The following is a 133,541-nucleotide window of genomic DNA, read 5'->3' as shown; positions in this document are numbered from 1 at the left end:
ACTGACATTAGCCAAAGCCAGGGAACCCCTCATAGTTTGATGTATACTTTGACTAAGGTTCTGGTTCTGATGTGATTCAGTCTTTGGCACATGCCATGGATTAGCTCTTTTGATTGGACCATGGGCAGAGCTCTCAGCTCCCCCTATTTCTTCAGGAGTTCCCCAATTTTGGCACATTGCGCCTGATCTCCTGCCATCCTGCATAATCCTTGCAATGTTTTCAGAAACAATACCCTTTGAATCTGCGCATGAGCAGAAAACAGAGTAACATCATACAGAGCGCACATGCGCAGGTAAAATTGGCGGCTTCAGGAGAGCATTTGGACATGTGCCCATCTGCTTCGACGCCCAGCTGCATATGACATCACTTTCAGTCACGGGCAGCTCCCGCTGGCTGGTATTTTTCCAGTCTGCCCAGTAAAAATGAAGCTTGATGCCATGTTAATACAGGGAACAAAAAACAAATAAAAAGATTTTTTTTCCAGAAAAGGTGGCAACTCTAGTAAGGGCCCTAGGGTTGTCGCTTGGCCAGTGTTTCACCGACCTAGCAGGTAAAATACCAGCCAGGGCTGGGGCCCTTATTACAAATTTACTGGAAAATTTGTAATGTCTTCCAGCTCCCTTTCTAGCCTGCCTTCAAACTATTTCCCCTCAAATGCAGCCCACTGACTTCATTCCCTGCCCCCATTAACATAACTGCTCCACCCCTTACATTATGGCCCCACCCCCCTGCCCTGGCCAGTAAGAAGCCTGAAAGATGGCAACCATAAAAGACCCAGAATCATTTTAATGGTAAAGTCTGGTAATCCTAAAAGCAGAAAGTAATAAACATGCTGCCCTTAGAACCAAATTTACATTACAACCAATATACATACAATTCTAAGTATACCAGCACATAACTTGGGATGCACTAAACCCGGGAAACTATTTGTGATTAAGCAGAATCCCAGAATTTACTGCAGGTTAGCTGCACATAAAGTCATGTGACTTTAAAACTCAGCCATATCTTTGTGTAAGATTAAGTATTCAGCAGTCCAAAAATTCTGGATTTGAACCATTTCTACACTTGACACATTCAGACTGTACAAGATAAGTGCATCAGGTATGGTACCCATTCACCTTGTGAAGGTGACTTGTCAATCTTGGTGTTTTATCTGTGTAACTTTTTTCAGCTAAATATTTCCACAAATGGCTTCCTAATTTAAGCACACTGGCACATACTTTGCCACTAAATGCCTACACTGGAAAGATATCAGAAATCCTGACTCCTCTGCTACCTGAAGACTAATATCCTCCTCCTCTCCCTGAGTAGGTACTTATGCATCTCTCGGACACCACTGTGGCACCTTAAAGCTTTATATCCTGTGAATGATGAACAATCTCTGTAAAGCGCGTGAATGTATCAGCGCTAGATAGAAGATTATAAAAACTTCCCTTCTTGCAGATGAATATTTAATATGCCTCTCTGATTCCATTTCTAACGTATTTTCTGCAAACTCACTATTTTCATACAGCGTGAAAGGGGGCAATTTTGGGCACTCTAGCATCATGTGCGTGAGCTACCAAAACATAATGCAACCAATTGCCATAAAGGGGATGGGGAGAATTTCATAAAGACTGCACTCTTAACCTGGCCATACATGCACTGATATCATATGAAACCTCGTTTCGTACGATATACGGTGCATGTATGGCGGATCGACGAGACGACCGATATCGCAAAGGTTTCCGGTCCTCTCATCGATCGGCCAAGTTCAAAATCCGTGTTCAGGGCTGAATCGGCAGGTGGAGGTAGAATTCCTATTGTTTCTACCGCCACATCTGAGGATTCAGCCCTGAACGTCAGTGGGGGAAATGAATGATCTTTCCTGCGAATTGCTACGTGTATGGCCACCTTTACCATAATACAATAGAGTGCAATTTAGTGAAGCATGGACTCCATCTACTGTTCCACACAGAGCACTGCAGCAAATAGTAAAAACCAGATAGCAGATAAACTTGCCTTGCCATTCTCTTTTTTGTCAGGTGGGTATCTGCTAAGAATTCCTGGGAAATGCTGGAATGCAGATTAAGGCTAGCTCAAATTAGCTCTGCAATGTCATTGCCTGCTATATAGCTGACACTGCACATACCATCAAAAGAACATTGCACCGCAGCCAAGTGCTTCAAGTCTCTTGCTGACATCAGCTACCTTGTCTTAGGGCTCTGGCACACGGGGGAGATTAGTCGCTACATTATGGCTCATTGCTAACATTGGAGATAATAAAGTTATTTGAGAGGAGAGGAGGAGAAGGAGCAGTGGTTTTGTTACTTATACTGAAGTTATTGCACATAGCAGACTTACCCACTGCTTCAAAGGAATAATTTAAAAAAATAGTAGTATAACAATGCATATAAATTACTGCATAAAAAAAAAAAAAATAATAGTCCCAGCGAATCAACCACAGATGGAGTATTCTTGCTGCTCCTCCCTCCAGGTAAAGGAAATGCTTCAGGACCATAATCTAAACCACAAAAAAAATTGATGTACTAATATTGATGCACAAACTCTTCATTGGTATAGCAAGATAAGGAAAATGTAAACCTTTAAAACAAATTAATGAATGCGAAAACAATCAGCAATTCTGTAATCTGCATTTTTTTGAAGATTTCAAAAGAAAACTGGATTCCACTAATGTTTTGTTTTTTTTTAAAGGAGAAGGAAAATCATTTTGGCTTTTTACCGCCAATAGATTTGCCACATTAGTGCCACCTAGAACAATATATTTATTCCGCAGAAACCATGACCACACCTGAGTAAACAGCTTTAGAAGCTTTCTGTTTGCTTAAGATAGCTACCATTCTAAGTAGCTTCCTGCCTGCAGTCTAGCCCTTATAGCTCAGATCACACATTCCTAAGGGAGGGGGGAGGGGAGAGAGAACTGCACAGACTCTGGCCATGGGAATAAAAGGATGTTTCTAAGAGAGAAAGTCAGACACTGAATCATCATGTTTACAAAAATAAAAAAAAAAAGACAAGAAATCCTGTGTTTCTTTTGATAGAGGGCTCAGTGCAGCACTACTGTAAGTGCTTATGGCTGTATTTACATAGACCTTTCTGATAAAGCCTACATCGTTTTTACCTTTCCTTCTCCTTTAGGGCTCTGGCACACGAGGAGATTTGTCGCCTGCGTTTTTTCCTCCTGTCGCTTTGGCGACAAGTCGCCACGACAATACCCACAAAGAGATTTCATGCGAGTTGAGCTCCAGGCGATCTGCTACCCATGGTACACTCAACAGTTAACCCCCCCTCATGTTTACTCAAGTCGCTCAGAAAAGGGTCTGTGTGCAATTTGAAACAGCAGGCGATTTGAAGTAGCCTTGTATGTTTTGACGCTGGCGATTTCCATTGATTTAGCATTGGCGTCTTGTCGCCAAATCGCTCTTTTAAAAATCGCCGGCGACAAATCTCCTCGTGTGACAGAGCCCTTAGAGGGGTTGTTCACCTTTAAATGATCTTTTAGCATGTTGTAGAGCAGCGTTTTTCAACCGCTGTTCCGCGGCACACTAGATGTTGCCTGGTGTGCCGTAGGTGCGGTCCCCTCTGGGACACCTTCCACTTCCTGGCTCCCTGATGCCCGGAAATCGTCACTGCCTGTGACGTCATCCGGCATCGGATCCAGGAGGGCGGAGCAACCAGAGAGGAGAGGCAGCACTATCCTGCCCTGGCACAACCCGACCGGGGGGAGCAACTGCCCAGGCCCTGCCCCGACAGACCAGATCCACCAGGGGCCAGGCCCATGCACAGCCGCCCTACTCCCCACCGGAGGACAATCCCGGGACACCCCTGGATGCCGCACCCCAAGACAGCCTGACATGTAAGAAAACAATTAATAATAATATATATATAATATAAAAATTTTGTGTGTATAAAAAAAAAAAAAAAAAAAAATCAGTGGGGGGGGTGGGTTTGTGGAGAAAATGTCCCGGAAATCAGTGCTGTGGCAGCGTTTATTTGATTCCTATTCAAGAGAATTACTTTATATATAGTCAATATAGGCACAGAGTTAAATTTTTTAACATTTTCTAATGGTGGTGTGCCTCGTGATTTTTTTCATGAAACAAGTGTGCCTTTGCCCAAAAAAGGTTGAAAAACACTGTTGTAGAGTGCTATTCTGAAACAATTTGCAAATGGTCTTCATTTATTTGTGGTTTTTGAATTATTTAGCTTTTTATTCAGCAACTCTATCCCCTAGGCAGTGGTGCAAAAGAAACTGTAATATGAAGGAGTGGGTCTGAACAGAAAGATAAGCTCTAAAAAGTAGCAACAGCAATAAAGTTGTAGCCTTAAAGAGCAATTTTTGGTTTTTGAAAGCAAGAGGAAAGCAAATGTAAAAGCAATAAAAAGAGAAAAAAAAAAAAAAAAAAAAGAATTGAAAAGTTGCTAACAACTGGCCATTCTACAAAGTTAACGTGAAGGTGAACCACCCCACCAGCGCTATCTGCTGGTGGCTACTAAATTAAGTACCCTGTTTCCTATCGTATATTTATTCTGTAGGTAGAACGTTATAAAGAGAAGATGCCTGAATCTGCTATTTTATTCTATTAAGGCAATTTTATGCAAACAATTAGATGGAAATCAGTTACATTTTGAAATTCAATTGAATAAAGAAAATCAATGTTCCTTATATATTAGGCCTGTATTTTATTACAGCAGAAACAGGTTCTTTTGCAAGATTTGGTACAGAATGTTTTATACACAGGATAAACACATAAAAAGAACTGGGGTATTTCCAAGCAGCTGCATCAGAATTACTGGTCCTTCCATTCTTTAGGAGTGATTTTGCCAACGGGGGACAAATTCCAGGCTATGCCAGTCTGTGTAATAACCTGCAAAGAGACAGATCATGTCAGATTAAGACATTTTTTGCTCTGTAGCTAGAAGTATATATTTATACTGTATACATTTCCACCAGGCACCAATGCAGCCCATGTATCATTGTCCTTGATGGTGGCAAGAGCAAAAGAAACAGATTTAGTAAGAAACTGCATGTTGAGATTTTCTTCCATAAGGCTATATAAAGCAGTTTGGGTTGGGGAATTCAGCCATTATCTTGATCATTTAAGACATTTAGAAAAAAAACTTCATACAAGCCTTGAGAAGCCAACCATTTTTCAGTTCCATTGTTTTCTAATAGTTCATCAGAATTATGCTTTTTATTACTAATATAATTTACTTTTCTAATACTGAAAGTTTAAAGTTCCATTTTTCAACTTTTCATGTTTCTCTGGAGAAAAAACTGTAAACTATTCTAATTGGATACACTTCTTAATATTAGCCCTACTTAGCACAATCCCTGAGTTTTAATGGAGAGTGCATTGACCTGAAACCTGCAGGTTGAGCAAATACAGGCCCAAAAAGTGAGCCCCAGGAGCTCAAACTTTAAGCAGGGCTACTCCCCTTTGGCCATGTAATAGTATCGACCCCTACCATATGATGGGTGACACCACCCATGCATGAGCCATCAGAGCAGAGTTGAGTTGGGTGTGGAAGAGGCCTTTCAGCTAGGTTCTTGTTGGGTAGGCAGTTTAGGTTCAAGTGAACCAAAAATAAAATGCTTGGAAGTAGGGATGCACCGAATCCAGCATTCGTTCAGTATTCAGCCAGGATTCAGCCTTTTTCGTCAGGGTTCGGATTCGGCCGAATCCACAGTCCCGGGCCAATACATATGCAATAGAGTAAAAAAAAAAAAAAAAAACAGGCCTTTTGCTTAAAGGGATACCGTCATGATTTTTATGGTGTACTTTTTATTCCTAAATTATACTGTTTCCATAGCAAATAATTCACTCTACCGTTTAAAATGTATTTATTTTTTAGCTGTAATATTGGTGTATAAGAGCCATCTTAGTTCATTGTGCCTGAGTTTGAGCTTTCAGAAGAAGCCAGCGCTACACACTAGAAGTGCTTTCAGATAACCTATTGTTTCCCCTACTTCCATTTAACTGGAGGAGTCCCAAGCCAGACTTGGATTTCTTACTATTGAGTGCTATTCTGATATCTACTGGGTGCTGCTATCTTGCTCTTTTCCCATTGTTCTGCTGATTGGTTGCTGGGAGGGGGGGTGATAGCACTCCATATTGCAGCTCAGCAGTAAAGCATGACTAAAGTTTATCAGAGCACAGGTCACATGGCTGTGGCACCCTGGGAAATGAAGATTATGGCTAGAAATGTGAAATTTCAAAATAAAATTAAAAAAAAAAAAAAAATTGTTTGCGATTTGAATAACGGATTTCAATGCTGCTGGAGAAGCACCATTAACTAATGCATTTTGGGAAAAAAACATGTTTTCCATGATAGTATTTCACTATACTGTGTATACACTGTCCTTGAAGGGAAGCAGCACAAGACAGTGCACTGCTACTACAAAAGTACCCTGGCTCATGCAGTTTTCAGAAATCAGGAGCACTAGCCTGGGATATCAGCGAGTGATTATAATCACTGGTTGGGGGTACCTAACATTTGATAAGCAAGTATGATCACCGGAGGGTGCTTAGAATTTGGAACAACCAAGTGACTTAACTTTCCCTTTTGACCATTGATAATGAATGTCTTGCGGCTTTTTTTTAAAGGCTGTGGGACACGGGGAGATTAGCCGCCTGCGACTTCGGGGAAATCGTGGTGCCGCGTATGCCATCCCACTGGCAATTTACATTTCGCCGGTGGGATGCCATTTCAGGGAGATTAGTCGCCTGCGACAAAACTCCCCATGTGCCACAGCCCCAACTGCTGCAAGATCACTTTAACACTATCTCATGATAAACTTCACATGTAAATCCAATAGGACAATACTCACGTAGCTCCAAATTGCAGAACAGAAAACAGCTCCGGAAAGCAAAATTATGTTGCCATATCGGTCATGGAAGTCTGGTCCTGCTTTATGGTGTGCTTGTCTGGAGACAGTTCTTTGGATGCCACGACCTAGAGAAAACAAATGCACTAGCTATTGAACTTTGTTTGTAAAATACAAGAAACATTCATGAGACATAAGAACATTAAAATAATTAAGTCAACCAGCTTGTATAAAAATGCGGCACGTTAGAAAATCATGTTTGCAGGTGTAACAGAAATCTTACAGCAGGGGTTCATAAAGCTTTAAAAAAGCAATTATAATAAGTGCTGCAGTGTAAAAGCCACTGTACAATCCTAAATCTTTCACAGCTATTTTGACAGAGATGATCTGTGGAAAGATGGTGTGATGGGTGTGTACAGAAAATGTCAAGGTGACATACTTGATTTAAACAAAGCTGCAATGTTAAAGACTGTATGGTAAACTAGAAAAGTAGGGTTTCTGCTTGTTAAAACACCTGGATAATAACATGTATAGGCTAAATGACCAGGTAATTGCAGAAGCAACACTACTGCTCTGGTTTATTAAAACAATAAACTGCTTGCTACAACTGATGTCAAGAAAGGAAACAGCTACAGACTTCTCTTTCTAGTGCTGGTGTCGACAGGGACTACAGAATGGGGTTGGCCAGCTATGCCAGGCCTTACCTGCCACATGTCAATGTCCAAGCATTTTAATACCCTTTTACTGGGACTATAAAAACCCATCCAGCCAAATGCGATTCATTTCAGTTTCTAGAGTCTACTGTGGTTAATACAGGGAACCACCTTTATTTAGATGGGCTTGATGGTCTATGTATGGGTTGGCATGACTTTTTAATTCTTTTTTGGCTATTTTAATTTTTCCTAACATGAAGTTTGGTCCAGAGGAAAAAAAAAAAAAAAAAACCAGACTGAATGAGTGCAGCACTTATCAGGGGGGCATTTATACTCCTTCTCAAACCACTAGATCTGCATACCACCCTCTGAAGGGTTACCAACTGTCAGCTTTACTGTAGTGTAGCCACAGCTCTGACAGCAGTATTCATGCTAAAGCTTTGCCTGGGTGCCGAGGCAGAATACAATTTACAGTTGACTTCAACAATGTCCTTAACTGTACATTATACTGTCACAAAACGATGTTACATTTGACTCCGTCACAATGGTGTCATACAAATCTCTAGAATGCCAATCATAAAGCAGAAAGGGACTGCAGTAAAGCCACCTACCGTCTCCACCACAAACAGAAGAATCAATGCGCACTGTGCACTATAGCTGCGCTACACATCAATGTCAATGTCATTCTAGAGGTGAGGGCGCAGCAATAACAGCGACCCCGCCATAAGGGGCAACAACACCGCTCTCTTAGACACAGAGAAGGGTCACCTCATAAAGCAATTGGCACAGCCTAGGAAGGAACAGTCCTAGCTGGACACCGACACCCACACACTTCCTCCAATAAAAGGTGACCCCAGCATATAGATAGACTTGCGCAAGCTAAAACCTTAAAAACAACTCCGTGTACAGCAAGAAAGACACAGCCTTACCAGTAAGAGCCAAAGCAGATTTCATTAGAGGAAACATGGTTATACAGCACGCAGACCACAGTCTTCTCCTGGTACCCTTGAAAGGAATGGGAACAAACAAGATGGCAACGCCGGATATCCTGCCTGCTTGCGGGGCCACACCCCATTCGTCAGAGGAACTTCTGTAGCGCAGTGTATGCAGGGAGTTGTAGTTTTGGCTAAAAGTCACGGAGACAAGAAGATTAGAGCTAAATATATGTTATACGTGTTACTATTGTATTTCATAATACGTTGACAAACTATATGTCTGGATATTTCTCCAGCGCCTCGTTAAATTCTTTTTTTTTTATGGAAGGAAGATATAGTTTCCCTCCTGCAGAGCTCGGCTTGGAGACAGGAAAACAGTGGCACGCAATCGACAGACTTTTAATTAAAAAATAATGGGGAAATTAAGGGAATGCTAAATGTTTGTTACTGATTTTTACTCAAAAAGGAGCTCATGTATAATGTGTCAGGATGGCCGAGTGGTCTAAGGCGCCAGACTCAAGGAATAAACTCCTTACCCAAAATGGGTGTTCTGGTCTCCGAATGGAGGCGTGGGTTCGAATCCCACTTCTGACACAGATATTTTTCTTTCTTCTTCCTCCCAATAGTTATAGTTGTTCCATATTTCTGGAAAACATATACCCGTGTTTTCTATATTATATAAAATAACAGAGAAAATATGGTCACACAAATATATATATATATATATATATATATATATATATATGCCCTTATTGCAGGACTGCAACTGTGCAGGAGGGGGCCCAGACTAGGCAAACAGAGAGGTATGTGCTCAGTGCCTTTCCACTGTTGTAACCTATTCACAGGGTCAGACTGCTACCCCCCCAGATATGCAGCAGATTACTAGGAGAAGCAAAAGGCTCCCCTGTTAAGTATCATGCTATAGATATAACTGTGCCAGGGCACAATAGACTACAAAGTCCAGCAATATCATTTTAACCCCTTAGGTCATACACCTAGAGGTGAAAAATATCAGAACACATCATAAGCATTAACAAAGCAGATATGCAAAGAGAGCACACACCACAAATGCCCTTTGATTCCCTGTAAGGAATTAAACAGAGACAGAGAGGTAGACAGAGAGGCCAAATCCCAGTACCTCAGTTTGTGTATGACGCACATGCATTTCTGTATGTACATATGCATAAGTTTTAATATTTAGTCCATATTACATCCTTATTCTATTAATTCTATTTACCCACAACAATTATCTCTCCCAACTGCCACCTCTTTCCATCTTCTTCTGCCCCCTGAGCTGTAGACGTTAAAGAGAAGTAGAAGTTATTGAGCCCCACAGCAAAATCATTTTTAGGCCCCCCTTCAATTTTGGGTAGGAGACATTTTCATAAACTCATACAGAAACTGATTATAAGCCAATGCTCCCCATACTTCCTGACAGCCCCACCCCAGTTGCAGGATCTGCTTTTTCTACAGCTATGCCCCTATACAACCCTCTAGTCACTGGCGTAATTATAGCAGACTTGCAGAGTCATCAGTCACAGGGGCCTGCATGTGGTTGCCTCCTTTGTTTCCCTGCAAGTTCAGACATGGAGGCACAGTGCATGACAATGGGGGCGGATCAGATGATGTTGTGGGGCAAGAAGATGATGTTTTGAGACAGGTAGTCACATCATGGGAGAGGGCTTACATGTGGCAGCCAATGATTGGCTGGATGGCACATCAATCAGGGTCCAGTTTTCTAAGCTTTTTCAAAGTCATGTAGAAACTGGCCTGTCCAAAACTGGACAGATGGCAACCCTAAGCCCACTGCAAGAGAGTGCTTGTTAAAAAAATCTCTCTGTCCTGCACTATGACCTCTTTGTGGAATAGGAGGTTGTGGTAGTTCGCCTAAGAGGTGAGAGACAGCTAGGTAGTCAGCAGTCAAGTTGCACCACTTAAGGACTGAACCATACAGGTATAGGTAAGTGAGGACCTAGGGGTACTGTACTGCACTACACAACAGAAGCAGGTGGAAGAGTTAAGTGGCAAGGAGGCCTCATCCAATAGCTAACAGCAATCTGCTACTACAGCTGGCCCTGAAGATATGAGAGGGAACTCAAGTGAGATGTATGTGTTAAAGGACAAGGGTTTATTAGTCTTGCATATTGAAACATTGGGCTTTCAGTGCTCAAGTCTGTAGCATTGGCCATGCAAAACCACTGAGAGAGAACAAAAATGCAGTACTTGCTGAAAAAAAATGTGTTTTATTGACACAACATGTTTCGAGCACTAAGGCTCGAGCAGCAAGTACTGCATTCTTGTGCTCTCACTCAGTGGTTTTGCATGGTTAGTATTTAACACCTACAGTGGGGGTGTACAGTGTGATTGAGAGCTGGAGCTTTTTAACCCTGCACAGCACGGTTAACTTCACTAATTCTGTAGCATTGTCAGAGCCTTGGTTCATCATACCACATACTCACAGTAAATGTTTGTCCATACATCTAGTGAAGGGAGCTCAACAGCCACAAGTTGCCCTTTTACACACTGGACCCAAGCCTTGTCTTGATTTCAAAACAGGCCTTGGCATTTCACATACACATAGAGGCCAATAAATATTGACTGTCTATGGCATCTTGCAGCAGCCCCTCAGGCATTTGCCAAAATCCACAGATTGCCAGTCCAGGACTGACTGAGGTTTGGTGCACAAAAAGCTGGTCGGTCCTGCCTTTGTGCTAATCACAACAGGACTTGCAGGTAACCCCCTCAGCTCTGCCAATGGGTTTAGCAGCAAGTATCTGTCAGTGGGAATTTTTTTAAGTGATTTCTAGATCCACCATATAGGTACCTGTTGGCCACCCCCATAAGCTAACGTCTTAGGCACGGAGCATTTACCTATATAGTAGATACATCCCTATTTCAGATCTACAAGAAAGTAACTTAATAAGCTTGACTGTATATCATGTAGGTATTAGATAGACCATAACACAGATACAAAGGCTGGTATTTGTTTTTACGAAAATATGGAAACTCTATGTAACCCCTATTTGGCTATAAAATAGACAAAACCCAGGCTAGTGTAGGTATTAGAGCACGGGGTACATGCGACTCTCTTAGACAATTAGCAATACAGGGTTATACTCACAATGCAGATACAGATGTTAAATGATAGTACACTCTGAGGACAACAAGAGAGGATGCACACCGGTTTATCCCACCTCCTTTTAGAGTCTGGGAAGGGTAAATGCAGCTGGTCTGCTTCCTACCCTCTCTATCTCACTCTCCTAGAGAGTGCTCTTACAAGAGTAACTAACTGGTCCTCATTTACGGGTCCCTGTCCCCGACTTCTCTAGAGTATAGGATGGGTACTCTAGGGCTATAAGGCTTCACTGGGTCCTTGTCCTGCTCCCAGGCTCAGTGACCTGTTACTGAGACACAGAGGCAGCCAAAGAGAAAGCCACACCTCCTTGCTAAACACTGTGGGGCCGATTCACTAAAGGTCGATAACGCTTATTGCATGCTTTTTTGCGTTAAAAAGCATGCAATAATTCAGTCCTGATTCATCAAAGTCATTTTGCATGCGTAAAGACGCATATCGCATGCACAAAAAAACGCACTATTGCAATGCGTTATTTACCTCGTATTGCGTTAATTAGTGGATAGAAATAATACTAACACATGATTCACAGACACATATGAAGCATTAAACGCGCTAAATATCGCATTAGTCTATTAGGCCTCCCTAATACATTGGTGCCCAGCAGCAGTGCCCCCCAAAAACATTAGTGCCCAGCAGCAGTGCCCCCCTAATACATTGGTGCCCAGCAACAGTGCCCCCCCTAATACATTGGTGCCCAGCAGCAGTGCCCCCCTAATACATTGGTGCCCAGCAGCAGTGCCCCCCTAATACATTGGTGCCCAGCAGCAGTGCCCCCCTAATACATTGGTGCCCAGCAGCAGTGCCCCCCTAATACATTAGTGCCCAGCAGCAGTGGCCCCCCTAATACATTGGTGCCCAGTAGCAGTGCCCTCCTAATACATTGGTGCCCAGTAGCAGTGCCCTCCTAATACATTAGTGCCCAGCAGCAGTGCCCCCATAATACATTGATGGTCAGTGTGCCCTGCAGCCCCCCCAATACATTGGTGCCAAGAGCAGTGCCCCCTAATATATTGGTGCCCAGCAGCAGTGCCCCCATAAGTCAGTGTGCCCCGCAGCCCCCCCAATACATTGGCGACCTGCAGCAGTTTTACTTCTGCTCTTCGTCTTCTCCGGTGGCTCCTCCGGCATCTTCGGATCCTTCACGGGCGATGCCTCTGCACGTCTGTCTCCACGCGAATGGAGACAGGCCCTTTTATAAGGTTGCGCCCCGTGCATACTGACGTCACCCGTACGCACGGGGCGCAACCATCCAGATGACCAATGACAGGGCCTGGATTTTATTAAAGGGGGCCCGAGCTACTAAGAAAACTGTAGCACCGCCGGGCCCCCTTTAAAAGTAAAAATTGCATGGGCCCGGGACAGCTGTCCCCGCTGTGCCCCCCTGATGGCGGCCCTGGTTACACATTTAAAATCGTGCACTAATATAGCACACAGCGAAATTACGCATGCAGCAGAAAATAATGCAAGAAAAACGTTCATCGCGAGTTAAATAATGCAAGGAACATCACGTCTTAATTATGACGCCTGTCCTTTTAGTGAATCGAGCATTAAGTTGCAAAAAATAAGAAGCTCGTTTTATCGACCTTTAGTGAATAGGCCCCTATATTGGAGTACAAGGGGTGTGATCAACTAAATAAACCAATAGGCACATAATGCAAAATTGTAAACTAGATACATGGGTCTTTGCCCAGTAACAGTGGAAATAAGGAAGTGGTAGGGGTTAAAGCCATAGGGGCAGATTAACCCTCTGGGTCCTTACATCTAATAGGAAACTAACCCAGCAGGTCAAATCTAGCTAATTTCAAATTCCAGTAGCAAGTCATTAGTCCAGACTGGAGAAGCTGCAGTTCACCTGATGTTGTGCGTTTATGTTCATCAGCACACATTTACTAAAATGCGATAATTGAATCGCTTCATAATAATTTGCTCAGATGGCCATTCTTGCACAAACAGGTGGGGTGACATGAAACGTCTTTAGGATAACAGACAATAGTCATTGAAGTACAATTCTAAAACTTCCCCCACCCCATGTCAGACGGCTGGTTCTACAGCTCCACCCACACTGACACCGGCGAATAGCGATGGAACATCTTGCTTTGCTTCAATTGGCTATGATCCCTTGCTTTCCTCCAATCACATGAATTCATTGGAACGCACCCTCCTTTAACGTGTTGACGTAATGGCGCTGTTGACTTTGCTTCCGTGTAGGAGCAAAGTTTCGCCGGGAATATGGCGGGGCTCAAGGGGTTACTCTTTGGGGGGATACTTCTTGCACTATGCGGCGGGCTTTCGGAAGGACAAAAGAAAAAAGAGGTAAATGTAGTGGGAATTTCGATTACGAACATCTTCTCTTCCTAGGAAAGTAATGGTAGCGTAGGGTTTTATTTCAAAAGTTTAAAGGTGTTGCCTGGCTTATTTGCAGATGTATTCCCCATTGTGGAACCTCCCTGCAGAGGCACTGTTGCCAGCGGTTCGGTAGCTCTGACGCCGGCTTGTTTGGTGCCTTTGCAGGGAAGCAGCTGTCAGTACATCTGTGGTCTGTGCAGTTTTGTAAGTACTTCCGGGAGCCGCTCATGACAGCCCATTTGGAGTACTTGCAGAGGCATTTATTATATCCCTTCAGGGGGCCTTTGCAGAGGTACCCATGCCAGCCCTTCCTTCTGGGCGCCCATGCCAGCCCTTCCTTCTGGGCGCCCATGCCAGCCCTTCCTTCTGGGCGCCCATGCCAGCCCTTCTTTCTGGGCGCCCATGCCCCAGCCCTTCTTTCTGGGCGCCCATGCCCCAGCCCTTCTTTCTGGGCGCCCATGCCCCAGCCCTTCTTTCTGGGCGCCCATGCCCCAGCCCTTCTTTCTGGGCGCCCATGCCCCAGCCCTTCTTTCTGGGCGCCCATGCCCCAGCCCTTCTTTCTGGGCGCCCATGCCCCAGCCCTTCTTTCTGGGCGCCCATGCCCCAGCCCTTCTTTCTGGGCGCCCATGCCCCAGCCCTTCTTTCTGGGCGCCCATGCCCCAGCCCTTCTTTCTGGGCGCCCATGCCCCAGCCCTTCTTTCTGGGCGCCCATGCCCCAGCCCTTCTTTCTGGGCGCCCATGCCCCAGCCCTTCTTTCTGGGCGCCCATGCCCCAGCCCTTCTTTCTGGGCGCCCATGCCCCAGCCCTTCTTTCTGGGCGCCCATGCCCCAGCCCTTCTTTCTGGGCGCCCATGCCCCAGCCCTTCTTTCTGGGCGCCCATGCCCCAGCCCTTCTAGGGGTCCTTGTCAAGGTGCAGATGAAAAGCAGTCCTTACAAGGGGCTTCTCACTGACCTCGATACAACAGGTGGGTGATGCCTCAATTTACATAAAATTTAGTGACATTTCTATATTGCTGTTCCCAGGCCAGTAGGCCACTTGCCTGAATCTGAATAGGTGTATTGTAGCTATTAGTTACTGGAAATTCTCTATTCGAAAAATATATATAGGGGGGAGCACGAGACAAAATGCAAAATTTCTGCAAAAAAAGTGTTTTATTTTTGTGCTTTTTTATTTTTATATATGGCATAAAAATAAAAGCACTTTTTTTGCAGAAATTTTGCATTTTGTCTCGTGCTCCCCCCTATATATATTTTTCGATTGGACATTGGCTGAGAGTGCGGCTCTATTGCTGGGGGTTTGATGCATGAAGTTTGGAAGGCTGGGCGCAGAGGATTTATCTATTGGAAATTCCTATATAGCTTACTGCACAGTAGCTAAATATTGAAGTTTAGAAAAGGTTAATTTTTTTTTTTTTTTTTTGCAGATGGTGCTGTCAGAGAAAGTTGGACAATTAATGGACTGGGCTAGCAAGAGACCTGTTATCCGCATGAATGGTGATAAATTTAGACGTCTTATCAAGTCTCCTCCAAGGAATTATTCTGTTGTAGTGATGTTTACTGCTCTTCAGGCACACAGGCAATGTGTGGTATGCAAGTAAGAACATGACCACATTTTTATAGATACATTTGTTTTGCCTTAAAGAATGAGTAAACCTTTTTTTTTTTTTTCTAAAATGACTTTAAATAGTACCCAGAATAAAATTCCTTTCTTTCTGCATCCAATCTCATGTAAATTCTGTATCACAATTAACTCAACTACAGATCTCTCAGTTACTTCCTAGTCTAGCCTGAAGCTCAACCCCCTTTTCTTTGCTAAGGTTTCCTTCTCTTTCTGACCGTAAAGATGGTTCAAGAGGTGTTTACTGCTTAAGTTTTTTGCCACTGCGCCGATGGAAATCATCAAGTATATGCAGTAAGCACCTCTTTGACTGACTGTCTTCACAGTCAGAGAGGGAGAGAAGAGCTTAGAAAAGAAAAGGGGGCAGAGCTTTGTGCTAGACTAGGAAGTCGCAGAGACGACTACAGTTGAGCTGCCTTTGATACAGAATCTACATGAGACTCTGCAGGGAGAAAGGTATGTTATTCTGGGGGTTGTATAGGATCTCTTTGGGGGTTTGTATGGTAAAAGGCTTACTTATTCTTTAACAACTAGCATAAAACTGTTTAAATGCTTTTAATATGAATATTTTTTAATATGAATATTTTTAACTGTTAATTTCTCATTTTCTATAGGCAGGCTGATGAAGAGTACCAAATACTTGCAAATTCCTGGCGTTACTCAAGTGCTTTTACAAACAGGATTTTCTTTGCCATGGTAGATTTTGATGAAGGGTCAGATGTCTTCCAAATGGTGAGCAAATTTGTCTTTTTCCTTTAGTATTATTCACCAAAGTTGTATATTTATTATGTACATTCCAGAAAGAGTATTGATCTATTTGATTTTTGTTTCATGAATTACAAAAAAAGAAAAATCATATTTGCATACACAAACCCCTGCCTTCAACCATCTGAAGTTGGCGTCTCGGGCTTACAGAGAAGGAGGAATTTATTTAAAGTTGGGGTTAATTTATGGACTTGTCATTTTAACTTAATTAGTCCTTCTCCTACCCGAGTTGCTCTAAAGAATCGGGAAGATGTAAAATTAAAGCACTTTCAGTTTCACCCCACAACACTCGACAAAAAGTACAGTATATTGAGCAAAAGACCTATTTATTGATCTCCTGTTGAGCAACATGGCAGCCCCATGGCTATTAATTAGCTGCTGTATATTATAGTTTGAAACACAAACACATTTTTTTTTTATTGGTGTAGGGTTAAGTAAATGATTTAAATGCAATGTAAGGCCTATGCATTTGTTACTGGCCCTTTCAGATGCTTGTAAAATAAAATGCTATTATGATGAAGTTACAGAAAGGGAGATAGTTTACTGATGTGTTCTGTAACTGTTTGACATTTGATATGCAATTTTGTAGACCATAATTTATTGCAATATTGATCAACCATTGTTGATTAATGTTAGGAAGGTAAATGAATAGGAGAAAGCCTCTTGAAAAATAAAGATGGACAACAATACATATTTGGTTTCACAATCCTCCTTTCTGGTTCCTGGAGTGGCTGACCATATCACTAGTTAGCATTTTAAATGCAAATAAAAATCTAAGGTAAATTTTCAAAAATGAAGCGCAGAATTAAGACTTTTATCTTTTGCATAAGTACATTTAATGCATGAAAATGCTGTGTTTTATTCCAACTACTTTATAACTGTCCTTGTCTGTTTCTTATAGCTAAATATGAATTCTGCTCCAACGTTCATTCATTTCCCTCCAAAAGGGAAGCCCAAAAAAGGGGACACCTACGAGCTGCAGGTTCGGGGATTTGCAGCAGAGCAACTCGCGCGTTGGGTTGCTGATCGGACAGATGTCAATGTAAGTGTAGTTTGCTACATTTAAAATTCACTGATGGATAATTAAAAAATTGTATGATTTGCAGTAAACTTGCCAGAGAGAAAGGGAAAGGTTGTTCGATCTCTGTGCTATATTCACTTCAGCTATAAATATTCTAAATTGGTCAGGATACTGAAATACTAATGTGCCAAAAATAGGGAGACAACTACTTATTTTTCTCTCCACAGATACGGGTCATAAGGCCCCCAAATTATGCTGGTCCTTTGATGCTGGGTTTGCTGTTAGCTGTGATTGGTGGCCTTGTCTATTTAAGAAGAAGCAATCTTGACTTTCTGTGTAACAAAACTGGATGGGGTTTGGCTGCCTTGGTAAGTTCCTGTATCAATTATTAGAAGATCACTGCACAAAAATACCTATGTAAATGAGCTTCTATGAGCTATGTTTTATGTAATTATTTTTGTTGTCTATACCCACTCCTATTTTTTTTCCTCGTTTTGTTATTCTGCATTTGCACAGTGTATATGCAGATAAAATAGCTGTGCCTGTACTGTCCGTCCCTATTATAAAGATATAGGCACTCTTAAATATGTTCAGAGTTTAGGAACTCTAAACTGTAGAGCCTGTGTATTTGTGTTAGATACAGACATTTTATTTGGATCATTTTTTTCTCATTTTTTCTCATTGTTTTAAGATATCACTGTTATCACTAAATATGCTGTACAAGTCTCATGATGATGCCCACATAAACCCCCTTTTCCCTAAATAAAACCTGTTGGAAAAAAAAAATGCCCAACAAAAGTAACTTACTTTGGATTTTCAGTAAAAAAAAAAAAATCTATTGTTGGTAATTTTTGTTTTCAATACAAATGCATTCTTGTTGTGCCTAGGTATTTGGTTTAAACCAAGGGGCATTACACATTTGGATTTTATTTGTAAAACTTAACATTTATTGTGCAATATTATCAAATCATCTAGATTAAAAGGTTAAATTGCAAGTTCTTGATCTTAGTAAAAAAAACTTATCTGAATAGATCTTCATACTGCAATATTTTGGTAGCTTTGTGCACCCTTTTTTTAAGCATAGCTCTATATTACTATATTAATTAAGTTGTAGTTAGGGGAAAGGATACTGGTTTCTGAAAAGAATTTCCCTCCTTCAAGTGATAAGCCACCCCATGGAAATCTGGATCACTATGCTTGTGTCCTAGAATAGCTGCCTGCACCAATTTAGACCAGATAGGTGCCCTTTAAAGGAAAACTATACCCTTAAAAATTGTTGGTCTCTAAATATTTATTGCATAAACATGCTCGTATGTAAAACCCTCCTTCATTCTAAATAAACCATTTCATAATGTAAAAATATACTTGTTTAGTAGTATGTACTATTGGGTGCCCCTAAATGGAAAACTGCCATTTTAAGGATTAAGGGCTGCCTCTTGGGATCATAGGATTCACAGTGCACACAAACAAGCCAAGGCACACATACATGCTAGGGCACATCAGCCAATGAATGGGCAGAGTTCTGTGTTTAGCTTCCACACTACTTCCTGTTACAGTTAGAGCTGCGTTATTTCTGGTCATGGAGGGAGAACACAGCCCATCATTATATGGTTTGCTACTATTAAAAATTAGCAGGGTTTATCCCGCTTAAATAAGTCCTGTTCCAGTATTTTTGTGCTATTTTTAATAATGCGGCAAGGCATCGGTGTACTTTGTCATTTTGCTCCTTCTTCTTGCAGTGTTTTGTCTTGGCAATGACATCGGGACAGATGTGGAATCATATCAGAGGACCCCCTTATGCTCACAAGAATCCACATACTAACCAAGTGGTAAAAGAAATAGTTACTGTTATCTGCTACTATGTTTATATGGAAAAAAGATGATATTTTTGTACACACAAAATGTACAAAAATTATCAATGTTATATTTATAGTATCTTCTAATGTGAGCAAACTACAAAACTAAATTACTTGTTTAATCTGTTGTTTGTAGAACTACATCCATGGAAGCAGTCAAGCACAGTTTGTAGCAGAAACACACATTGTCCTGTTATTCAGTATCCTTTCATTGTGTACTATGCATGCATTTCAGCATTATATTGGGGCATATTGGAGCTTTGACTTTTACAATGAAATGTTTCCACATTATTTTGCTTTTAGATTTTGAAGCTAGCAGGGGCTTTAAAAAACTCAGTTAAAATTACAGAATGAATAGATATTTTTTTAAAATAGCCTTCACAAACTTTTTATTCTCTTTTGGGTAATGTCCCATAGAGAGATTTAGTCACTCACGATAGACCTCTGCTCCCGCAGGTGACTAATGTTTGGATTCAGCTTTCTGAAGTAGTGTAAAGTAGGAAAAGGTGTAGGCCTTTGCACCAGCGATTGCCTTGTTGCCTGTGGAGAGGCATTGAAGAGAGATTAGTCGACCATGGTAACAGAGATCTATCATGGGTGACTAAATCTCTCCATGGGACATTAGCCCATGGAATTTATAGAAAAATCAATATAAGAATCTTGTATAGGGTTTCCAGCTGCTTGTTTATAAGGTGTTTATCAGGTCAGTAAATATTATATGCCGTTTCATAACCACAAAGGTGGCAGACATTAAAGACTGACTGTGAATAGCAATCCGTCCTTTCAGTACAGGCCTTTGCAATATACTGTACATTCATTACAAATTTGTAATGGTTTTTACATTATTTGTGTACATAACTGCTATTAAAAGCAGGTTTGTCTTCCTTTTCTATTCCCTGCCCTGGTGACTCTGGCTTTTGAAACAATGTAATGTCTTGCTGGAGGAGACTGGCTTTGGCAACATTGTTTAAAAACTCATAACGAGTAGTAAAGCAAATGCTGCTTTTTAAAGCAATTATATTTACATATAACTTTTAAAGCACTAAAAACTTTTAATAAATTCATATTGTAAAGTTGCTTAGAAATATATTTTCCTTTATTAGGCAAAAAATTATTATTCAGAAATTTCCTAAAAGTACCCAACTGCATTGATTTGCAGTTTAATAGTCTGGAATGGATTGGTTTTGCAGAATGTATACTTTCTACAAATATAATTTTTCTACTCGGTATTGTATTATGTGTTTTGATCCAAACAAATCAGGAATCTTTATAAAACTATGCATATTTGGTTTCTATATGTCTTTATTTATTGTCCTATATCTTGTTACTGAAGTTGAGTGATGCAAATATTTAGGCATGTTTAGAAAACTTAGCTTGTCCTGAAGATTTCTCTCATGAGATGAGCTAAAAGTAAGAGTGCAAACGATTTCAAAAAGAAGTAGAAACTAGTCTAACGCTGAAAGCGTCAACTGTAGTCTAGTTTGTAGTTAAAAATATTTTGGGAACCAGCATAGCTTGTATTTGCACCTTAACTCTTTCTGTAGATGGTGCTGTGACCTTGGGGATGGTTCTTCTGCATGAAGCTGCCACTTCAGACTTGGATGTTGGAAAACGAAAAAGTGAGTAATTTTCTTTATTTTAAAATTTGCTGTCTTTAAGCTTTTACTCACTTAATTGTAAGTAGGATAACATGTCCTTGAGGTTGACCTCCGATCCTCTCCACTGCCTGTGCCTGCACTTAGGCAGATACTGTAGTTTTTAATACAGGCACACGGAGCAGTATAGGAAAGTGGATCTGCTTCTCTCAGCTTGCCAGAAAAATATAGGGTTGAGAGATTTGCGCTCCGTGTGACCTTGCCCTAAGATGTTTTTAGTCTCCCATAGCTTTTTCTCAGATGGACATGGAATGGCTGAGGAAAAATCTTATTGTCTTTAGCGATATGTAGCCTTTTGTTGCCTTTACAAGCTGATAATGCCGGTCAGAGTCAAAGTTAACAGTGCTAATCCAACTACGACTTAAAAGACAAATTGAGTTTTATAAATGAGCCATCCTTAAAGCTGTTTTACAGTATTAAGCCCTTTGCACTGTGTATATTTGATTTAAAAAAAAAAAAAAAAACCCTGTCCATCGCCCACCCTCATTTGCTCTGGGGCCTACAGCTCTCTGGACTTTGCCTGTTCTGGCTCTCTCCACCTCACATTTCGGTGTTCAAAGAATTCAGGCTAGTGCATATTGCTACATAACTGGAACATGGTAAAATCTCTGGATAACATTTGTTATAAGTATGGATGCACCAAATCCACTTTCTTTGGTTACAGAAGGGTTAAAGGTTGGGGTGCAGCGAAAAGTTTTCAACTTCTATGTGATTGTAAGGATTTGGTTTGGGTATACAAGATACCGCAAGAAATGTTATATTTTCTCATTAAAGTTTGCAGAATCTAAAATGTTTTACCCAATAACACAAAACAATCTCTTGCTTGTTTGGTTTTTAATATTGCTAAACTAATTATACTGTGCTCTTCTTCTAACAGTAATGTGTATCGCAGGCATAAGCCTTGTGGTTATCTTCTTCAGCTGGCTGCTATCGGTCTTCAGATCTAAATACCATGGCTATCCATACAGGTACTATTATTATTGCTTTTAATCCCTCAAAATAAATAATGTTTTAAAGGATAAGGAAAGGTAAAATCTAAGTAAACTTTATCAGAAAGGTCTATGTAAATACAGCCATAAACACTTGCAGAGTTCTTTGTGAAAAGAAACACCACATTTCTTTCTTTCTATTGTGAACATATGATCTTATGTGTCTGACTTCCTTCTCTCAGCAAACTCCTTTAGGGCACTGCATAACCCTGCTCCGTTTACTCCTTTCTCCACCTCCCTTCGCCTCCCCCCCCCCACCCCCCACCCCTCTCTGTTGTAATTAGAGCTGAAAGCTGTTTCAGGGAGCAGTTTGCAGGCAGGGAAGTGACATTAGACCAAGCTAAAATGGCAGCTACTATCTCTTTAACTAACAAGGGCTCTTTACTCAGGTATGTCAGATATGGTAAAACATTCTACAGAATTCTAGCTTGCACTATCGTGGCTTATCTATTGGCAATAAAATGCCTCTAACTTTCCTTCTTTTAATTTATATGACTGATCAGATTTTAATAACAATTTTTCTTATGCAACACTACTTAAACTGTATTTCACTGCATCAAGTAAAATGTCAGCGCAAACCTTGAATCCAAATATTAATACAGGTATAGGACCCATTATCCAGAATGCTCGGGACCAAGGGTATTCCGGATAAGGGGTCTTTCCGTAATTTGGATCTCAACACCTTAAGTCTACTAAAAAATCAATAAAACATTAATTAAACCCAATAGGATTGTTTTGCATCCAATAAGGATTATTTATATCTTAGTTGGGATCAATTCCAAGGTACCGTTTTATTTCTACATAGAAAAAGGAAATCGGTTTTACAATTCTGAATTATTTGATTATAATGGAGTCTATGGGAGACGGGCTTTCCGTAATTCGGAGCTTTCTGGATAATGGGTTTCCGGATAAGGGGTCCGATACCTGTACACTAAAAGGTATTCATTGGGAATAACATGTACATTGTTTCCAAATAAATATTTCAGTGTGGGTGAAACGTGTAACCAAACTTTGCACAAAGAGACCAAATTATACCATAACCACAAGAATTCCAGAACCTATGTATGGCTTTAAAATGCTGAAATCTTTAAATCTATTAAAATTACATTGGTGTACTCTGCTGGTGGATGTGTTCTTGCTAGTCTTTAAAAAAAAATCAAAAAAAAAATCCATCAACTTAAAATTATATATGGAGGTGCTGAAGCAGAGCTAACATAAGGACCAAGCCACTAAAAACAATAACTGTGGGTATGTAACTTGGTTTTGCATATTTTTGTTTGGACAGGGCACACATAGACGATCACCCCCAAATAATAATATACATTTGTGGCCAACTTTAGTCAAGTGTTGACTTACTGGTTAACATTCCTGGGCTTGAGCAAGCATAAATTAAAAAAAAAAAATAGAATGGCATAATTTACTATCATTTAACAGATACATAGTATATGTATGTATTTATTTAGAATCACAAGTGCTTTACCATGCGGAAACATAAGCAGGTGTACAGCAGATGTACACATCATACATTAGACCGCGAGGTTGAATGAAAAGTTGCTTAGATCGTATCTGTTTCACCCAGGGCACTGCTTTTTCCTGTTGGGGTGGTAATACATTTAGAACTAACTTGGAGGAACATAAATCATAAGTAAGTGTAATAGTACTCCAGTTAGATTCATAGGGAACCTTCACTTGTATGTTTTCACATAAAATAGGGCAAACACCTCTAAAACACAAATGCAAAAAACTGAAGGTTTATGGCACATGGGGCAAATACTTAGCTGTCTAACCGAGCAGCCAATCATTTTGTTAAATGGAATCTGCTAATAGGCTGCACAAGCACATAGGCAAATGCCAACAAGCAATGTGCCTTGTGTGCAGTAGGCTTTCTGCCTGCCCAGAAAGTCCCCATTTTTCTTCCCAAACTGCATATAATGCTCCCATGCAGTTGCCCCCATGCCCTGTATCTAAGCTGAGAACAAAGAGTAGCACAGTGGGGTTGGCAGCCTCCATGTCATGCCAAATCCAATGCGCATTCTCCCAGTATTGATTGCCAAAAAGGAACATGCACACTTGAAACCAAATCCCAATTGGCTTCCAGTGTGCACGTTCCTTCTGGCGATGCACTACTAACAGTTCCCTCAGTGCTCTCATCCATCACTGCAGATCATTTGTGCTGAAAGAATAGAAAGCAGGCAGACTTTGAAAATAATCAACACAACTGCACCTGGTTTGAGGCAAAAAACATGGTGATTTTGCTTGAAAATGCACTTTGTGCTCTATCCAGTCATGGAAATGCTAGTGTAATATCCATTTAGCTAATTATATATAATATATATATTTACTTTGGGTGATGTCTGTGTTTCTGGTTCAGCCATATTGCTAATACCATTTTATTTGTTTGTTTGTTTTTTTTTAGCTTTCTTATGACATAGAAAGATCATCCTCTAGTCAAGCACATCAACTGAAGATTCTAAATTTCATGCTTCACCTAAACCTTCGGCTGATAGACTGCATCACATTAAGTTACACTAAGGCACGTGCCACCCCCTTTAGAAAATGATTTCACACTGTGTTGGTAACAACAGACCAAAGAAGATATGCAGTGCCTTAGTAAAGTCCAGCAAGGGTTTTTTTTTTTTTTGGTCATATTTTTTATATATATTTTTTTTCTCTTGTTTACAGTTTTCCTAAGTTTCTGCACCATAAAGGCTACATCAAGCCTTTTTAACAACTTCTTTTAACACTTTTTTTTCTACAGGATGTAATACACATCTTTAGCATAGATGTGAATTCACTTTTGACTGTGACAGTCATAATAGTGCATATTGAGATTTTTTTTTTTTTTTTTTTTCATTCTGTATTACACATCTCTGTGCCTGGCTACAACTGTGTTGTTCATAATAATTTGGTAAAGGTACGGTGTATTATCTAGAAACTGATTCAGACTTCTGCTTGACCTACACACTGATTTACCTTCCCCTGTTACTTCCCTGGAAGTAACAAGCTAGGTAATAATATTTTGCCTTCCCTGTATACAGATATGCATCTGTTAGGTTTTTCATCATAAGTGCAAATGCAAAATAAAAAGCACAAGATAGCCATAAATGTACTCAGAACTGTGCAATGAACATTATATTTATATTTCAGTAGAAGATGATCTACTTTCCATTTTTTTTATTTTAAATAAACAGTATTTTACTTTGAAAGGTTACAACTTGAACTTTATAACTGAGTAGTATGAGTATTTGCAGTACTTGCATCATTGCTGCTTTTACACTTTCATTTTCTTTTGAGAAATGCAGCACAAAAGGATGCATTGAAATCACTTACAGCCGCCAAATGCATTTTTTGTTACTGAATCATGCTTACACTGGTCCTATGCAGTAAAAGTAGAGTTTTTCTGCTTTCCTTGTATGAGTTCTCTCATAAGGGCTCTGGTACACGGGGAGATTAGTCGCCCGCGGCAAAACTCCCTGCTCGCGGGCGACTAATCTCCCCGAGTTGCCTTCCCTCTGCCATCCCACCGGCGAACATGTAAGTCGCCGGTGGGATGGCAGGGCTAGGCAACTCGGGGAGATTAGTCGCCCGCGAACAGGGAGTTAATCGCGGGCGACTAATCTTCCCCGTGTGCCAGAGCCCTAAGGCTAAACACAGAAGCATCTGACTTCTTAAAAACCAACAATGTGCCTGAATATATTCAAATCCCTTGAAGTTAATTATGTGTAGTGTAATTATTTGTTACTGGTTAAAGCCATTAACTAGACATTTAAAGTGCCTCATAAATTTATGCAGTTCTGCCTTCAAGGGTTTTGAGTTTCCTTAATTTGAAGAAGCTGTTTTATTGACTTGTTAATTATATCTAGACAGTTTTCAATAAAACATTTTACATTGGATCTCTGTGTTAGTCATTTTTGAATACCATACACGTTTTTATTTTATTTTTCTTCTGGCATGTAAACAATGAAATGTCACTGTCATGACCTGTACCAAATTTATTGATATTGCTAGGATTTGCTGTCCTGAGCAACTATTAGTTACTATTATAAATGTTATTTTAGCTGGGTGACACTGATCACATTTTCATTTATCCGTAGCCTTGATTTGTACTTGGGAGGATTGCCAAATTATCTACCAGAAATGTAAGCTTTAATATTGTCTTATATACATATTATAGTGTGTATTAAGGTTAACATTCTGGAGGGAAGATATAGCTCTGGGGGCCTACATGGATCATACAGTTCAGTCACAAATAACTAAATTGACACAAAAATGGTGTGGCCATAGTATTGGATTTCTGGTACCAGGAGGCATCTGAGACTTCAACGATATTTAGTTTCATAGATGTATTTTATAGCAGCCCTTTTGCCCGGGTCTACCACCTTTGATGTTACTCCCAGCTGCCTCTATGCAAGTGGTCATTTTTTAAATTCTTGTTTTGGAGGCATAAAGACACCAGTGTACTGCCAAAGAGAGCCTCTTGTGAGCTGTGAGCCACGTGGAGCTTATCCAATATTCAATATCCATTCACAGCCCAGAATCTGTTTTTTGCTTTTGGTGTCACTCCCAGCTGCCTTAATGCAGGTAATTTTTTTTTTTATTCTTGTTTTGGAGGCATAAAGACACAAGTGTAGTGCGGAAGAAAGCCTCCTGTAGGTTGTGAGTACACATGGAGGTGCTTAATATCCAATCACAGGCCAGGAGCTTTTTTTGTGCTTTTGTGGGTCTTCAACACATATTTACATTTGAATGTGATCTATGGGTAAAAAAACCCACTTATTAAATATATATGCACATTCAAACTGAGGTATATTAAATATATATTTAGATATGAAGCATCTTTATGGTACAGAGGCTTGGTCAAAGGCTCCCTCTGCTCCTTGCAGTGGCAGGCAGCACCCCAAGACCCTCTGGGAGTTCCTTACACAGACAAGTAGTCTTCCTGCTCTCTTCCTGGAGCTCTGAGACCTTCCTCACATTTTTATTACAATTAAATACCTTTCCACGGGACAGCATTCCTATGGAAAGTGAGCTCCAATATGTGAACTTGACTAATGCAATGGAGTAACTGGCTAACATGTTCCTTCCAGAATATCTGTCAAATCCTGGAAGATGCTGTAAAGTCTTTGAAAAGAGAAAGCCTTATCAGTTGAGCAACACCTTTACTGAAGCTTACATCTCCCACTTAGGTCACTCTACCACACCCCTCCCCCTCCAATGACCACAAGTAGTGGGAGTTTTTTTGCCATCTACTAATCACCATGTCTGTTGGCCCAACAGGAGCCAGTAACTATTAATCCGTATCATGATTAGTTGGTGGTGGGTGATAAGAGGAACGTAGCCATTTATATGAAGGGGGAAGGGCACTGTGCCCAAAACATGGCCTCTTACTGTGGAAACATAGAAAGATGTAACTATGAGTCAGACCCAGTGAAGCAATGAGAAGAACAGTGGATGTTGCCTTGCAGGATGCAGTGAAAACAGCAGAAGCATCACTAGATGGGAGTGCAAATGGAGTTTGTAATATAATAAAATCCTTTCTGTACAAAAAATTTATTTTTGTTCTCATTCTTTACTAGAAATATATCTTTTGTATATTTTTTACCAGTGTATATGTCAGGGGTGGGCAAACTTCTTGGCTCAGGGGCCACATTGACTTACAGACGGGGGATTGTTTTTTGTATATAGAATATATTTTTGTTGATAAAATGTGCTTTGGACAAACTGAGCCCCATACAAATGACAGGAACAAGATAAGCTGTTGGCCAAATGGATATAATTATCCTATGTGCACCCACATCCTAAAAATTTGGTTGATGAGGGGGTAAAATTTGTCTTATTTTCCCCTACTGTCACCATAGAATCATAGTTGATTTAAAATAGAAGAATCTGTAGCTCTATAGGAAACTTTTGCGCTAGAACACTAAATCAAGTACATTAGAGGGTATTATAGGCAGATAGGGGATGTTCTTTTTTCCCATAAAAATGATCAGCGCACCAGAGGCCACTCCTTTAGATTGGAGGAACGGAGCTTCCATTTGAAGCAGAATAAGGGCATTTAGGTTGTGGAATGCCCTTCTTAGTGATGTTGGGATGGCAGATTCTGTTAATGCCTTTAAGAGGGGCCTGGATGAGTTCTTGAACAAGCATAGTATCCAAGCCTATTGTGATACTAATATCTATTGATGTTGGTATATATGGTTTCTGTATGTGAGTGTATAGATAAGTCAGTATGGGTCTGTATGTGAGTGTATAGATACGTCAGTATGTGTTTATGTATGTGAGTTATAGATAGGTCAGTATAGGTTTGTGGGTGCTGGGTTCACTTGGAAGGGTTGAACTTGATGGACTCTGGTCTTTTTTGAACCCTATGTAACTATGTAACACTTATTATAGGGTTGCTGCACTCTCCAGATTTGGTGTGAAATATGTTCAAATTTAAGGAAACACTGAGTCAGGCAGAGTATGGCACACACAGGCAGCCTAGGGAAGGGCAGGCAGAATATGGCACACACAGGCAACAAAGGGCAAGCAGAGGATGGCACACAGGCATATTAGGGCAGGCAGAGTATGGCACACACAGGCAGCATAGGGCAGGACAGGCTGAGTATGGCACACACAGGCAGCATAGGGCAGGCAGAGTATGGCACACACAGGCAGCATAGGGCAGGACAGGCTGAGTATGGCACACACAGGCAGCATAGGGCAGGCAGAGTATGGCACACACAGGCAGCATAGGGCAGGCACAGTACGGCACACACAGACAGGGTAGAGCAGGGCCAGCAAAGTAGGGAAGGAGACAGGGATAACTATCATGACTATACAAGTAACTGATCCTGATCACTCCAAAATCAACAGTTTTTACTGCAGTACAAACAGTGACACAAAGCTTGTGCTGCTCCTACAGTCTGTTGTAGGTGTGACCAGTTGAACAATGTGGGCGCTTACAGTGGGAGCCTGAGCTGTGCACAATTCAGGGTCTTATAGTTGTGAGCAATGCATGGACTTGTAGGTGTGAACAATATAGGGGTTTGCAGTCTAAATCTGAACAATGCAGGGAGCCAGTTAATCTCAGTACTGATACCATTTAAAGCTTGCAGTTGGACAGCACTGCTCTACATTATTTGGCAATATGGACATTTTGAAGGCTTCTATCTTCTCTATTCAAGATTTACAGACAGTTAAGCTCCATGTATATATAATGAAGGTGATCACCTTCCCAAAGTCTAGGGCTTGATATTATTTGGACTGGGAAAGAAATCCCATCAGCCCTTTTGAGCCCCTAACGTGATCAGTCATTGGCTCAAAGACCTAGATCAATGCAATTTGGGACATCACTAGGGTAAGAAAAGCTAATTTCACTGCATTTAGTAGTAGAATATCTTGTGTCTTATCATTTTCTTAAATCTCGTGGGTCTTGACAGCTTAAGGGCATGTTCTCAAATTTCTGTTGCAAAGAATAAGTAATCTGAGAACACAGCTTCCAGTTGCCCATATTGCTAAAACTGGAGTCAGCGAGAAGTCGGAGTGAATACTCAATGAATATTGCCTTATATATTGGCTAAGGATATGGGCGTTGTAATTGACAGACACAACACAAGAACTTTTTAATGTGGGGAAACTATAGCTTGGGGTTGTGTTAAAATGTTTGGTAAAAAATGTTTAGTCATTCAGACAGAATTTCTATATATATATTATATGTGTTTTCAACACAGTGATGGGGCACAAATGCACACATAATTCTGACTGTAAAGGAATGCATTCACAAAAAATAATGTGGGCAAACATTCAAAGTGACAATTTTCAGTGAAATTAAGGTGAAAAAGGAATCTGTATCTAATAAATGTACAAATGTATATATTGTAAAAGACCTGTAAGTTGTGAAATATACTGTTAAGGGAAATCAGGTACAGGAGAGGTGTTCTGGCGATCAGGGCTGCAATTAGAACTGTTGGGGCCTTATATCCTGTGATCATGCAGCAAAAACTTTGTCAGCACCCCATAGCACTGGTTCTGCCACGCATGTTTGGTAGTGGGAGGACTACTTCTGTCAATGCAGCGGGCCCCATCCAGATACATACCTGGAATGTGTGCCAAGATATTGATGCATTTAAAAAAAAAAAAAAAAAATCCTACCAGGACTTAAAATTCGCCATCTACAGCAGTGGCTGTGTTGCCTGCATTGTGGCCCTATTGCCAATTCATTGTGAACAGAACTAACAAATTATTTTATAGTGGGTAGGTGGCAGTGGGAGAAAAGCTGACACTCAGGGGCACATTCATCAAAGTACGATTGAATCCAAATACAAAAAAATAAAGTATTTTCTCTAAGTTTTAGAACTGTGCGTATATTTTGCGACTTTTTTGTTAATTTGCGCAACTTTTTCGTACTTTGCGACAATTTGCACAACAATTGGTGCAACAAAATCATATTTGTCACAACGAGTACGAAAGTTTTGGATTCATTCAAGCTTCGGTATCGTGACTTTCCTTGGGCCAGGTTGGAGCTGCAGAGTGCTATGGGAGGCACATAGAGTCCTATGGGAGGCTTCCAAAATCATGCACTGAAGGTTCAAAGTCAGAAGGTTTTCGCACCGTTTACGATCCTTTGGACTGCGATTTGAATCGCAAACGATTGTTTCAATGCGAAAATTTTGGATCGTAAGTATGAAATTTTCGTATTCAAACGGAAAGAATTTTCATGACTTTTGCAATAATCAGAAATGATTGGATTTCATGATTTGGGTTCGTACCTTATTGAATCTGGCCCTCAGTGTCTGAAAGATGAATGATGCTCTCAACTGGAGCTTAAAGGGTTAGGCAGATATTTTACTGGATGTAACTAAAGAGAAATTTTACTTTATTTTACAGGTGAAGCAAAGAGAAGAGTTGACACTCTTTTACTAATAGGATGAGTTTGTAGGAGAAAAGCTGACACTGTTTACAGAGGGAATGAGGTAATGGATGAAAAGCTGAAAGTATTTCAAATGTGGGTGACTGCCGAAGAACTGAAAATCTAATGAGCCAGAAGAGCTGAGCTAAGCTGAGGTCATTAAAATCAATTAGGATGTGCTACACAGTGGAAGACAGCTTCTTGTAGCCCCAGGTGCACGCTGTACCCTCTGCCTGGGTTGCTAAGCTGAGGTCATGTTTTCTACTGATGTGTTGGTAGAAGAGCTGTACTTACTTACTTATGCATATTCCCTTCTGTTTGAGATTTCAAAAACTTTTTATGACATCACCAGGACCCAATTCTAAGCAGTACAAGCTTCTGAAAATGTAGGCCTCACTCAGTAATGCACACTGCCCTCAATCCATTCCATCCTCATTGAGACATGCCAGGAATTTCAGGAGGCTGTGTCCAGGGTTGCTGGCAGTAAAAAGGTTAAAGGATAAGTAAGCCTTTTATCATAAAAGCCACTAAACTGACTCCTTCAGCCCCCAGAATAACATACCTTTCTCCCTGCATTCAGTTTAATGTAAATTCTATTTCTTCAATTCTATCACAAGCAGCTCAACTTCAGCTTTCTTTGCTATTTCCTAGTCTAGCGTGAAGCCTGTCCCCTTTTTGTTGAGATCTGCTTCTCTCTCTGTGAAGAAGGTGGAAAAGTTTCTACTGCGGATGCCTAATTGATTTCCTTTGGACCAGAGACAGCAAGCATGTGCAGTAGGCACTATTTGACCATCTCTAACTTAATACATGCAGTAAGCTTATTTTCATATATTGTGTTTGAGGGCCAGATTGTGTTAAAATGTTGATGTCATACAATGAAGTTTATCAAGTCCTTGAGCAAACTGGGGGCTAGAAAAACTCTTTGGAGGGCCATATCTGGTCTAACTCTTCTCTCCTTAAAAATGGGGGTAACTGAGCAAGGAGGTAAAAACTATTGCCCTGTGAGGCTTAAATTGATACCTAATTTATAAAAGCTTTGAAAAGGCACTACTCTTATCCAATAAGATATAGTTAAAGAATTGGCCCATGTTTTGGCAATCCTAATATTGGGAAGCCTATCTATCTTGAAAAATAAAATAAAGTCCTGGGATAAAAGGGAGGGGGACTTGACATACCTCATGAACACTCAATGGAAACAAGCACTGCTGGTCTCCTTGCAAGTATCTATTAATTACAAATACAGAATGATAAAGCTGTATATTATCCACAGGGCTTACCACACCAAAGTCAGACTACATAAAATTGACCTTAACATCTCTCCCCTATATAACCGTTGTAACCAAGAGCAAGGTAAAATGTCCTGCTGTTGCTTGATACTTGCAGGTACTGGGGGGATACCAGAAAGTTTACACTGGCACAAGCACAGTAGGACAACTCCTTCTGTGTATGCCCCGGTCAGGCTGTGGGGGAGAACACTGAGAGCCATAGTTTAGGGTGGCACAGGCGAAAATAAAGTACTGACTGCTACCCCAATTGTCTGCAAAATTCCAGTCCTAACAGTTGGACACCCCCCTTATGTTTTCCTGTCTATTCTCAGATAGCAACAATGACAAAACAACTACCTATGTAGACGGAGGTCATTATATAGGTAATAAGATCTTCTACGACCATATAATGGCACAAGGCCGAAAGCTTTTATAGTGGTCAGGGAACTCTAAGGTGACTTCTAATGTCTTCATATTTACCAAAAAGGGGTAAAATTTCAATACCTAGGTTTTGAGCAAAAACTATAATTGATGACATCACTAAGCAATATTGATAATGATATATTTACAGGATATTCATGGAAGAATACATATATGAGTTACAATTCAGGAGGCATAAGCACCACACTCCAATCAGTGGTTAAGCTGCAACAGCTAATGCTAATAAAACTGTATTGTTACTAAGCAGTTTATGCTAGTCAGCATCCAAAGCTAGCACTTCCTTACCACATAAGCCATTGTAATGAAGAAGAGCAAGTACTGCATAGCTGTCCAATCAGCGGCCAGTTTGTTATACGTGTAATACGACCCAGCAACAACTTTCCCCTCCTTTGCGATTCCCAATCAAAAAATCCCTCCAGGTTCTCCACTGACCAATGGGTAAGCGGAAAGCAGGGTGGGGGAAGGAAGCGCCAATTCAATGCGTCTATGCGCTCCTTCTCTCTTCCCCCCCCCGACAAGATGGCGACTACTGCTTTGTTTCTAGTTCTTCGCCGAGTAATGGATGTTTGAGCCGGGGGGAAGAGAGGGCGAGCTGGGACAGCGGCGACTGCTTTGTGTGATTGAGGGGACGGTAGACATCAAAACGTGGGGCAACACGGCTATCTCAACCCGTCCGTAAAGCGTCGGGTTAGCTGCCTCGTTTTCGTGTGAGGAGCTTCTTCTCACCTCTGTGTCTCTCCTGTCCCTCCTCCCTCCTGCAGGCTGCCCGGGGAATGGCAAAGCGCCGGTGAGAGTGGCCGAGCGGCGGGTCGGGGCCTGTGAGAGAGATGACAGCGGAGCCCATGAGGTAGGCCGAGAAGCCTGGCATTTCCAGGCGGGAACCCAAAAAACGTATAAAGAAAAAAATCTTATCTTGTAGCCAAGTTTTGTTTTCACTTTAATTTTTCCCGCATTCCTCTTTATGCACAACTAGGAAAATGAAGTTACTCTGTAAAGAGAACTAAGTGTTCTGTGCGCGTCTACTAACATCAGGCTCACTGGTAGCCCTGCCGGCGTAAAGCATTCAATAGACTGCTGTGAAACAGCGCCCCCAGCTGTCGTGTCATATAACACTGCTTGGCTGCTATTTTCTCTTTAGTAAGCAGTAACTTTTGAGGGAAAAGCCTGTCGGACATGTCGGTAGCCTCGAATTATATCTCTGGTCACTGTGGTGCACCCTTGTTAGCATTTCTGTTACGTTTTACGACTCTGCTGCACAACTAAAGTGAGCATGGTAAAATAGGGGTATGATCAGTGAGTGCATGATACTGCCTCTGTTCATAAGCCCTGATCCAGTTAAGTCCCATCTGAGGCGCTGTAAATCCAGAAGGGATGCACCGAATTCACTATTGTCGGATTTGGGTAAACCTTGAATTCTTCATAAAAGATTCGACTGAATACCGATCCGAATACTAATTTGTATATGTAAATAAAAATTTCAATGTTTGCGTTTGTGATAAAAAGTCACGTGATTTTAAGGATTCGGTTTGGCCAGGAGCGTGGATTTGGCCGAATACTGCGGAAAACCACCAAATCCTGGATTCGGTGCATCCCTAATATGCGGTCTTACAGCAGCACAACATTGGTAAAGTTGGTCATCTTTGAAAATGTTACCTGTTTGAGTGGGTTTTTGCCCTTGGGATGAGGACAGGTCATCTTACAATATCACGTCATATCTGTGTTATGTGAATTTAATGTGAGTAATGAAGCAAAAGTGTTTGTTAGGCCTGTTTAGTTACTACTGTACAGTAAAATAAAGTACAGGTTCCCAAATATGGTAGGGAAATAACATATAAAGTCCTTTCTTTGCTTTGGGTTTTTTTTTTTTTTTTTACACTTTAATAGCTGGACAGTATCTTGTGCTTAATGGTAATTAAAGGGGATGTTGACCTTTTGCAAAGAATGTAAAGGGGAAGTTGACTGGCATAACGAGTTCCATGCAAACTGGCTTAAGGCTGCCATACACGGGCAGATTCTAGTTCCCGATATCGGTCCCTTAGACTGTTTTGGCAGCTTATCGCCCCGTGTATGGGCACTAACGACGGGCCTGAAGTCGTCCAGATCTCGATTGGCAGGTTTAAAAATTAATTTGATCGTTGATGCGGTCCCCAAACCGACGGAGGCAGGGCCAAACAACTGAATTAGCCCGATATTGCCAACCCATAGATGGGGATATCGGGAGAAAATCCGCTTGCTTGGTGAACTTGTCAAGCGGGCGAATCTTAGCGTGTATGGCCACCTTTAGCCCCTGCTTGTGTATTGATAGTGTAGCAACGTTTTGGGGGCCTGATGAAGGGGTACACCCCTGAAACGTTGCTAAACTTTCAATACACACGCAGGGGCTAAGCCAACTTGCGTGATACTCGTTGTGCCAGTCAACTTCCCTTTTATGTTGTTGTGAGGGTGCTAGCCCTCTAGGCTGGGTACCGGGTTAACGTGCCGAGGAGGCACCGGGTGTGCTGGTGGCACTTTCTTGTGACACACCTTTTGCTTTGCATGAGAAGCACTTCTGCAAATTCATAATTGTATAAAAAATGGACAGTTTAACTATTAATAATTCCACACTTCAAAGTGCCTCTGGCCTTCCTTATTTGAAGAAAGTGGCCCCTGACCCCCTCGTATAAATGCAAAGATCGGCAGCAGGTAAGAATATTCTGTAAGAACATCTTAATGTTCCTTACATCTAAAGTTAAAGAAGGAAACGTCAAATCACTGGGGGTGCCAAAAGTTAGGCACCCCTCAGTAATTGTAATGTCTTACCGGAAATCCGGGACAGGTACTCCTGAGAAAACTGCCTAACATTTGGCACCCACCAGTGGTTATAACTCCTTTAAGTCCCTATGTCACTGCCCAGTAGCCAGTATGATCACTGCTGTGGTAGTGAATGACTGGAGCCCAGGCATCTGTGCTTAGGGTAAGCACTGGCTTTAAATTTTACTATACTATATTCATATTACTATATGGCTATAAATATTAAAACAATTCCTTTTTTTTTTTTTTAAATTCAATAATTTGTGTGAAAGTGCTTCTTTTAGAAAGTCCTACGAAAGTGGATGGACATTGCAAAAGAAGCACTTTCACAAATAAATCATTGGTGAAGGTAAACATCCCCTTTAAAGGAGAAGGAAAGTCTTGATCACTGGGGGGGTGCCAAAATGTTAGGCACCCCTTAAGCTGGCCATACACGTGGCGATCCGACGATGTTTCGTACGACCATCGGTCGCACGAAACATCGTAAGATCCGCCACACACCATTCAGGGCTGAATCGGCAGGTAAGGAGGTAGAAACAATGGGATTTCTACCTCCTTCTGCCGATTCAGCTCTGAAGGGAGAATTTTGGTCAGGCGCCTTCTATGGCGCCCGATCAAAATTTTCAAACTTGTCCGATCGGCGAGTCGTCCGATATCGGCAGCTTCCTGCGATATCGGTCGACTCGCCGACATGCCATACACGCACCGATTATCGTACGAAACGAGGTTTCGTACGATAATATCGGTGCGTGTATGGCCACCTTTAGTGATTGCAGTCACGTACCTGATACCCCAGAGCAAGTGCTTCTGTTACCTGAAAACATGCATGGGCCCAGTGTACCTGCCACCAAGTGACCCTCTTGCTTCTGTCTTCCCCAGCTTGCACAGTAGAGTAAAGGTAAACTGAATCTGCTTTTTCACTCTACTGTGCGTGCGCCAGCCCCGTGATATAGACGAGGAAAGCATTGCTCTGTTGCATGAATCCCTGGCTGGTGCTGTTTTCGGCTAACGGGAGCAACGGCCTGGGGTATTGGGTAAGTAATTACAGTCACTGGGGGGGTGGGTGCCTAACATTTGGCACCCTCCAGTGGTTGTAATTTTCTTTCTCCTTTTAAGGTACCATAAATAGTAATGACGGTAAAACAGTCCTGTTTTCATTTTTTTATGTTCATTATTGGATAACAGAACCCATACAGGTGTTTACTGGGGATTTATGAGGGTTACGGCCAAACTCTTACAGTCAGACGCCAAGGGGCAACAATAAAAATTGATATTAAAGAGTATGTCATCCCCAAAGATAATTGTTTGCATAATAAAAGAAAACATAATTCTAAGCAATTTTCCAATATGAAATAATTAAAAAATTGTAGCGCTTTAAAAGTTTTGTAAACGTAATTGCTATTGAAAGCAGCATTTGCTGAACTCCTGGTTGTTACTTTTTAAACAATGCTGCAAAGGTCTCCTCCAGCAAGACAGGTCTGTTAGTCTGCTGCCTTGTGTTAAATTGTTGCAACAGTCACAGCCACCTGGGCAGAGAATAGAAAAAAATAGGCAAACACTGCTTTTAATAGCAGTTGTATATAGAAATAACTCAAAAATCATTACAAATTTGTAATAAATGTATATTGCAAAGCTGCTTAGAATTTTGTTTTCTTTTATTAGGCAAAAATTTTGCGTTGCCATGTCCTTTAATGTTGTTTTCCTAAGTTTTTCCATGAAGGGGTTATATTAAACTTGTGTCTCTGCAGTTTCCTTTTACAAGTATGGGACCCATTATCTGGAAACCTAATCCAAAAAGTTCCGAATTACAGAAAGTCCATCTCCCATAGACTCAATCTTAATTAAATAATTTACATTTTTTAAAACTATTTCCCCTTTTTCTGTTATAATAGTAACTTGTACTTCATCCCAACTAAGATATAATTAATCCTTACTGGAACCAAAACAATCCTAGTTGGATTAATTATTTACGTTAAAATTATTTTTTAAAAGGATTAAGGCATCGCAATCTGAGTTACAAAAAGATCCCTTATCCAGAAAACCCCAGGTCCTGAGCACTGTGGATAACTGGTCGCATACCTGTATTCCCATGTGCAGGAATAGCGTTAAATAAATTTTAATCAAGTTATATTTTCATTTAAGTGCATGCATGCTAAATTGTATAGTTCATTGGCGATCTGTGTTGTGTGTGCAGTTTGGAAATGACACTGCAGTTATGGACATTCGTCTTTGCTTTTTGTAAAAGTAGAACATTCTTCTGATGGAATGACCCTTAATCTTTTTATTTAATATTTCCATTTTTTTAATTAAATAACTATTAATTGGAGCTTTTAGATAAAGCAGATTTCCACATACAGAATTTAATTCATGGGTCAAAAAGACTTGGCATGTTATTGCATTACTTTCTTCCTTTGAATTGATTTTTACCTTTTATAAAGGGGACTTAAATCAAGTAGTAGAGCAGTAATTACATATAAAACCACTGTGAATCAGTGAAGATGCTTTTAGTGTTGCCCTATTTTGTTTAATTGATTGATCTTCTGGTACAGGGCTTTGGTGTGGACAGTTTTTGTGTGTAGCTAAAAGTTGTTTATTTTTCACTGGAAACTTGATAGCCAGAATGCTATGACAGCTGCAAAGCTTTATCCATAATACTTTGAAAATAAACATTTTCTCTCTTGCCGAGTTTGCTTTTTCTGTAGAAAGTGATGTTAATTAGCCAAGCATAAATCCACAATGATGGGGAATTAGGTTACTGCAAAGTTTAATATAATGGTAGGTTGTTCACACAGCATTTGTTGCCTTGTTCATATAATTTCCTTCCACTGTGGAGCTTACTGTCTTAGGGCAAAGACACATGGAGCGATTAATAAGTCGGTTGCTGCAACTAAACGTGCTATGCGAATTAGTCTCCCCAACTCCCCAACTTTTGTCTTGGATACTAATCGCTGTGTGTGTCTTTGTCCTTAAAGGAACAGTAACACCCAAAAATAAAAGTATTTGAAAGTAATGAAAATATAATGTACTGCTGCCCTGCACTGGTAAGACTGGTGTGTTTGATCCAGTAACACTACTACAGTTTAGGTAAACAAGCTGCTGTGTAGCCATGGGGGCAGCCATTCAGTCTGAAGAAAGGAGAAATGGCACAGGCCAATAACAGATAAACAGATAGAACCCCATTGTATTCTACAAAACTTTTCTCTTATCTACTAAGTAACCTGTGCCTTTTCTCCTTTTTTTAGACTAAAGCTGGCCATACACGTGGCGATCTCACGATGTTTCGTACGACCGTCGGTCGCACGAAACATCGTCAGATCCGCCACACACCATTCAGGGCTGAATCGGCAGGTAAGGAGGTAGAAACAATAGGATTTCTACCTCCTTCTGCCGATTCAGCTCTGAAGGGAGAATTTTGGTCAGGCGCCTTCTATGGCGCCCGATCAAAATTTTCTAACTTGGCCGATCGGCGAGCCGACCGATTTCAGCAGCTTCCTGCGATATCGGTCGGCTCGCTGACATGCCATACACGCACCGATTATCGTACGAAACGAGGTTTCGTACGATAATATCGGTGCGTGTATGGCCACCTTTATGGCTGTGGCACATGGGGAGATTAGTCGCCCACGACTAATCTCCCCGATATGACATCCCACCGGCAAGAATGTAAATTGCCGTTGGGATGGCATACACAGCGCCGGCGATTTTCTGAAATCACCTCGAGAGGCAACTTTTGCGGTGCCGCGTATGCCATCCCACCGACGATTTACAATGTCGCCGGTGGGATGTCATATTGGGAGATTAGTCACCCACGACAAGGTAGATTTGTCTCCCCACAGCAGCATTTTTACCTAAACTATAGTAGTATTACTAAAGCAAACACACCAGTTTTAGAAGTGTAGGGTGAAAGTACATAATATTTTCATTACTTTAAAACACTTTCATTTTTGGTGTTAGTCTCTGTAATGTTCAGATATTGTCAGTTTATCAGTAGACTGTGAATGTACCTTTATGTCTTTGGAGTGTTGGAGGAAACCAAGACATAGGAAACACATACAGACTTTTTCCAGGTCAAAGTTATAACCTCACACACTAAGCCACTGTGTCTTAAATGTGTTTTTTTTTTTTAGATGTTAAGCTTGGAGCTCTATATTACCTAAACATATCCAGAATACCCCAGTTCCAAAGTATTTTGGTGAATATTTTCCATACGTGTATAACTGACTTGATACAAGTGGGATTTTACTAATTATGCATGGAAATGTTGTCCTGATACGAAAGCATATATTATACCCCTGTCTTTTATTGTGTTTATTCAGGCTTGTATGAATGCATAATGTTTTTTTTTATTGTCTCAAGGTTATGTATTGTTTGTGGGAAGGAACCCTAATATTTCCTTCTAATGTAAACCTGGCAGTTTTCTACTTCTTGCTCTTTATTTTTCTTACTTGCCAACATTGCATCCAGCACACAAGGTGGCCATAAACTGTGAGAAGAACTGTAGCTCAAAAAAGAATTGGACTAGACTAAGGGGCACATTTACTAACCCACGAACGGGCCGAATGCGTCCGATTGCGTTTTTTTTTCGTAATGATCGGTATTTTGCGATTTTTTCGGAAAATTGTCGCAACTTTTTCGTTACCAATACGATTTGCGCGAAAAAACGCAAGTTTTTCGTAGCCATTCCGAAAGTTGCGCAAAATCGCAATTTTTTCGTAGCGTTAAAACTTGCGCGAAACGTTGCGCCTTTTAAGCTAGTTTTAAGCAAGTTTTAACGCTACGAAAAAATCGCCAGATTTTGCGCAACTTTCGGAATGGCTACGAAAAACTCGCGTTTTTTCGTGCAAATCGTATTGGTAACGAAAAAGTTGCGATAATTTCCGTAAAGTCGCTGAAAAAATTGCAAAAAATACGAAAAAGTCGCAAAATGTTCGTTTTCCAATCGGAATTTTTCCAATTCGGATTCGAATTCGTGTCTTAGTAAATCAGCCCTTAAGTCTGCACCATATTTTTAAGGCATTATTATTATTATTATTATTAACATTTATTTATAAAGCGCCAACATATTCTGCAGCGCTGTACAATAAGTGTGTTTCATACATTGGACATACAGAGTAACATATAAAGCAATCAATAACCGATACAAGAGGTCAAGAGGGCCCTGCCCAAAAGAGCTTACAATCTACAAGGAGAAAGGGTTGAGACACAAGGTGTGGAAATGGGCATGACCAGAGTTGTGAGAGGTGTGGCACAGGGTATTACTAAACTAGATTAGGGTAAGCTTTGGTACCAGCTCAAGGCCAGCACAGCCTGTGAGACCTGGAATTTCCTAGAATTAATGTAATTTACATACGTTATCTACTATAAAAATAATTGAAACTTTAACCAAACTCAATAAGATTGTTTTTCCTCCAATAAGGACTTAAGATATCTTAGTTGGGATCAAGTAGAGGGTACTGTCTCATAACAGAAAAGGAAATAATTTTTACAAAAATGTGAATTATTTGCTTAAGATAGTCTATGGGAGATGGTCCTCCCGTAATTTGGAGGTTGCTGGATAATGGGTTTCGGGTTAACAGATCCTATACCTGTGCAAAGTTTATAAGTAATTTATAAAGACACTCATTGCACAGCACCATAGAAATCCATACATTTTTCTATATGTTTTCCATCAGAATTGATTAGAACCTGTGGCATTATTGGATACGACAGCTGTAAGCTTACTTTCTGCTAATGTTTGGATGATTTCCCACATGCTCCAAACTGAGCCCACTGGGTGTGTTCAGTGCCACAGGTGTGCAAAAGACAGTTTAACAAGATCCAAGATGGGCCGCTTTTGTAGACAACTTTGAAGGCATAAATTATTCTATTGTAGGGCTGTGAAGCCCCTGGCTGGTACAATAAGTTCACAATATGAAGTACAGCATTTCTAGCAATATTCTGTAATTCTTTAAGATGTGTGCTGCCAGTGTTCAAATACATCTGCTGGACCCTGAAGTGCACTGAGATGGTAAGGGAGCATCTAATTAAACAGCACTTCAGGTTGCTTGAAACCTTGGTATGATTTTGGTGACATGTTTCATTGAGGGCTGTGCATGTCAATTAGTTATTTTAGCAAAAATTGGTAACTACGCAATGGTGGTCAAGCACTTCACAGATCTCGGGAATTCTCAACAGTTATATGTGGTAAAATATTCTGGTTATGTTATTGTAATAGCACTAATGGAAACTTACGCCATCTTGGCTTTACAACTTTGCTCAGGAAGAATCCAGCCTTTTTTTGATGGATTCAGTTTCAGCCTAACCGAATCCAGATCCAAATTAGCCTATGCTAATTAGCATTCGGAAAGGGTTACATTTTAGGGGGGGATTTTCGCTGCACATGCGCCGCGCGGCAACTTTTAACCCTTCCCTATCCTAATTAGTATTCGGATTCAATTTGGTATTCGGCAGAATCCATCAGGGGGTTTCGACTGAACCCAAAAATGTGGGTTTGGTGCATCCCTAATGGAAACTACTACCCATGTGCAATTTTGCCCAGTGTTTATAAATGAGCCCTCTAGTGTTTTTATTCATTCGGGTGCAGGCACATATAGGAGGCGTAGGGCGGAATTTTCAGCAATCGCTTTTATGCTTGCCGAAAATATCCACCCTACGCCTCGCGTGGCATTAGCCTTAAGTGACAGGTTTGAATGTGATCCACCTGTCCCAGCCTGGATTCTGCAAGAATACTCTCGTGTGTGCATTTTTTGGCAGAAATCAGTGTTGCAGTGTTAGCTCTAATAGATCCAGTCTTTGGTGTGTAAAGTGTTAAAGAGCCAGTGATATCAAGCATGTTTACATCAGAAACTCTAAAGGCTTATGGCACATAAGTGTGATCTTTACTGCTTGTACTTCATTTATAGGGACAGCATACATCTATATACACCTTTAACATAAGCATAAAAATAAAAAAATAGCTTATAATGCTTTCTGAGTATGAAGAAAAATATATTTTTTATTATAAGGCAGTAATGGAGAATTGTGCTGCTTTCACAATGGCTAACCCCCCACTGTAATTAGTAGTTATTTTAAAATAAATATAATTACAGTGCCTGATCCTACTGTTACTGTATCTGACTTGCAAGAACCAAACTTTCACTTTCCCTGTATGCCCTGTTTAGCTCAAGAAATAACAAAAACTGTAGATTCTTTATGATTAAGGGGACAGTATACACCTAAAAACAACTTTAAAAAAATCAGCACATTAAAAGGGACTTGTGTTGAAATTACTTTATGCCTATTGTTTTGATTTCAACATATATATTTTCCAATTTCTTTGCCATTAGAAAGCACTAATTTGAGAGTTGGGCTATTTTCAAAGAACTTACCTCCCCCTTCCTTTATAAACAAGGGTAATTTGTTCAGAGCTCCCTAGCTACCTATGAACAAATAAACTAACCCCATCCTAATCTAAACAGCAGCCTTTGAACATCTTATTATCAGGGTCTTCTCAGTGGGCTGTAAATTAGTTTTCAAAGGTACCACACGGGGTTATTCACAGTTTTTTAGCAAGAGTTGTATAATCTTACCCCTGGTAAGGGCTCTGGCACACAAGGAGATTTGTCGCCGGCGATTTTTAAAAGAGCGATTTGGCGACAAGACGAACAACAAGACGCCAATGCTGAACCAATGGAAATCGCCAGCGTCAAAACATACGAGGCTACTTCAAGTCGCCTGCTGTTTCAAATCGCACACAGACCCTTTTCTGAGTGACTTGAGTAAACATGTGGGAGGGGTAACTGTTGAGTGGTATCATGGGTAGCAGATCGCCTGGAGCTCAACTCGCATGAAATATCTTCGTGTGTATTGTCGTGGCGACTTGTCGCCAAAGCGCCAGGGGGAAAAAACGCAGGCGGCAAATCTCCTCGTGTGCCAGAGCCCTAATGGTGGGTCCAGGTGCTCAAGCCCCAGACCTTCACCTTAGGGAGCCATATAGGAAATCACAAGTAGAAAAAGTAGGCTGGCACTCTGGTGATCCATAGAAAGTCAAAAAGCAGCTTGTAGTAAATAAAACTTTAGAATTTATTTAATCCATACATAAAACATAGGAAGCCTTACGCGTTTCGTACCTTAGGGGTACTTAATCATAGGCTTGCTTACTACAAGCTGTTTCTATGACAGGAAGTACTAAAGTAAAACTGGCTTCATATTTTATTTTTTGCCAGAAATAACAGAAATCATACATATTTCCACAAGTACTATCTACTGAACTGATGTAAACAGTGGAGTATACTGCCACCTAAGGGCCGTGGCAGACGGGGATATTAGTCGCCCCGCAACAAATCTCCCGAAATGCCATCCCACCGGCTAGAATGTAAATCGCTGGTGGGATGGCATACGCGGTGCCGAAATCACAAAAGTTTCTATTTCAGCGGGCGACTAATCTCCCCGTCTGTCACGGCCCTAAAAGAAGCCAGTACAGGTATGGGACTTGTTATCCAGAATGCTCGGCATCTGGAGTTTTCCAGATAAGGGATCTTTCTGTAATTATGATCTCCATAACTTACGTCTGCTAAAAATCATTCAAATATTGAATAAACCCAATAGGCTTGTTTTGCCCCCAATAAGGATTAATTATATCTTAGTTGGGATCAAGTCCAAGGTACTGTTTTATTACAGAGAAAAAGGGAATCATTTTTAAAAATTAGAATTATTTTCTTATAATGAAATCTATGGGAGATGGCCTTTCCGTATAACGGGTTTCCGGTCAAGGGAATCCCATACCTGTAGTAATGTTTTGCCGTAAAACATATGTGCAGTCTTAGTACCAGGAAAAATAATTCAATAACATGTTAAATGGACGCTATCATCAGACATTATAGTGTATTTATAACTGCTTTGGGCACTTTATTGACCCAAAAACATGGCTCCAGAGTCTTACTTGTTCTGTGTGTTTGCCTCTGGTCAAATACTAAACAAAACCACATTGGAGTTCCTCTGTTACAATGATCACATTATGGTGTAAGCTGATGGCCCAGTGGTAATGGGTCCTGCTCAGAAACTTGTGGCTTGTCACACTGCATGATGGTTCTTTTAGAAGCCGCTTTCCTTTCAGGGAAAGAACGTATATAATATTCTTGCAAAACATTTTTTCTGTATGTAATTTACTCACATCTGTAAAAGTGTTTTCTTCTGGTTATGCATCTTTGCTGTAGGAGTTTAACTCTTCCCTGTTAGTCTTGGTTTTGGTTAAGTTCTTTCATAAAAGAATAGGCCTGTGGTATGGTGGTATGGCTAAAAGCAGAGGGTACAGGCAGGGGAGAAACCCACTAGTTTAAATAAAGTCTTTTTCTTTTGTGGTTTAAGGGGAGAAGAACCTTGGTAATGTCTGTAGCTTTTTATTTGTTGGCATAGTATGTGACTGCGAGTACACTTTTGGTTTTACAAATGCACAGATTTTCTCTCTTGTCTATATCACACACACTTCAAGGAAGTAAATTTCAGAAAACCTTAAAATTCAGAGTGTCATTGTAATATATTGCATGTTTCAATGCAGCTTCAGTAGTGGGGACAGGTTGGAGAAGGGGCTAGACTAGTAGCGAATATATAGCCAGAGACCTACCACTGGGGCAGTGGGTTGGTTCTTACCCGATTGGGGTTCGGGTCAGCCTGAGCATATGTGACACAGGCACTATTTGTCCTATTGTTGCTTCTGATGTTGCCATCATAAATGTATAGAATATTGTATTTTGGTTGTCTGCCTAAAAAATCTGGGCAGGGAAACTACACCATTTTTATTTCGAGGCAAATATAACTTAAGCCGGCCATATGTGTATCGATATGCAACCTCGTAGGATATTCAGCGCGTATATGGCGGCTCGAAGGCTGTGGATATCGGTCAATCTGCCAGGTTAAACGATTGAAGGCGACTCAAAGTTCAGGGCTGTATCGCCAGGTGGAGGTGGAATTTCTATTGTTTCTACCTCCATATCTGACGATTCAGCACTGAACATCAGTGGAGGGTGGGAGCGATCTTTGTGCGACCAATGGTCGCACCAAAGGTCGGAATTGCTACGTGTATGGCCACCTTTCCGATATGCCCACCTAAGGTGAGAGATTCTGTTCTGGTTAGATTGTTCAGCCTTAGGGCCAAATGATTGAATTACAAGGATGGGTGTAAGCTGATGTGGTCCTTGATCCAATGGGAAAATCAAGCCTGACCAATTTTTGGCCAGCTATTGGTCAGGTAGGCCCGTCAGCCCCATAAAACAGGCAGATAAGATGCTGAATCAGTCTGAAGGGCCTAATTCGGCAACTTAAATCTTCCCATGTATGGCCAAATGTTTTAACATTAGAAATAAATTTCTACATTTTTTTCTTTTTTTTTTTTTTTTTTTTTTCATTAAAGAAAAACTGTACCCCTGTTCAATATAGGTCTCTATAGAAATATATTGCATAAAACATCTCATATATAAAACCCTGTTTCATCTAAACAAACCATTTTCATAAAAATATATCTTTAGTTTATGTGTCATTGGATAATCCTAAATAGAAAATTGCAATCATACAAATCACGGTACACACAAACACACCAAGGGCACACAGATAATGTTGGGTCACATCTGCCAATTAAAGGAACAGTAACACTAAAAAATGAAAGCGCTTTAATAATAATAATAATAAAAATACAATGCACTGTTGCCCTGCACTGGTAAAACTGTTGTTTGCTACAGTAACACTACTATAATTTATATAATAAGCTGCTGTGTAGCCACGGGGGCAGCCATTCAAGCTGGAAAAAAGGAGAAAAGGCACAGGTTACACAGCAGATAACAGACAAGTTCTGTAGAATAGTGTTTTATCTGTTATCTGCTATGTGCCTGTGCCTTTTCTCCTTTGAATGGCTGCATCCATGGCTACATAGCAGCTTATTTATATAAATTATAGTAGACTTTCTGAAGTAAACACACAACTTCTACCAGTGCAGGGCAGCAGCACATTATATTTTAGTTAATTTATACACTTTCATTTTTTGGTGTTACTGTTCCTTTAATAGACCGACCTTCTTCCTGTTAGTTAGAGATGCTGTATGTCTGGTCAGCGATCTCTGAGGGAGCACAAAAACCATCACAAAATAGTGGCTCAAGGTAAAAGAGCAATATTTACTGATATTTATTCCAGTTTGGTAAGAATCTTAAATAGGCCACTTAGTTTATATCATAATATTCGTTGGTTAAATATTCATTCTGGGGCTATAGTATTCCTTAATGTCTATGAAAGTTCTACTGACTGCTAGCAGTTTTGGTTGGTTGTCTCATAAAAGGTGCAAAGCTTGCTACAAATCTAGACACCTATAATAATTAGTAAACATGTTGAATTTACTGGGCACCTATTTGAAAGTGAACATCTGATATATGGCTGCTGTAGGTTACTAGACTTGAGCAAACTTGCTTCATTTATTACATTACTGTATTAAGGTGGCCATACACGCACCGATATTATCGTACGAAACCTCGTTTCGTACGATAATCGGTGCGTGTATGGCATGTCAGCGAGCCGACCGATATCGCAGGAAGCTGCTGAAATCGGTCGGCTCACCGATCGGCCAAGTTAGAAAATTTTGATCGGGCGCCATAGAAGGCGCCTGACCAAAATTCTCCCTTCAGAGCTGAATCGGCAGAAGGAGGTAGAAATCCTATTGTTTCTACCTCCTTACCTGCCGATTCAGCCCTGAATGGTGTGTGGCGGATCTGACGATGTTTCGTGCGACCGACGGTCGTACGAAACATCGTGAGATCGCCACGTGTATGGCCAGCTTTAGCTTTGTATTGATCTATTCCTTTCCCAAATGTAATTTGGTTGTCAAATGGAAGAATCAACTTTCTTGGTACACTTCATTTAGCAATGTATTAAGGAGCAGCAAGTGTATTTTTCCCATTTTGTTTTAGTAAATTTCCCCCCATACAGGGTTTTTAAAAAAAAAACAAAAAAAAAAAACCTTTTAGCCTAGAGTTAAACTTGTGCCTTCCTTCCTCTCGGCCACCATCTTGTATTTTAGAGTCAGCCAGGATATGCCTAATGTGCCACCTTGGGCGCTCACCTCTGACCAGTGTGTGATTACTGATGCCACTATTGTCTTAAGGTCCCCATGCATGGGCCGATTCTAACTGCGGATATTGGTCCCTTAGACCGATTCGGCAGCTAATCGGCCCTTGTATGGCCACTACTGACAGGCCTGCCCGACTGATACCTGGCCTGAAATCGGCCAGATATCGATTGTGCAGGCTAAAAAATCTAGTTGCATCGGGGGCCGAACCGTCTTTTCCTATACCCTTCGTCGTTAGCCTGGATTCTCTCGAAATCGCACACCGGTAGGTGGGGCGGGGGCCTTTAGTGTGTTTAAACCTTGCAATCCTACATTGTGGAACACTGTACATGCTTCACCCCCACCCAGGGCATTAACCATGTGCCTAGATATAAATTAACTGGCCTCCCTCTCCCAGGGTCAAGGCATGGCTTCTGGTTCCACTGGAGGAATTGCAAAAGGGGACAGATCTCATGTAGCCTATATTTAACTGTGGCAGTATTGTCTTTGGGTGCCGTCTTTCTAGCTTTGCCTATTTTTTTGGACACGTTTTTAGGTGCCTTATCAGCAATACTTGTTTATACTAACAACATATTTAGGCTTAAATATGTATCCTCAAGCGGGCAAGATGCAAACAGTTATAACTGAAATACTTATTTTGTAAGGCTTTTCAAACTAAAGTGATACTTGAATTAGAGCTAAGATTAATAGCTAGGGTTTTGCTTAGTAAGGTCAAGCGAGAATAAAAGCGATTTTATGATGATTTGTTCTTGGGATTTATTTACCAGCCCATTCAGCAACCCTGTGGGAAACAAGATCTAAAATTGTACTCTACCTCTGCCTGATGGCCTTGTACTTGCTCAGTGGCTGAGTTGCTGAATGTGAGGTTATATCTGTAAATGTAACATTTAACCCAAACAGATAACTCGGCATGCGTTCAATATTATTGTTGAAACGTGCTATTCAGATTATTATGTGACTATGCATTATGCTATTATGCCGCAGCCATCAATTCTCTCGAGGATTTCTGGCCAGTTTATGTTATGGACGTTTGCCTGTTTTTTTGGAATGGTTGGAATAGGGCTTTTTTTTTTTTTTTTTTAACCTTAACTATGAACTGTTTAACTATTTTGTGAATAGCTTCACAGGGAGGGCCGAAACGTCACGTTGGCTGTATATGCACATTAAAATATGCTTTTTTGATTTTCACAGAAATCCCAGTGTTGCTAGTCTTTTTTATATCATGTGTTTTATTTTTACTGTGCACCTGGGTATATAATTAAAGCAGTGTGCCACCCTTCTATAGTCAACTTAAATAATTTTCTCTCATTTTCTTAGTGAAAGCAAGTTAAATACATTGGTGAAGAAACTTCATGATTTTCTAGCTCACTCCTCAGAAGAATCTGAGGACACAACTTCTCCAACAAGACAGTCTGTGAGCAGAAGTGCAGGTAAAATTATAATTATTAAAATATTGAGTATCTGATGTAGAGTTTCACAGGTTTTGTCAGGCTAATGGGGAATTTTAGCTGAATACACCAGCGGTCATCTCTGTAATAATAAAACATTTAATTAGACTTGAAACTTAGATTTAATTAATCCATATTGGAAGTGAAGCAATGTTATTGGGTTTATTAAATGTTTAAGTGATCTTTTAGTAGACATGAAATATAGTGAGCCATATTACAAAAAAACACCTTTTCTAGGTCCTGAGTATTCTGGAGAACAGGTCCCACACCTGTACTTACTGCAACTATAGAAACAGTATTGTGCTTTTTTGAACTCATTGTGTTATGTGTTTCATACCATACACATGAGAGTTGCTATACTGGTTGGTCTGATAAGGAAACTCTGTGTGGAATAAGAAATCTTTTCAGTCGTCTGGGAAGGTAGAATGCTTATATTGGTGATTTTATTTTCACTCACAAGTATAGTCATGCTGAATGTTTTGCTATTGTATAATTCAGTAACCAAAGAATAATCCTACCTTTCTATTTTACAGCTAAAGTCAAGTCTGTACACCGACTGCATCCAATGGAAAACAACATGGATGAGGTAGACTTTAGGAAAACAATTTTTTTAACTTGTAAATTCAATCTACAGATATGACAAGGTGATCTGTGCCCAAATTCTATTCCCTGCACTAATGTAAAACATATATACTGTTAAGAAATACACATGTAGCACATGTAGCACAACAACACTAATGTAAATAGCCGATATCAAGAGGTATTATATTGCATAGGGTTATATAAAATTAGATTTCTATACTTTCTATACTGTCTGAATCTGACTTACTGTACTAGCCAGAAATTTCCTTCTTGCTTTGCTTTACTCTGCTTTTGTAGGGAAGTGCTAATGAATATTCTGATGGCAGCAATTGTCCTCACCAGTGGGAGTTGGGAAAGGTCAATCTCAGGCTTTAAATTATATTAGTCTACTAAGTGAGGAAAGGCACTTTAAAGGAATACTGTCATGGGAAACATGTTTTGTTTAAATAGAGCTTCTCCAGTAGATTACTGCTTTGACATCTGTTTTTTACAAGCACAAACAGATTTTTTTAAATATTTTATTTTGAAATTTTACATGGGACTAGCTATATTTTTCATTTCCCAGGGTGCCACAGCCACGTGACCTGTGCTTTGATAAACTTCAGTCACACTTTACTGCTGCGCTGCAAGTTGTGCAAGTTGAGTGATATCAGCCCAGATAGCAGCTCCCAGTATATAGCACTCAATAGTAAGAAATTCATGTCTGACTTGGGACTCCTCCAGTTACATGGGAGTAGGTGAAACAGTAGGTTACCTGAAAGCAGTTCTAATATGTAGCGCTTGCTCCTTCTGAAAGCTCAGACTTAGGCACAATGCACTGAGGTGGCTGCTTACACACCAATATTACAGCTAGTGGGGGCGTGGCCAGCATGAGATCCGGGTAGGACGCACAGTCCCGAGCCTGGGGATACTAAAAATCCTGCTATAACCCTGCAACGACCGCATCCCAAGGAGTCCGCCGACACAGGGGTAACTACCCAAAAGCCCCAAACAGCACAAACCCTGCGGATGGGCCGAAACAAGGCAACCGCGAAAAAGGCACGGACCCGCTCAACTACAGCTACCATGTCTCAAGATGGCGCCGACCTGAACGCAATGCGCAACGCTAACCCGCCAGGGACACACAAAGGTGAGACGGCTGCCCGCAGGCTGGAACAATATGCGAGGGCCCCACTACCCCAACGCTCCCCCACTAGCAGACACCCCGTCTGGGGCAAATGGGCCTACAGCACCAACACAATACGTGCACCCTCCTGAGCCTACATTAACGGAGGTGCTCAATACCATAACTGGCAACCATACAGTGCTAATAACTAGAATGGATGAACTCAAAACAGAATTCACAATTCTAAAACATGATGAAAAATTAGGGAGCGAACGGGAGAAGTGGAGCGCAGAATAGGGGAACTGGAAGACAATACAAATCCGTTACCAGGGCGCATAACAAACACTGAAAAACAAATACAAGCATTGGAAGCAAAGGCTGACGACCTAGAGACGAAATAATATTTGTATATTGGGTATCCCCGAAAGGGCTGAAGGAACAACACCCGAAAAGTTTGTAGAATAATGGCTGACCAGTACCTTTGGGCAAACGGCCTTCTCCGCAGCATTTACAGTAGAGCGGGCACCCAGAATCCCGGGCAGACGACCTCCCCCGTGTGCCGCAGCAAGGCCATTGATTGCACGACTACTTAACTACTGTGACAGAGATGCAGCACTGGCAGAAGCAAGAAAAGCAGGAGACATCACCTTTGAAAACAAGAAAGTTTCAATCTACCCAGACTTCTCGGCTGAAGTAAGGAAAACGAGCAAAATTCATGGAAGTCAAGCAACAGCTTAGGCAAAGAAGGATCCCATACGCGATGATCTTCCCAGCCCGTCTCAGAATAACAGACAACGGGAAAACTCATTTCTTTAATACACCAGAGGAAACGGTCGCCTGGCTCGAAACACGCACGCGCAACTCTCCCAGCCGAGATCTACACTAACCTGGGAACACCCTAATGGAGGATAAACTAAAGCCTAGACTGTCGGACAGGTAACAACACCAAAGACACAATCACTCTTCAAGTACCCCATATAACGTACCAATCATAACTCTGATAATCACTACACTATTTACTACGGGGCTGGCGCCATCTATGCCAGCGGGAACAGTACTGCTAAATGGTAAAATATGCAGGACTCAGACACTAAACCCCAAGCTCGGAGCTCGGGGCACAGATCCATAGCAAGACTACTTGCAAGGCTTAGGCCAGAATTAACCCTCAAACACCTTAAAGTTTCACTGTTCGGGAAGTAGACTCACTCATGGTTATATTTTTTACAATAGAGTGGGTGGGGAGGGATGGGAAGGGAATAAGTTGTTACGGTTTTACTTGTTACAATGCAGTGTATGAACTTCATCTAACCATTATGTTTCTTAACCTTCTGGGTACTTTAGTAGCCCACACATAGGAAAGGTTAAAATATGGCTATAGCCAAGATAATATCATGGAATGTGAGAGGTATGGGGAATGCTATAAAAAGAAGGCTGGTATTTGATTTCTTAAAAAAGGTTAAGCCACAAATAATTATGCTACAAGAGACCCATCTGACAGGCAACAAAATCCTAGCCCTTAAGAAGGCTTGGATAGGCCCTACGTATCACTCTATGCACTCAAATTATTCTATTATACTACATGGTGCTATAAACGATAATATCCAGGGATGACACCGTTAGCACCTCCATATCAGCAATAGAACTACCTAATGGCCAAATCACCTCCGCCCCTGAAGAAATAAACCAGGCCTTCCAAAACTTCTACTCTGAGCTATATTACAACTAAACTCCAAACAACCCCAGAAAACCTATACCTAGACTCCCTACATCTCCCCACAATCTCACCAACAGCAACGCAGCAGATCGCACAAGACATCACAACATCAGAAATAGAGATAGCAATAGCGGCCCTACCCTCAGGGAAAACGCCAGGACTGGACGGCATGCCAGGAGAATGGTACAAACGACATGCCAAAAAACTAGCACCCACGCTGGCTCAATTATATAACGGGGTACAAAATGGAAACTTACTACCACAATCAATGAGGGAAACTCTGATAGTTCTTATACTCAAACCCGGGAAAGACCCACATTTGTGCTCCTCCTACAGACCCATATCCCTAATAAATGTAGATGCCAAAATTCTAGCAAAGGTATTAGCTAATAGACTAACTAAATACATCACAGACCTAATATCCCCAGACCAGACAGGATTCATGCCTGGCAGGTCAACTGACACTAACATCCGAAGATTGTTCACAAACTTATCCATCAGACATGACAATGAGGGGGAAAGGATAGTTGTCTCCTTGGATAACGAAAAGGCCTTCGATTCTGTGCAGTGGGAATACCTATGGGCCACACTCAATACAATGGGAATACCCCCCACATTCATAGCCTGGATCAAGGCACTATACACTTCCCCAATAGCCAGAGTTCGCACTAACGTCAACTTATCAAGCTTTTTTCCAGTAAGCAGGGGCACTAGACAAGGATGTCCCCTATCACCCCTACTCTTTGCCCTCGCAATGGAACCTCTGGCATCTCGTCTTAAATTAACACAAGAGGTAGAGGGGCTTAAACTGGGCAATCTAACAGAACTAGTGTCGATGTACGCAGACGACACTCTTCTATACCTGGCCAATCCACACCAAGCCCTATCCTCGGCCCTAGATATCATTAATAACCACACCTTCTACTCCGGCCTTAGAATAAACTGGGCCAAATCAGTTATTCTTCCAATAGACGCTTTTCCCAACCCACCCGATCAAACAAATCAACTAAAATGGGTAAACTCCTTTAAATACTTAGGGGTGAGGATTCATGGGGACCTAACGAAATACCCAGAACTAAATATCAACCCGATTATGAGATACCTAGAGAACAAAATTGACTCATGGAGGCGATTACCCCTTACACTAACTGGAAGAATAAATTTATTTAAGATGATAGTTATCCCTAAGCTAACTTATATTTACAGACAATCCCCCATAACAATGCCCCAAACAATCTTCCGGAAACTAAAAGGCCTAATGGTGTCCCTCTTCTGGAACGGGGAACAACCCCGAATATCTTTACAGACGCTACAACGCCAAACTACTGGGGGGGGGGATTGGCAGCCCCAAACACACATCTGTACTATTTGGCCTCGCAGTTAGTTACGGCGTGGAGATGGACCTCACCATCCTTGACTAACGCAGCCACTTTGCTTGAAATACAAATTATGGGGTCCCAAGAGGAACTACAAAACCTGTTATACAGGGGTACAAACGGTACTGAAAAGGCTACTCAGCTAATGAGAGCCACGGTTAGTGCATGGAAGAAAGCACTCCAAACCTTTCCAAAGACACAACCACACTGCTCGCAGTACACCTCTTTATGGCATAACCCCAAACAATACCTGACCCCAGAATATGGGCACGCCATAATATTAAATATATATCGGATATAATGCCACAGGGCGAACTGCTTGCCTTTCAAGAACTCAAACAAATCTGTTCTCTCCCCAATACTATGCTTGTTAGATACTTACAACTGCGCCATGCAACTGGAACACAATTTGGAGGTCTAACAGCGGATATAACCCCAAGAAATATTGAGACTCTAATTCATATAGAGGACCTCAAAAAACCCCTCTCAATGTTTTATGGACAGGCAATACAAATCTCACCAAATTACGAGAGAAATGGCAGAGACATTCCCCAGCTCATCCCAGACCAATGGGAGAGCATACTAGAGTCAACATTTGAGGGGATTATCAGTAGCAGAGACAAACTAACACAGCTGAAATACCTCCACCGCACTTTTATGACACCCCAAAGGCTGCATAAAATACACCCAGACATAGGACAGGAATGTCCCAGATGCTGTCACTCTCCAGCTGATTTCCTACATATGGTGTGGAGCTGCCCACAGGCACAACGCTTCTGGGGGAAAGTAGCAAATACCATAAGGAACAGAACTAATCTAATACTTCAGTTAGATCCAACAGTAATACTGCTAAACCAGTTAGAGGATCTATCACCTAAAAGGGCCGAAATAACACTACTTCTTATACTGTGTATGTACGCAAAAAAAACGATTGCCCTATACTGGAAATTGCCAGAAGGCCCTAGAGTGGCAGCATGGGAATCCATGATCAACAAAGCCATACCCCTATATAAGCTAATGTGCATAAGGAGGGGGTGCCATCAAAAATTTGATAAAATATGGTCATCGTGGGTAGATGCAGAACCCCCCTAAGATATGCAGGTCGGGGAGGATGGCAGTCCCAAATCTCCCCCCCCCCCCGAATAACCTACACACCCAGGCACAAGGTAAAAATAACATTACTAATTTGCTAAGACCCTGAAGGGCATGCTAGTAACCAGAAATAAAGGTTGAAGGAAATATAACTCAGGTATCAGTAAAGAAGAAACTGCAATGTTATTATGGTTATGTTGTTAATATACTTTATTTACTTTCTTTCTGTACAATAAGCAATTGACAATGAAACAATATAAAGCAAAATATGTACATCTAAACTCAATAAAAGAATTGTTAAAAAAAAAATATTACAGCTAGTAAATGTTTAAATGATAGAGTGAATTATTTGCTATGTAAACAGTGTAATTTAGAAATAAAAAGTATACCATAAAAATCACAACTGAATCCCTTAGGTTATTTTAGTGTTTGTTAAACTTTGAATTCTATTTATCACATTTAAATTATTCTTATTCATTAGATTATTCATTATTATGAATTGGGCAACTGCAAGTTAAGTCACCTTCTTACGGTTAGTATGAGCATACTCAAAACATGTCAAAGCCCTATCAAACCCATCCCTTCCCCAAGCTTAAGCTTTTGTTAGGCTTTGGCATTAAGGGCAGCTCATTAAAGAGGGCTTTCTTTAGTCAATTGGTGACCCTTCTTTCAGAGTTCTTAGATTTGTATACAGTCTGTGTCATGCTAAAGGTAACACAAACATGCACAATGGAAGCCAGTGGCCCTGGCTTCTGTGGCACATTTTCCTGGAACCTCATGAGCTAGAAATAAACTGACCCAGAAATGTTATTAAATTTGTCATATGTTCTTTTTTGTGGTTGTAGGGAAGTACTTCTGAAAAACTCAAGTCCTTGGGATCATCTCGTTCAAAAAGGTGAGTTTATACAGTGTCTTATGACAAGGAAGTGTTTTATTAACCCTGTTTTATTACTGGTTTATTACAAATTCATTATACAGATCCAAGTTTAACTTTGGAATTTTTTTATATTTCTGCACTTTTTAGCCAGGTTTGGCTTTGGTTAAATACTGAATATTCAAATGAATAGCCAGTGATATCGAATAGGTATGATATTCGTCAAATAAAAAAAAAATGCTTACTTTAAGCAGAAGAAAAGGTAAAAAACGAAGTAAGCTTTATATAGCCATAAGCACTCACAAAAAACCTGAGTTCTATATCGGATGTCCTTCTCTCGGAAAAATCCTTCTGGGCACACCATGAGTTTTCTCAGTTTGCATTCCTCTCTCCCCCTCCCAATTGTGCTGTGCAATCTGAGATACCTGCTGCCTTAGCTGCAGCATGGAAGCTACTGAGACCAAGCTAAAATGGCAGCTGCTATCTTAAACAGAGGGAGCTTCTAGGGATGTTTACTCAGGTATGGTAAAGCTTTCTGCAGAATAAATCTAAGCGTTCTAGCTTGCACTATTGTGACTAGTCTGTTCATCATTTACTAAACAAAACACACACTTTGTTTTGTTAATGGGTATTACAACTTAAAATAATCTTTTGTGTTTTGATATTCTAAAATAATTTTTAGTTAGTCTTCATTTTTATTTTACATTTTTTTGTTCTAAAGCTCTCCAGTTTGGCATGATTTTAAGAGCTATCTAGTTGCTAGTGTTCCACTCACCCTACTAACTAGATAAGAATAGGACCAACGAACAAGGACAAAAGTAACAGTAAAAATGTAACCATCAGTGCATTTGTTTTCCGGCTGCTAGGGTCAGTGATTCCAAAACTAGAAAGTGTTTTCAATAACACTCTGTAAATAAGCAGACTCAGGAGGCAAATTACAAATCCATAACAAATGAAGACTAGACGAAAAGATGCTAAGAATATGACCAATCATAATTACAGTAATTTCAAGGTGAAGTGCCCCTTTAACGCTCTTTGCAAGTGATCTTAAGTCTTTTTCACTGAGTAATTTTTTTTTTTTAGGAAACCCTCATTTGTCCAAAAATATGTTGGGTCAGATGAAGAGACTGTGCCAGATGAAGTTGTCAATTTAGATGGGTCTAATGAGAATTCTGAGAATGAAGTTGATATGGAAAGCTTGCCCATAGGTATGTTAGCTGCCTTTTAATATATTTCTTTGGTGCATTATAAAAATGGTCTTTGGAGCACCTTTTGGTTCTGAAATATTTTACCTCAATTTGCAACGTTTTAACTGCTGAGCTGAAATTTTGTGATGTTTGTGGTTTATCAACAGATAACCTGGCTGAACACTATGGCAACTATTCCATCAACTTATATTTTTTTGTCTAGTTAACCACATGTCTTTTTTGGGTACTTCTGTTTATGATTACATTTTAGTCTAAAGGAAAAGTAACACTAAACTGCAGTATGCAGTCCCTAGTGTTGGAGGTTAGCCACAGTGCACAACAAAACTCAGCTGGTTGTATTGGCTCTCAAACAAAGTAAGCCCAAAGGCATTGGTTACTTCCCCAAGAGAACCAAAGTGATAAAAACATCCTTGTATGCCTGTTGTAGCTTGCCATTAATAAAATTGGAGCAGAGCTGACATTAGCAGATATTTGTGGCATGTGGCAGATCACTAGGGAGTGCTTAGGTGAGCGTTTTGGTCAAGCTACCACTTACAGTGGTGACTTCTGTTGTAAGCGCTACAATTCCAGTTCAGGCTAAAAAGGGAATATTGCCCCATTTACTGGAATGCATAGTATAATGTAGTGAAGTTTTTCAGTGCACTATAGCCTGCCTTCATTTGAAAACAAAATTGTAAACAGTTAATATCAGTTCAACAAATCTTTTGGCTAATTGTTGGAGCCATTTAGGTTTGTTTTTTCTTCCATCAGTCACTGCTTGTGTGTTCATAGAATATATAATGGACGTTCTGCACCCGTATCTATATAAGGGTTAGGCCAGAGCTGTGACTTCACCGCTAGTTATCAGTGACTTCTCATTCTGAATAATGTACCATCTACTGCTCTTTGCGCCAAACAATTAAATCCTCATTGGGTGTGAATGTTCTTTTTTCTATTTAAGTCTGTTATATTAAAAACCTTTAATCTCTTCTAGGTACAGTGGTTGTACAACCAGAACCTGTCTTAAACGAAGATAAAGATGATTTCAAAGGACCAGAGTTTCGAAGCAGAAACAAACCTAAACCAGATATTACTATACCTAAGAAACGCACAGGTATATATTCTTTTAAGATTATAAATGTAGTGAAGCTTTTAAAGGGTCTTTAAATCATTTGAGCATACATTTGACTTATTATTCAAAATTCTGTTTATATTTAAAGATATATTTTTTTTCTCTAGTTGTCAGACAATTTATTATGTATCTAAGACTAAGCACACTAGAGTAGATGAGGCTCATTTTAGACAAGAGATAAAAGATGGCTGAATGCAGCAGATATTACATGATAAATATAAATTAGGGTCTAGTCAAATTATTAATTTTCATCTTTAGTTTTACTAAACTAGTGTACCTGCAACAGATTGCTAGATTATCAATCTGTTTATTACTTATAATATGTCATCTGAACATCTCCATCTATTTTTTTTTTGTAGAGGATGGACTTCATGGTATTGTTAACTGCACAGCCTGTGGCCAACAAGTAAATCATTTTCAGAAGGATTCAATTTATCGACATCCTGCTTTAAAAGTGCTGATATGTAAGGTATGAATCTCCTTTTTTTTTTTTTTTTTTTATACCCTATGAATTTGTTGGGCGTAAACTAAGGCCTTTTGTCAGCCTTTTGATTAAAGGAGTAGGAAAGGTTAACGCTAATTAAGCTTTATCAAAAAGAGGCGGTCTATGTAAATACAGCCATAAACACTTGCAGAACTGCTGCTCTGAGTCCTCAGCAAAAAGAAATACCACATTTATTTCCTTCTATTCTAGACACATGATGTCCTGTGTCAGACTTCCTCCTCTTGGAAAAATTCTTCAGGGCATGGCACGGCACAAGTCTGCTCAGTTTGCTCCTGTCTCCCCCATCCTCCCCTTCCGTTCTCTGTAGTAATCTGAGCTGAGATGTTCCCTGCTAGCACAATGCTGCCTGGAATTGAGATCAGACCAGGCTAACATGGCAGCTGCTGTCTTAAACAGAGAGGCCTTCTAGGCTGTTTACTCTGGTATGGTAAAACGTTCTACAGAATAGAGTTCTAGCTTGCACTATTGTGACTAAACAATTGGCAGTTAAATGCCTCAGTAGCTTTCCTTCGCCTTTAAACAGTTTTCAGACAACCTAAAGCAGGATGTTACTAATATTAATGGAAACATTCAAGAAGATTCTTATTTATTATGTGCTTTAAGTTTTTCATTTATCAAGAGCATGGCATAGTGTTCTACAACTTAACAAAGCTCATTTTGCCAACTTTTGTTTGATTGGTGTAATATATTTCTCCAGTAGTGTTGCTTTCCATTTAAAAATCTTATTTATTATGATCAGTTTCCAGTGTGTATGTAGTGGATAAAAAAAATCTGTATATAGATATATCAAGTGTTTGTGCAGCAACCCTAGCCAATTAGAATGAATGCCAGTTTTAATTGCCCAATAACGTAAATCATTTGTAGAGTGAAAATTAAATTAAAATGCATTAATTCATGACAACACTAGATGGCAGTAGGAGATAATACAGAGTAGAGGTAATACAGTAACCTCTAATCAAGAAGTATATTGAAGCAAACTCAAAAGAGCTTTTTCCTATTCCAGGGGTCCAGAGTTTCATGGATGCTTAAGCATATGTGATTTTCAGCATGTAGGCTTAAGGTGAAATGACAGTTCAAAGCCATTTATTGTAGAGAGCAGTTACGTACTTACATAGGTTCTGTTAGATTTGTGACAATTGAAACTTGCTATAATTGGGTTACTACCCAAAGGTCATCAAAAAAAGATTATACTTGGGTGCAATTTACATTAATGAGTAGGGTAGGACTGTTAACTTTTGTCAGATGAACAAATATTGTTTTAATTTCAGGCATGCTATAAATATTACATGAGTGATGACATAAACCGGGATGCAGACGGAATGGATGAACAGTGCAGGTAAGTGTATTGAAAGATGACTGGCAAGGGGCTTTTGTCTTCCCCTGACGGGATTTTTAATCAGCCATGGCCAAATGTAAGTTGGACAGGCCCTCATGCATGGGTTTACAAGCCTGCATTTTGGTTGAGAGGGGTGAATTGGACAGGCTGTATTGGTTAGTGTTTGGCCAGCTTAAAGACATTTGCAAACCTTTGGATCACTGTCTACATTTTTGTTTAACTTTTGTGCCACAATAAAAATATTTTGAACCTTCAAAGTGTTACAAATGCCAAATTAATTGGTTTGGTTAAGGTTTTAACACAAAGTTCCAATTGTTTTTGCAAGGCATTCACTCTATGGGAAACATACTGTCTTAAGTAATTCCCTGCTTGTCAATCATATTTTGCTTTTGAACGGTCTGCCTGTCACTGGAAAGTGTTGCCATAGGCAGCTTATGGTCAAGGTAAATGGTTATGGTAAATTGTACAGCGATATAGTGGGTATAATACCATGGCAAGTTATATGGCAATTTCTGTTAATGAAGTTTACTAAAATAATTTTTGTAACCCCACCCCCCTCCTCTCCACAGATGGTGTGCTGAAGGAGGAAACTTGATTTGCTGTGATTACTGTCATAATGCCTTTTGTAAGAAGTGCATTCTACGAAATCTAGGGAGAAAGGAACTGTCTGCTATTATGGATGAAGAAATGAAGTGGGAGTGCTACATTTGCCGACCAGAACCTTTACTGGACTCTGTAACTGCATGTGACAGTGTGTTTGAAAATTTAGAGCAATTGTTACAACAAAACAAGAAGAAAATGAAATCAGACAATGAAAAAAACAAATCAAATGAGCACTCCCAAAATGATTCTGATAAAAGGAATTCAAGCTACAATGGACAGGGCAAAAATGTAGGTGATGCACATGCCGGTACTTTAACGTATTCTTATAGAGCCCTTATGGTGCCAAAGGAGATGCTCAAAAAAGCGAAAAAGCTTATTGAGACAACAACTAGCCTGAATGCAAGTTTTGTAAAGTTTATGAAACAAGGAACTGCGAACAATGAATTGAACCCTGCTGAAAAGTTAAGACAGCTGAAAGCATTTAAATCTGTCCTGGGTGACTTAAAGAAAGCCCATGAGGCTTTGGAGGAAACATTAATGGAAGAGATTCATTCAGTTGACGAGCAAAAGAAATCTAAGAAAAGCAAAGAGACTACGAGTGAGAATAAACATGCAAAGGAGAAGAAACTTGGTGAAGAAAAGCAGAAAGAACCCAAGAAAATAGTTGCACGTGAAAAAGCAAAACCTTCAGATTCTGACAATAAGCAAAGGGATTGTGACAAGAATGCCTCTAACGATACAGAGCAGGCTGAAGAAGCGTTGATACAGAATGGGAAAAATGTAGATCTTACTGAAGAAGATACAATAAAGAGTGAACCCTGTTCAGCTGCTGCTGACGTTACAGAGGTTTTGGCAACAGATGCAGAGGGTACAGATATAAGTGTCGTCATGGAGGAGGCAGATGAAAATGTTGATGGAAAAAATGAAAAAGCAACAGTTGAGAGTGATGATAATGAAGGTAAGCAAAAATCCCAGAAAAAGAAGCAGAAGAGTATGCATGACAAACCTAGGGAAAACTCACCTGGTAACAGAAAGAAGAGTGTAGATTCACCTAAGAAAGAACGGGAGTCTGTGCTTCCTGAAAAGACTAAAGAGAAGAAAAGGGCTGATCAGTGCACTGAGTCTTCTAAATCTGGGAAGTCGCGCACACCACAAAAGAAATCCAAAAATGCAGAGGCGACATTTGAGCCCAATTCCACTGAAGCTCTTGATATGGACATTGTTTCAGTCCCATCTTCTGTGCCAGAGGATATATTTGATAGCTTGGATGCATCATTAGAGCAGCAAAATTCTTTGCAAGATTCTGTAACGAGTACTGCAGTATCTACACCAAAGTGCAAGGAAGAACTAAAGCCACTGGTCAAGAAGCAGTTGATTGTGCAGCTGACACCAGTGTCTCTATCCAATTCCCCAGTGAAAGCAGACAGCAATAGTGCAGGCAAATCGCCAAAGGCTGACATTGGTAGTGATGCTGAAACGGAGGCGCAGAATCAAAATAGTGCTTCATGTGATGAAGTCCTTGAGAACTCATCGGAGAACGATCTAGAGGAATCTGCTCTCAGGAGATCACCTCGCGTAAAAACTACTCCAAGGAGGCGACAAACTGATGCAAATTCTGCAGCCTCAAATACAGAAGAAGAGAGCAATGACACAGACAAAGAGAAAAAAAGCAAAAGGGCAGCATGTTCTAAAGAAAAACGGAATTCTACAGCAAAGCATAGCCCTGCAGAAAGTGGGGAGAGCCCCAAAGCAAAAAGATCATTAGCAAAAAAGATGCAGGCACAAGTGAATAAGAGTACTTCTGATTCAGATGAGGTTCCAGAAGTACTTAAAAAGGCAGCCCTTATGAGTAACAGCTCCTCAGAGCTTGATAGCAGTAATGAGGCAAACAGTGGTAAAAGGACTTCTAATCGTCAAGATAAAACAGCAAAAGGTTATTCTAAGAGAAAAAGAAGTAGCTCAAGTTCTGGTTCTGAGCCAGCCAAAAGGACAACTAGAAACTCAACAGCTGCCAAAAAGAAACGTGGGGACCAATCGGACACTTCAAATTCTGAGCTGGAGAAGGAAGTAAAAAAACTCGGTAAAAAAGATTCTGTCAGGAAGGGCTTAAAGCAGAAATCTAAGAAAAAGGAAGAAAACAGTGAGTCCTCTGATGAAAAGAATCAAAATAGATCCCAGAAAGCCAAAAAATCCAAAAGAGTGAGAACACCTGCCTCTAATAAGAAGGAATCCTCATCCGACCTTTCTGAAGAAGAGCAAGAAAATAGCCACAATTCAGATGAAGACAGCGATGAACAAAAGATCAAACCATTAGTGGAAAATGAAGTTGTATCTGCCACAGGATTTGTTCAATCATCAGGTATGTTTCTTTTTCTTTTTTCTTTTCTAATACAATACCCACAGATACAAGTTTCCCTCATATTTCTTAAACCGGGGACACTGCGGTACTCAAGCCTACAGAAAAGGCTTGCACACTGAAGCTGTTTTCATTAAACCTGTAATTTTTACTTGAGTAAACGGAGAGTGGAGTTTGTGGGGCATTTTTACGCATCACTGGTGATGTTTCCCATAACAAGCTATCCCATATCAGCTATCACTTAGAAATGAGAAAACAAACCCTTTTAAAAATTTCCTGAAATACCTACACTTAATGGAGCTACACAGGAATATTTTCCTTTATGGCAAAGTAGAGTAGTGTTGCTAGTAGACACTATATCTAAAATCATGCACAGCAGGCAGAAGCTGAGATATTTGATATTACTAATTTGAGGGCTAATAAGAGTAAGGCCCCACAAGGCACATTGCCAGCCTTTGTATAAGAACAGGTTGATAATCCTCCACTACACTTGAAAAATCTTCTAATTGTGCCTGCACCCAGAATCATTGAATTTGCCTGGGCGCAGGCACACTCGGTCGACACTCCATTGTTGAAGTGCAGTACTATGATTCTTTATATCTGGCTTAAGAATGATAAGGGTGCAAGGATATTCAAAAGCAGCATGTTATGTACCTAAAGTGAAACATTTTTACTAGTCTGCTGGTAGTTTAGTTGTGGCCGTTTAGTGTGATTTTAAAGCCATTTAAAGCTCCATCTCAGTGATACGGATATCCAACATCTTTGCAGTTTAGGTAATTGAGGTAAAGGAAACTGCACCTACATAATTTCTAGGATGTGTTGGTTTTTGGATTTATATAAATTATGAAAATAATATACAAAAACATACCATAAATCGCCTGGAGATGACCATATTGGGTATCTGAATGCAGGAAAGAGTAATGTATTGTTTTAGGATACTTGCCACCTGTGCCAGTAGCTTACCACAGTTATGTTGGTCTGAAAAGTCGTTTTGCATGAGAGGATATGAGATTGTGTTCATTATATAATGACTAATTAAATATTTCTTTCTTTCTATGCTTTTAGGTGATGAAGCAGGTACAAAATGTGGGGCAGCTCCTACTGAGGAGGATGATGACGATGATGATGACCCTGAGAATAGGTATGATTCCAACCATATGGACATTAAAAAGATTATAACACACCCTAAGCGTGGGCCCAAAGCAGAGCATCGGAAGAGCAAGCAGGTTGTACAAACCCGGACTTCCTGCCTTGTAAAGACTCGATCCCAGGCTGCTCGCAAGTTTGAACGAGTGGCCATCAAAACAAGGCCAAAAAACAGAAAGCCAATGAGAAAATAAATTTGCAAAGCGTTAACACACCTTGCATAGGGTGTGTTATAAAAGTGTAGCAGCAATGTATATTCTCTGAAGCTTGATTGTGAGATTAAGCTGAAACAAGAGGGACTTTCTTCAAAGTCTACAATGTGGGGTTAGGTCTTGATAACATGCCTTTCTTGGTTGTCGATTTCTGTTTTAGGGGTTCAAAACCTACGGGATGAATGTGGTAGAGAGTTAAATGTTAATGGTCTCTCTTCCTATATCTGGTTGTGTGTGTTTTTACTAGGGATGCACCGAATCCACTTTTTTCGATTTGGCCGAACCCCTGAATGCTCCGTGAAGAATTTGTCCGAATACCGAACTGAATCCAAATCCTAATTTGCATATGCTAATTAGGTTTTGGAAGAGTTAAATCTGGGAAAAATGTTCAAATTCCATGTTTACGTGACAAAAAGTCATGTGATTTTTTTAGCATTTGGTTTGGCCAGAGGCATGGATTCAAACATACAGCACATTTATGGAAACATATGGACACACCATGATCTTGCTGTGCCATGAATCTTTAGAAAATAATTGGCACATCAGTTTGTATATAGTGGCACATCAACCATTTAACCACTGATTGCTTTCTGTGGACGGTGTTACCCAGCCTTTGCAGCAGTCAGAAAAAGAAAAAAAAAAGCTGGGTTTATTTAATGAGAACTAAGTGCCTGAAAATGGATTAATGCTTCACAGTCCATACAGTTATGTATTTAAAGATAAAGTTGGAAGGATTGAACATCTTATAAGAATTTACAAGGCGAAGTGTTTATTGGTTATTCTCCAAAGCTGTAAATACACATATATCCATGGGTCTGTCAAGCCATAATCTGGTATATGTGAATAATCAAAATTGAACCACTGGGGTTGATTTTTTTTTTCTTTTCTGCTGCTTCTTGCATGATTGCAGTCCACCTAGATTCATGCATCTCACTATGGTTCTTGGTAGTGCAGTGACGTGTTACAGTTAAACCTTGTGTTTCCTCAGTCATAACTTTTTCTTACGTTGGTTAATATATAGTATTTTTCTGATAATATTGCTATTCTAATGAACAATCTGTTGGGACGCCATTTTAAGGTTTTTAACTCTTCCCAGTCCTATTCAGAAACAGTAAAGCAGTTTGTTACATGTTACCAATCTTATAGGTAAGGCTAATGCCCCACGAAGAGAGCAGTTGCCCGCAATAAATCTCCTCTACTGTGGGCAACTAATCTCCATGAAATGCCTTTCCTCCAGCAACAAAGTGAATTGCCAGTGGAAAGGCATTTTGGGGAGATTAGTTGCCCACGATAGCAGAGATTTGTCTCTGGCAACTAGTCTCTCCATGGAGCATTAGCCTAACAGTAGAAAGCTACGGAGAGGCATTGCCTTTTACTGATATTTTAGAATCTTAACTTTTAGCTTCAGTTTTATATAAGGGCACTTATGCTCCATCTCTGTTTCTCAACTGTTTTTCATCTGGAGCTTTCGTCAGTAGTTGCCCTTGAATTGTAGCTGGAAAACCCCAACATTACCTTAGGTCAAGGCTATTAACTCAGCTTTGGTCCTCCATCAGAACTGCATTCTGTGGATACTGCATAGAATATTCAGTATTCTTTCAATTTTGTATGCTTCTAGGTATTAAAAGCTGCCTTTATACAACTTGTTCTTTCTTTATGAACATTGAAACAAAACAACAAAAAAAAAAAGTGGTAAGCCCACTGTAGTTGTCTGTGAATATGAAGCAAAGACCTCCATTTGCTGCTTTCTTTATTAGTTCCTGGGGGGGGTGAGGGCATATTTATTGTTCAGGTAGAATGGACTGATTTCCAATTTAAATTGCGTTATATAGAATTATATATTTTGTTACGTTAATCTGTGATTTACAGAAGCAGATGGCTTCTGTAACATAACCTATTTGCTGCTATATCTTAAAAATTTATTCTGTAATATACAACATAAAAAAATTATTTCTTGAAAGAGTTTATTTAAAATTTTTCTACATCTGTTTCTCAATGGTTTTCTTATGTCACTTTGTGAAGATCCAGTAAGAAGTATTTTAGTTTTTCCGTTATACACCAGCTTTATTATTTTAATATTTTTTTTTTTTTTAAATGCTGCTACCTCCTTTTAACTGACCTTCATGAAAACTCAGCACTGACACATTTGCCTGTCTGAGCAATTCTTCTCAGTACACACAAGAACACTTAAAATTGTGTTTCAAACATTGCAATATCTTAGAAGTACCAAAATGGTAAAAATCTATTTTGCTTATATATTATTTCTTTAAATGTTGTGAGAAATAGGCATCTGTAGAGAAGTGTTGGATGCCAAGCCAGCCATTGGTAGAGACTGCAGGAATTGTCAGATTGTAAATCTAAGAAAATGATAAGTTGCAAGTTGCTCTTTGTGTGAGATTTCTCTGTAGAATTAGCAATGTTTACATTTTAGCAGCATTTTATGATATCAGACAAGTGGATCTGGGCCCGATTTGGCCCTAGTGATCAGATCAGCCCTTGGGGCCTACAGAGACAATTTGCTGATGTGTTCCTTGGCCATTGGGATTTTTTAAACCAGATAGGAGTCAGGCATGCCCTATACAGGGGCAGATAAGCTGTCAACTTTCTCTGAAGGGGCCATATCAGCAGCTTAAATCTGCCAGGAAGGTGCCCATAGACACACTGATATTATCATACAAAACAAGGTTTCACACAGATAAATTTGGTGCTTGTATGGTGGGTTGATGAGGCGGCCATTATCAACAAAAGCATTTGATATCGGTCGTCTTGAAGATCGGCCAGGGTGGAAAATTTTGATCATGCACCTTTGAAGGCTCCCGATCATCAGCAGTAGCTTAATGCTGAATCATCAGAGTTAGAATTCTGTTTTTTCTACCTGCATATGGGACGATTCAGCTCCTAGAATTAATGGAGTGGACGAACGATCTTTCCTGCAACTAATGGTAGCAGGAAAGATCGTTATTGTAATATGTATGGCCACCTTTAGAATCTTCAAAGCCATGATTTAGTGGTGTTTGGTTTTTTAAAGTCTCAAAAGTTATAGGTACAAGAATGTCATTTTTTGGGATGCTTAAAGATATAAAGGGCCAAAAAAGTGAGCCAATAGCAGATTAAAAGCAGTTTAAAAATGTTCTAACTGAACTAGAGAGCAAACATGAAAATGCAGACAAAAATAAAGGGGATGTCTCTAGTGCAGCCCAGCTGAGGTTGTAAAATTGCACAAACTGCTTTTCTTGCTAATAATTGTACTTATACAAATCACTTTCACGCAGGAAGAGCAACTTGTATTTTAAGTCTGAGGTACGGTCAGGCTGGTTGTCTACAACCCTTCTAAGTATTATGGGTTATAAATGATTGTGTACAGTCTGTTCTAAAAATCCGGCCTGCTTCTCCAGTGGTCTGGGACTGATGGCAGACTCTTTTGTTCAACACTTTGTGTTACACTATGCAATCGTGGAGGCGTCCTCAACATATTGTACTCCAATGTGTTCTTGGTGCCTGCATGCATGGCAGGTTCTGTGTAACCTTCTTTAAAACTTGCAATGTAACAGGCTCTTAAGTGATGCCGTGCTGTGGTCTTTAGTATTATATTCTGTATTTTATTCCTTTTAATTTCCTGCTTTTAATTTTACCTTGCAATGTTAAAGCTGACTGCAGTGTTTTGTCAATAGGAAAATGGTGTATAAAATGCATTTTTATTTTATGAATGCAATAAATTTTTTGAAACTTTTCTTGTCCATGCATTTAATTTTAATATATTCATTAAAACTCAAATGAGAGAGAAAGATGTGTTTCTGTATACCCAACTGAGTAGGAAAGTAGTAAAACTACCACACCTAGGTGTATTTCATCGTAAATATGTAGATTTACACTATTGCTGAGGTGTCTGTGTTATACAATTAAACCTAACCTGTGGGGGGGGCATATTTTTTTATTCTAAAATGCAGCTACTATCAAAAAAAGGGACCTTGCAGTCAGGCTGGTATATCTACCAGCAATGATTTGGAGTTCCAGAGCATCTGGTCCATCTTTCCAGCTGTCAAATGGGGATCACTGACCCCGGACAGCCAAAAGCTATTGCTTTGTGAACTTACTTAATAAAACCTTACAATAATAAAAATGTATCTTTATATTCAGTCCCTCTCCTATTCATACTCTAATCTCTCATTTAAACCACTGGCTGGTTGCTAAAGTAAACTAAACCCTAGCAAGGAGACATAAAAATGAAGACCAATTGCATATTGTCAGAATATCACGGTCTACATCATGCTAAAAGATGATTTAAGAGTGACAGCCCCTTTAACCCAGACTAGCAGGTTATGAGGAGATTGCAACAAGCCAGTGTTCACCACTGAGCTGAGGCATCAAATGGAATTTGCCATCTTGATTCTTATTGATCAGCAATCTGAGGAGGCATGTAATGAATGTTTCCTTTCTTCCTGCATTGCATTCAATGTACCTTTGGGGATGGCATTATTTTTTTGCAGTCTGCTGAGATGTTCGCCTAAACATGTTAGAAGAAGAGCAGATCAGTTTGATTAGTGTTAGGAGAAAAGGCAGAACTAATGGTGGTTGCCCAGGATGACATTCATATCAGTATGTTCAAACACATCACTGATAAAATGTTTCTTGCTAGTTATTTTTCAGGGAGGTCCATTTACAACATTATATAAGAGATGCTGCAGGCTGGCCAGCAAGTATAACATTGCTTCTACTTAAGCTGAAAACATGCTTTATTAACATATACTATTAGTCACATTGTTTTGTTACTGAAACCCTGACATTCAGCACACATTGCAAGGTATCGCAATTTACAGAAACAAGTTTGGAGGCACACTCGTATGCAGGCCATGCTAGACTCGGAAAGCTTAACTTAAGATGGGCGTTACCAGATAATTTGCATGTTTGGAGAATATTTCACTGGTAGCTCCCATAGTCAAGAACAAGTAACACAAACAAATTAAAAGGACCCAATCAATTTTTTTTTAACTATTTTTAATGCTATTACTTATTTATATATTGCAAATCCAGCCCCTAAGTTTGAAACTTAATATTTGTTAATGGACTTTACAACTGGGTGAAGCATGCTTTATAAACCTAAAGAACTTTTGGCTACATTTATTGGAAATTGCCATGGCTGCTTAGGTTCCAAGCATCAGTTCAAACGACATCAGTCCCCTGTACGAAATGCACTCTAAACTGCTATGCGTTGCAATAGATTCATAGACCCCCTTAAGGTCTGAATCGGACCTAAAAGACCCTATGGCAGGAGAATGCTGCTGAAAGAAACCTAAGGCTGATGGGGCTGATTCTTGGCCTGTGGCTAAACAAAGAACAAGAATTGGCCCCCTACGCTGGCAATCAGCCTTTCCCTATGCCTGGGCCTTTGTGTCTGCCCAGGTACAGGCACACTGAGTGGGTTTCAGAGAAAATCAGCTCTGTGTGGCACTATCCTAACTGCTGTGTTTGCAAACAGTTTGGCTAACCCCCTTCACAGGAAATAAAAATGCAGATCAAGAGGGTTTTTAGAAGTGTTAAATGAAGAAATAAAAATTATTGTGACCCTTTGGTATATTCTATTGCAGCTTTTCATTTCCAGCTTTGTGAAAATGTTTTCATTTGAGCAATAGTCCTGTTTATGGCCCCCTTTCTCCCTTCAGACCTTTTTGCACACACAAATGGGGATCAACTCTGGGCCATAACTCATAGCTATCAATCATCAATTAGCATTTTTTATTAGCCAGCTGCAGATAAAACAACAAAAGTGAAAATTAGGCTAGTGACTTTGGGTTACTGTCCAGATGAAAATTTGCCCAGTGTTGGTAAATAATCCCTGTTTGACATTTTCAAAATTCACCTAAAAATATTCATCACTTGGCCCAAATCTTTTAAATAAAGATTATTCTTTATGAAATTGATGTTTCAGTTTAAAGTTAGTGGACTGTGCCTATATTATGTCAGAAGATAAAATATATATATGTTTGTGTTAATATATGATTGTATTACTGGCCCCTTATGGTGATAAACCATCACTTGGCGGTGTGGTGTCAGACTAACTAGCAAAGTAAAGGCTGCGGGTTGTTGGATCTTTCCACACTTAGAAGATATATTTTTCCTGAAATCTTTTCCTGCAGTGTTCTAACGAACCAGGCTGTTTTGTCTTTTTTTAAAATTTCACCCTAGTTTTATCATGTATTTTTTTTTTTCTTTTCTGCAATTTGGCTGAGCTGGAATGCTTTAGGTGCCAAACAAGCTGCCAAATATAAGGCTTCTGTATCTTAAGTATGTGTTGATATGTTGGCTCCATGAATTTTCTTACCATTAGGTGTTATGTTTGATACTGCCCATTTTATGCTGAATGCTATACTAAAGTAGGAATCTCACTTTTTGCTTTTGGCACAATAGGTTGCCGTTTACACATAAGCTAGATACACCATGAAGAGATACACACTCCATTTATTGCTGCTTTTACTTTTTCTAAGGATTGCCAAGAAAATGCTTCTGGAAGAAATCAAAGCCAATCTGTCTTCAGATGATGTGGAAGAAGCATCCTCTGATGAAGAGCCAGAAGAAGGCAAAAAATCTGTGGCAAAGTCAACTACAAAAACTGAAGATAAGGATGGTAAGCTTGTGGGGGAGGTTTCCTCGATATCTTGCAACTTCCTATATTTAATATACACACAGGAAGTGTTGGGATTACTTTTACTTTTGCAGCCTTATGACTGAAGCAGATTTATTCATATGCAGGGCAGAATGCCACTGAAAATCTGCTTTAATTCATCCCACCCTTATATGTAAGATTTAGATTCCCAGTACATAGATAATCCCACCTAATGGGCTCTTGCTAACATAAATAGTCACAACAAAGGGTAAAGGGAAGAAGTTGTTAATTGATAATCTGTCTACCTTGCAAGGACCAAATATTTTGTCATTAAAACATTTGAAAAAAAGTATGTTAGGCACAAGTCCTATTCATTGTACAGGTATGGGACCCGTTATCAAGAATGCTTGGGACCGGAGGTTTTCTGGATAAGGGGTCTCTCCGTAATTTGGATCTCCTACCTTTTAAGTCTGCTAATAAAATTATGTAAACGGTAATTAAACTCAACAAGCTACTGTTTTATTAGAAAGAAAAATGAAATTTTTTGTGAAATGTGAATTATTTGATTACAGTGGAGTCTATGGGAGATGGCCTTTCTGTAATTTGGACCTTTCTGGAAAATGGGCTTCCAGATAAGGGGTCTGATACCTGTACTCATGTTAAGCATAGGGGAATAATGTCTTGTTGAGACCTTAGGGCCTAATAAGGAACCAACTAATGTTACAATGCCAGTATGCCAGAAATTATGGCAAGCTGCATATACAGGTATGGTATCTATCTACAATCCCATTATTAAGAAAGCAATGAAGCACAAAACTGCCAGTTTCCATAGAGATTATTTAAACAAACTATTCTAATTGCTTTTCCTCTGTAATAATACAAGACTGACTGTTATACTAAGTGGTATAAATCCATGTTGACGGCAAAAGAATCCTATTGGTGATTTTGAATTTTTGTGTTTTAAGTAGCATTAAGGCGCGGTGTAACAAATTCATATTTAGAAAACCCAATGTCCCAAGCATTCTTGATACTTGGTAATATAAACTAGTGCATTTAGTGTTTAGTGGCCATTGTGATTAGTGGCCATTTGATGTGTTTAGTGGCCATTGTGAGAACTTCTGGTTTTCAGGATTTATGAGGGTCTCTATGCTTTCTGGAGATGTCATATCTTTCTTAGCTGGGCACTCTTTTTTTGTTAAAAGGTTTTTAATTAAAGCTCCTTCAAGGTCCCAGTTGTGATGTACAGTGAAAGGATTTTTGTGTTTCTGTTAAAAAGAGAGAATCCTCCCAGAAACATTTAATTGTCCTCCAATAGGTATGAGAAAAACTGCTTTCTATAGAGATCAGTGCTGCCAGCTGGCATGACTGCTCTCTGTCTGCAGGATTTTAAAGGAGACATATCATAAAAAGTAAGAATGTACCAGTGAATTATACTCCTAAATATAGAAAGATTTTTTTTTTTAAAAAAAGTTGTGTTTTGGACCAATATATTGAGAAATCCCACCAAAACCCCACTAGTCCCGCCCATCTGTTCCACTTGCTGGCTGAATTCTTTGGATGCGCAGGGGAGCCGGCAGCACTGCACGGCACTGTAGGATAGGAACCAATCAGCAGCTAGTTTGACCTGATAGGGAACTGAAGCCTGTTTTTGCTTGTGTGAATGCAAGGCTGTGATTGCCTATCCCCCCCCTCCTGCTGTGTTTCTGGCAGGGACCGTTAGGACACACCCACCCTTCATTTGAAACACGGACAGAGAACTGATAGGATCTATAGGGAGCTCCAATTAAGAGGCCATTTTTACAGATAGGATTAATTTTTAGCCCAAAGTGAAACCAACAACGTATATTATTCAAAATTGCCTACAAAATTAGGGATTTTTTCTATTTATCCATTATGTCTCCTTTAATGGTTCTTAATATTTGATATATTGTATGTTTGGACATTCCTTTTAGCATAAGGCAGATCAAAAGAATGATAGCATGCACTTAAAAGAAAAACGCAAAGCAAGCAATATGCCATCTTCCACGTGATCATCTCCTGCTTGTTAATTTATACATATATAATTTTTTTTTTTAATTTGTCAAGTTATATTGCATATGTGAATGTATTTCCATCTACCATTTTATCAGTTAATGAGGATGATAAGTCCGATTCAGATTCAGACTCTGACTCTGACTCTGATTCAGAGTCTGAGAAAAAACCAAGATATAGACACCACCTTTTGCGCCGCAAGATAAGTTTAAGCGATGGAGATTCTGGAGAAGAAAAAGAGAAAAAAGACAAAGCTAAGAACTCAAAGAACGGAAAGCGTCGAAACAGACGGAAAGGTACATGACCTTTAAGTCAATGTTGGGTGTGTGCGTAAAATTATACAGCTATATATGTTTGTAAGCGCAAGTATTTCTCTTAATGTGGGATTTAGTTCTGCAGTATTTGGGTAGAACGTAATTGCAAGGAAGAATTCATTTTCATTGTATTCATACCAATCAGTTGGATTATAGCAAACAAGGCCTCTATAAAGTAATTACCTATGAGTGCTTACAATTCTACCAGAATTATGCGCCATTCAGTTTGCCGCAAAATATAAGGAAAATAGAGAATGAATTCTGTTTTCTACACATTTTCATGGTTTTTATTTTAACCAGTTTAATTGTTAAAGATTGGGAAAACAGCTTTAAAGGAGAAGACAAGCTACTGAGGCAATTTATTTCCAATAGCTTAGCCACAATAGTGCATGATGGAATGCTATATTTATTCTGCAGAAAGCTTTGCCATACCTGAGTTAACAGCCTTAGAAACTCTCTGTTTAAGATAGAAGCTGTCATTTTAGCTTGGTCTGATGTCATTTTCCCTGCAGCTTTCCTGCTGCCTTGTGTCTCGCTGTTGCCTGGAAGCTCTCTGTTCCAATTACAGCAGGAAGGGGCTAGTGGAAGGGGAAGATAGGAGCAAGCTGTGCAGGCTCATGCCCTGGAGGTTTGAGCTGAGAGAAGGAAGTCTGATACAGAAGCCCATGTGTACACAACAGAAACAAGGGAATGCAGTGTTTATTTTTGCAGAGGATTTAGAACAGCAACACTGTGACTGTTTATGGCTCTATTTACATAGACCTTTCTGATAACACTTACTTTGTTTCACCTTTTCCTAAATACGGCCCTGCTTCCACATTTACTTTGAGTAACCAACCATAAAGGCCTGATATACAATTATATTTTTATTTTTTTATGCTTTGTGCTGGAGGAAATTTATCTGCAAACGTTAGGCTTTGCTATTGCTAATACTAAAGATAGAGAAGTAACTGCACCCCTCATTTGGAAAGGGGAACACCTGATGGTAGGATTTATAGCAGGTTTTGGAGCTAAAAATTATCACAAGGTCACTAATAACTTAATGAAAGCTATTTTCTTTTATGTTTCTTCTTACTGATTATAATTACCTTGTTTGTTTTAGTGAGCAGTGAGGAATCGGCCTCTGACTTCCATAAATCATCTGGGGTTAGCGAGGAAATTTCAGAGAGTGATGATTCAGATGATCAGCGGCCCAGAACAAGGTCTTGCACTGTCTAAAACCTATGTAACCTTTAAATCATCATTAAATTATGCTTGTGTCCTGAGCATTTTGTCCATTCATAAAAGTTAGTCTGCTTCAAATGAGTTGTTTACATATATACATTTAGGGTGGAAATGTGCACCCAGTTTGGTCCAAATTGGTAATTTCTGGTAAACCCTTTGGCAGTTGTTGTCGAACTTATTCGGAACAAGTTCCCATTGAGATCTACAGATGCAGCCAAGTTCCTTTACATGTTGTTGTATTAGGTCTCTTCAAGTTAACGCATGGAAAAAAAAATGCTGGCAAGTCTTTGCGCTGGCAAGCCCTCTAGCACCATCTAGAATGCTAATTGATCTCTAATATGGGCTTTCAGAAATATCAAGGAAAGCAAGTAGGCATTCCCCCAAAATCTATCCCTAACTAGCTTTCAGACTGGCTCTTCTCAACCAAGGCTCTGTGCCCCACAGCAGGCCAACCCCACTGCCCTTTACCTCTTTAAATATAAATCAATTGCTGAATTATACATTTCATTGTTTTAGAGCTGCAAAGAAAGAAGCCGAAGAGAACCAGCGTAGCTACAAGCAGAAAAAGAAGAGAAGGCGAATTAAAGTCCAAGATGACTCCAGTGATAGCAAGGTGCCTACTTTCAGTAATAAAAAATGCTTTATTGTCTTTTATTTACAATTATATTCAAAGTCTGATTTTATGGTGTAGTTTTAAAGGCAAGTCAATATAACAGAGTTCACAAAGAACAAGGGCATGATGTAATATCACTACATAAACACAGGATGTTTAAATAGATTTTAAACAATATTATTTGTTTAAAATGGCTTTTTATTTATTTTTGTATTCTGGGTAATAAAAGAAAGGCAAAAGCTTGGCTGTATGCAATATTAGCATATGTCCATTCATGATTTAACACGTTTTTGAACAAGAATTTTAAAATAAAATGTGTCTGTTTTAAGTTACTTGTTTGTATGGCAACAGGATTTGATTTTTAGCACTCCTATAAATTGACAATAGGACTTATAACACTGAGCAACACAGATGAAACCAGTAACTCTCTGTTCTTCCCAGCATGCCTCTACCAATAAAATTTGATCAAGGGATGCTGACATTTGTAATTTTGCAAACATTTGAAGTGCCAGGAGTTTACCTATCCCTGTCCCTGTCACATTAGTATTTCTAATTGGTTTATAATTCTACAAAAAAGAAATCATCATTTTGATTTGTCAGGGATTTGCATCTTAAAAAATAGGATTTAGAGGCCATCTAAACAGAGATTATGACTCTCAGGTTTTGTTTTATTGGTTCTTTTGTAATTGAATCCAGCCTATTAATATTACCAGGATGATTAATCAGCATGCAATGTTTTACTTATATTACTGTGCATGTTTAATACACTCTGGTGTACAACAGGTCTTTATACTTCTATTTATATGTGTCTATGTACCCTACTACTCTGTTTACATGTGAATGTTTTGTGTTTTAGAGTAATAAGGGTAATTCAGAGGATGGAGACCATGATGAGGACTCAGACTCCAAATCACCTGGTAAGGGCAGGAAGAAGATTAGGAAGATTATTAAAGATGACAAGTTGCGAACAGAAACACAGAATGCCTTGAAAGAGGAAGAGGAGAGAAGGAAAAGAATAGCCGAGAGAGAGCGAGAACGAGACAAACTAAGAGAGGTAAAGCAACTGTTTTGCTTCTCTGAAATGTAACAAAATGGTATTGTTTGTAAATAAATCTTCTGACACTAGTTTTTACAATACAAGTCAGGGGAAGTAACAGACGTTTCTCTGTTTTATTCATTTCACAGCTCCAGATTTGAATGGGCAGTTCACTCAAATTAAACTTTCATATGATGTAGAGTTATTTTTTTTTATTTCTGCTCTTATAAATGTAATATTTTTTATCTGCAGCTCATGCAAAATGGAGACCAAATTCAAATAATTTAAGAATACCGCTGTAAACATTTATTTTAATCATTAACTTAAAAGTTCATTTTTGAATTTGATGTCTAGTACTTTTTCATTTTTATATTTTTTACAAATTCTTGATAACAGTGAAGAAAGTTATGGTCCGCTCAGCAATTTGGATGTTAGAATTTTGTTTCTTACAGAGATATTAGCAGTTGACAGTTTGACTATTAACAAGCATTAAAAGCAGAAGATACAATATAATAGGGTTCACATTGCACTTACTATTGCATCAGACCCCAGCAGCATATCCGCATTATGCAGATCCTACTTAGGTAGAAATAAAGTTGGCATATAGGGAAGATTCAATTATTTAGAAATAAAAACAACTAAAACTGCACTTACTGAAACCCTCAATCAAACGGCCAATCAATACGGTTGACCATTTTCTCCTCAATTTGGTTAAAGGTATATCCTCCTTTAAACTTTAAGAATTTTTTTCGCTGCTGGAAGACTAAAGTAAATAAAGTAATTTTATAGCAATAATGCCCAACTTTTCCACTGTGTGGTATTTGTATGTTGAGGTTTGCAGATCCAAAGAAGCTACACAACAGGCTTTCTTGCTGAACCTAAAAAATGTAAAGGGAGGGGTGCCATATTAGGTATAAATTACTTGAATGCTCAGTTACTGGTCCATGCCATGCCAATAGAAACCACAAAAAAGGTCTTTAAATGTACACAGGCGAGACTTTTTTTTTTTTTTTTTTTTTTTTTTTAAATTTTGTGCCTTTTCAAGCTATTTTTACAATGTCTAGTTACAGGTCGTTGATACTGAAGATGTCTCGCCTGTAAAGTGTCCAGTCACTACTAAACTAGTGTTGGATGAAAATGAAGAAACAAAAGAGGCTTTGGTGCAGGTTCACCAAAAGATGGTTACAAAGTTGAAACCGCATCAGGTAGACGGTAAGAACTGTGAAGTAGCAGATAAACAACAAAAACACTTGGTGCATTTCTTCCACTTACATGTTTATATTTTTGTGCAGGTGTTCAGTTCATGTGGGACTGTTGCTGTGAGTCTATGAAAAAGACTAAAAAGGACCCTGGTTCTGGCTGTATATTGGCTCATTGTATGGGTCTTGGCAAGACTTTACAGGTAAAAGTGGTGTCTTGATAGCATTATTAGCAAAAAAGGGAAAATTTTATCTGCGATTCAGTTCTATGGTAACGAGCGTTTCTAAAGACTACCATGTACACCTTGATTATTACCAAAGAACTTAGTGCCCCATATATCTAGCAAAACTATTATTTACAGTTATTTTCTACTAAAATTTATTGTAATACTTCAATAGAATGAAATATTTTTATCCCTTTCTAGAAAATGGAAGCTCAAAACAACTCTTCAGAAAAGTTAAATAGCTTTGCAACAAAAGAAACTTGCAAATATTTTAATGTGTTACTGACACAATAACTACATGCTATTAACTGGCTATATTTTCTTAAATACCATATTTTTACATTTGCATAAAGGAAATAAAGTCCCTCTTACACTTAAATGGATTTACTTCATAAGTTCTTGTTGGCAGTGTTTGTGCAGTCTGAGTGCAAACAGTGTTCATTAAATTATTTTGAAAAAGGGTTATACTGCCCATATAATAGGGCCATGTTTTTTCCCACAATGCAGCATTGTTTTCCTAAAATTCCAGCATCACTGCTGTCAAGGAGTCATGCGCTTGACACAGTTGCACTGTGCCTGACACATTTATGTTTTGCCTAAATCAATGCAGCTTTGCATCCACTGCACATTGCATTTAGGCCACAGTTGTGCCAAATATTTTTAAGTCTTTCAGCACAACTGAACTGCGACAATTGACATAGGGCACAGAAAATCAGGTAGCTACCACCTGGTCTGGGGCTGGCAGTAGCTCTAGGGTTCCCTTGCATTAATTAGCACAGCAGCGTATAATTTGGAATGGAAAGCAGGAAGTACTGCGTGGCACACTGCAACTATATGGAAGTTCAGTGAGCGCATTTTGACGCAAATAGCTTAAATCAAAGTGTTTTTAAACTTGGTGGGAAAAGTGTGGGGACCGTAACTGCACTTGTCGACTTACATGAGCCCTCATTGCTCTTGCTTTATGAGGCTACACAAAATTCACTGTTATTTATTAACGCTCTATGGATAAGGGAGGCTGGGCTACAATTACCTGATTTAATGTTGCATCTGATGGTGGGGTGACAGAAATTCTAAATAGGGGGGTGTATGGACACGCTTATGTTGGTAAAGGAGGCATACTGCAGGCTCTGTGTTTGAAGCGTTGGAGTTAAGCACCCTGGCCATTCTGAACCTTACAAATAGCAGTAGGATAGGATACTACGTTTCTCTTCTCAAGAAATATTACAGATGTTGCGAGTGTATTGAAGCATTCTTCCTGATACGGCCCAGTTGGAAGTTGAAGTGGGGAGAGCTGGATACATACTGTAGGTTACTATCTAAAAATTGCAACATTGTGCTGTCAGCCTGAATGAATTGAAGTAGATATTAGAGGTAGTTAACTGACACCTTATGGTCAATTTTGAGACCGTTTTTCCACCCCACGCTATTTTTAAAGGGGGTTCTATTTATTTTATTTTTTGAGTACAATTTTGGATTTTATTAAAACTTAAAGGAAAAATAAAGTCAAAGTCACTTGGGGGTGCCAAAATGTTAGGCACCCCCAAGTGACTTTGACCGCCTACCTTTTACCCCGGGCTGGTGCCCCTGTGAGGAAGGAACAGCACCAGCCCGGGGTAGCTGCCGGCGCTTCCTTGCTGCTGATTCGCTGCGCGCGCATGCGCAGTAGAGTGAAAAGCCGAACTTAAATGTTAAAGTCGGCTTTTCACTCTACTGCGCATGCGCCCACCGCTGGCACTCAGGAAAAGGAAGCGAGGAAGACGGAAGCGCTGCGCTCCAGGTGCCCCGGGCTGGTGCTGTTTTCTCCTAACAGGGGCACCAGCCCGGGGTACGAGGTAAGCGGTTAAAGTCACTTGGGGGTGCCTAACATTTTGGTACCCCCAAGTGACTTTGACTTTCGTTTCCCTTTAATAAAGGTTATATTTTATTTATTATCTACCATTCTCGGACAGTGAATTTACCTAATAATCAATTGGGTGATGGTGCATGTATTTGAAGTCTAAATGGGGAAGGTCTGTTCGGGCGTTCCCTAATTTGTTTTCTCTCTATCTAAGCATCACCATCTTACCTGCATTTCTCAGGGTTCTGATAAACTTAATTAGACTCACTAGGCTTGTATATTCACAGTATTGTACAATTTTCTGATTTCACACTATGCCTACTGCAATTATAGTGGGGGTGCAAAGGAACCCCTGAAAATTCAGGTTAAATGGCGGAATGGCACTTTGAAAGAACTTTGGTCTGGTACATTTTGTTTTCCAAATAGTTGAAAACAAGATTCGGGGAGCACTCACCGCCACAGACTCACATTTCAAAGAGTCCCGTGCTATCACATCCAGAAGACGCCCCCGATCTAGGCGTAATTTGATGCAGAGAAAAATTGTTGGTAGACGGAGCACGCCAGGACTACTTTTCAATAAAGCGTATTTAAGATACGGGTGGGTGTGAGACACCTGTTGTAGCTTCTGATGAAGTGGCGAGAAGCCATGAAACGCGTTAAGCTGGAGGTGTAGTGTATCAACATGTTTTTAATGGATACCAGAATAAAGAATATATTTTTTATTGAAAAGTAGTCCTGGCGTGCTCTGTCTACCAACAGTTTTCCAAATAGTGCCAGTATGGAGAAAAACATTAGTAATTTAATTCCTTGCAGTTTACCTTGCATACAGGCATCCCTCAGTGAACAAAAAAATCCATCAGGCACACATCTCAGGGATGTCCAATCTCCACCATCCAGCAAACATCTTGTAAAGACAGCACTCCAGTAGATCCCTTTTAATGGGCCTTTTATTTGTCACCTCAGTATATAAGGCTTACCTTCCCGTTTATATACTTGTTGGGTACAGTTTCCCATACATATTCCTTAATAAGTTATTGGTAAAAACACTGCTATTAAATGCCCATTTTCTTCTAAAAAGTTGCTATTTTTTCCTTAAACTGTATCCTGAGCTTTGTCTCTGTGGCCTTAGAAGCATACTTGCCATACTTGCCAAATGTCTTTGAAAAGCACAAATCAATGGCACTGCATATTCTTCCCACAGATTGTATTCCCACATATGTCATAGGACAAAACCTACAAAGCTTTTGCTTTATAATCTTTCAGTCCAGGTTAGCCTCTGGTTAACACTTGGAATCCATTTGCTGGCAGGACTTCTGTTGTCTAGTATGCATGTTTTTTTTAGTGTTTAAGCCAGTATTTTGATCCTAGATTTTTAGCAAAATTATTTTCCCCGCAAGGGTATATTTAATGACTGCTAGCCATAACAATTAGCTCGATATGCTTTCTATATATCAAATGCTTTTTTTTTTTTTTTTTTAAATACATGCATGTAACATGAAGCCAAGAATTGGAAAATGAGTTAGAGTAATCTGACCGTTTAATATGTCCTTAGCCACTCTATTGTTAATTTCGTTGGAATGTAGCTTTTCTTTGACCTGTTTTTGGTCCTGCCCTGAACTGTGCTAGTAACATTACATTTATACAAGTTTGCTTTTATTGTAAGGAGAGTCATGCCTCTGATGTAATTACCTAAGGGCCAGAAAGGCGTAATAATGTATATTTTTAAAGAGATATTGTAAGGACATTTTTGTATGCTGGTATACAGGGTTGGCAAGTAAGCCTCACAAGGTAACTACAGATGAGATGATCATGTGACATAGTAACATCCTTCCACAGATTAGTCCTCAATTAGGTTATTTGGTACTTGCTTGTCTCCTGCATCTTGTAACTGCTATGTGAGAATACTGCACATTCACAGCAGCCGGCCATGTTGAGCCTCTCCAGCTTACTGCTGGTCTAAGCCTTTCAACGTAACACAGCTAATATGGTCCTTCCTCTCGCCTCATTGCTGCTCCATTAGCTTGGTTCCTGCCTTGCTTATAGGGAGACGATATCCCTGTTTCTCCTGGCACTGTGAAGACTTGAGCAAGGCAAATGGGTGTTAATAATTTTCATCTTTATGTGATAAAAAGTTGCGTGATTTTAAGGATTCGGTTTGCCCAGGCACATAGATTTGTCTGAATCCTGCTGATAAAGGCTGAATCCCGAATCAAATTCTGGATTCAGCCCATCCCTAGAAAAAGCACCGGTTACATAACAGATAATAGATAAGCTGTGTAGATTGCCATTGTATTATACAGAGCTTATCTGTTTTCTGCTATGTAACCTGTGCCTTCTCTCTTTTTTTCGGATTGAATAGCTACCTCCATGGCTACAAAGCAGCTTTGTTTATATAAATTAAAGTAGGGTCTCTGAAGCATACACAAAACTTGTTGCAGGGCAACAATGTACATAATATATTAACTGCTTTGATACACGTTTATTTTTTGGTGTTACTGTTCCTTTATAAAGTTGGGACGGAGCAAAAAGACCGGAAAAGTTGTGTAATTCTAAGAAGAGCATCCCAGAGAGTCTGGGAAATAAAGAATCAAGAATAATGTTCCTCAATGTCAAATTTAATCTGCTTTACATAATAACATTAAGAGAGTCTGGGAATCCAGAAAAATCTCTGTACACAAGGGACAAAGCCAAAAGCCAATACTGGATGGCCATGATCTTTGGGCCCTCAGGCAGAAAACCATTGTCTGTGAGCAATTTGTTGTTGCAACCATAAATGCGAGTTAAAGCTGTTGGAAACGAAAATGCAAATGCTCATATTGTAAAAAATCAAGTCTCCTCGAATGTGTCCTTTCTCAGAGAGACCTATAAAATGTATCAATGTAAAATGGCAAACATGGCTTCTAGAAATAGTACATGAAATGTGCAACAGCGCATACAATGCACTTACATTAAATGCTACTCTTAACCCTTTAAGTCTAGTGAATTTTGGCACAGTTATGTGACTGCTTCTATAACTTTTGAACGCAGACAATTAACACCAACAACTATAAATTAGGAACCAACATATCCCTAACAATCATTCCCAGTTCTGGAGCAACTTTCCACTGGGAACCCTTTGTTAATACAGGTATAGGACCCATTATCCAGAATGCTCGGGACCAAGGGTATTCTGGATAAGGGGTCTTTCCGTAATTTGGATCTCCATGCCTTAAGTCTGCTAAAAAATCAATAAAACATTAATTAACCCCAATAGGATTGTTTTGCATCCAATAAGGATTATTTATAGCTTAGTTGGGATCAAGTACAAGGTACTGTTTTATTACTACAGAGAAAAAGGAAATCAGTTTTAAAATTCTGAATTATTTGATTAAAATGGAGTCTATGGGAGACAGGCTTTCCGTAATTCGGAACTTTCTGGATAACGGGTTTCCGGATAAGGGGTCCGATACCTGTACTGTGTTACATTTTAATACAAGGGAATCACTTCCAGTTAAAAAAAAATGTTAGTCATTAACAAACCTGCTTCTAGTAATAGTCAGTTACATGTTACAAGTATGCTTTTCAATGATGATTAATTTAATTGTAAATTATCTAATGGACTGTGCATCTATTGATACCTTGATGGACCTTTTCATCAAATTAGTGATATTATTGTCGATTACAGGTTGTGACTTTCCTGCACACTGTTCTTCTGTCTGAGAAGCTGGATTTCAGCACTGCTCTTGTGGTGTGTCCTTTAAATACTGTTTTAAATTGGCTCAATGAATTTGAGAAGTGGCAGGATGGCATGGACGATGAAGAGAAATTGGAGGTTAGTACTAGTAGTACTAGTTAGTTACCAATTTAATGCATGACATAACCCCCTTCCCACTTTTTTTTGTGTTCTTGGCTGCAGGTGGGGTGGAATTTCTCTTTTATGTGATTATTCAACAATTATTTTTTTGTGCAAATTATTTATTTTCTGAATGGAATTATTTGGACAAATCTTGGTAAGACTAGAGATAAAGCATAAATTATGGAATAAAGAAGGGGGAAGTGCCCTATCGCAAGTGGGACCAGATAAATGTGGGAGAAGCATGTTCAAGAATGTGCCATTGATATAATAATGACTACATTTCTTATAATTTGTTTGCAGTGGCTTTATTTTTTCCCTCTTTTAAACCAGGTCTGTGAACTTGCTACAGTGAAGCGTCCTCAGGAAAGGTCATACATGATGCAACGCTGGCATCAAGAAGGAGGAATCTTAATAATTGGATATGAAATGTACCGAAACCTTACTCAAGGGAGGAATGTAAAAAGTAAAAAGTTGAAAGAGATTTTTCACAAGACCCTTGTGGATCCAGGTAGTTATTAAGTGGAGTTCATTAATTTCCTCTGTTATTCCAAAGTATTTTCTCCAAATATTTATTTAAAAAAAAAAAAAAAAATCGCAATAACTTCTGTCTTCCACTACATGCCTTCTTGCCCATAGATTTAAGTCCTGCAGGCTCTCCAGAAGATGTCTTTTGAGCCCTAAGCATTGATTTTTCTTGCCTGCCGAACAAGAAAAATCTCTTCTTTGTGACCATAACTAGTTGCGCAGTTGTTTTGGAGATGTCTGGAAAAGGGTTTCCGTATAATGGATCACTTACCTGTACCAGGAAATATACAAGCAGAAAAGGCTTTCATTTTTTTTCTCTAATTCTGTAAACCATATTCATTATTTTCAGGCAATGTTTTTATGTCTGATAAAATACTTACAGCATAAAAGGGATGGACATCTGACATAAAAGGGAACGTTTAACCCCCCCCCCCCCCTTAACATGAGCTTGTTCAGTTTGGCTTTTGCAGGAAAGGTGCCTCAACACTGCCAAAAAATAAGTATAATTATATATATTTTTTGCTCAGACATAGCTGATTACAGGTTGCTCATAATAAACATACCCCAACCCCCCTTAGGCTCACACTGTAATACAACTTCATCCTTAACTCGTTCTGTTATAAATTGCCCTAAGTACTTTTGCTGTCTATAGTGTGTGGTGCACAAATTCTCTGGAAAGCAAAGGCACTTTAGGTCCCAGAATCCTTACTTCACAATGGATCAAGATGAGAGAGGTGTTGGGTCAACACAACTGGTCCCTGCAGCACAGGCAGATTGTCATGTTACCTTTCAGTCAAGAGAATCCAGTATGTCTGTGTAAAATAAATAACTAAAATAGTTATTTATCTATTAGGTGGCAGCTAATTTCCTGAAGGCATAATTAAAGGAGAAGGAAAGGCTAGTAAAGAGTTACTCAAGCTGCAGGCATACCTTCAGTTGTCACAATAGTGCCCTTAAGTCTCCCCATATTTCTCCTGTTCAGAAGATCTGAAGCCAAACAGGAAGAAAAAACGCTGAGCTGTGTAAAGAAAGTTCCCATAATGCCTCGCTCCTGCACAGACACTTGGACCAAGTGAACATGCTCAGTTAGACTGAGTCAGCTTCCTGCTGATTGGTTCAGATCCACATTCCTAAGGGGGGGAGTGAGCTCTTAGCATTCTTGAGGGAGGGGGGAGCAGGAGAGAGCAGGAAGCTGAAAGCTGCATGCCGCATGTCTGTGGATGAGGAAAACCCGACACAACTAATCTTTTTACAGAGAAGTCAGTGCAGCATTTCTGTGAGTGCTTATGGCTGTATTTACCTAGACCTTTCTGATAAAGTTTACTTAGTTTTTACCTTTCCTTCTCCTTTAATCCCCATTGAATAAACAGGGACTCTGTCATAGATTTTGCAGGTCTCTGGCACATAAGGTTCTTAAAAGTTAATGCTTAGATGACTGCATGTTATTTGGTCAATAGTAATCAAAATTTGAGAGAAAATCTTTCTCCAATAAGCCCACCTTGAAGTTGGCAATATTGAATCAATCTGATTGCTTGGGCCAAGAGTCAAACAATTGAATCACAATGACGGGATGCAGGCCTGACGGAATTTTTAAACCTGCCCAATCTACGTCTGGGTGATTTTTAGTCAGATGTCAGTCTGAGACCCCCCCCATACATTGGCCGATAAAAGTTGTTGACAGTCTGAGTTGGCAGGTTACACCTCTATATGGAGCTCTCAGAGGGGTCACTTTTAGGCATCAACAGATACTGAATGGGTGCTAAAGAATCACTTGGTGTCTTAACGGTGAAGTCCTTAAAATATTGACCAAGCAACAGCTTTAACTTTACATCTAAAGAGAATGCTTTTTGTAATATTTCATGAAAGCTCTTTTGGGCAGGGCCCTCTTCACCTCTTGTATCGGTTACTTATTGCTTTATATGTTACTCTGCATGTCCAATGTATGTAACCCACTTATTGTACAGCGCTGCGGAATATGTTGGCGCTTTATAAATAAATGTTAATGTAATAATTTATAAGTGATTTTTTCTTATTTTGCAAAAGAACAATAGTTTGGAATCCCTTCCTAAAAAGCAAAGGCAGCAGCAGAATGCCAGTTTTATGAGTTTGTGAGTACTGTGCACTTTATATGTATTTATGCACAGTCCCGACATTGCACACTTAAGTCATCTAAAGCAAACACAGTACTCTGTAATCGGCAGTAGTTTCTGGCCATGCTAGTAGGGGCCGCATTGCAGCTGTGCTGTTCTTTGGATCTTGTTATGATCGTGAGTCACTTCTGGCAGACTCTAGTCTGTAAAACACAGCCGTGCACTGTTGCCCTGGCTCACTGCTGTGACTTTAAATAGAAAAATATTCTCTGCTGGAAACCTTTTAATTAAAACGTTCAACTGTGAGACAGAAGTAGTGTATCTGTGATTAGATGACATTAATGTATGCAGTAGATCAAGAATGTGTCTGTACTTTCTAGGATGTAGGTGTCACCAAAGCTAGTTGCATTACTCTGATATTGAATTGGTTTCCTTAAACATACCATTTAATATGCCTAGAGCAGGGGGAAGCATTTTGCTATGATTTTTGAGCTGGGTTCATGGTTATCAATTAGTTTGAACATGAATGATAATAGGAGACAGTTTGCAATTGGTCTTCATTTTGTGCCATTGCCTTTAGCTTTATTCAGCAGCTCTACAGTTTGGAGTTTCAGCAGATGTCTCAATGTTAGCATCTAATCTAACCCTAAACATTGTAGCCTCACAAAGCAGTCATAAGTTGGTTAGTGGTCCCCATTTAAATGCTAGAAAGAAGCCAAGTAATTCAAACACTATTAAAAAAAAAAAAATTAAAAAAAATTAAGACCCTTTGAAATGTCACAGAGAGCATGCCATTCTGTAACATACTAAACTTAAAGGAAAACTGTACCCCCCAAAAATGTAGGTCTTTATAAAATATATAATTCATAAACCAGCTCATATATCAGCTAAATAAACCATTTTCATGAAAATATACTTTTTTAGTAGTTTGTGCCATTGGGTACTGCTAATTCTTAATAATTGCCATTTTAAGAATTAAGGGCCGCCCCCTGGGATCATAGGATTCACAGTGCACACAAGCAAGCCAAGGCACACATACTGCTAGGCCCCATCAGCCAATGAATGGACAGAGTTCTGCCTTTTGCTTCCACGCTACTTCCTGTTACAGTTAGAGCTGCATTATTTCTGGTCATGTGATCTCTGAGGGAGCACACAGCCCATCATTAAATGGTGGCTCATGAGAAAGGATGTAAAAGAGCAATATTTACTGATATATATATTTTAGTTTGGCAAGATTTTTTAATAGTTTATATTATGTTAAGTGACCTATATTGGTTAAGTAATCATTCTGGGGGTATAGTTTTCCTTTAAAGGAGAAGTACACCCTTTAAACCTGAGGCAATTTGTGAAAACACAGAACATTGTTGTAAAGAAGCTCAGAACTATTGAAAAATGAGCAAAGATTGCTAAATGCATGGGATTGCTGTAGGTAGGTGTCTGTGGCATCTTTTCTTTTCTTTCTCCCTGTGGCCTCAGCACTATTTACTTGTCACATGTGTTAGTTTATTTCAACAAGTCCTCTGTTTTCTTCCCCATCTTCCTGTGCTATTGATTGATCCTTTCCTAGTATTCAAAATAAAAAGCAGAAGGCCTATGAAAAAAAATATACCAGACTTGGCGTGTAACATATATTATGGCAAATTAAACTACCCCAGAACACAGATTTGTCACTACTTACGGCTGCACGCAAATTGCTGGGAAGTTGTCAATTCAGAGAGAGGTGAAGTAAATTCTTGGCATTATAAAAAGCACAGTGTAAATGTAACCTGGAAATATAAAATTTAAGGTATGCCTGTATCTAAATTCTATTAGCTGTTCAATAGCACACAAAAATGCTGCTGTTTAGCAGCAATGAGTGGTATTTATTGTATGTAATATCTTGATTTGTATTACAGCCTGGCTATAAATAACCAGGATCATCTCCCTATTTTGCTTAACAGGATTCTGAGATATGCTTCCTACAAGCAATTGCAGATTCTGTTAATGCCTTTAAGAGGGGCCTGGATGAGTTCTTGAACAAGCATAGTATCCAAGCCTATTGTGATACTAATATCTACAGTTAGTATTGGTGTTGGTATATATGGTTGAACTTGATGGACTCTGGTCTTTTTTAATTCTATGTAACTATGTAATTTCTACATGTTGTGAGCATCTGTTTAATGAAAAATAATTTGCTTGTGGGCTATAAGCATTGCAGTTCCCTGTCCATAATTTTTGCCAGATGCACAAGGGCCTGGTACACAAGCCAATAATCTGCAGACCCAGTCTGGAAGGTCCGAGTAACCAGCTTTTATCTGTGCTTTCCTGTCAGTTTGTGAGGGAAATGCAAGGATTTACCTTATAGCCATTCCTAAATATTCATTGAAATGCACTATGGGTTACATGCACACAATTATTTAGTTGATAATCTTTTCTTTATCCCATACTTGCTTTCTATTGACTAGAAGGTATTTAGTTACTATTGTTGTACGTAAACATCATCTTTCAAGACTTTAAAAAATTTACTTGTGTGTTATAATCCCAAATTAGTTAGGGGCAATAAACTTGCCAGAAAAAGGCACCAAAAATGTTTCCGGCCCGCTGTTTGGTGATATATTTTCATCATATCAAGCTCTGTTTTTTTCACTGAATGGGTTAACCTAGTAATTCAAGTTAAAGTAACCTCAGATTTTGGTGCATAATTTTGTTGCCCTTATATAATGTGACAGGGCACAAGGCTGAATAGCTGGGATCTCCCCCTGCACTTCCTAATTGAGTTTAACAATCCCATTGCTGGTTTTAGTTAGAACAGAATAATTTGCCTTTCCTTAGGCGAAAAATAGAACCTGGAGTTTGATTGCACTCGCCTTTGATTTCAGTTTTAATAACTTCTGAATTATTTTGCTTATTTAAGCCTTAAGGCTTTGGGTTTTAGGGCCTCCACTCAGGGAGCGCTTCAAAAATCCATGCTTTCTATCATCCCCGATCACTTGAAATAATCCACAATATCTATGTTTTACTACCTTGCACGTCATAAAAGAGAAAAATGCTTCCCTTCTCCGGAACACTTGCTCCTGGGACTGTGTGAAGGTATAAAATGCACAGCTTGAGTCTTCCTAATGACTCTCCAAGAAGCAAGGCTCGACCTGCGCAAGCTTTGGGGTATCGCTCTGCGGTTAAGCAGTTATCCGGTGCTAATGTTACAAAGTTATTTTACATTAACACTAGCAGCTGGGGTACCGGGGCTTTAAATCACAATGAAACCATTTCCAACAGCTTGGAAGCCGGAAAAATGGCATAATTAAGAATTCATGCTTAGTGACATGTGGGCCAGTCATACGTTGTAATGCAGCTGACGTGAACAATTTACTTTTTTTTCCATCTCTTTACATAAAACATTTGTATTCTAATTAAGTTACAGGTTAACATTTGTTGGCTATATTACTTATGGTTTTAAGCTACTTCATACATTTTTACCATAGCACCACATGTCCCTGGGGGCATGGGAGCTGCAGCCATGAGGCGGGTTGAGAAACTTGCCTTAGACGGTAAAAGTTACTAGGGGCGGCAAAAAGCCACTTCTGGTAACTTTAAGAGCCAAATTTCTGTTTTTTGAAATGCAGATTTAGCTTTGTTAGTGCAAAGAAGCAGATTTTTAATTCCTTCATTTGCCTATTGCTAAATATGCCTTACCTGTCAGTTTGCTGCTTAACAAATACAACAGTCTACCTCATGGGCTGTATCATCATTTCCTTAGAATTGTTTGGAATCTGCAGAGAGAGATACATTAGAACATCTGTAGCCTCACCCATGGAAACAATGTTGTATTATTTCCTCCTATGGGTAGAGGTTCAGATTGGCAAAACACCTTCCTATATTTGTTTCTTTCCATTTCATTTTGTTTAAAGGGAGATAATTCTGACTAAGCATGCTTCAAATGTTATGCCCATAGAAATATTTTCTCAAGTTGTGAAAATTCCTTAAACCATTTTTGTTAAATTGCATCATTGTGTTTCTTGCTTCACATACCTTCCCTCCCTAAGCTTCATTGGCTTGTGTTAGCACTCCTTCCCAGTCAGTCCTAATCAGTTACTATACAAGAAGTATATTATTATAAGAAGTTTATTTTCATCCTCTTGCCTGGTAGTTGGAATTTACATTCATTACTGGCAAGCACTCTTAACTTTCTGAGAATAGTGGGAGTTGCTGGTAAATGAAGGCTGTTAGTCAGCAACCAAGAAGCCTTAGGCTGATGGCACACTAGGATATAAGTCGCCTGTAATAAATCGCCTCTAACTCGCGAAGCTACTTTTACATTATTGCCAGTGGGAAAGTATTTGCAAGAGATAAATCTCCTCTACTGCGGGTGACTTGTCGATAGCCCTTGGGGAACCGGCACACACAATTCTTTCCCGCCTGAAGTAAAGTGAATCAATTGCCTCTCAAGGAAACTTTTGTGTGTCTTCAGAAAAACAAGATGGCACGTATGTCTTTCCAATGGCGATTTACTTTATTTCTGGTGGGAAAGCAATCGCAGAAGATTAGTTACCCTTGGTAGCAAAGATTTATTACAGAAAACTAATCTCCTTGTGTTCCAGTACCCTTAGAGGAAAAATTGTGATCATACTGTAATGAATGAGTTCACAGTTCAGTGTTTAAAAGTTTGATATTTAGATGGTGATGCCCTTCAATTTTTCTCTGCTCATACAATTACAATGCATGGATTAGCAAGAAGCAGCCTTCCAATCTTCTCTATGGAAATCATCTTGCTTCTGGTTCATGTTGGGGCTAATATTGCATGAGAATGCAGTATATGTTCCATTCCCTTGCTTAATTGTCCCACAAGATATGACAGAGTTAATGAAATCAACTCTTAGTACAAGTTGATCTAGGGACAGGTCCAATTGCCATCTTGAAGTCAGGAAGGATTTTTTCCCCCTCAGATGTTTTTCATCTTCCTCTGGATTTTCTAGCAGTTAGGATTAATTAAAGGGGACCTGTCACCCACACATTAAAAGCTGTATACCTACATTCTTTTTATTAAAACATCCATACCTGTTTATAAATGTGTTTAAAGATCTGAGCTGTTTATCGTATATTGTGTATGTTACTGTTATTGCTCTACACCAGTGCTGTCCAACTCCTGCATGGTGGAGGGCCGCTAATGGAAGCCAGTTTGCCCACTCCCCCATTTTAAACCACACCCACTTCAAACCACACCCATTTTATCACAATGGTCGTTGCAGGGATATCAACCATCATTCATATGTTAAAGAATTATATTATGTCATATTAAGACACACCCTTAAATCCATATGCCTCCTCCTCCCCTGTGGATAGCACAGCAACCCTCAGCATATAATTACACACCTTAGGGACCATATAATCGCTATTTACAACTGCTAACAAACTCCCAGAACAAACCCCTGCCAGGTTCACCTTCCACAGGCATCATAGGGTAGGCAGAGTATGGCACACACAGGCAGCATAGGACAGGCAGTACATACAATGTCTGAGGTGTGAAGAGGTTAACAATGTGGGTGATTATAGCCTGAGGTGTGAAAACTGCAGGGGGTGAACAATGCAGGGATTAAAAGGTGTGAACAACACAGGGGATTACATTTTTAAACAATACAGAGGGATTACAGCCTGAATCTGAGGTGAGAACCATGCAGGGGGCTAGTTCATTTCAGTACTGATACCATTTAAATCTTACACAAAATTAAGCCTTTAAAGCAGCCAGACAGGTGGGGGGCCACACAGAGGGGGTTCGAGGGCCGCCAGTTGGACAGCACTGCTCTACACCACTAACTGCTGTTAAAACAAAGGTGAAACCTTTTCGTTTGAGCTACCCTTTTGGAATAAGCCACTTTTTTTTTTTTTTTTTTTAAACACATGCTAAGTAACCCATATTTGTTTCCTTTATTATGCAGGACCTGACTTTGTGATATGTGATGAAGGACACATCCTCAAAAATGAATTGTCAGCCATTTCTAAGGCCATGAATTCCATAAAGACAAGAAGAAGAATCATACTTACAGGAACCCCACTGCAAAATAATCTTGTAGAATGTAAGTTTTCAACTACCGTTTTTCTTCCATGTGTTTTGTGTTGCTGAAGCAGCAGCCTATTTTTGTTAAACCATCTATTGATCAAAGAGAAATTGATGTGCATGTTGCCCAGTCTAGTCACCAGGTTAAATGTTGCCTTATAAAGAGTAAATACCAGGCGTCTGACCTTTTTCTGATCATCCCACCACTAAACCCAGTTAAAACAGCTACCCTTGGTCATGCCTGGCACATGTTCATCTTGTCTTGGCAGGGGGTGGGTGGAGTTCCTGGCCTGAGCAGGCAGGGATGAGTTACAAGTTAGGAGGCCTCATATTTTCTTTAGGCAATGCTCTTCTATATTGGGAAATGTGACTCACAAGAATGCAATGAGCCAAGGATTTACTTGCTCTTTAAATATAAGGTCAGCGCTGTGTAGGATAATTTGGCACATTTTAGCAAATGTGTCTCTTCTAGCAATTTCTTTTTCAAGATGCATTATCATTTGTAAATTCAAAGAAAGCTTTGCATGGGTGTTCACAGTATTCCGTGCCACCTCTAATAATTTCCATGTTCTTGAATAGCATGGTTTTAATATGAAATCACTAATATAGCTTTAGGATACATCAGCATGAAATTTCAAACCCGCTTGCTCATCATTTAATAAATCATGTTGCCTGTAATATATCAGTGATACTATGGTTAGAAATTAAACACCATATCTTAAAGGGTGAAATATACCTTTAGTTTTTTTTCTCCGCTTATCTTCCTTTTAAAGGAGAAGGAAAGCCTAAGTCGCTTGGGGGTGCCCTGGGCTGGTGCAGTTTTCTCCTAACAGGGGCACCAGCCCGGGGTACAAGGTAAGTGATTAAAGTCACTTGGGGGTGCATACAAAAGTTGTCACGTTGCTTACACTGGATGTTAAATTCAACATAGACCTAAAAATTAAAAACAAATGGGCAGATTAATATTGGACAGATATCTATGGGGCAGGTTAGAAAATCCCATTGGATGAGGACCACAGTGTTGGCTTGGTGCTGCTTTCTCCAAACGAGTCTCCCTAGGCCCACAATATGATCTCATTTGTTAGCCCAGAGGCCAAACAGTTGGATCAGACTGATTTGGCCCAGGGTTTGGGTAGTAAAGTCAGGCATAGATCAGATCATTTGGCAAGGCTGCCAAGCAAGCTAGTCTGTGGGTGTATGGGCAGCTTTATACTAGTGAGTAGGTGTACAGCAGGCTGGCATGCATGCATGTTTGTGTTAGTATGGCCTTTTTGTAGTCTCTATGATATGATAACAGAACAGAAACAGATAAACAAAGCAAGGACCCAGCCTTAAAGGACATGTCAACCCCAAAAGTAATTTTTTGCCTAATAAAAGAGAACACAATGAAACTTTCCAATATCAATTAAATATTATTAGTGCTTTAAAAGTTATATGTAAATGTAATTACTATAGAAAGCAGCATTTGCTGAACTCCTGGTTATTACTTTTTAAACAATTTTGCAAGTGCCAGGCTTCTCCAGCAGTTCAGGTCTGTCAGTCTGCTGCCTTGTGTTACATTGTTTCAAACACCAGAGCCACCAGGGCAGGGAATAGAAAAGGTCAGGCAGACACTGCTTTTAATAGCAGATATATATACAAATAACTAAAAAAAAACATTACAAATATGTAATGAATGTATATTGCAAAGTTGCTTAGAATTAAGTTTTGTTTTATTAGGTAAATTATTTTTGTTGACATGTACTTTTATACTTACCTATAGATAACTTTTAATGTGCATTACTTGTATAAGCAGTTCTGTATATTTGTACTGTAATAGTACAGACAGCAGAAACAAATATCAAGTAAATAAAAAAAAAAATATACACACACCCACACACACCCACCACTCAGAGATATGGGGGTGGGAATGAAACACACGTGCTGTATGAAGCAAGGAGAGAAAGGAAGGGAGAATACCTTTTTTAAAGATGACTGCCTGTTCAAGAAAACATAGAAAATGTGAAGTAAGTGTGACTGAGTAAATATTTGATTAGGTCAGCCAAAAGTGTGTAATTTTTACTAAACAATAGGAAGACTCTTGGGCAGTATGCTTCTTAAATTTTGACTTGCATTCTCCTTTAAATGCCCTTTCAAGACACGTGAAAATGGAAGTTCCTGGCCTGTGGAGGGTAATAAGTGCTGCTATTCAAAATGATTGCTGTATTGTCCCATATGTGCCAAGATTAAATAAGGTTCAGTGCTGTGTCCCAGTAGAACATTGGCTAATTTCACTCATCACCAAATTGGGCAGAGACCTGCTAGGCAAAACATATCTAAAATGTTACTATTCCAAACCTGTTTGGGGATTTGCTTTTCCCTTAATTTTCTCTGAAAATTTGATTTCATCCAAAACCCTGTTCTTTTGATGATGGCATTTTTTCCATGTAGTAGACCTTTTCAAGCGTTATTTGAAACTTCTTTTAAAAACCTGCCAAACCTTTTGACTCTGAACATTTTCTTCTCCCTGTTTTCAATTTGTAAACTATTTCAGTGACACACCTCTCATCCAATTTATATGAAACTTATTTTAACTGTGACCTGCTTGCAGTTAATGCGCATTTGTTAATTGTCTTTCAAGCAATATTTTGCATTGCAGCTCAAGAGGCTTGTGTTTCTAAGGAGATGGTTTTCAATGGCATCTTTTTTGATTATAAAAGACTTCTTTTGTGCTTTGTTCATATTAGATCACTGCATGGTCAACTTCATCAAGGAAAACCTACTTGGTTCCATTAAGGAATTCAGAAATCGTTTCATCAATCCCATCCAGAACGGACAGTGCGCCGACTCTACCCTAGTTGATGTCAGAGTGATGAAAAAGAGAGCTCACATCTTGTATGAAATGTTAGCTGGCTGTGTTCAGGTGTGTGTTCATTTGGGAAAAAGTATTATTCACTGGAAGAGAACTAAACATCTCCTGTTGTACAGTCAATTAAATGCTTAGTTTGTTCTGTAATAAAATAAAATACTTTATCTTTTAGATAAAAGATAAAAATAGACAGAACAACGTGAAGTTAAACTATAGCTGCAGCGGGTTGCCAAACGAGCAAATCTTTCCCCCAATATGCCTCTCTAAGAACTGATGTGTTCCCTGATCCGACTAAAAAAATCAAACCTGCCCTATCAATGCCTGTCCGATTTTTGGCCAGATAACAGTTGGGAAGGGCTGTCTGGGGTCCCCATACACAGGCAGATAAGCTTCCGAATTGGTCTAAAGGACTCGATTGGGCAGCTGGCCACCTTTACATGCATGATGGGAGTATACTGAGGACTGTGTTCCCTGATCCAATTAAAAAATCAAACCTGCACTATCAATGCCTGTCCGATTTTCGGCCAGATAACAGTTGGGAAAGGCTGTCAGGGGTCTCCATACACAGGCAGATAAGCTTCCGAATTGGTCTAAAGGACTCGATTGGGAAGCTGAAATCTGCCAGTGCATGGCCACCTTTACATGCATGATGGGAGTATACTGAGGACTACCTGTTCTTAAAGGCATTGGCAAGTTATATCTACAAAATAAAATAGTTCCCAGGCTATCAGACATCACTAATAGATAAAATTAGTCATTTATTTTTTTAAGACAAAACATCTGTTTTGTGAGTGGTTGCTTCCGTTGCCTTAACTTATCCACTGCTGATGGTCTTGCAGTTTGTCCAGCTTCCAAACTGCTGTAAAATTAGCCTCCTTAGCACTATATAGTTATACTCACAAACAATGGAGTGTTGAGGAGACTGCTAAGAAGTCCAACAAAAGTTTGTTATGCAGGTTTAAATATTTCTGCACCAAAGAACACCTAATATTTCTTATAGTGTAACTGGGCTACAGCGTGTTTCCTTCTATGTATCTACAAATGCTACACATACTGATGATTTCTAACGGTTCTTGAGAAGATATACTTCCTAAATATATTTTAAAATAATGATTATTTTGTGCTTTATTGCAGCGAAGAGATTATACTGCACTAACAAAGTTCTTGCCACCAAAGCATGAGTATGTATTGTCTGTCAGAATTTCCCCACTTCAGTGTAAGCTTTACCAATACTATCTGGACCACTTAACAGGTATGCCTATTTTTTAAATTTATTTGAATTGTTTGAACACCATATATCTGTTTTATTGGTAAATTAAAGTCCATTGTGTGGGATTTTTTGTAATTAAGAAAATATTTAGCAATTTTATTTTCACCCTTCCCTTGAGGCTATTTGTCTCCTGTTACGGGACTGTAAAGAGCTGCCTGAATTGTCACATGGTTTCAACGTGAAGCTAAATGCACACACTTATGGGGTAATGTAATACAATGTCTTGTTTGCCTATATCTAGGAACCCATAGCAACCAATGAGATGTTTGTTTTTAAACAGCTGAGCAGTAAATGCTACCTGCTGATTGCTTGCTGTGTGTTATTACATCACCCCTTAAGCCTAATGTCCCACAGAGAAATTTAGTCGCCCGGGATAGATCTCTGTAGGCCTTTCCCACTGGCAACAAAGGGAAATGCCGGTGGAAAGGCCTACACATTGCTTAAAGCCCACGGCAACTAAATCTTTCCGTGGGGCATTAGCCTAAGAATGTCTATTAAGGTATCTTAAAAATGTTATCTGTACCATGGCTCGATGTTCATGCAGCACCCAGCCTAAAGTGAGGACTAAATTAAGTGTAACTCATGTTTCGCAATTTAATTTCAAACGTTTACCATTTGTACTAAACTTTGTTTAGATTAGCCATGATTTTCTGCTATACAGTATCGCTCCTTAATTATATTTTCACTTTTATGGAAAAACAAATTCTTTAATAATGTAACCTTTCACTATAGTCCGTAAGAGTATATTGTGATTCTCAAATTTTTGTGTCCTCCTCAATATGATTTGGTCAAACAGCATCTACACAGAAAGGTAGTTTGTATTCTGTAGGCAGATGCTGGGTAGTTGACCCCCAAAAAATCACAGTAGAGTATTACTTTTTAAGCAGACCACCTGAAGACGTTACTTAATCTATCTTCAAAATATTGTTGTGGGGCTTATTTTGCGCAAGGGCAACCCAACATGGTCATCTGCACAGAGTATGCATGCAGGATAAAATAGCTAATTGCTGTATTAGTTCAGAAGAAATATCTCAAAGGTAGAGCTGGGCGGTATGACCAAAAATTTTTATCACGGTATTTTTCAAAATTATATCGGTATCACGGTATTTGACGGTATATAAATAAAAAAATAAATAATAAATATTGGAGGCCCCCCCCCCCCAACAACCCCAGCCCCCCCAGCCACAACCCCCCAACCCCAGCCCCCCAACCCCAGCCACAACCCCCCCCAACCCCAGCCACAACCCCCCCAGCCCCCCCAACCACAACCCCAGCCACAACCCCCCAGCAGAACTTACCCAACTTGTGGTTCCTCTAGCGATGCGTCCTAGCGACGTCGCGTGCGCGCTGACGTCACATGCGCGCCGACGTCACGTACGCACGGGCACAACCCGGAAGTAATAGGAGAAAAACAGCAGGAGGCGCGCATACCGGTATAGCGGTATGTTTAAAACTCATACCGTTTTTTTTTTTTTAAAAACCGGTATACCGCCCAGCACTACTCAAAGGTGATATTATGAGACTCAAATATGTGTTTTTTTTTATTGTGTTTAGATGCATTTAATCACCTCAGCTTTAGTGTTAGAGTTAGTACCCTACATATTAACTACATAATAAAGCTCAGCGCGTTCAAAAAACTTTATCTAAACTTATTATTACAGTTATTATTTTATTAAGATGATGTCAGACTTACATTTTCCAGCCTAGGTCAGAATGTCTACCACTAGACCTTATTTTTCTCTTTTATTTTAACAACTTTATTTTTCAAATAGGATGATATCATAAGTCTAATTACAGTTTGGACCAAGGCGTGATAGGCAGCAGATGTTTAATCTGCGTACAAAACCGTACAATTGTCTTAATTGTTTTGATTGTTTTTTTGTGTAGTTTAAGATGCCTTAGATAACTTGCCAACTGTTTTTTTTAGTCTTAATTTTGCACAGATTATCATCATTAAACTGGATTTTATCGTAATAAGATACCAATTCAAGATATTAATATATCATGTGCATTAGTATGTTTACCCTGAGGGTTTAAAGTTAGTATATGACTGAATGTTAATTGCAAGAACTTTAATCTATTTCTGCATCTGCATTGTGCCAACTTTTCTTTTTTTTTTCTTTAAAACAAAAGCTGCCATAAGAGTTATTTTACAGTAGCCTAAACTATCAGAAAGTGTTTCTTGGGCTTAGAGTGCTTTGAATCTTTAAATTTCTCTTCCAAACAGATGCTAAATCCTCATGCCCAAGAGAAATTAAAGTGTTTTTCCACAAGAAAACTTAACGCTGATAACTGGATATCTTTTATTCCAAGAGCTTAATGGACTTCTGTTTTCCCCAGCTTCTTCCTACGGATGTTCTTTTGGTTGCTTGCTAGGCTCTGTATAAAAGCATGGTTAGACTTATGTTTTATCAGGTCTGCAAACAAATACAACTTAAGTAGTTTCTAGACTTTTTGGTGCATACTAGAGTTTGTCTCTTTCTTTGTAATGGTTGAAAGGATCCAATATCTACCTAGCTATAAAGTCTTTACTTACACGACTGCATAGCAATCACTTTAGATTGGTTGTCAACACTTGTGCTGAAGGAGTTCAAGGGGAGCTATCGGTTATTGTATTGTCTTTAGTTAAATCCTATTTACCAGTAGGCTTTAATATCTATTGGTATATAACATACAGCAAATGCACATTCTTCATTACCTGTATGCAACACTATATCTATAGATTGGCTGCAGTCAGCAGTATATTCAGTTTTAATCTAATTGGCTAAAATGTGTGGGTTCATTGTGTGTGCCATGCTTGACCCATACAGCTTTCCAGGGTTCTGTCTTTAAATTCGCCAAGTAGTAGTCCTATAGCGTTTTTTTTACACTTGAGAAGAATATTTTTCAGTATATCATGTACGAACATGGGCAAAAGCTCACACTGCTCCAGTGACCTGAGTAACCAGTGACCTTTTAAAGCATCTTTTTGTCATTTTGCAAATGTTTCAGGAATTATTGTTTATTTCAATGTATGTGTTTAGGTGTGGAAAAAAAAACAGGATTATCTGATGCCGTACGAGTTGTCTAACCTTTCTACCTTTTCCACGTGTAGGAGCTGTTGGTGAAGGAGGTGTAAGAGGAAAATCTGGAACAAAACTTTTCCAGGATTTCCAGGTCTTGAGCAGAATCTGGACTCACCCTTGGTGTTTGCAGCTGGACTATATTAGTAAAGAAAATAAGGTATAGCTGATATCAGACTACATACTTTTGACTATGTGAAATGTTTGCCCAGTAAACTATACCAAATAGTGGGGTAAAATTTCAGTGAAATAATGGAAATATTTTTGAGTGTTTAGTGCTATAGATTTGCTTGCATTTCTTTCATCTCTGATCGTGTTCCCTTATATTCTGAGATATGTGCCCATTATTAAAGCTCTGTTCCAAATGATGTAAGCCAGACGGTTTCCAAGTGGCTAAACAGATGTGCAGCCAGTGTTTGAATTTAAAAAGGCAGTGCCTGACTCCGAAACCAACTGATGTTACAAATGCATTCTGCAGGGTTACTTTGATGAAGACGACAGCATGGAAGAGTTCATAGCTTCCGACTCTGAAGAATCCTCCATGAGTCTGAGTTCTGAGGAAGAAGTTGTTAAGTAAGTCTGTGCCTGCACATTACGGGTTACGGCATTTTTGTTTATTTTTAAGGGGTTTTCTCCCCATTTTATAATTAATACAAAAATATTATGAAAACCAACATAATTGGCCAGTGTGGATTATGCTTTCTACCTACAGGAATGTATTTTTTCCCCTGTGGTGTTTATTGTGCAGTGCCAGAAAATCACTTAACAATAACGTAATGTGAAAGATCATCGGCAATTAGTAAAACAAGCAAAGATACATGCCAACTGATTTTATTTGAGGCATTGCTGTAGTCTGCCTACGTCTGAATCAATTATGCAGAAAACACATTTGCACATTTAGGGGCAGATTTATCAAACTGTGAGTTTAGAGCTTAATACATAAAAACTCGCCCATGTTCTGTTCATTCCTATGGGATTTTTAAAAGTGGATTTATCAAGTGGTGAGTTCTAACTTTCACCCGTTGATTAATACGCTTCTAAAAATCCTATAGGAATTAATAGAACATAAGTACGTATTAAGCTATAAACTCACATTTTGAAAAATCTGCCCCTTAATGTCTATAGTGTATTGTGGAATCCGCTGCATTCACTGTGGCCATACAGTTCTGACTCTTATGAACAGGGAGTATACTAAGAGGGAAACCCTTGAGGAAGTACAACTTGCCCTTAGAAAAATAGGCCATCATCATAGTTATTATTGTTATTAACATTTATTTATAAAGCGCCATCATATTCCACAGCGCTGTACAATAAGTATTAAACTGTTATTTTAAGTTAGTGGAAATGTCATGCCTCGTTTTTTGAATTGCTGACTTTTTAGGCGGTTTTGGATATTGTAATAGTGATAAAATGTCTGGAAAGGTTTCTTTATTGATGGTTCACCATGCTGTTTAGGTGGGATAACTTGATTCCTGCTAGAATGATGGTACACAGGAAGATTAGTCACCTTCGGTTAAAGCAAAACTATACCCCTGAACAATATAAGTCTCTCTCAAAATGTATTTCATAAAACAGCTCTTATGATAAAACCCTGTTTCATCTAAACCATTTCCAGAAAAACAGACTTTTTCTTGTAGTATGTGCCATTATGTAATCCTGAATTAGGGCTGGGCGATATACCGTTTAATACCGAATACCGGTGTTTTTTTTAAAAACTATATTCATTTTTCAGATACCGCAATACCGGGGTGTCAGGGTACTCACCCGTGCGGGCCGGTCTCGCGTGCGTCAAAGCGCACGTACATGTCAAAGCGTGCACGTCCGTAATGTGCTGGCGGCGCCGGTTCTGCACATGCGTGGGGGGTATTTAAAGCTATCAAACGCTTCCTCCTGTGCTATGTTGTCTGCGGCCTTGCCTGGGAAACTAAGCCTGCCTGATTTACCTTACGACTTTCTGTTGCCGATCCTTCGCTTGCCTGACTCTGATTTTCAATACTGCAGTAATTATTCTCTAATTTATTAGGAAATGGGGTTAACACCTAATCATGCATGGAAAAAAAAAATACCGTCAAATACCGTGACACCGATATAATTTTGAAAAATACCGTGATATAAATTTTTGGTCATACCGCCCAGCTCTATCCTGAATAGAAAATTGCCATTTGAAGTACTAAGACCCGCCCCCTGGGATCATACGGTGCATACAAACAAACCAATGGCACACATGCATAATAGGTCAAATCTGCCAATGGACGGAGTTCTGTTTTTTGCACACTACTTCCTGTTACAGTTAGAGTTGCATTATTTCTTGTCGTGATCTCTGAGGGAGCACACAGCCCATCACTAAATGGTGGATCAAGGTAAAGGATGTTAAAGGGCAATATTTACTTAAAGTGAATTTCCGCTGGAAAAACATATGGAGCTCTTTGTTTTCCTAAGTCACCTGAAGTTTCCTCGCAACTGCTGGGATGTCAAATGTCAAATACTAAAGCTGTCTGCTTTGTTCATGGTCTCCCTAATAACTGAATTAGTTCTTAGCATCTTGTTGGTTTGTAGCTCACAGTAGCTTGAGGGCAATTACAATCCTATCCCTAAATTTTACTCGTACCATCTCACCACATTCCACATGCTTTGCAGTGACATAAACATTTAAAAAATTGATCACATTAAATACTTTGCAGGGCCAAACAATCGAATTAGAATGACGGGTCTAGATGATCCGACTAATTTTTAAAACCTGCCCAATCGATATCTGGGCGATTTCAGGCCAGGTGTCTGTCGGACAGGCCCGTTATTAGTGCCCATACATGGGCCGATAAGCTGCCCAGTTGGTCTAAGGGACTGGTATCGCCAGCAAGAAAATATATTCGCCCCTAAGGAGAGAGATGAGTTTTTTTCTACATGAACACTTATAAATAAACTTATGTAACATATGTGCTTATTTGTTTTAGTAAAAAGAAGGCCAAGGGAAAAGGCAAACGGGAGAACAGCTCAAGTGAAGAAGAAAGTGACAATGATGTTGAAGTTATTAAGGTGTGGAATTCAAGATCTCGAGGCGGCAAAGGAAAAGATCTGAATGATGAAGAGGCCTCAAACAGCCCTGTAGTTCCTAAAGCTGAAGAAAGTGAGTGTTGGCCTTGAGCAGAATGGTGGGGGAAAATTAGCCTTAACATGTATATTTTGTTTCCTCTGTTAATTCAATATCTTATGTTTTCTTGGAAGTGTTATGCTGTTTATCACTGCATTTTTAAATCTTACATTTTTGTAGCAGTAATTGCAGAGTTCTGTTTTTATCAATAAGGATTTTAAGCATCTACATTACAGCTCCTGATGCATAAAATAATGTAGCGGATAGATTCTTTTGGAGAACTAATTTCTGCTACATTGATTCAGGAGTCAAAATTTTGGAACCAAAAGCAGTAAACAAATACTGCTTCTAACAGGCGCAAAATTACATTTTATTTTCATTTTGCAAATAAAAGCAGTTTATATGTGGATCACACCTTTCAGTTGTGAATGTAAAGCTTAACATCACACTTAAAATGCTATGTATAATTTTGAACTGGATTAACCTGTCTCTTGTAGAGATCAGATAGTCATAGGCCCTGTCTGTCGCTTCCTCCCAATTTTCGTTGTCTAGCTCCGGTATGTCTTGGCACCAAGCTTTTTGGGCTGTGAGGAAGGATGATTGGAGGGTAGAGAGGAGCAGAGAGTATAGTGTGGTGATCAGCTTTTTGGAGGAGGGGTTTCGGAGGGTGGTTTCAAGCTTAGTGAGCACGAAGGGAACTATGGTACTTTGGAATTGGTGTTGGAAGGCCTGTTGGAGTTGTAAGTATGAGAACCAGGGTAGCAGCTCTCCTGTGTCTGTATGTCTGATCTGGTTTCTAGGTAACAGGGCCCCAGCATTGGTCACAGCTCCCAGTGTGCGTATGCCCCAGTGAGGCCATATTCGGTATGGGGCAATTTGTTGGAAGTTGGGTAAGTAGGTATTTCCCCACAATGGCAGGCCCGGGGATAGAATTGGAGATTTCAGTTTGTATAACTTTAGTGACTTTTGCCATGCTTTGTAGGGTGTCACAATGACTGGGTGATTGGTTTGTATATCTTATAATTTACGAAATGGGATATATTTTAATGATTCCATTGAGCAAGCTAGGGTTGCCTGTAATGGGACAATGGGGTTGCTAAGATCAGGAGAGAACTACCATTGTACATAGTAAACCTGTGCAGTAAAATTGCCAGTGTTGGAAGGCCTAAGCCGCCTTCTGTAGTTGGTGCTCTAAGCTTGGCTCTGGAGAATCTGGGAGGTTTATTGGCCCACAGGAAGGCTGTCTGTGTTTTGTCTAGAGAGGTGAAGAATTTAGGCAGAATGAAAATAGGTGAGTTATGGAAAATATAGAGAAATTTAGGAAGGAATATCATCTTTAGCAGGTTGATCCTGCCCCAGATAGGGGGAGGTTGGCCCATGGCTTTAAGAATAGGATCCTGGTTATTGGGAATAAAGTTGCTCAGTTCCTTTCGTACTTGGATGCCCAGGTATTTAAATGCTTTTACCCATTGCAGGACGTAGGAGGGAACATATTGGGGTTCATATTTGGGTCTATAGGAAATACGCTAGATTAGTCCCAATTGATTCTCAAACCGGAGAAGTACCCAAAATGTTTCACTATATGTAGAACTGTATGTAGTGAGGCACCAGGGGGGTCCAAATACAATATGTTTACATTCTTACAAGGGAAATGGAACGTGGACACCTGTTGAATTTATAAGTTCTCCCAAGAAGGATCCTCTCCTGTACCAAAACGTTTTTAATTGTTTGATGTATACACCCTGCTGTTGTACAGGGCTGCAGAATATACTTTATACATACATTTTATTTAGAATAAGAATTTTGTTGTAACCACTTTGCCTATTTTTTTTTTTTTTTTTTAACTTCAGCAAAAGCAACATCCTCTTCCACACCTGGAAGCCCAGCAGCTGACTGGTACAAGGATTTTGTTACTGAAGCAGATTCATCTATCATGGAGCATTCTGGAAAAATAATGCTTTTGTTTGAGATTTTGCGCATGGCTGAGGTGTTGGGTGACAAAGTGTGAGTTTATTTTTTTTTCCTTTAAATCTTTTGTTGCAGCATGTATCCAGCTCCTAAGCAGCCTAGCCTATCATCTGCATTTTTCTTTTGTATGAATCATTTTTTAGATACATAAGTGTTTCCTTTTGCCTGAAACATTGTGTAATGTATAACTTATTTTAAACTGTACAAACATATTTTTTCCTGGTTTCATGTGAATGTGTCTATTGCATTTCTGGCAAACAACAGAAGCCCTGTCTTTGTTTATATCAGGGAGTCAGGATATTCTCTCAGGGCCACTGTCCCACAAGACAAAGCAGGATCAGTTACCCTTTATATGAAAGACTCATTGACTACCCTGGTGTTTGGAGATAACTGTGGGAGAGATATGAAAGTTTAGCTGGGACAGTGTAACCATATAAGTGTATTCAGCAATCCCTTGAGATTCCAGTACTAAAACTGTCCACATATGGACCAACAAATTCCCTAGTTGGATAATCAGCACCACTCATCATATTTTGGGGCCATAGGTGAAACAGTTGTAGTGTGATCTGTATCAGTTCATCAGCACACAAGCAAATGGTACATTTTAAGCTTTGATGTTTTCCTTTTGAGACTTCCCATTCAAATGATATTAATGAAAATAATGTCTGTACTTTCAGTTTAGTTTTCAGCCAGTCTCTCATATCTCTGGATTTGATAGAAGATTTTCTGGAATTGGCAAGTACAGAGAAAAATGAAGAAAATGCATCTGAAAAGCCAGTATTTTACAAAGGTATGTATAATGATTTGTGAACTTTAAATTCCCTTTTTTTCAAAATGAATCTATATAAAGAGTTGTATTTGTTGTTGTAAGTAATTTCCCAACCTAATTCCACCCTTATAATACCAGTTTTCAGACTCCGTCCAAACAGGAGCAATAAAGTAGGAGCTGTGTAGAAGTCTGATGTTTCCATTACACTATTTTATGATGTAGTTGGCTACAGATCTGATGTTGCCCCACCCTCTTAAACGAACCTACTACGAACATTCTATTAGGGTGTGTTCAATGACCAAGTAACATTGAATACACACTAATAGAATGAGCCTATAAAATCGCTGATCCTTTTGCTTGTTTTGCCCGCCATGCTAAAAAACATTTCAGTGATTAGCTCCAGATGTTGAGCCACTTCAAATATCCACTGTGCTGCCATTTTTGATGCATTTGCTTTAAAAAAAAAAAAAAAAAAAAAAAGGTTCCTGCTTTTGAATGTTAAACCCGATTAACATGTAATCCTTGTGTGGCAGACAGATTTCCACCACATTCATCTGCATGGGGGAATGCCTCAAACCGTTCTGTAGTGCTTTAAATTCTCTTGATGGTAATGTTTTGTTGTATAATTACCTTGGGGAGTACTTTTCCAGTCCTTTTACGGTAATACCTTAAATAATGTGCTCCCATCAGCTGTATTTCTGCCTTGTTCTATATATTCATATATATTATTTTTCTGTTTAACATCTGGTAACAAGAACCCATAATTATTAGTCTAATTAAGCTCCTGCAGCTGGTCTAAATTTTAGTGCAAAAAAAAGAAAGAGAACAAGAGTTAGACCTTGAAGGCAAATGTCTTTACTACTGTGCAGTACAGAGGAAACTGTATCTTTCTAATTGGAAGCATATCTGCTACTGAGATAAATTAGTTTTTTTTTGGTTCTTTTGTTTAATTTTTAGACATCTGTAGCCTTCTTTGATTACTGATTTATGAGATTTTTACAAGAATATTATACATTTTCATGCCTGGTATTTGCAGAGATTCAGTGATTCATTAAGAACACCTTTTGTTTTTTACTATATAGATCAGTTGGTCTTAAAATGTGGTCTTAGAACAGTTGCTAGGTTGTCCCAGCATGAAGATCAGTTAGGGTGAGCTCCGGGGAGAATGCCTTCCTGCAACTCTGGAAGCTGGAAGTCCAGCTTGAAGGTTAATTAGGGTGAGATTCTCGTTTCTGCAGAGCATTCAGTAGCTCAGTGGGGGCATGTGACAAATCATAAGGAATCTGTTCCTATATCTCGGCAGCATTGCCATTTATCAATAGGGTGTTTTGTCTTACCTTCAGAACTATTAAATATTTAGGTAGCACAACCAGCGTCTTTAGAGTAGTGGTGGCCCACTGCCGATTGTGGCTATCATTGGTCCTTGCCAGGTAGATAAGTAGCCTGTGGCATCTAGGCCCAGTGTAATAACAAGCTTGTGGATATTGGTGATTTTATTGCATTTGGAGTGATTATATAGTATAGTTTGTCTGTAAAATGTTCAATGGACAGCGAGAGTAGGGGAAGTGAGATTTTCAACACATTTTTCACTCTATTTATTCTATTTCTTTAATTTTCTTTACTGGATTTGTTTTATTTTATGGTACCTTCCTGGTACCTTGTTTACTTCACACACTCCAAAAATGTAGACTGGTTAATTGGCTCCTGATGATATTGAACTTAGGGGACATTAGATTTTAGGCTGCAACATGGCAGGGACTGATGTGAATAAAGGCACAGTGCATGGGAAGTGCTGGGATAACTTGTTGCTATGTAAATAATATAAAGAAATTATATGGATTTGTTGTATTTAAGCACCTGTATATGGTTTGTAATTTTCCTGTTTGGGCGCTAATAGGTGCCTAGGTGTTTAGTTCACAATTGGGGAGTTAAAAGTTGTAGCTAATACATGATTATTCAATAAGAATCAAATGTATTTTCTGACACTAATTTGACTTTGCAGGGGATGGGAAGTGGTTTAGAAATATCGATTACTATCGTTTAGACGGCCAAACCTCCCCTCAAACACGTAAAAAGTGGGCAGAGGAGTTCAATGATTCGACCAATATAAGGTAAGACATCATCTTTATTTGCTGTGGGAATTAGTGTTTTTCTGCCCCTGTGTTCTGTTAGTTTCTCTGTTTAACACTTTTTAAAAACTGTTTCTGATATTAGGGGCCGTCTGTTCCTTATTTCTACAAAAGCTGGATCCCTGGGTATTAATCTTGTTGCTGCTAATCGTGTGATAATCTTTGATGCATCATGGAATCCATCCTATGATATCCAGAGTATCTTCAGGGTGTATCGATTTGGACAGATAAAGCCTGTATTTGTCTACAGGTTTTTAGCCCAGGTATAAGTCCCAGCACAGTAAATAACCCTGACCCCCATTTTACCAATGTAGCAGACTGCAGCACTGTCATACTATGTTCGTTATGGTCCCAGTTAATACGGCTTTTGATGAAAATGTATCAAGCACTTGGGACTGCATGGGGTGCCCCATCACACCAGTAGCTGAACTAGCTGCTTTGCTAACAAGGGTGTTCATTTTGATCAGTGCGGTTACCTGTACCTGTGTCAGTAATTTGCATTTATTATTTCACATATAGTAGGCTGTTCTAAGTAAATGCTTAATTGGTTGGTGTTAGATAAACTGCACCAGTGCAGTTACCATCATAGTAAGCATGCAGTGGTCCTTCAGGGATTGGACATTGATTTAAACAGGGTATATTGGTCATGACTACCACGTGCTTCGTTTGGCAGCTAGAGGAATAAAAGTGAGTCTGACACTGGCAAATGTACCAAGGGAATGTAGGATAGGACATAGAGTTTTTCTTTTTATTCACTTTGCCATATAGTCTTGGTAAGATTATATCAGACCCTAAACAATTATTTTTATTGAATATTTCCCTCGTCTTTGCATTCTGAAGGTCAAATTGAAATTACATTTATATGAATTAAATATGGACATGGACAATAACCTTGAGTAAACTATGTATTTTATACATAACAGGGCACCATGGAAGAAAAGATATATGACAGGCAGATCGCCAAACAGTCCCTGTCCTTTAGAGTTATTGATCAACAACAAATAGAACGTCACTTTACAATGAATGAACTGACTGAACTTTACACCTTTGAGCCTGATCTGCTGGATGACCCTAATTCCGAAAAGAAGAAAAAGCGAGAGACTCCCATGCTGCCTAAGGTAAGAGATGCTGTGTGGTTATGCTCATGTCTGTATCCTGCCTCTCGGTGACCTGGAAATCTGTTTTCCTGAAGTTGCATTTAGACCAGCTTTAACCACTGATAGTTAAAATGAAAGAATTTGAAACATTTAGGTTGTTGACAACCATCTCTTATCTGTCTAAACAGCCCCCCCCCCCCGCCTTGCAATCACAATTACTTATGAATGATGGCTAAAGGTGCCCATACACGTCAAGATCCGCTCGCTTGGCGAGGTTGCCAAGCAAGCAGATCTTCTCCCGATATCCCCATCTACGGGTGGGCGATATTGGGGAAAATGTAGGTCGGTTATTGATTGCTTTATATGTTACTCTGTATGTCCAATGTATGTAACCCACTTATTGTACAGCGCTGCGGAATATGTTGGCGCTTTATAAATAAATGTTAATGTAATGTAAAGGTATGCCCTGGGGCCAAAGGATTGAGTTATAATGGCGGCAATGGGGCAATCGGTTCAGGGACCCCATCAACGAGCCGATGCGGTCCCCGATCCGACTTAATCTTTTAACCTGCCAGATATCGGTCAGGCATGCCCCTCGTTCCTGCCCCTACACGGGTCCAAGGGACCAATATCAGCAGCTACAATCGGCCCGTGTATGGCCACCTTAAGGGTGAAGAGACACTGAGCTATTAGTAGCAGCTACTTTTTCATGGCTATTAGACTCCAGAAAATAGAATTGCCTATGCTAAAACACGACAAGTAGCTGCTACTAGTAGCTCTGTGTGTCTTCACCTTAAAGGTGGCTAATACGCATGCCTATAAAATTGGGGACGTTAGCATGGCCATAAGCTGAGCAAGACAAATGCATAGTTTCCCTGTTTCATGCCCATACTGGTAAAAGCCCTGCCAACATCCTGATGCCAGCATCAGCGGACCCTGAAACATACTTCCCATGTTACTAGACAGCTTCAGCACCTCCTCCAAAAAAAGCAAATGGGGAAAAACCGTGGCCTGAGGCACAGGCACACCATCGCAGCCCCTGCAGCTGAAAGTCAAATTGGCGCCGACTAAACAATGCAGCCTACATCCACACTGATCCAGGGGACCTCACTGCAGCAACGCAGACATCATGCCTGAACCGCTTAACATGAGTTCGGCCATGGCCCAGAAACTCCTATGGAAAGCCAGAGAGCAGACGGGGATGCAGGGCAGTGCAGCTGGCAAATAAAAAGCGGAAACTTCCTGCTATGACTCCCCCATACCCTCACAAAACTGTCCTTCAAACAGATTCAGCAGCACAAGAAACCTTACCCGTTTAACCCACACTTGCTGATTATGCTACTTATTACAAACAATCTCACTGTTATGATCAGCAAATTTAATGATTTAAAGTGATACTGGCATGAAAAAACTACTTTTCAAAATATAAATATACATAAAAAGCTACCTATAGGTTGATGGTGATGGTTTTTCGCTGACAGGTTTGCTTTTGTAAGTAATTGTTACTTGAAGTTCATAAACCTGACTGTTTTGCCAACCTGACTGTCCCTTCACAGCCTGTCAGTTATAGCTTCTAATGCCAACGGACAAATATGGCAGCCCCCTCTTTGAGAAACATGGGAGATCAGACAGGTAATGTGAAAGCATCAGGCAAATACTTTTTATAAACTTCTTGCAAAGACAATGTTATGATAGATAGTAAAAAAAAAAAAGATTTAATTTGTGGTGTCAGTATCTCTTTAAAATCAGTATTAACCCTTCTGAAACATGATGTGCAAAAGAGAGCGTACCACTAAAGCTAAAAGGCGCATTAGCACATGGGAGGACACTACTGCCCATATACCTAAGAATATTACAAATTTGACACTCAGAATCCAAGTCCTTGAATCAAAAGCCAATGACTTAGAAAACAGACTGCACAGAAATAAAATCAGGCTAGTGGACCTCCCAGAGAGGGTGGAGGGCACCAACCCCAAACTTTTCCTGGAATTCTGGTCCAAAGCCACCTTGGTAATGATATCTTATCCTCATTTGTCGAGCTCACCTCCTAACTGACCCCCATCACCGGGCGCTCCTCCAAGAACCCTACTTGCGCGGCTCCTAAACTACATGTAAGGAGTTGTTGGGTTTCGAACCTTTGACTGCAGCTTGTTTGTACTGTGTATTTGCCTGTTAAACCACAAGAAGCTTTTTGTACAAATTGCAGCTAATAGTCCATTTACTATACTCTCTGTTGTCTTCAGTCTCAACCTCTATTCTCGTTAAGGCCAGATGTTAATAATCTTGTCATCAAGCCCCTATATAAGCCAGCTATTGCTGGATCATTGATGTCTATGTGCCTGAGTTTCTGATTTGCCCTGTTTCTGGTCTTGTTAGTCCCTTGTTCCTGCTCCCCATCCTTTTATCAGATCCTCCTGGTTTTGACCCCTGGCCTGCCTATCGCCCGCCAGTACCTCTTGCCTGTTTTATATAGACTTGCTTCAGCTTGCAACTTGCCCCAACCTCTGGCTTGTTATATGGATTTGTCTTTAGGTTATATCCTCTATTCTGTAACTCAGATTTGATTTTATTTGTCTTGTTTCATCATTGTCATCTATTCAAGTTTCTTATTAAACCTGAGCTCATTACATATTTCTGGTTCTTCTCAACACAAAACATGGAAACATCACGTTACCCAGCACTAAGGCTCCTACTTGCCAGCCATGCACCTATGGCCCAGCCTGACACTACAGAGAATGTGACAGGATTCCTTCTGAAGCTCTCAAAAAACAGCAGCTGTGTCCCATGACAATGCTGAATGATCCATTTAATTTGGCTTTGCTATCAAAATACACAATCACTTAATCACCTAGATGCTAAGAGTATGTTGCATCAATATAAAATCCCCTAAGCCATGCTTTTTCCTGCCAAACTGAGTACAAAATGTGTCTTTCCCACACCTTGTGTCTCAACCCTTTCTCCTTGTAGATTGTAAGCTCTTTTGGGCAGGGCCCTCTTCACCTCTTGTATCGGTTATTGATTGCTTTATATGTTACTCTGTATGTCCAATGTATGTAACCCACTTATTGTACAGCGCTGCGGAATATGTTGGCGCTTTATAAATAAATGTTAATGTAAAAATGTAATGTGGCAAAGCTCACTTTTTCGAAAAATCAGGGTAAGTCTGGTTGGCTGGTGACAGAGACAAGTAGATCTGTCTCCAGGTTATCTTTGGAAGTACCCACAGACAATCTACAGTCCATGCTGCACTGGAATGCTAACTGAAGACTCCAGCACGGGATACTTTAATGCAAGCACTACGAATGCTTTTTGTATCTTAGACTGTCTATTGGAAATCCACACAAATTGTTGGGGTTTGTGGTGGATAGGGTGGGTATATACTAGTAATGTTAATGTCCTACCATATCCTCTGCTACCCTTTTTCTTTTACTCACTGCTGTTCTAGTTACCTGTGTGTGTGTGTTGGTGATTATAATCATGTATATACTATATATTTGATCATTTGGGCCAAGGGCTGAACACTCTGATCAGTCTGATATTGCCCACCTCAAGGTCAGCATATCGTGTATGGCCAGCTTAAGAGGACTCGTGGCACAGCAGAAGTCTTCATGCACCTGTTGTGTTTCACACCTTCAACCTGTTAACCTCCATAAAACAGATCATAGTCACATTCCTTTTACAGTCATTTTATGTATGTTTACCAATGTTTTATAACATTTAATGGGCGTGCTGGGTAGCTCACATCTCTGCGTTAATGGAGTTTTCCCATAAACGATATACTAGATCAGGGGTCCTCAAACATTCTAAACATGGGGCCAGTTCATGGTCCCTCAAACTGTTGGGGGGGCCGGTCTGTAGTCCTCCAATTACACCCCCCCCCCCCACATCCTCGGCCCACTCCCTACTGCGTCTTCCCTCTCACTGCTGCATCCTCTGGCTCCCTGATCACCTGCTGTGTCTGCAGACAGGTAGTAGCTAGGGGTAAGGACACAGCAGGGGCTGGGTAAATTACCTGGGCAGCCGGATCTGGCCCGCGGGCCGTAGTACCCATAGTACGTGTACTAGTTGCTTCCATATAAATGTTCAATATGAAGCCTACAAAAAAAAACCCAAAACATTCTGCATCACTACTGCAAATGACTAGAAGCCTGCTGTTATGTTATAATAAGAGTAATTCTTTCCTTTTTCTTGAAAGGTAACTTTTACCCCTCCTCCCCTTCCTTCAATCACACAATCTTATCCAGCATAGATCTTTCCCACAGACCAAGAATGCCAGAAAACCTAGTGTGAACTGAAGCTTGACTTGCATATTAGATAACCTGCACGGTGGGATAATGGCCTTTTCCTTGGAACGAACATGCTGCTTTACAAAAAAACATCAGTGATGTCTTACACTATTATTTGCTTTAGTTAACCATAAGCTGGCCATGCACCTTCAGATTTTTGTCTTCCTCTGACGAAACCGAACATTCAGATTGTAGGATAAAGCCCTAAAAACAACAAATCAGAGAATGTTCTGAACACAAAATAGTTGCCAGACACCAATCATAAGAAAGTGACTTCCATTGTAGTATCGTCAGATACACAATACATGCTCAGATTTTATCGTTATCCGGCTGAAAATTTCTAACCTGTCTGGTCGACAGAGCTACCAATCACCATGGTATGAAAACAATCAGGACAATATTTCTGAGCCCACACACGGTCCAAAAATCGTACTAAACAAAATTTTGTATGATTTATATCGCTGCAACTCTACCAGCCTATATATAAGGGTTTTTTTCTTGTAGGCTTTTTGTATTTGTCATTAACTAGTGATGATTTTTGGGGTAGGCTGCCAGCACTGACCTTGCTGGGTCGGGGGCAAGTTGATATTTATACAGTATGCTTTGTTAAAGCATAGCCATGTCTCTTTACTGTATGAGGCTTTAACCAGCTGAAACACATAGTATTTTGTGTGGACTCCAGGTAATGGGAGCTTTCCTCTGCCCTCTTGCCTAGCGTGAAAAGGCAATAAACAGCACCACCAATGTGGGAGAGTGTTTTTGTTCGTAAATGGAGTTACAGTTGATTTAGTTGCATTATAAAGGGCTTATTAAGTGAGAAACCATAGAGAATTCTATTACGAGAAGCCGTGGGCCCTAAGAATTGTAATGGTGCTGCTCACAGCTGTTGCACTAGCAGTTCTGGAGACTGGAAACTCGGTGGAATGCTGGCTGGAAAATCACAACTGCAAGCACTTGGCTATTAAAAGTATTGTGCTTGAAGTGAAGATTATGGTTTCCATTGCTAATCTTTTTAATTCTGTGTGGCTAAGAAGCCTGTTAGATTTACAGATGAATCCGATTCTCCTCAGACATGGTGCTCGATGATGAAAGCTCAAATATACTTTTCCACCATATTAAGAAGGATTGTTCCCGCTTCTCCTTTCCGCTGTTCTGCGTATGCACTTCCGAACTGGAAATGTGCACTCACATTTTATAGTCAGAATGAACTGGACTCACTTGTGGCATTTTCTGGCATCTGTTGTGTTCCAAAGCTGTAAATTCCTTCATATAAAAGCCCATTCACTTCTCCACACCCAACTCTTCTTTCCATTTCATTTAGGCTGGTTATCAGAATAGCTAGGATTAAGAGCTTGTAAAAGAAAACAAAATCACATACATTTAAATATTGCTTACTGTTTCCCTGCACTTCAATAATCACGTTTCTGTATTTAGAAGCTCTGATATTGTTTGACTAAACCTGCTTTCAGTGTTGGTCTATCCATTGTAGTGTTTTGGGCCCATTGTTGCCATTGTGTATAGAAACATATTCCCCATGCTATACCGATGTAAAAAAAGTCATTACTTCGAGGACATCCATGACTTGAAATATCCCCCACTTAATAGATAACAAGATTTTTTATGATGATCTAAGGTTTTTTTTATTTAAAGGGGATGTTCAGCTTTTGCTAAACCCTACCAAAGAACAGTTATGGGATCCCTTATCTGGAAACCTGTTATTTAGGAAGCTCTGATTTACAGGATAGCCATCTCCTATAGGCTCAATTTTATATAAATAATGAAAATTTTCAAAAATGTCTTCCTTTTTTAATAAAACAGTACCTTGTACTTGACCCAACTAAGGTATTATTAATCCTTATTGGAGGCAAAACAATCCTATTGGGTTTATTTAATGTTCAAATTATTTTTTAGTAGACTTATTGTAAGAAGATCCAAATTACAAACAGAATTTTGAAAAGTAAACTTGGAAATGGAAGCAGGAAGTAGAGGCCTCCTGATGGGCCTCATTTATGGGCCAATAAGCTGCTGACTTAGTCTGGAGGGGCGGAGTCAGCAGCTGTTATCGGCCCGTGTATAGCCAATTCTCCTATACAGGATATAGTTTATGAAGTATACTGTGTGGCTACAGGTTATAAGGCTTCCATAAGTCCCAGTGAAGTTCCATGATTAAAAAACTGGATTGCCAATGCACACATTATAGAGAACTTATTTGAATTATAATAGTGTTTCTCATCTGTAGTTGAAGATACAGTGTTGCCTTTATCTGCTGTCTTTATTTGGATGGTGTCATAATACTTAATATAAGTACATTAGTACATTTTTTCTCCTTTTGGTACATTTTTTTCTTTTAAAAAATGATTCTCTCAACTGTTTTTCTTGCAAACTGAGAAGAAAAAAAAGAATTAGCACACCTGTTGCCTTTCTTTTAATTATTTTTTTAAATAGTACATTTTATGTACATAGATAACTGTTAGCCACCGACAGTCTGGCAGCACGGCTGTGCTCAGGGATTCTAAGCACCTGTCGGGATTAAGTCCGGGTGTAGACCGCATTCAGTTCATACAGAGGAATGCTTGAAGTTAGGGTAAGAGGGGATTTACAGCAACAATGAACAGGAGTGAATATGAAAGAAATTAAACTCTAAAGGAGTCATGCTGATGACACGCTGAACCTTTTCTTTCTTTCTTGCTCTCCATAATCTGGGACTGAGCAGCTCTGACTATTAAGACAATTGGGAACAAGCATGTATATATACATATGTGTGCATTTGCACAGTGTGTCCTAAGGATTTAACATATTTTGTACAAGATGCTTTCTTTAGGCCTCGTTCGCATCTTCATTCGTGCAAATGACATGGATGTAACACAATGGCATCTAATTATTTCTTGTTTAATTATCTAATTGTTAGGTGATAATTTGAGTGACCCAAAACTGTTCAAACACGTGTGCGTGAGGTCTGTTTATTATACTGGTTCTACTCACTCCTGCCTAGACAAGCGTCTATCACCTGGAATAATGTCAAATGTTTCACTTTTACATCCTATGCATTAGGGAGAAACCAAAGACTGGTTTCTTACAGGAAACTATCATTGCTAGCATAGCTTAAAGCATTCTTTTCGCGTTCCTCGGTCTGGCTACAAGACTAGACGCTTTCGCTGTCCCAGAAACACTGGCCAAATGTCTCTGGACTCGGGGATCACTGAGAAACCACCTTGCTCCAAGCAAAATGTTAAGCTCAGCTGTGTTTTTAGAGCCAAAAAGCTTTTCCTTTACCTCCAAATTATTATTATTTTTTGTCATGTTAAACTTATTAAATGGCAATTTTTGTCTGGGGTGATTTGCAGAATTTTTTTTCTACCGTGCGCAGACTTTCTTCTGGATTTCAACTACTTAGGCAGTGCAATCATATCTCCTCAATGTATCTCAGCCTGTATTAATGTTGCACAAGTACAAAGGTTTGTAGATATCGTTTCTCAAGCTGGAACTCCTCCCTGGCATAGGCACATGAAACGTGTCAGGCTTTATTAAACGTGAGTTGGCATCATATCAGAAATAACACACATGAAATCAAAATTCTGAAATAGTAGCTCTGTCTCTCTCTCTCAATATATATTTCCCTTTGAGGCAAGCCCACCAAAATAGAATTGTGTAATGCAGGTAAGGAAAGCTTATAATGTTACATTGGTTTGTGCTTTCTAAGCTGCCTGGTATTGTTTTTCTGGACAGGAAGCCTGGGCAGCTGCAGTTATTGCAAAACCCTCTGCCATTCAGTGTTGCCAAATCTTCATATCTTATGTGTGTATGAGTGTATGTATATATGTATTTTCTTTTATGTTTTTATGTTCCTATTTTTTCTGTTTCTGATTACATCCAGTTTTCATAAAATCTACGTATTGTAAAAGTGTGGCTGAGTTGTTTTCTGTTTTTTTTGTGCACTAACATTTTATAAATGTGACGCATTGGCTAAAGGTGGCCATATAAGGCCGGATAAAAGCTTATGGGGCCTTTAGATGGGTTTACCTGACTGATACCGGGCAAAAATCATCCAGATGTGGATTGAACAAGTTTATAAATCCTGTCACAGCGAACAGAGGAACACATTTCTGAGTTGTGTGGTCCGTGTCCTGATGGCAGGGGTGGGCAAACTTTTTGGTTCACGGGCCACATGTACTTACCCCCGGGCCAGGCCAGCGTTACGCCCCCTTCGTCTGTTTAATTCCGGCCCGCCAATGACACCAAGTCTCGCGTGATGAGACTTGGCGTCGTCGGCGGGCCGGATTAAAAAGGCCAAGGGGCCGGATGTGGCCTGCGGGCCGTAGTTTGCCCACCCCTGCCTGATGGCCTACATCCCGTCAATGTGATTCAGTTGTTCGGCCCAATCTGATATCAACCTTGCCAAAAGACCGGATCTTTCAGTGTATGGCCAGCTAAAGGCTCGCAGTTTTTGGACACACTTGTGCCCGTTAAGGGACAAAAATTTGGATTGTGGTGGAATTGAAGAGCATCCCCGGGTAAACAGTGTCATGACAACTGCGCCAGTTGTTGTTTACTGTCAGTAATCTGATAGGGTCATACTACTTGCACTCAAGTACATTACAAAACGCTGCTTTTTGGGTTGTGTCTTAGGGCAAGGTCACATAGGGCGGTTTGTCAGCATGTGAATAAGTGCAAACTGACAATTGGCCTGTTCGCTTAAAAATTCTTCTGCACCTGGAAGCACTGAATCTGCCCATGTGCAGGCACATACAGATTATATCTGCCAACAAAAGCGAGACTTGGTGTTTGTTGGCTGATTTATGCTGTGTTTGCTTGCACCCAGGCAGCTTCAGTGCTTTCAGGTGCAGACACAACTAGAAGAAATTTTAAGCATGGGCAGATTGTCAGCACTTATCCACAGGCTGGCAATCCGCATCACGTGACCTTGCCCTTGGTGCAGCTGTGTGCTTTTTCATCCTTCCTGAGCACTTTGGATTGGAGAAGCTTTATGCATTTGAAATATACTTAGACTGTAAGCTCTATGGGGCAGGGACCTCCTTCCTACTGTGTCTCATACCACATGGCACTTATTCCCTGTGCATTTATATATTTTTATTGTATTTATTATAACACTTGTCCTCCATTTGTGTAATTTTGTAAGATTGTACAGCGCTGCGTACACTTGTGGCGCTTTATAAATAAAGTTATACATACATATACCCCTGCGCTTCTGGCCCTGCAGCTCTGACTGTTGCAGGAGCTATCGGAGAAAAGGGGCTAAGGATTGGTAGAGGAATAGGTGGAATATGTTTGTGGCTTAAAACACTAAGTTTTGTTCTTTATTTTTTTAAGGATACTGTGCTAGCAGAGCTCTTACAAATCTTGAAGGAGTACATAGTCACTTATCATGAGCACGACTCTCTTCTGGATCATAAGGAGGAAGAGGCCCTTACAGAAGAGGATCGGAAGGCAGCATGGGCAGAATATGAAGCTGAAAAGAAGGTGAGCTTACAATGAGTTTTGCCCACCATTATCATACTTGTGTAATGGTTAAAAGAAGCAGCCAGAATTAGGGTGATTGTCCAAACTGCAATTAAAAATCAGTCCGTAATTTGAATAGCTTATTTGATTCAGTAGCTGACCCAATTTTAAATGTAAGTCTTCTGGTTTTGCCCAACAAATGGACCAAGTCTGGCAGAACCTGGCTAACAAAAAAATATTTCATTTTTCATCAAGGGTTTGACCAATCGTTTTAACGTGGCAGCAGTAACTGGGGCCAACTACGCTCAAGTCAATATAAACTCGCAATCTTCATACATGCCTTTAAACTTGGGAGCGCTGTCTTCTTTATCCAATCAGCAACTCGAGGTATGTTATCATCTAAATGTCATTTACATGGGGTGCTTTCGATTATTCTACTTAGAACATTCTGCATTGATCAAGTATGGCTCAGCAATCTGGCTGTACACAAGATACTTAATAATGTAGTGTTTTACTTTAACAGTAATAGTAGTACAGTGTATTTCTAATGAATATCATTTAGTCAAAACTTATTTGTATCTGTGCACTACTGTCTATAAACAGTGAAGGACACTGGTCACCATCTGTTAAACAAGATGAATGGTTATTTGTCATCTCTCAAACTTGACCCACTTCAAAATAGATATGTAGCATGTATATATTTTTATTTCACATGGTGGTACTGCCTGTTATGGACACCGCCAGCCTTTGGGGGCAGTATCAAAAGAGGCTTTGTTTCTTTCTTTTCCATTTAAATGTGTAAAAACGTTAGTAAGTACTTATGTTTGTCTTGCTTTGTTTTCCTTTGCTTCTATAAACATGTTAAACCTGCAGTCTCTTGCTGGCATCACTATGTTCTGTTTTGCCACAGATTTTCTAATGTCTCAGCATTATAAATATACACTGCGTTTAACGTTTATTATGGTTCCCAACAGGTATTGGGCGGTAGATGCCTAATTGTGTGAGTTGTGCATATTTTACCCATCTTATGTTGCACATGGTCACCATCTGAACTAATTAGGGTTTTTCAAAACTAAGGAAGATACTCCAAAAAAGATCATATAAATGCAAGCATTATAGATTATTAAAAATGTTGTCTCTGCGTAAATGCTAGATGATCCCTGGAAGCAAATTCAAATTAGAACCTGAAATGATTTCTTGTGTACCTGTGTATTATATTGCCTGTTTAATAAAGACCCTTACATTTAGAATTGATGCCTTCTGTCCATAGGATTTAATAAATCAAGGCAGAGAAAAAGTGGTTGAAGCTACAAATAACATAGCAACTGCAAGGATTCAACCCCTTGAAGACATTATCTCGACAGTGGTAAGCAGCTCAATATAAATTATCCTTTTAAATGTCCCTCTTAAGTGATTTAAAACAAACTGATCGTCTTGTTATTCCCAGTGGAAGGAAAATCCGACTGCCACGGAGGCCCAAGTTCAGTCCCTTGCCCTAAGCAGGCAGTCGAGCCAAGAATTGGAAATAAAGAGACGTGAGGCCATTTATAACGACGTACTGACTAAGCAACAGATGGTAACTATTCCAACTTATACAGCTTACTTTTTTTTCATGCACTTTTGCTGCTTTCTATAGATGACTTTGTTATTACCATTATTTTATTTTTGCTTCTAACTCTGACAATTCCAAGGAAATTATGCCATTGAAAAGAGCACAAATGTACTTTATCTTGTTCTGAATTTTATAGATCTTAATTGTTTAGCACCCTAATATTGTATTAAGTTGCCTTTCTACAGTGTTAGAAATGGGTACTCTTTGGGTTATCAACCCACTCTTTCGGTTAGATGTAACTTTTTTAAATCGGATTCTTTATGGCTTAAGTCTCAAATTATGGAATGGGTTTTTGATATCAGGCCAACAAGTCCTCTCTGGGCTTCCCCATTCATACACAAAACACTTGTGTGTTTGGGGGAAATGATGATTCCAAAACTTACTTTAAAATCCTTAGCCCTATAACTACATTCCATACAACTACAGTTTGAGCCATATATACAGTTGTGTTCAGAATAATAGCAGTGTGTTTAAAAAAAAAAAGTGAATAAAGATCAACATCCTTATAATAGCTTTTATTTCCATACACGTAAATGCATTGGGAACACTACACATTACTTTTCCAGATCAAAACATAAGGAAAAAAGTAGTAGTGTCTGCATTCTTCTTTACAAACTGAAACATTCACTGTATAAACTGAAAAATGTTTCAAGATTTTGCTTTCCTTTGAATCACTGAACTAATATTTACTTGTATAACCACTGTTTCTAAGAACTGCTGCACATCTGTGTTGCATGGAGTAGACCAACTTCTGGCACCTGAGAGCAGGTATTCCAGCCTAGAATGATTGGACTACATTCCACAGTTCTTCTGCATTTCTTGGTTTTGCCTCAAACAGCATTCTTGATATCAACCCACAAGTTTTCTATTGCATTAAAGTCCGGGGATTGGGCAGGCCACTCCATAATGTCAATGTTGTCGGTCTGGAACCAAGATGGTGCTTGTTTACTGGTGTGTTTTGAGTCGCTGTCTTGTTGAAACACCTATTTCAAGAGCATTTCCTCTTCAGCATAAGGCAACATGACCTCTTCAAGTACTTTTGATGTATTTAAACTGATCCATGATCCCTAGTATGTGATAAATAGGCCCAACACCACAGTATGAGAAACATCCTCATATCCTGATGCTTGCGCCACCATGCTTGGATAATTGTAACCAGCACGTCTTTTTTCAACAATGGGACTTTGTGGGGGCTTCTTGCCGATAGCTTGACTTTACATAGGCGTCTTCTAATTCTAACACTACTCACAGGTAACATTAGACCTTCTTTGATCTTCCTGGAGTCTTTGTCATTTTGAGTATTCTATCTATTTGAATGGTAGTTTTCTGATTTATACCACATCTTTTAGGTTTTGGTTCCCATTTTTAAAGCATTTGTGATCATTTTAACAGAGCAGCCTATAATTTTTTGCACTTCTTTATATGTTTTCCCTTCTCCGATCAACCGTAGTTGACACCTTTTTTTTCACAGAATGAATGACCTCAAAAATTTAACTGGGGGATGCCTACTATTTGGCACCCCCTTTACTGGTGATTATACCGGTTATAAACAAATGTTGCTTTATCTGGATACATCGTCAGACAAGTGAAAATTGTATGATCTTCAGGTACCTGCTCTCTACCAAAGAGGTGGTGCATCACTAAGTGAAAGGTATAGGAAGATATTGGTTAATGATGTTAATGGGTAAATGGAAAGGAAATGTGAAGCAGAAGGAAGGTACATAGGAAATGGCTAGTTGATGCAAAGCTAAACATTTAAGCTAAAACAACAGTTGTAATTACAAGTTAGACTTGTAGAATCAGTGGGGTAAAGGATGTTCATGAAAAGTCAGTCTTCAGCTGTGGCCATAGGGGCAAGAAATAAACACGAGAGCCCAGCTGGGTTAGTAGTGATTGAAAACCAAGTTGTGATTAGTGATGAGGTATACAAATAATTTAGTATTGATTTGAAATTCCGTCCAATTAACTGCATTGTTTTTATTGGTCACTTAAATATATAGGAATGGGATTTGGCCGCCATACTTATTTGCAGATAAATACGCATGGTAATGGAAAGATTTGAAAAGAGGTGTTTTTGAGCTTGTTGTGTTGGTGGCATGTTTAGTGAATTTTAGTTTGTGTGTCTGGTACAGGACGGGCTACATTTTTGACCCACTGGCGATGTGAGGAAATTGAGCCATAGCAAGGGAACAAACCTTTTTTTTTTTTTTTTGCTTCCTTCGGAATCCCTTTGAATTTTTCAAGCAAGTGATTCCGTCATAGTTCTTTCCAACACCAGGCTTCACACAATTAAATACTGTTCCATCCACCAAGATCCAAGTTATTTGGGGCACATATTGCCTAAGAATGTACTGGCCTCTGCCCAAGTCTGGCCAATTTAGCAGCATTTTCAGGTTGTTCTGCACTGCTACGTTTTGCTTCCGCTTTCTGTTGGTCGGCATCTCCCAGTGCTATATGTACAGTTATCCCCGTCCCACCTACGCTGGAAACTCCCCTCCAGATGAAGTCACCATGACAAATGCGTTTGCCTGTTTCCGCAGTGCAGCCCATTACATGTAGCATGCATATTAAGCCTTGAGCAAGGGGGGCTTGGAAATCCTGTAATTGTACGATGGACGCCAGCCTATTAGTAATGATAAGTTAAATTATTTTTTTGTCCGTGCAGTGTCCCTTACTAATTGATTTCAGAACACAGACCTTCTTTCTTCCCTTTGGATATTTGATATCCTAGCATGGCGTTATATTTACTGGTATAACTTTTTCTGTCTGTTATGTTATTTCTTAGTTTCAGGAATCAGTACCACCCTTTAAATCTTGCTATACCCAAAAAGCAATCTGAGCATTTTCAAGCTTAAAAATAGCCAATACTGAAGGTTTTACTTGGCAGTGGTGGTTTAAGATGATAAATCAGTGCATATAGAAACCATGCGCCATAGCTGTTCAGTGTATTGAGGCAGCAGGCCAGTGCTGCAAAGTACTTGGTAAACAAGGTAACTGTTGGTGTCCTTCTAGCCAATAGTCCTTTATGGGTAGGGAAAAACCTCACCAACTTTGTAAAATCATGTCCCCACAAATTGTTTCCCCCACCAGAGGGCTAATAGAGCTCGCACTTGGGACACCATAGCCAATAGTGCTAGGCCCCCTGCACCAGGTGAGAACTCCAGGTGGCTCCATAGTGTGGGCTGTATTATCCTCCCCTCAATGATGGGGAAAACATTAGTGATAGGTGCCCTTTAAGCAATCAGCAAGTTCCCATCAAGCTTAATAGCTGGTGTGATAGTCTCCCTGACACTGGTATCCAGGCATTAGCTTGTATCTTTCAATACAAACATTTTAGTGCCACCTCATCAGTATACAAGTACCCAAGTGCTGATGCCATAGGTCCTGTGTGTCTGGGATTCTTTTTGATCTCTGCTGAGCTACACACTCTTACTGGCAACACATGGCACAGTAAGGTCAAAGAGAGAGTCTTTGGTGGTTGTTTTTGTTTAACTAAGTCCATGTTTTCTTCTCTTTTGCAGTTGATCAGCTGCGTGCAGCGAATTCTCATGAGTCGAAGGTTACAGCACCAATACAACCAGCAACAGCAGCAGCAACAAATTGTTTTTCAACAGCAAGCAGCTCTGAATCGCCTGATGATGCAGAAAAATCCAAATATTATAATATCCCCTTCTAACTTTTCTCAAATTGACATGAGAGGAATGTACCAAGCTGGGATGCAAGGTCATCAGATGCAGCGTAATGCACCCGCCTCTATAAGAGCAAAAAATCCAGGACCTTCCCAGGGAAAAAAAATGTGATATTGCACTAAAACCTTATAGGGACTGCTTTATTCAAAATTTTTTTTTTTTTATGTGTAGGAATCTAAGGCTTACAATAACTCAGCTATATTAAAAAAAACAAAGTTTGGTTTGTTCCCTTTAAATGCCAAACTGTATTCTGTGTAAGCTTTGCATTGTACTTAATTTTGTTTTAGTCCTTTGTTTATGCTCAAGAAGTAACGGCAAGGCTGCACACAACTTCCTTACCCCCTCTGTGCAGAAGAAACGTTAAGGAAAAAAACGCCTTCCGTAATCGGCTGCTGGAGCCGGCACACGCTTCGCCTCTTTTGTTTTTCGTCCAGCCCTGATTGCGTCACAGAAGCAGAGCTCCTGATATTTTTATTTGTGTATCCCTCAATGGCCAGCACAAAGCAAATGCAGCTGTCGGAGGGCAATGGCAGCGTATACGGTTACGCCACCTTTTTGGCAACAGACTCTGCACCGTTTTCATAGAGTGTTTGCACTCGTGCTAGAGTCGGCGTCTGCTCTCTTGATGTCTCTGCCTTTGAATTCCTGTGGATCATAACTACTGACTTACCTGTTGTAGAGTTGTTTCAATCCATTCTTACAATACAGGTACAGATTTCTTTTTTTTAAAAAAAAAAACAAAAACGCATGCACATTTTATTTTTGTTTGCTGCTTTAATAGTAACACTTTAGCCTGTTGTTACCGATGATCTTAGCATTCACATTGGATTCCGAAACTTTCTACTTTTTAAAATTCCTTGAAGTATAGCTGGGGGGAGGGGTTCTAACTGCCGCTTATCAGCAATGTACACGTGACTGTCTGCTTTTTGTGGATCTTTAGATTTATACCGTTTTGTCATCCTCCCCGTGCCTTTGTAAATATAGTAGTCTTTTTTTTTATTTAATATTTTTTCATTTCCTGGAAGCTTTTCCTGCCCTCAGCGTCAGACTTGGCCTTCTAGGGCCACCAGGGTACCTGACATCCAGTTTCCTCTCTTAACAACTGTTCGAATGTACTAAATGGTATTGGTGTGATATGACTATGTTGAAAATAAGAGAGGCGATCGGACTTGTCCTACAGTGGGATTTTGGGCCCACCGGGACTTTCCCTGGTATCCAGGCAGCCCAGTCCGGCTCTACCCTCATTGAATAGAAACAGCAAAACAAATATTACCACAAAGCATGATATCGATATTTGCAAATACTGTATTATCACATCTGTATAAGTGTGATGAGAAAACATTTCCAAGCTTATGTTTTAATTAACACACACAGTTACCCCACATTTTTGTTAGGCACATTACCCTATGTTAAAGAAACCAACTTGAGCACAGCCAAACCAGTTGTTTTGAATTCACGCAGCAATACTTGATTGTCAGACTGATGGTTTGCCTTAAAGAAAGGGGGGTTTTTAAGACTGATGCCATACCTAATCTACATCTTGCTTTAAGGCCAAGTGATACAAAGTACAGGATGCATCTAAATAAAGTGTTGGAACTGAAATGCATTTCACAAGTGGAAGTGATTTGGCACAATGTTTTCAATTTTTTTTCCTGGGGTAACGTGCCAGAACTGATAGTACATACACATGTTTGCAGAATATCACTCATTAATACAAAGATCTGTATTCTGTCTTTGAAGAGACAATTCTGACATTTCATATTTGTAGTAAGCCATACTGTGTAAACTTCTCTCATAAACTGGAAAGCTTTCAGCTAAAAGCTGACAAATGGTAAGTCGTGCTTTTCTTTACTTGACCTATGTACATTGAGGGTCGATACAGCAATTTGACAGTTTTATCAGATAGTGGGGGAAGAGTGCAGTCGTAGTTGTGCAGTTTTTCTAGCATTGTATAGTAAAACTCTAATAATGATATATATAAATTGAATGTGCTTATTATTTAGCCCCCTAGATGTGTTTTGGAGAACATATAATGTGTGGCAGTGACCCAAAAGTCTATCCTAGGTTGCTAATGCACAAAAAGTGATTTCATTTTTTTACTGAGACTATGTAAAGTCATTTTTCTTTACCTAGGATACTATACAGCTTTACTTTACTTTATAGGACTGTGCTCGTTACAAAGAAGCTTTGATTTAGAGTTGTAGTTCTGATTTAAATTAGCCTGGTGACCCCTCTCTGGTTTGCTGGGGTTCCGGGCACATGAGAATGAGAAAAACTTTTGGCCAATGTGGGTTTAATGAGAGAATATATATCATGGCATATGACTGGCAAGCAACTTTGTGCTGTCTTTTTTTTAGCCAATACTGGTAAATAACTTTTTCCTTGTGATCCCAGCCAATATCTGTGTACTATGGTTATTGGGAAGGGTTGTAAATTTCATCTGCTGACACACACTCTGTTGCTATCCACCAATGAGGGAGTGAAGGGGGGCTGCGGCTACTCTTCCCTTCTTGTTCTGATCATTCTGGTGATTGGGTCAAATGATCATAGCAATAGAAAAGTGGCCAATACCATACATGCCCTCTCATATGGTATCCACATGTTTGACTCCTGGCCCATCCTATGCGATCGGCCTGTGTATGGCCATCAGTATTTTCCTCTGACTAGTTATGTACTGCATTAAGTTCTTGGCAGAAGCCATATTTGGTTCATAAATGTCATATTGGGGCTCACTAATCCATTTCCTGCTATTGCTAAATTGAGGAGACATATGTTAATATCCAGGCATAGCCAAAGTTTTAGATTAATCATTTCACCCCTCTTTCTTTTTTCACTTTTTTTCTTGATATATTTGTTTGGAGGAAAAAAGTTGTCCAGCACTGTCCTAAACAGAATATAAACATTTATAAATCAATATAAAGCTTATTGAGTGCAGCGACAGGTTCAGTAACTCTACCAATGTGCCTGCTCATGAGACATCACCTCTAGGCCACATGCCTATTGGCAGCATGGCACAGTCAACTTCAGGGTTGCCCACCTGGTCACTATTTCACCTAAACAGAAATCAGAAAATGAAAGTGGGTTCACCTTCCAAATCCTGGTTCTTGGCGGAGGAGGAGATGGTGGTGGTAGTTAATTAGATTACCAGTGCATAGCTAAAGCCCCTCTACCCATGGAACTCCTATAAATCAGAGGGAGACACAGCCAAGGGTGATAGGAAGGGAATCCCTATCAAGCCCATTATAAGAGAGTCTAATAACCAAAATGCTAATGTTTTTTGATACACAGGAACCATGAATATCTTGTAAATTATATCTGTATAAACATTGCTCGGTGATGTAATTTGTCACATGACTCGCTGAAACTTGTGTATTGTAACTATTACTGCACCCCCTGTTGTAAAATATGAAAACATTATAGGTTACCTTGGGGTAGATGACTTGAAGAAAAGTTTTATATACTTTATTTGGTTGTGGAACTCCTCGTTGACTTATAATATCCTTATGTCTTACAGTATGGGGGTACATTATTCTCTATATAATAAAGAAAAATAAGAATAGGCAGAACTTCTTAGTCAGCATAAGTTCTATTTACTTTGCGTAAGTATCACCCATTTAACTTCTGGAAAATTTATAAATATCTACCTGGAAATACCTTATGTTCTGCCCACAAGTGGAATTTTCACAAAAATTTAGGAATTTATCAAAACCAATTTATATAGGAGCAGAGGTTTCTTGTATTATGTTGTCTTTTAAGTTGTCTTTATAACTTTAAAGCTTTGTGCATTGCCTTATGTACCCATACAGTGAATTCATGGCCATTAAGGGTCCACCGTAGATTCTGTGTTTGATAGACAAATATATATCTTCTTCAGATGCTCTTGGTTTGCTGATATTTTTCAATTATTGAACAAAAACCAACCTCATTGGCTGCATTACAAATGAGGGGGAAAAGAAAAAGTTGCCCCCAAAAGAGCCACAATAACTTCCTCTTAGATGGGACAATGTTTCCCAGTTCATGTCTCAGACTGGCGCAAGAAGTGGCTATGCATCGTGGACCATTTCCCTGTCATTTGGCATTCTGTTCCTTACTTAGTTCCTATTATGCAGCTTGAACCAGTATGGCCGACTACAACATCAGCTCCATGTGGGAAGGCTTCTCTGGCTTTCTTTTGTTCGTTTTTTTTTTTTTTTAACGTTCATTGTTTTCCCTTATTTTAGATGTTTTACCGAGTTGCAATAGCTTTAAGCACAGTTAAACCCACTTGCTTGTATTCCGAGTTCTGCCTGCTCAATTCTCCTCCATCTCAGCTCTGTTACTTTGGATGTAAAGCGCTTTTTGCCTCTGTATTTGTGATATTGTACATGTTTGTCTCAGTTGTAAAGTATTTTACAGTCCATTTATAACCAGCTTTGGCTGCTGAAATCATACAGCTGTGAAGATATATGCCTTCTTTTACTTTATGCTTTTCATTTCTGTATTCAATATCTGAAGTACTGTAGAAATAATGTCAAACCCCCCCAAACCCCTCCCCCGAGGCTGTTTTTTCGTTTTTGTAATATACTGAAGGACTGAAATTGTGTTTTTAATGAACGAGCATAAAAGTATGGAAATATACTCTGTGTTTTCACCATTCAAAGTGCTGTTTAGTAGTTGAAAGTTTAAAAAATTATATTTAATATCTCATTTAATAAAGTGACCAAAATTATATAACGGCCTCGGACTGTGATTTACCAAGCCAGTGTTTGTACAGATACAGTTTTCAGTCTGTGCTATTTCTATGACCTTAGCAAAGAAGTGGATATTTCAGTGTTTAGTATTGTGCTTTCCTTATTATGGGACAGGGGCAGCAGATCATTTAGTCTGTACCATTGTTCTCTACTTTCTTCCTTTAAGAGTGGATCTTTCGGTCTGTACCATTATGTTTTACTATCTTCATTTAGGTAGCCATGCACCAAAAACTCATTTGGTGACATTGGCAAGTATGGCCACCTTTAAACTGGTCTTTCAGTCTGTATCATTGTGCTCTGCTCTGTACCTTTAACAGCAGATCTTTCAGTCAGTATTGTGCTCTACTTATTTCTTCTTTTAGGAGAGCAGTTCTTTCCATGTATACCATTGTGCACTTCTCCTTTAAGGGCAATGACACACAAGGAGATGGCTAGCGTGTAGGCTGCCCCCCCAGAGGGCAGGAGCAGTGCCAGAAGGGCTCATACTGAAGGCTAATTATGGTGAGATTTGGGGAGAAATCCTCTATGCTGCAAGTCCTGCTTGAAGTTCGTGAGGGGTAAGATTTGGAGGGAATGGTTATTTCCTACCTTTTAGGCTTATCGATTTAGTTGCCCACGATAGATCTCTGCTGCAGCGGGTGACCAACCGCTCCAAAATGCCTTTCCACTGGCAAGGAGGAAACTTCATGTGACTTGAAAGCCGAAGCAATGTGTAGGCTTTTCCATCGGTGACTCCTGTTGTTGGCGGTAAAAAGGCTTTCCGGAGCGGTTAGTCGCCTGCGGTAGCAGAGGTCTATCGCAGCTGACTAACTTTCTCCGTGGGACATTAGCCTTATATTCTAGTAACTACAGTATGTCTGGCTGATACTCTCTTCCTATATCTATAAACATCTTATGAAATAAGAGGGTCCTGAGCTATGGTTGAACCTCCAATGAACGCATGAACAGGAAAATCCCTACACAGACCAGCAGGAGCTTCTCCATTCTGTTCAACTGGTTAATATACTAGAAATGGTCATTATCTCTTTATATGTCAAGTTTAAAATTTTTGCTTAATTCTGTTTCTGTAAGGTGTGTGACAGATAAGGAGATTAGTCGCCAAGCAACAAATCTCCCTTGTCGCGGGCGACTAATCTCCCCGAAATGCCATCCCACCAGCTAGAATCGCCGGTGGGATGGCATATGTGGCACCGAAATCGCTGAAGCTTCCTCAAGGCAACTTTGTCGATTTTGGCAAATCACTTCGCCGTGTATGCCATCCCACCGGTGATTTACATTCTAGATGGTGGGATGGCATTTCGGGGAGATTAGTCCCCATCTGTCACTGCCCTAAGCAGTAATAGCCTGGCCTGTTATCCTGTGTATTTAATGTACTTGCTTCCACAGTGTGACCATGTAATATACATACTCCACTTAGCAGGGATAATATACTGTAAGTAGGTAGGTGGTTTTTTTTTGGGGGGGGGGGTGTTGACTGTTAAAGGGGTTATTAATATATATTACTGTATGTGGAAAATGTTTATATTCTAGAGCAGAGATCCCCAACCTTTTTTACTCGTGAGTATACACTCATATTTAAAAAGTGTTTGTGAGCCATACAAGCATGAAAAAAGTTATTTGGGGATACCAAATAAGGTCTGTGATTGGCTATTTGGTAGTGCTGTGTGGACTCCTAGCCTACAGGAGGCTCTGCTTTGGGTCTCTGTGCCTCCACAATTTGCCTCCAAGCCAGAAATGTGAAAATTGGCACCTACTGGGAGCAACATCCAAGGGGGTGATGAGCAGCATGTTGCTCACAAGCCACTGGTCAGGGATGACTGTGCTAGAGAGTCATCGCTAATGTACGTTCTATAACCTGCTGTGTATATGATGCCTTTTGTCACTGGATCATTGGCTTGCTAATGTCAACAAGAACTCTGGGAACCTTAACAAGTCCCTCCCACAGATAAAATCGTTTAAAGCCTGGCTAACTTCCTGGCTGCTTAATGAGTCCGATGTAGTCACGCAGGCCACCTGCGCCCCTGAAATGGTTAAGATACGGCAAAATCATAGTGGAATGCATGATTAAGTGCGTCCTATCTGGTCTGGAGCGGTGAATGTTTTTCTGATTGAGCGCTTAATGAAATGCACCACGGGCGTGATTTATGAAGGAATAATTACCAACAAGCAGGGTTTAATGTCGAGTCCTTTAAAGTCTGAAGTTATTTCCTGAAGAGTTACTCACTAGAAAGCATTCCCGCAACTCGGGAGAAAATGTCATTAAAACTGCATTTGGGGTTTAGCGTCGAGACTCCCCTCCACCCCTCCCACGCCTCCTGGAAACAAACAGAGGGCTTTGGTTATAGCGAGCTGCTTTGTCCCGGCCACCAGAAATATTGTGGCTACAAGCCTGACAAGTGGGCAGCCTGCAATGCAGTCATGGCAATACTCATTCTTTATGGTTGTTAGAAAAGACAAAGAAGGTGAAGTGGTTTCTGGTTCAAGCGCAATTGATGGGCCAATGGTATTAAAGTACAATGTTATCTTTATTATGTGTCATTAAATATACCATTGGAGACAAACCTCACCGGTGATGTTACCCATAGCATTTTCTAACTTGTAGGTGGCAGTTTAAATCTACTTGCTGATTGGTTGCTATGGCAACTCCCCTATATAAAATATTCACAATGCCTGGTCCCTCAGCAATAATACATACAATCAGGCAGAGAATGAAACTGGGTTGTCAGAATTACCATACATTTGGTTGGCTGAATGGGGCATGTTAGGTTCCTCCTCTGGGTGGGTGTGCCCTGAGCACATGGGCACTAATATATATTATATATTATATTATTATGTATATATATATATATATATATATATATAATAATTATTATAGCATTTCCTCTATCCAAGACACAAGTTCCTACAATGTGTTGCACCTCTGTCACAGTTTTTATGGGTCTGGTGGTTCACCTTTGGTGGATCAGTTTTAATAAATTGGCAAAAGTGGCAATTGCCCAGGGCCCACCATCAAGCCTTTCAACTGCTAGAACTTTTGACTTACACATCCCCTATAAATGGTTGACTCCTTATATTTAGCTCCTCCAGCTGTTTAAAATAACTATTTTAATCTGCTAATAGAACAAATTCCTCAGGGATTTTTTAAATAAAATAGATATCTATATATTTGTGATTATGGGTTATCTGTTGGCAACTCTGCATAAACAAATGAACGTCCTGCTTGAAGGTAGTCCTTTTAAAAATATCTTGGAGAGCTGCTGAACAAAACACTTAATAATTCAAATACTGCGAATAATAGAAAATGAAGACCAATTGCAAACAGTCTCAGAATATCACTCTTTACACCATACCTAAAGTCAATTTGAAGGTGGACAACCCATTTAATCACAGAACATGCAGGGCAATTGCCCATGATGCCGTATTTCACTTTATACAGGTTATTTTGACAGAGGTTTTTTTGGTTTGTGGTTATTAATAATAATGTATCAGTGCCCCTGTATAGCTGCCACCTTCCCATTGTCAGCAGTCCCTGGTCTGAGAGCTTCCTTCTCTTCTGCCTTCAGCCACTTAATGGCTTGTTAGTGAGTTGGAGACACCCTTGGGAAAAAGTCAGGCTGACTTAGTAACCATGCATGAGTAATCTCATCCTCTCAACATCCTCTGCACCAGATAATAAAGGGTTTGTTTCCCCCGTTGGAAATAACAGGGCATCTAATAACAGTTCAGCTTATCTTGCCTTAGCGTTGACAAATCCTCTAATTTCAAAGATCATAAGAGCAGGACAATGTCTGTTCTCATTACCCCCTCAGGTTATAGAGTAGGGAAGGCCCTGATTGGGCAAGGGACCGCCAATGTACCTTTTTAACCACTCCAATGCTGGAAAGGTACGTGATGCAGAAGGGAAAATACTGTATGATGTGATCATCTTAAAGGCCCCAGATGGGTTATCACTGACATGAGCAATAGCAATGCTTATACCAGAACAGTGTGGGCGGTTATTGCATTGGCAGCCGGTTTAGAAGCCTTGCAAACACTTCAAATCTTTAATTGTATATGTTCATATCTGATTAGTATAATAATGTGTGATGGGATAGACAGAGGGGACAAAGGATTTCCCCTCTTTTACCTCAGCTGCTGCCCAGTAGAACATGGTTACGTTTTGTCCCAGTCAAGATACAAGTCCAAAGAATTGATTCACTGACAGTGGTTCTTTACGAAAAGGGTGCAACCATAGGGCCAGAATTACAATTGGCAGTAAATTTGTAATACCATATAAACATGCTGGTGTATTGCTTTAAGGCAGTGCTGTCCAACTTTAGGGGTACCGAGTGCCGGAATTTTTCCGACCTACGTGGTGGAGGGCCGATAATGGAAGCCAGTTTTGACCACTCCCCTTTTTGAAACTGCACCCACTTGAAACCACACCCGTGTTATCAAATGACCATAACCATATTAATGGTTGTAGTACAGCAAAAACCTGCCATACTCTGCCTTCCCGACCCTGCCTGTGTGTGCCATACTCTGCCTTCCCGACCCTGCCTGTGTGTGCCATACTCTGCCTTCCCGACCCTCAGGGCCGGATTTGTAATCCCGCCGCCCCAAGGCCGCCCAGTCCATCTTGCTCCGCGCATGCGCAAACGCACCATCGGCACCCCCACACATGCGCAAACGCACGATCGTCATTCCCCGCACGCATGCGCGATCGATACAGCGTGTAAGCATTCGCATACGGAGCAGTTGGTGAGAGATCCCCACTGCTCCGTATGGGCGAAAAAGCTTTAGATTGCGGTGCGGCAGGGCGGCATGCCACCCCTAAATTTGTGCCGCCCTAGGCCCGGGCCTTTGCGGCCTCTCCGCAAATCCGGGCCTGCCGACCCTGCCTGTGTGTGCCATACTCTGCCTTCCCTACCCTGCCTGTGTGTGCCATACTCTGCCTTCCCGACCCTGCCTGTGTGTGCCATACTCTGCCTTCCCGACCCTGCCTGTGTGTGCCATACTCTGCCTTCCCTACCCTGCCTGTGTGTGCCATACTCTGCCTGCCCTATGCTGCCTGTGTGACAATGCTGGCACTGCTCCTACATTCTGCACAATAACTATATATTAAAAAGCTTTTTAATTGCAGTACCACCTCAGTATTTGTTTTTTTTGTAGTGTGCAGGGATTATTTATGGGTTTCTACTGCTCCAACAGTTTGTCTGAGGTGTGAACAGGGGAACAATGTGGGTGATTACAGCCTGAGCCTGAGGTGTGAACACTGCAGGGGGTAAACAATGCAGAGATTAAAAGGTGTGAACAACACAGGGGATTAAATTTTTAAACAATACAGGGGGATTACAGCCTGAATCTGAGGTGAGAACCATGCAGGGGGCCAGTTAATCTCAGTACTGATACCATTTAAAGCTTACACAAGAGTAAGCCATCAAAGCAGCCAGACAGGTGGGGGGCCACACAGAGGGGGGTCGCGGGCCGCCAGTTGGACAGCACTGCTTTAAGGGATACTGTCATGATTTTTATGATGAACTTTCTAAATTACACTGTTTACATAGCAAATAATTCACTCTACCATTTAAACTTTTATTCTTGAACCAACAAATGAATTTTATTTAGCTGTAATATTGGTGTGTAGGCGCCATCTCAGTGCATTGTGCCTGAGTCTGAGCTTTCAGAAGGAGCCAGCACTACACATTAGAACTGCTTTCAGGTAACATATTGTTTCTCCTACTCCCATGTAACTGGAGGAGTCCCAAGCCGGACTTGAATTTCTTACTATTGAGTGCTGTTCTGATACCTACTGGGAGCTGCTATCTTGTTACCTTCCCATTGTTCTGCTGATCGGCTGCTGGGGGAGGGGGGGGGGAGATATCACTCCAACTTGCAGCGCAGCAGTAAAGTGTGACTGAAGTTGATCAGAGCACAGGTCACATGGCTGTGGCACCCTGAGAAATGAAGAATATGGCTAGCCCCATGTGAAATTTCAAAATGAAATTAAAAAAATCTGTTCGGGTTTTTGAAAACCGGATTTAAATGCAGGAT

General features: G+C 39.8%; 3 protein-coding genes and 1 non-coding gene across 5 annotated transcripts; 3 read left to right on the top strand and 1 right to left on the bottom strand.

Annotated features, from left to right (window-relative positions):
• Positions 1–4,667: 4,667 nt before the first annotated feature.
• cox7b (cytochrome c oxidase subunit VIIb) lies at positions 4,668–8,492 on the bottom strand. Its single transcript, NM_001171598.1, is given in 3 exon segments — positions 4,668–4,869; positions 6,834–6,958; positions 8,413–8,492. Coding segments are annotated over 3 exon segments (240 nt in total). The 5' UTR covers positions 8,450–8,492; the 3' UTR covers positions 4,668–4,791.
• A 409-nt stretch (positions 8,493–8,901) lies between these two features.
• On the top strand, positions 8,902–9,012 carry trnal-caa. The gene is made up of 2 exons: positions 8,902–8,939; positions 8,967–9,012. It is a non-coding gene; the product is annotated as a tRNA-Leu (tRNA).
• A 4,726-nt stretch (positions 9,013–13,738) lies between these two features.
• magt1 (magnesium transporter 1) lies at positions 13,739–25,015 on the top strand. Its single transcript, XM_002931811.5, has 10 exons — positions 13,739–13,867; positions 15,325–15,494; positions 16,133–16,250; positions 17,185–17,325; positions 17,532–17,672; positions 19,044–19,133; positions 19,297–19,360; positions 20,705–20,779; positions 21,693–21,783; positions 24,221–25,015. Exons 1-10 carry the CDS (start codon positions 13,784–13,786, stop codon positions 24,234–24,236), a joined length of 990 nt encoding a protein of 329 aa, XP_002931857.1. The 5' UTR covers positions 13,739–13,783; the 3' UTR covers positions 24,237–25,015.
• A 7,751-nt stretch (positions 25,016–32,766) lies between these two features.
• Positions 32,767–127,486, top strand: atrx (alpha thalassemia/mental retardation syndrome X-linked). Of its 2 annotated transcripts, XM_004915742.4 has the most exons (36): positions 33,159–33,247; positions 36,070–36,224; positions 48,593–48,705; positions 49,257–49,309; positions 55,438–55,487; positions 56,550–56,674; positions 57,648–57,767; positions 58,145–58,254; positions 59,559–59,626; positions 60,196–62,588; positions 63,651–63,726; positions 70,426–70,565; positions 72,674–72,871; positions 73,992–74,091; positions 74,630–74,726; positions 75,583–75,780; positions 76,827–76,974; positions 77,055–77,164; positions 82,687–82,833; positions 83,188–83,365; positions 91,385–91,522; positions 94,230–94,405; positions 95,486–95,603; positions 98,716–98,843; positions 99,162–99,256; positions 101,635–101,807; positions 103,622–103,775; positions 104,417–104,529; positions 106,511–106,619; positions 106,723–106,900; positions 107,561–107,755; positions 117,349–117,498; positions 117,733–117,864; positions 118,748–118,843; positions 118,925–119,053; positions 122,611–127,486. In XM_004915742.4, exons 4-36 carry the CDS (start codon positions 49,289–49,291, stop codon positions 122,887–122,889), a joined length of 6,642 nt encoding a protein of 2,213 aa, XP_004915799.1. In that variant the 5' UTR covers positions 33,159–33,247; positions 36,070–36,224; positions 48,593–48,705; positions 49,257–49,288; the 3' UTR covers positions 122,890–127,486. The 2 variants fall into 2 exon arrangements, with proteins under 2 accessions (XP_002931858.1, XP_004915799.1); XM_002931812.5 differs by lacking the exon at positions 36,070–36,224 and having other exon boundaries at positions 32,767–33,247.
• Positions 127,487–133,541: the final 6,055 nt, after the last annotated feature.

This window comes from Xenopus tropicalis, chromosome 8 (genome assembly GCF_000004195.4).
Source record: "Xenopus tropicalis strain Nigerian chromosome 8, UCB_Xtro_10.0, whole genome shotgun sequence".
NCBI lineage: Eukaryota > Metazoa > Chordata > Amphibia > Anura > Pipidae > Xenopus > Xenopus tropicalis.
This window is presented reverse-complemented; position numbering and strand designations above follow the sequence as displayed.

Bases quoted from the DNA above. Each gene is read 5' to 3' on its own strand.
- magt1 (XM_002931811.5), top strand. From the start codon at position 13,784: ATGGCGGGGCTCAAGGGGTTACTCTTTGGGGGGATACTTCTTGCACTA. The intron at 17,673-19,043 runs GTAAGTTCCTGT...TTCTTCTTGCAG, and splicing joins GATGGGGTTTGGCTGCCTTG to TGTTTTGTCTTGGCAATGAC. The intron at 19,361-20,704 runs GTATCCTTTCAT...CTCTTTCTGTAG, and splicing joins ACACATTGTCCTGTTATTCA to ATGGTGCTGTGACCTTGGGG.
- atrx (XM_002931812.5), top strand. From the start codon at position 33,228: ATGACAGCGGAGCCCATGAG. The intron at 63,727-70,425 runs GTATGATTCCAA...ACTTTTTCTAAG, and splicing joins GATGATGACCCTGAGAATAG to GATTGCCAAGAAAATGCTTC. The intron at 117,499-117,732 runs GTGAGCTTACAA...TTTTTCATCAAG, and splicing joins AATATGAAGCTGAAAAGAAG to GGTTTGACCAATCGTTTTAA.